Below are 142,758 nucleotides of genomic sequence, written 5' to 3' on the forward strand. Positions count from 1 at the left end.
TTTTAATTTTTCTTTTAATAAAAGCAGCTATGAATTTTGACTTCTTTCTGCTTCAGCCTTGCAATGTCAGCAGCAGCCCTCAGGCACAAATAAGCAAGCAAAGACGGAATGCTGATGTGTACTTAGCTCCAGAACTGAGAGATGATCCAAACAGCACAAGAAAGGGAGATTATTTGCCATCTTGCAGTCTGCTTATAGCCTTTATTCTTGGAGAACCATGACTAGGACAGCTAAGTATGCAAGTTTTTCCTGACACTCCATTCTGTAAATCCATGAGGAACCATGCCTTATCTGAGACACTGGCTTCCATCCAGATATCTAAAGGGAAAACATTGGAGGGGCATGGGCTTGGAGTCATGGTACGAGAAGGAGACAGGAGAATCTCAGAGTGTGCTCTTGACCCACAGGCACTGGGGGAAACAGTCACTAGTAGTCTCCGTATGAAAGTAGAACAATACCAGAGAACTCCCAAAAAATCTCTTTTGGTAGTCTCCATCTCAGTCCCCTTTAATACTTCTTCCCAGTTCTGCTAGAAAGACTGTTCCTAACCTCAAAAATCTCCTACTGAACCCCCTGTGGTTTTTATTGGTAAGTAGATTTAAGCTCAGTGTCAATAACTTTCCACAGATTTCATACTAATTTCAAACTTCTCAGGTGTCACATCCTGTCATTGCTTATCTACATCCCCTAATGTCCCCTCTCTCATCCTTCATTGGTGATGGAGAGACAGAGAAGCCTTTCTTTTCTCTCAGCAGTTGCTGTTCAATCATTACTCATTTTCCTTGAAGGCTCTGGAGTAAGTGGCTATTTACAAAATATAAGACCCCCAGTAATTCAGTAACTTTTAATGTAATAATCCAAGAGGATGGGAGAAGCAGCACTATATTCCATAGTATGGAATGAGCAAGGAAGCCCTTATACCTCCAACAGAGAGGGCATAGCAACTGAGTACATCAATACCCTGTGGAGCAGCACTCCTCAAGACAAGAAGTACTCCAGGCAGAAGTTGGCACAGCTCAGCCAAACCAAGCATGTTGCTCCTGTTGCTGAACAATATTCAAGCTGGATTTACACTATATAACAAAGAATTTCAGTTGAGGAGAAAAAAGGGTGCAATCAGTTTTAGCCCATCTCCTTCTTATCTCTTGGCCTTTTATTAAAATCTCACAGAAATAAAAAATTAAATGAGAGAATGGTCTTTAGGATGCAGTGAATAAAAGTAGGCGACTGTCAAATCTCAGACCAGGTCTGAGTTACCTGTTGTGTAGCCCCTTTAATGCAGAATTCCTGGAGGAAGACAAGGCTTTAGTGCAATCTGCAATAGGTGATACAAACCAGTGCTTTAAATCACTTCAAAAACACCAGAACATATATCCGAAATTCGTTTTAATCTAATAGTCCGAGTTTTCAAACAAGACTTCATTTAAAGGTACAAATCATTAGGCATTATAGTCAAGAGTAAATGTTCAGCTCTGGTAAGTGTTCTCCTCTGTATTTTTATCATTATTTCAATTCCCACAGCTCCATCAGAAGAAAATTAACTGCTGAAGATTCAGAGATTTAAAGCCATTTCTTCCACGTCACAGTTGCTGTGCAGAAATCACTGCCATGTGAATACTAAAAACAATAAAACTTTTATTTTACTTTTTTCTCTGTAGTGTATCATGATGAACCATGGGACTTATAGAGACTAATTTCCTGTCCATCTCCTGTGGATTACCTGGTGTTATAACATTCAGTTCAACTCATGATGCAGCCCCTCTATCATTATGGGCACTAATTTCATCCAGCGTGCTCTGTTCGGATTTGTAATTTCATATAACTAAAGCAACTCAGTAGAGACCCTCAGCCCCTCTTTTGATTTTCATGAAAAACTTTTAATATTGGGGATGGAGGGGTGCAGAGGAAGGAGAAGAGCAAGACAAAGTGTGCTCGACACAAGCTTCAATTTCTTAAGAAACCAGACAAAAATTGCCATAGGGAAAAAAGCAGTAATCAGAAATACTCCAGCCAATCACTAGATGGAGCTACTAAGAGGAAATATGGAACCGTAGAATTGGTTAGGTTGTAAAAAAGATCATTTAGTCCAATTGTTAACTCTGCCAAGTGCACCGCTGAACCATGTCCCCAAGTGCCACATCCACACATCTTAAATCCCTCCAGGCATGGTGACTCATATGTACCAGGAAGGAACTTTCAATCTTTGGAGCCACTAGTTTGCTATAAGCCACATGTAAAAGCCTCCCCATCCCCATTCGAACTGCATAGACCACTTCTCCCCCACAAACACACCAGTCTTCCAGAAGCTAGTGCAAGTACTTATATGTGAAAGGGACTCCCCTTTGCTATTGCTGATTTTCTTTTAATCCAAACTGGCACCTGAAGAGCAGAAGCCAGTGAGTACTCTGTGGTCCAGAAGATCAGAGAGGTCCAGGGAGCTCACACAGCACTGAACCTCACTGATAAGGCACTTCTGCCAGCATTTCTCTCGTAACCCCTGACTTGAGCTTTTGTTTCATGCAGCCTCATGAGAATTTCTCCTTGTCCACAAGTTCGGGAGCTTGCATTTCTTGACAGGCACAATCATAAGGACTATTCACCCAAACTGTAACACCTTCACAGTTCTTATAAATGAGGATAATACTTCCTTAACAGAGCAACTATTCCCTACTTCGAAGATAAATCCAAACTCTAATCAAGCAGGTACACCATCATAACATTTCTAAACACAGAACCAAATCTCACTTCACCATTACATACCATTGCTAATCTCATGCTTTTGTAACCAAAGTTCTGCTGCTGTGTGCCACAAGCTAGAACCTAGCTATCTCTGAACAAGATGACAACTTATTGTTTTGCCAATGGACAGGATCCTAATACCCAATCTCAACACAGCATTTTTCTGCAGTGGGTCAGAGCGCTCTGTGCTGTCGCAGTCTTCTTTAGCTGGCAGTAAATTGGAATTGGTAAAATTAAAACTCCACTGTCATACTAAAGATCCATCTCACTCCCTCCCCAAAAGTACTTCATTCTCAGGGGATAACATTAGCATTTATGGAGGTACATGCTTCAGGGTTTTGCTAATCTGCTAATGAGGTAGAGCCTTCCACCTTTAGATCACAAGCATGAATCATATGCAGCTCAAAGGTAAAAATTCTGTTTCTAGCAGGAATTTGATACCAAGTTGTAGTTCCAGCCCCTCCATCACAATTTCATTTTTATGCTTTCTATGCAGCTTTATTTTCCAAGTCACACAGGGCTTTGAGCTCAGCAGAGCCTTCTACCAAGGACCACCAATCACAGCAAGATTCAAAATAACTTTAATACAGATCTTCAAGATATACAGAACAGATTATCAAACTTTAAAAAAAAAGGAAAAAGAAAAACAATTTTTTAAGTAAGCTGTACAAACCTGAATTCAGAGAAATGTCCAAAATACTAAGGTTTTTCAGCAAAGAGCTACAGAAAGCAAAATCTATAAAAATATCAGCTGGTTTAGATCCTTTTAACACTAGAGAGTCCTCTGTGGCCACATTATATTATTTAAACTATCCATTTTTACTTACAGCAAGCAGTTATAACTCAGATACATTTTAGAAATGTCATACAAAATATTAAAAATTTACTTTGAGACAAAAATAACAGAGAACAGGGTTTTGCATTCCAGTGTTTGCAAACTCCCACAGTGCTTCTAACCCTTTTTCCTGCTAATTTAAAATCACGGTGTGATGCCCTTATGGTTGCTCCTTGTCGCAGCAGAGGTTCACCTCTTCCACAGGAGGGAGCTTTTCTCTTGCTAAGGTGACACTCTCTCGGAGTTCTCAATTTGGAAACGTGTAGGAGCTCTAAACATGCTGGAGTGCCCCATGCCTGACAGCTTGCCCACAGGGTCAGCAAAGAAGATTCAAAAAAATGAATAAAAAAAAAGATCAAGCATTTCTAAGCTAAACCATATGTGCCGGTTTGAGACAAATTTGGAGGAAAGTATCCTCTGATAGAAGGCAGGTTACAGCCACCCCTCCCCCACCAGGTTCAGGGAAAAAAATTTCCTCAGAGGAAAGTGAAGGAAAAAACCCTATTTATTTAACAAACACACGGGAACAGAATAATGCTAAATAATAAAACCTCTCGCTGTGGAGAGAACCTGAAAAAACTCAAAGTCCTTCTGTGTGGCCGTTCTCTCTCCGGAGCTGGGGTGTGGCCCCTTCAGGCTGTGGCGTGGGCCTCCCGGTGCTGGTGATCTGGACCGGACCAGAACAGTCCAAGGAAAAGTTCTTGCCTCAGCTAGCGAGCCGGCTAAACACCAAAGCATTTTAACTGTGTCTCTCTCCTGAGAAAAAGCCGAAAAACTCGGAAAAGAAAAAGGAAGGGTGCTTCCCCCGCTCTTGCCGCCGTAGAAGCACGCAGAGGAGTGTGTCTCTGTGTCCTTGAACACAAACTGCTGTGAAAAGTTTGCTCTCCGCCTCAGTTTAAAGGCACAGAAAGTCATGAGATTCACATCTGGGATAGGGAAGATGATAGGGAATACAGTATCATACAGTCACCCCAGGGCACCATATTTGCACCCTTGTTTATGCCACACTATTACTATCCCCTAATGCAATTACTTATGTAGTGGAAAAACCTGAGCACATCAAGTCCAACACCATTTATGTCCATGTAATAAATGAATCAGTTTCGGGGTGTTGATCGTTACTGTCTGGATGTAAATGCATTGGTTTTGGGGTGTTGGTTATTACTGTTTGGATAGGATATAAAAGAGGGGAGTTAAAAGTTGAATAAATGGGCATGTTAACTGAAGAGAGATTGCAAGACTGTACGGGTGTAATACAGGAATGTAACCACTGGATAGGGGTATAACAAGGACCCAATGGGTTTAATAGACAGAACCTTCCAGCACATTGCCTCATAGGGTACAAGGGATGAGGACGACGCCCTAGACTGTGATTGGAGAACGAGCCAACCAATGAAGTGGATTTATTTGGAAATGATTGGTTAGGAATGCAGGGAGGTATAGACCAACCAGCGAACAGGAAAGGGACCAATCAGCACGAGGATTAAGAAACGCATCAATCCAGTGGTACCAAAGACTTTAAAAGCCACTTGCAGAAGTTGGGGTCCAAGAGGAGCACCCAGTGGGTCTCAGTGTCTTTTTTGTGTGTGTGTTGTTTTCGTCTGGCTTGTCGCATGGAGCCTGGGCTTATCCTGGGTTCCTGCTCTCAGCTGTTAATAAATAAATGAGTTGGCTTTTCTTTTCAAAAGTCTCAGCCTCATTTACCCCATCCAGATATATCTGATGTATACAAATGTCACTTATGTGGCCAAAAGTGTCAGCTATCCAGATAGTAGTAGGTGAGGAACAATAAATCACAATAATACGAAGAACTTAACATCTGGCCTAACAACTGAAAATGATACCTGAACTTGAAAATACTTGAAAATATATCTTAACACAGAAAGATGTAAACCTCTCTTTGGTCAAGTATTTATTCAGCCAGTAAGTGACAGTCAGCTTTTACCAGGGTCAACCTTAATGGCTGCTTTGTCCAGAAAAACAGCTCACTTCCATCATTCAAGGTTCTGTACCACACTTGACCTACAGCTCTGAGCTGCAATTTCCATCAAGGTAACATTGTGCTATTATCACGTTTCCCAGCTGCTACTTCCACTACGGTTTCCTTCGCAAAAGTACCACAAAATGCAGAGGTGAGAGAAATGCTTAAACTGTCCTCTTCTCACAGTTTTAGAGAAGAGAGAATGTCGTACTCCCTGGCAAGTTTAGTCCCATGGGTATATCCTCCTCCTCATGTGTATAGCTAACTCATCACTTTCAGCGGGAATAACACATGCACACAAAGAGGACAGGGATTCCTTGAGGCCTGTTGTAGTAGTGACTTCAAAATATCAGGGTAAACATATTTTGCATGTGATAAGTAATAAACCTCGATATCATTTTCTGTGTTGAAGAGTGTATTATGGGTTTGCACACTCAGAGAACTAGAGATACCCCACTCATCCTGTTTCCAGGTTTGCAGGAACTTCAAGAAACTGTTCTGCCATGAGTAAGCAACTGCTATATATATACAGATATATACACACAGATCTAATCCCAGATCAAAGCCCTGTGGAGCAAAATGGGGTAGAAAAGATTAGACAAAATATGGCTTCTGCTCCAAAGGTTTTACATGCTGCTCAGAACCTTTCCTCCTATTAAAGTGATAAGTGAAAAAAATACTACAAATCTTCCTTGTCTTCAATACCTGCTACTATTTCATAGCCACCTATGGTATAATCATGCAGGCTGTGTTTTGGCTTACACGTAATCAACACCTAGTAAAGACAGATTCAGCTACAAGCCACGGTCAGTTCCACAGAAGGCTAAATGTCAAGTCAGAAAAGCCAGCTCTGATTGATAACTTTGTAGTGTTAAATTTTCATTAATCAAAGCCTTATCTAAAATATCTGCAATCTACAGACCACATCAGATCACACTCTATGCTCGGAGTAGTTTTTCAGAACAAAACTGTTGCTATTCACAAGTAAATAACCCTGCAAAATTACCATGCTATATGGTAAATGTAAAAAAAAAAAAAAAAAAGAAACTATACAGACCAGATAGCACAGTTTGAAAAAAGACTGCAGGGCAACCAGAATCTTGTTTAACATTAATAAGTCCCAGAGGGAGAAGGGACAGCTGTGTAAAGCCACCTTAGTTGTCCCTTTTCATCATAATTACATCTGTTGCTGATGTTTCATACAATGAAATGTCCAAAGTATTTTCAAAGTTCAGTGTGAATACTGATAAAGCTTGGAGACAGAAAGCAGATTAAAAAGCATCCTCAGTGATACATTTTGAAAGGTAGCCAAGATCATCTTTGAAAATCTCCTTAAGTCAAGTAAAAATCTTTACTGAGCAACACTGTGTATCAGCACTCACTTGACTTACTGGGAGTGCACGAACTTAAAGTGAATTTGACATCAAGTTTCCCAGTAGGACTTTTACCTTAAAATGACAGCATGTCAACAATTACATTCATTCCATGACTTCTGTTCTATTTCTTTAGGTAGGGGTTTTGGTTGGTTTTGTTTGTTTGTTTTCTGCATTTGAAAAGAAATTATGGAGCTTTTAAAGATTCTGAAAAATACCACTGTCTTACAACTTGAAACTGCAACTGTGAAACTAAAAGTGCTGGAGTCAATTTTGCTCTAAGATAAAAAGGCGAAGGACAGAGTATAAGGTAGGTAATTAGAACTTGTCTGGGAAACAAGAATTACTTGGTTTCACTACAGTTCCAATATTCAGTATTATAAACTGATCCACAATATTTTAACCAAAGGTAGATATCTAGATATATAGTTTGAATTTCAGAGTTGCTAGGCATCTACCTGCTTTACTTGACTTGAAAGAAAAAAGAACATTAGAAGCTGTAAGAAACAGAAAAAATTTGGAGCATTCTGAAAAAGGAAAATTGTCCCTTGTTATTTAAAGCATTACCTAATATTAAAGATCATTCAAAAATTAGTTTTCAAATAAAGATTGGAAAAACCCATGCCAACTAAAACTTTAACCAAAAAACATTTTCCTTTCCAAGCATATCTAGCAAAAATGAAATATATACACACACAAAGAGTTAACTGGACTTTTGGGATGCTTAAGTTGTTTGATCTAGAAGGCAGAAATTTTGTGACAAAATTTTTCCTGCAAAACTTGTTTTGATTTTAAGAGTTCGGTAAGTAATATTTCATAACTAAGACTGTATATAACTAAGTAATATTATAAACCACTCACCTCTCTATCATACCTGTAAAATTACTATGGCTCACAGACATAAGTGATAAACATCAAGTGTGATTTTTTTTTAATTCAAAGTATTACTTTCTAACAAGATGAAGGGTTAAAATAATCATTTGGCTCTCTAAGGTTTTATTGGCCTCAACTTTTTCTTATTCCAAATTATCAAAAAGAAACTGTAGGGTACAATCCTTCCTAAACTACATATCTACTTAAACCTGAACCAGATCTCTTATCCCAGTATGGTTCTTTTTTGTGCTGCTCTTGCATAGGAGGCATACCAGGATTTCTACTGAAGTGTTGAACCACAGTCTCCAGAGGGCATGAGTGCTTGGCAGAACAGATACAAGAAGCAAGCACAGAAAAACAACAGTTATGAGGACTCTTCTGCTTCAGTTAAGATTTCTGTTTGAAGGTGAAACTTGAACTTGGGCAACTACAGCACCTCCAGCTCAGAAACAAAGTCAACACATTGTTTTGGAAGCTCACTTCCATGGAGTATGAAATACTCATACGATCCCTGGATATTATTGCAACATTCATTCGGCTTTACCAAAGTCATTCAATCATTTAAAAAGTTTTACAATCCAAAATGGCTTTCTTTTAAGGTATTTCGCCTGTCTGGTAAAAGAGATTTCCAACAGTCTGTGTTGTGTGATGCACTGCCGTTTCTGAGTAATATATATCTGTGAAATAGCAATGGACACAAAAGTGTTCTTATTTTCAATACTTTGAGTACAACAAATAAGAGCAGGAGATGGCAAAAGTGCCTGCATCTTGGGAATTTGTGAGTAAAGTTAAGCCTGGAAAAAGGGAGTGTGTGTGGGAAGGTGTTTTAAGATTTTTGTTTCTCATCATTGTACTCTGATTTAATTCCTAATAAACTAAATTGGTTTCCCCAAGCTAAGGTTTTTTTACCATGGCAGTAACTGGTGAGTGATCTCTTTCTGCCCTTATCTCAACCCATGAGCCTTTGGTTATATTTTTCTCTCCCCTGTCCAGCTAAGGAGGGCTATAAGAGTTTTGGTGGGCACCTGGTGTTCAGTCAGGGTAAATCCACCACAATAAGAATGGGAATTATTTCAAATTACTTTTAATTATGTCCGCAAAGAGAAATAATACTAAAACAAAAATAGATCAGCAAAAATTAACAGTAGAAAAAAGAACTGACTCCAGGTGTGAGAAAAAGGTTTCAGACCCCACCCAGGTTCCCTGAGATTTGAGAGCACACAACCCATACTGAGTCACACCAAAACTCAATTACATCTCCATTTCTAATAGTGTTCTGTGAACTTTTGCACATGTATTTGCAACACCTCACAAAGCTAGTATGACCATACCCCCAAATACCAGTTTCAAAATCAACTTTTCAGAAAAGAGGAAAAAAATATTTACAGTACCAGAAATAAAGAAATTTGGTTTCTGTTACCACAGGCCTGGGCCCTAGGGCATATCACCGTGTCCCGCAGCCATAGGGAGGAGGAGGAGAGAAGATCCAGCAGGCAGGAATTGTGCAGCAAGATTGATTTATTTAATTATTTTACAAACTCTTTTATAGACTTTTTTCTTCATAGTCTAATTGGACAAAGGATCAGCCAGCCCTTGGGGTGATTGGCTAAAATCCTAAAACATCCATTGTCAAAATAGTTTTCTACTATACCATAAACAAGACTTTTCAAGGTTGCAAGTGGCTTGGTTGTTTACATACTCTGCTACCTCTTCTGTGAGAGAGAAAAGTCTCTCGCGGACTTAGAAAATAGCAAGAAAATCCTTGCTAGCAGCATTTTTGTATCTACAATTCCCCCTTTTTGTTTGGTAAGAGAACAACTCTACTGTTAATCCTAAATAGAAATTTACATCAGTTATTAATTCTAAATATGTCCTTAAGGCTTTAACTATCTGACTCCATAGCAAGAAGTTTAAAGTTCAGTCTCTGCTTGTGGAAGGACCATCCCGGTCTCTGCTTGTGGAAGGACCATCCCAGTCTCTGCTTGTAGAAGGACCATCTGCCTGATGGTTGACATCCTGGTCATCATCAGAAGAGTCATTAGGCTGATGATCTACATTCTGGTTGCCATTTGGATGGTTGGTGTTCTGGTCATCATTTGGAGGTTGCCTGTTCTGCCTCTGGTGCCGTAGGTCAGGGCGAACGCATTTTGAAGGTAGCCATCGTACCCCAGTATCTGTGGAAATGCAAGCATACCCACGACCCCAAACGATAAGCTCATGAGGGCCTTCCCACTGGTTAGTGAGTAAATTCCGTACCCAGACTTTTTCCCGGGGCAGTTGTGTCTCACCTGCAGACTGCAATGAGAGAAAATTATTCAGAATAACAGGATTATTTGAATTTTGTGGTACTGTAAGGTGATTAATTGTATCCAAAGCTTTTTCTAGTCGGCTTCAGTAACCAAATTCAAAGGTTCCTGTGAGAATCATTGAAAAGCCATGGTAACAGCCCTTAATTCAACTAACTAAGCAGAGTCTGACTTGGATTGGTGTGTTAATCAACCACTGCAAAGGCAGTGTAGGATACTGTGCACCCTTGCACACAGTGACCTGCTAAAAATTTGTCCAAATCCGTACTCCCCAAGCTGCCAACACGTTCCGCCCCCAAAGGTTAAGGGAAGTGGTAGTAACATAAGGCCTAATTGTAGCTGTGTGTCCCTCTGGGTCCCTCACCATCACAGACTGTTTGCTTAAATAGCTCTGTGTGATTCCTCCTAATCCTGCGATGGCCGATCCCACAGGGGCTAAAGGCCATGAGGGAGGCCATGCAGAGAAGGAGATAATAGTTACATCAGCACCCGTATCAATCAAACCTCGAAGCTGAGTCCAGGGCGGACAGGCGTTCGGCAGGACCAGGGTACATGTCATCTGCGGCCTTTGGTCAGAGATGTCTGCAGTCCAGAAGGCCTGCGGAAGTAACGTAGATGCCGTTATCTTTGTGAGTTTGTTGTTCTATCCTGGGGACACAAGACTTAAAAGGCGCTAATTTAGCAAGGCAGGTCTTTTCAGGAATAGTTACAGGGGGTTTTTGCGTGGAAACCATAGCACGAATCTGACCTTTAAAGTCAGCATCAATAACTCCTGAGTGCACTAAGATTCCTTGATGGGTAACGTCAGGTTTTCCCACCAGCATTGCACTGGATCCCTGGGCTAAGGGTCCATATGCATCCAAGGGAACTTTATAAATACTGCTAGAGTCTAAGATGACTGCGGCTGCGGTGTGGACGTCAAAACCGTCTAATCCGTGGGTGCTGTCTGATCCCTGGGTGCCGTCTCTAGGGTGGCTGGGTTGGCCTGTGCCTGTACCTGTGCCACTCTCTGGGAGAGCAACTGCATCAGAGAGCAATTCCCCCTCCTTGCACCCCGGAGGAAGTTTCCTGACAGAGGCTGACCATCGGCATGAGTCAGGGATCTACAATAGTCCGAACAATGCCCTGGCCTGCCACACCTCTTGCACTGGGGGATCGGTGTGTTCTCTTTTTGGCTTGGCTTAGGCCGCTTCCATTTTTTTGCCTGTTTTGGTTGCGTTGGTTCACTATCAGAAGATGTGTGAACAGGCTGCAGGAACGCAGCCGAAGCAGACCTTTTCTGGTTCCCGGATCCCACCTTAGAACAGGCCTCGACCATGTCTGTTACCTCAGGACCCCCTGGAAAAGCATCTATGACTTTTCTGCACTCCTCGTTTGTGTTCTCTCTCACTAACTGCCTTAACAACATCTGCCTTAACCCGTCATCCTCAATCTGTTTCTCGAGAGAAGCAGCGACTTTCTCTACAAAAGAGAGGAATGACTCTGATTTCCCTTGAACTATTTCAGTATATCGCTTTCCGGGCGCAGACAACTCTATGGTTTTCAACAGGGCAGCCATGCCGACCTGTTGAGCTTGCTGCAGGATGCAAGAGGACAAAGTACCCTGTAGGCTGGGATCAGAGAAGGGACCAGTCCCCATCAAAGCATCCACTCCTGCTGTGTGTCTAGGATCAGCAGCAGGGAGCTGCAAATTTGCTAATGCAGTCTTGCTGGCCAACTTTCTCCAGGTTTTCTCAAAAACTGTAAATTGTACAGGTTGAAATAGAATTTGACCTAAGTGTCTGATATCAAATGGAGCAAGTAAATCTGTATTTATCACCCTTATTATCTGCATAACCTCAGCAGAACCTAGTCCATATCGTGCCACCTTGGATTGCAGGTCCTGTGCAACCTTCCAAGCAATCACCTCATGCTTATCACGCTTGCCTGAATTTGGGAGAGCCTTATACACTGGGAAAGCTTGGATCTCCCCTTTAGGGGAGTCACTACCATCCTGAACTTCTGGCACAGCCTGTGGATGGAGTGTAACAGCTTCCTGATTACACCCAGAATCCTCAAATCTATTTGGCATTCCAGGTGTTTCCAATAACCTCCAGTCACCCTCCTCCAAAGCTCGCATCTTAACTGACTCTGAGATTGTAGTGGGTTGGACGCACCGTTACCGTGCAGTCCTGAGAGGTCCAGGGGTGAGACTGGAACAGCCTTTTCCTTCGCCGTGCAGCTACAGTTGCCTTACGACCTAGGGCCAGAACCTCATCTGCCTCACTTCCCAATGAGGAATCATCAGGCAAAGGCAACTCTGAGATGCTGGGAGCAAACAGAGGTGGACGGAGAGGGGGACTTTGGCTAAGTTCGCTAGAGCCAGAACAGACAGCACAGACTACACCTGGCTGCGCTGCAGCTTGAACAGCAGCTTCTTTACAGGAGGCCGTCTCAGCTGGTCCTGACTGAACTGGTATTGAAGCTGCTGCAGCCATCTCTGGGGCAACAGCCATGCCCAGCGCTGTGTTCATCTTTTGCTCCACAGCAGCGTTCAGCGCCATCGATGGCCCTTGCTCCGCGGCCGCATTTGGCGCCGCTGCTGAATCCGCTGCTGTTTCTCGCCCCCTGGCCGCCTTTGGCACCGCTGCCCCTGGCCGCCGCTCTGCAGCCGCGTCCACTTCTGTGTTTTCCCGTGGCAGCGCTACTTCCGGGTTTGCCGCCGGCCACACAGCTCCTTGGTTTGGAGCCGTGGCTCCCGCGGGCAGTGCTGGCAGTGTGGGCCCGGTGCGCGGCGGGGTGCCTCTGGCGTCCGCGGCAGCTGCTTTTGCAAGCTGAGCAGGTCCTCCAGCTTTCGGGATATGTTTGGTAACTCTGTCAGCAAAGGCAGATGCTGTATTAAAAGGTCGATGGCTTGGTTCTGCAGCGGTGTAGAACAGTCCAGCACCAAGGAGGGCAGCGGACCACACCCAGGTAGTCTCAGTGCAGTCACGCCTGGTGCTACAGCAGCTAAGAAGGGACATCTGGGCGGCTTTTGGTCTGCTGGTGCATATGCAAACAGGCTAGGAGCCGCCACGGGGCTCTAATTTGCTAAGCCGCTAATTTGTGGCCCTGGATAAACTGTGGCTGCTGCCGAGCTGAGCGGCAAGGTAGACTGTGCCAACTGCTCCAACATCCCCGCCTCTGCTGGCGCAGGGTCCCTGGGGGCCACAGAGTCCTGCAACTGTGCAGGGCAAGGCGGCGCAGGCTCTGTCTGTGGAGCCGAGGGTGTTTTTTTGGATTCACCATCACTTGCCCCCTCAGACATTCTTCTGTCACTCATCACCGAAATAGGCGAGCCAGCTCTGCTGCTACAGTCAAGGTCTGTCAGCAGAATAAATAACGAACGCCAGGTCTGGTATAATTGTAATGCTGCTGGGTCCCCAGACGGGAGTTCGTGCCGGACAGCACAGCCAAATTCCTGCCATAAGGCAAAGTCCAGGGCAGTATCTCTGTCCATGGAAATCCCTTTAAAGGTAGCCCAATCTAATAATTCCCGAACTGATTTTTCAGAAATGGAGGTGTGCATTATGCTAAACACACCTATCAGACCATTACCACAGTGCCGGTTTGTGAGCCAGTGTTCGCCATTTCTCAGTCACGTCGGACCTCCCGGGAGGAAGGGGAACAGTGTACCTCTAGAAAAATTTGGCTTGACTTGCACCAGCAGAACACATCAGAGAGTGCAGATCACGTCGGGGTCACCAAATATTACCGCAGGCCTGGTTCCTATGGTATATCACTGTGTCCTGCAGCCATAGGGAGGAGGAGGAGAGAAGATCCAGCAGGCAGGAATTGTGCAGCAAGATTGATTTATTTAATTATTTTACAAACTCTTTTATAGACTTTTTTCTTCATAGTCTAATTGGACAAAGGATCAGCCAGCCCTTGGGGTGATTGGCTAAAATCCTAAAACATCCATTGTCAAAATAGTTTTCTACTATACCATAAACAAGACTTTTCAAGGTTGCAAGTGGCTTGGTTGTTTACATACTCTGCTACCTCTTCTGTGAGAGAGAAAAGTCTCTCGCGGACTTAGAAAATAGCAAGAAAATCCTTGCTAGCAGCATTTTTGTATCTACAGGTTTCCTGCACACTAGTATTCTATATTTGATTGACTGACTCTTTTAAAAAGTTGAGAATTCCAGCTGAAGCTTTCATATAGGTGGGACAATAAGGTGTTGCTCCTCTATGGATTTTTGGTGTTTAACAAAAGATATAAACCTGCCTCTTTCCTCATGTAAGGATAATACAAAAATCCTTCTCCTCTGCTCTGTGGTCTGTTTTCACACAGGAAACTTAGTATTGTGGAGAATTTTGCTTGTCAAATGCAGCTGATCGTTACTGCATACACCTCATTACTTAAAGCTAGCGAAAAGATGTGTGTCAAAATGTCAGTGGCAGTAATAGTCCCTCCCCAGCCGTGGTTTTTGGGTTTTGCATTTTTTTAAGCTCAAAGAGTTACTGGCATTCACACCAGCAAAAATGCATCCATCTACGAGATTTTAAAACACAAAAGGGGAATATGGGTGTGGGTATCTAATCCAGAACAGTTAAGTCATAATGAAAGCTCCATTGCAGCTCATTTGTAGTATACTTTAACCCTCATCTGGGAGGACCACATTTAGCCTTTGTAGCCATTCCCTGTAAAAGTAACAGGACCTTAAGTGTTCCAACAGCATTCTTTTCATGAGCAGTGCCAGAAATTTAATGGTTTTAGGTTCTTTTTAGGGATTTTAGAAGGCTACTCACTCTGGCTAATAGATGAAAACCTTGTACCATTCCAACACCACATACGGAGAGCTACAGACTCCAGTTTTCTTACATCTATGTTCTTTTTAAACAGTACTCAGAACACGCACAAGTTGTTTTTATTAGAGCTGCAGTCAAGGACACATCAGCTATAATGAAACAGTAAAATTTAAATGCTGCCAAAAATATTCTGCTTTGGTCCACAGTCAATTTGAGCTTCTGCCCAACCTCCACTTGCTCTCCAATCCCATAGAGAGCTGCTCTTCAAATAGTCTTAAGTTTATTTTGCTTTTACTGCAACTCTTCACTATGCAGCTGCGCAGTAGTAAACATGACCTTAACACTGAGTGGAAGTTTGGCAACAACTTGATTGCAAATGTAATCTACAACAGCCATGGAAGGTAGCCAAGCCAAAAGCAGAGTTACAGCTCTTGAAAACTCAGGCTATAAATGGCTATACAAGATCACACTTCATACTGCAGTTTGCAAGTGTGATTAACTGCAGTGCTGTGCTACACCTGAAAATAATTTCTCAGTTTGCAAATACTGCAGAATTAATGCCGATGTCCCAGTATCTGACTGTCTTCAAATCAGGTAACAGTAAATGAAGAGTAATAAATCAGTAGTATTGTTTGAAACATGCGTTGTTAAACAAGTGTGCAAGTCTCTGTGGAATCAGGACCTTGGATGGTGAAGTGATGATCTAAAGCACACTGGAAAATAAAATGGCACTGTAATTTTAAAGGCTCAAAATGACGGCCTGGTTAAGGTAGCAGATAAAAAGTAAAAGCCTTCATCAAGTTTTTTAGGATAAATGTTTTAAAGTCTTTCAGAGTTTTAAAGTCTGAGTTTCTAAAGCTTTATAGTTATAAAACACATACTATTGCCATGTTTTATAAGGCAGAAGGAGCATCTGAAACATGAATACATCTGAGATTTACTTACAAACAGGCTGCAGAAATAGCTAGTACTACCCTTGCTGCTGTCAAAATGAAAGCTGAAGTAAAAAGATGAGGTTTCTCTGACAGCAATTGTCTAGGTACAGATAAAAAGAAGATGAAAATAAAGAGATGCGGTAACAATTGTAACAATCCCTGAAGTGAACATTTGGATAAAATTCTGTCGCCAGTTGTCAGAGGTCAGCATATGGGAAGAGACACCAAAAGTCAATCCTAATAGCATCTTCCATTCTCAGAACAGGACCAAGTAGATACTTGGCTCAGGGATATACTTCTAAAGTCACAATAAGCACTTCAAAATTAGTATTGGTTAGATAATTTCCTCACTTAAACTGGCTAAATTCCCAACCCAACAATTTTTCAACAATTTCAGCTACAGCATAGTCAGGCCCTAAACAAGTGGCTTCCAGAGCAGCTTTGTAATCAGATTAATTTGTAGCTGTCTCTCCCCACACTTATCACAATCACATGTTCCTGACTCTCCCCAGTGGCTCACTAGTGGTCATACAGTCACATGCTTGAGCAGATCAGAAGGTGCACACTAATTTTCAGGGAGGTTAATTTTCAGACACATTAACTCCCAGGTTTCTTCCATGCTTGCAGCCCCGGGAATACAAATAGTGACATGAGGCCAAAAAGGTGTAGCAGGGATTAGCTGTGCCTCAACGAAATGTGAAACTGTATTTTCATACAGAAGTTCAGGCCTTGGCTCACTACAGCATTTGCAACCCTGCTCAGCAAAGCACACTGACTTGAGGCCTCAGTTACTATGGTGATAAGCATGGAATAAATGTTTATATATAATTAGTTAAATTATCCCTTCAAGAAAGCAGTCATCCTTCTCACAGGCAGCTACTCATATTTTTTCATTAAATAGATGTAAAAACAAATTAAAATTTTAAAGCTTAAGAAGCACTATTATTCATCCACAAGTTAATGATAATTTAAATCTATAGCAAAAATTAAAAAAAAAAATTAGTCTATGAGAAACCCACCTGTTCTGAAAACCACACTGTAAATGCCTTACAAAATAAGCTAATGCTTGGTTTTAAACATATTAGGGTTTTGCTTAAGAAAAACAGGAATGATTAATAAAACTATCTTCTTGTTTAAGAAAACCTAAGATATATTACTGAATGAAAAACTAATGTATGAGTGATTTTCTTCCATGCAATCACTAAATTTAGTCAATCCTACTTGTAAAATATAAGCAGTATTTTCTAACTCTAAGCTTACTGCAAATGCAATATGCTGATATAAAGAAGTTAATTTAGTCAAAATGCTTAGTACATAAACTCATTAGTAGCTTACTTCCTTTTTCAAAAGACTATGAATCAGCAATTACTGTAGAACCATCTGCCACAAAGATGAATATTCTGCTCAGGGTTTTGGGGAACCCTTTGCCACAATATTCACATGTAACTTCGGCTTTTTTTTTTTTAATTAAGAAAACACAGTCTTAAATGTGAGCACTAATCATATTACTTAGGATATCAAATGGCCTTAAAATAAAGGAATACTAAGTTCAGAGTGGATGATTTCTTAGGATTTATAACTATAAAAACTAACAACAAAACTTAACCAAACACTGAATTCTTCCCTGAAGAAAAGAAATAATTGACAAAATGCAGCAGAAACACTGCCAGCTGATGAGCTGTCTCTTTCTTCCCACTATGATACCATCTGTTGCCAGCTCTTGCATATCTACATGCACTACAGTCCTCTGACTCTCAGCCTGACCCAGATCCAGCCCTGGTCTCAAGTGTGATAACAAAATCAAGCTTTATCCACCCAATGGACACCAATGACTGACTGGTGGTTAGAAATGGTGCGTTGGTGACACTGGGCAAGTAAAGAGGCTTCTAGTCCCAGTCACCTAATACAGCTCTTTTATTTGACTGAAATTTTTATTCATTCTCCAGTCTGCCAACATAACTACATGTGTATTCTCTCCCCAGCCCAACTGCTTGATAAATTAACATTACAAAAAGTTCAGCTACATGAAGTGTTTAAGCTATGAGGGATAATATTTTAAGAACTGAGTTAGGAAGCAGAGACATGCAGGTTCATACAAGCAGATCATATGTGGGAAACTTCCAGTAAGAAGGGCAAAACCAATGGTATAGTCCCTTTTCCTGCAGCATGGCAGGAGCCAATGCACGCACCTGCTATCTACCCACACGCTACAACCTACTGGTAAGGAATAGCGAGTTCCTAACCCTAATAAACTCATAGAATAATATTTAGTTATTCTTTACATATAGGCTGTAAGTTCCTCCAAGGCAAAGAGTTTCTTCAGTGCCCTGCACTTGTTGATACACAAGATATAAAGGGAAGATGTACAGCTGATCATCAAGAAGCAGAGCATAATTTTGACTTGCTCTAAGAATAGGCCAAATGCCTTCCTCCAGTTTGCATGCAAATTTATTACTGAAGACAATGCAGGTTTTCGAGGGAAGAAACTTGGCTTAGAATCTGATTATCTCTTCAGAAACCATCCAAATTTTAAAATACCTTCTCAAACACCAAGGTTTACAGCTTAAGCATCTTCTATCAAGGAATTTTAAGTGATAAACAGTTACATATTTATATAAGTTATCTTCGTTTCAATTGAGTGTTTAGCTGCAGGAAGCAGTGTGTTATTGCAAAAGGCAGTAACTAGATAATTAAGTCAAACTAAATGTCCTTTTATCATTAAAAGCCATGTGTTACTATTAATTCACAAAACATACATTTACAAGATAATCCATAGCAAGGGACCAGACATCCTCAAACACAGACACTAGAGCTACTGGTTGTGCTGAGAGCCTGGTAAATTGACTATTGTGCAGCAAAGCAATTTCAAAGTGTTTTGTTTGTTGTGGTGTTTTTGTTTTTTTTTTTTAATCAATACCTTTAATATTTTTGTTTCCAACCTTTATGATACAGTCTTAAAGATCCTGTTTTCAATGATACATAAAACAGTAGAGAGTTTAGTTGAATACCTTTTCCCGGAATCACAGTCAATTTAGGCTGTAGCACCAAAAAAACCAAAAAAAACCCCACCAGACCAAACCAAACAAAACCCCCACATACAAAAACAAGAAAAACAAACAAAAAACCAAAACAAACCCAAAACAAACAACAACAAAAAAAGAAAAAAGCAGCTTTTAAGATTTGTCTTGCTTTTAATATCTGAAATTTCATTAGTGAGCTTGTCTGTTTATCTCTTCTATGCAGACACAAAAGTTTATCTAACACTGATGACATTACATTTTGAAACTTTTATAAGTCAGTAAGAATCATTTTGTTCTTTCCATTTTTCCTCTACAAAAATGTATTTAGGCTGGACAGGTCAAGCAAGGTTGAATTTACCATATCTTAATACCATGTACTTTTCGGCAAGTTAAATATGGATTATGCTATGTAATAACAATGCACATATAAATACACTATGCATTTGTGTAAGAATTTCTGAATCCTCCACCTATTGCCCTTCAAAGAGGACATTTCAAAAGAGGGCCTAAAGTCTACAGGCCCACCTGAGATACCTCATGTGTACGATCACATAGAAAATGAATGACAAATCTGGTGTTAAAAACCCTCTATTTCAGCTCAGTGGTGTAAACTGAGTATTAGTGGAGGTGTTCCCAAAATGATATCCAGAAAAGCATGTGCACTAGAACACTTGTCTTAGGTATCAGGATTATCACTTATCAACCTTACTGATGCGTAATAGTTGTAGCAAAAAAATCACTGTGGTCCTGATCAAGATTTGGCATCCCAAGCTCCACAAGAAACTTAATACTCCAGTACTTAGTGATCCCATAAACCAGACGAGCAATATCAGGGTGCAAGCTAAACCTTGTGCAGATAAAATGTCTGGACCTGTTCTCTGGTCTACATCACAACAGCTGCAGGCCAGAGCACTTGACTACAGTTGAGGACACAATTGACCAAGGTGTGATTCCTGAACAGGACCACACACCACCTGGGGACAATTAAGGATGCTGCAGAGCCTATACATTAGCTCTAAGGGAGTGAGCAAGAGGGGCTGCTCACAGCAACAGCTTTTCACTGGTCTGCTCAGGGATGCAGCATGCTTCCAGCTCAGCTTCACTGCTCAGTGAAACGAGACAATCCCTGGGAAGCTGGTATATCTTAACTGGAAGTTACCTGCAGAGTTACTCCAGTCCAAACTCTCTCAAAATATAAGTATCCCAAAACTGTCATGAGATATGCAGGAGAAGCCTCAAAGCTGGCTTCTCATGAATGTAGATCTTGAGCAAATACTTAAACTGGCTACTATGATGCCAAGAACTGAGTACTTCAAGCTTTCATCATGTTCTACAACATACATCTACACATGTATGCATTCAGTCAGAGTGAACACCCACATGCTCAGAACAAGATAAACAACCATCATCACGAACAAATTAACCATTTGAGCAGTAAAATGTGTACTGTATATTACTAAAATACCAATAAACTAAAGGATTTACACTGTGAGGCTAGTTCTTCCTTAATGATTATACAAACTAGGTACATAATTGAACACTGTAACATCAAGATATACTGTTAAAAGGGGAGCCCTGACTGCTTCAATGATGGATGTTTTTTATCTTAATACCTCAAGCTTTACTGGCTTTATACATTTGCGGCTCTTTTTTAGCACCTTCGGGGACGTTGATCATGTAGCAGCATTTCCTCTTTAAAAAGTCCATTTGCAGGGTCACTCAGAAATTTGCAGAAATTTGCAACACAGCTCATATCTGGGGAAGTTTTTTGTTTTGTTTTTAATACACTGCTTACTCCACACAGCTATTTCAAAGGCTCTTACTTCCCAGTGTTTACAACAGCTTTAGGCTATATCGAAAGGCTTTTGAGTGTTGAAAACCAGGTTATACTGAAAATTATTTCTCTGGAGAATTAATCTAAAATATGCTCTATTTATTGCACTCAGAACAGCAGTGCTTAAAAAAAAAAGCTAACAGCCCACACAAGAAGGGCTGCAGGTTGTTGTAGATCTCCATTTACATGTGTGAGAAAAAGTAGAATCCTCCATACATGCCAGACAAATTCTCTCACTGTACCAGATGTGGGCATATCTGGTGTGCTACCCATATAGACTGACCTGGTCAGAAGAGGGAGATTGGGTATCACTACCAAGAAGATTACAGACTACTCCTTCACCCTAACAGCATCCCTTCTCTCTTCCCTGACCTTAAGCTAAATCCAGTGCTAACTGCTGCTGCATTTGATCAGCAGAAGACTGGGTATGTATTCCCTGGTATTCAGGCATCAATTAGTCCCTTCCATCCCTGAGTATGATTACAGGATGCAGAGAATGAAAGCTTTCAGCTGCTTGCTCCTGAGTTTAAGTACTGCTAGAGCTGGAGAGGTCATATGCAGCAGAACAAGAGAGTATTGATAACCTGTGTTTATTCTTTCCTACGGATGTCAGAATCAGGAAGTAGCATGTTGCCTCACTGTGCCATGAGGGTGGTGCTCAGAATGGTTTCTATTTGCAAGAGGGACATAACATAAACATTTCCCAGACACATCCTACACATTTAGCTCTGGGAAGGTAGCAAAATACTCCTGTGAGCATAAGTCAGCCAGAAAACTGCAAATTATGTTGACCAAAAAGCCACTATAGTGTTGTTTCTTCTAGTCCAAAATTGGTGTGAGCTGTAACAGGAAAAAGACACTGACTGCAACTCCACTGAGAAGGTTTGTCAGAACAGCAGTAGTGCCTCATCCACACGCTGCACTTACCCCAGTAATACTGGGTCCCAGCAGATTCAACAGAACTGGATACACTTCAGTAAATCTTTGTCAGTTTTAACCCATGCAGTCATAGCGTTAGTAACATGCTTACTGCAACATTGAACAAGTTTCTGTATTTTTTTAATACCGAGATTTACATGCAGCACAAAGCTCTCATGGCATTGTGCGGTGCAAGTGCATACCTTACTTCCCTGGGCATTAACTCTCCTCTGCAAATTTACCAGCTGTTCCTAAATCGGCAGAAGGGATCATATGACAACTTCAACTGAATGGAAAAAGACAAAGTTGAAGTTCTTTACAAGACAATAAAATTTTTTTCAACACAGTCTCATCTCATTAGTACTACCCTGATAACTAATAATCTGCACTATTTTTTTTCTGATACTGTTCTCTTAAGCCACTTTTTGGTTATTTATGCATAAACACATGATCCAAAGTCACAAAATGTTCGGTTGCATTCCCCACCAGCTGAAAAGCATTAGAATCATTACTGGTCTTATTGTTCCTGCCACAGACAAGGCCTACAGAAGTGGGTTTTTTGAAACTAGATTTCATATTGAGGACAGCCTGGAGTATATCTCTTGTTGTACAATACATGCTCCATAAACCAGGGACAATACATTTAAGGATGTTATCATCCAGTGGAAAATTGTTTGGGCTTCAGCAAAATTCCAGTGGTGGTGCTTTACAGTATGAAATCTGAAACTATTTTCAGTGTGCAAAGCAGGCTGCAAAAAAAAAAAAAAAAAAAAAAAAAAAGCACAATTTTCAGAGAGCAGTATTCTTCCCTATTGACAGAGGAACGAAAAATAGCACTGTATGACTAAGACACACAAAATTTCATGGTATTTACTTAGGAACCTCACTGTCATTATGCATACATTTTTTCTGCAAGGAGACAGAATCAGCAGGAATTTTGATAGGAAAATAAGAGAAAGTGTCTTTATTCTGATTTTTGAAATCTCCTCTGGAAATCTCCTCCTTTCAGAAAAGGAAGATTTCTACTTTTTTTCTTGAGGGAGAGTTCAGAAACAGCATGATGGATCAGAAGATGAAATTAAATCTACTGAAGTTATAAATCAGTTCCACACCAGAAACTTGATGGTACTTTGCCATATAAGTAGGAGGCAAAAGCACCATGACTTAACACTGTACCAGTGTAATAAGCTGCACACCATCCCTGGCAAGTGCCCCTTTTAATTAGACAGTCTTCTGCAAGATGAAGTCCAAAGACTTAAATCACTCAAAATCTTCGGATTAACAGAGATCAACAGCAAGTCCAGCCAATTTTTAATTCCTCTAATAGATTCTTTAACTTCAGTGCAAAGCAAGAGCTCCCAGTAGCTTTAGTGACCCACACTGCAAAAAAGTTGCAGTCTGTTATCTACCTCTAAGGAGGAAGAGGATGACAGGAAGCTAAACCTATTTATGACTCCTTGGGTAACCATACTATGCTACAAGTGCAAAGACCAAGCATAAAATCTAGGAAGTCTAAATGCTTGGGATTCTGGAACCTGTTTTATGTGAACAAAACACAGAATCCCCACCCAGCAGCTTGAGTGTAATTTCACTTTCTACTGAAACTTCCACCCACCACTAAAGAGCTGAAGTGATTTTCTAGTCCTGTGCTGCAGGTGCAAAATACCTGAATACTACCATGATAAGAAAAAGTCGGTATCCCGTGTTGATCCAAACACTGACACAGGCATGGCTGATAGACCAGGTGCATTGCACCTTGAGAAAATAATACCACCTTCTGAATTCTCTGGGAAAGAAAAAAATCCCATCCTGTGGCAAACATACCTAAATGGCGAATGGAGTTATACTCCCTCAATGACAAACCACACAGTCCTCAATCTGCACGCCCAAGAGTCTCTGCATGGAACAGCAGCCCTGAGGAGAGAATTCCACATACCAGTGATTCCCTCAGTGTGGTTTCATTGCTTCAGCTAAAGGGCTCTGAACATTTACATTAATATACGTGATCATGCTGCATCACGTTTTCCTTGAAAGCTCTAACATGCTACTTAATTTTTCATACTGCTGACTGCACTGCAAATGAAAACAGATTACATGAACACAGAGATCATAGCAGTAAAAGCTGTAGAAAAATGCACAACTAACCTAGATGCAATTTAACATATCACACCACAGACAGCATTTCTTAATGTAATTGTTCTTCTCCTCCATGACAAAAAAAAGAGGTTAATAGACACAGAACCTTGCACTAATTAACTCCCCACAACACATACTGATATGTTAAAAGATACTCCACAGGACAACATGTATTCTGATTAGTTTTGAAACAGTCAGGTTACTAACTGGTATTCAAAATTTGTCCCCAACTCAAACTGTTAGAGGATCAGCAACCAAGCAATTTCCTACTTTTTTCTCTGCTACAAGAAAGACAATGAACAAATAAAGACCTTTTGGCATAGTTTTAGTTTAGATTGTTGTTTTGCCATTAAATCATTAGTCGTTTGCTGCCTGAGTCATCACTTTCAACATTTGCACTGGCCCAAACCTGAACCAGTCAGCCAATACATGACCAGTGATAAAACAGTAATTGAAGAGATTGTTTCTACAATATTGGAGTTACATACATTAATAGCTCATTAACAACCTGTGCAGGCCAGTCTCTACAGCCTTATCAGCTACTGCAGGAAGATAAGAACTTTGCCAGTTGGAGTGATACATGTATATCTCTAGCAGAATTAAGCAAAATAAATAAGCCTTTGCAAAGGTGGTAAACAAGCACATAAGTGAAAAAAAAAAAAAATCAAACACTGTACTCCAGCACTTGCCTCCATTTGTTGCAAGGTCTTTGAGCAGCTCCCCAGAAGAAATATCTTCAGAAAAAAAGCAGCAAATCATACCAACCCCAGCTACAGCTGGATGCCATCAGGAATTCTTAAAAACTGCTAGGCAAACAAGATCTCTACATGAAAGTATTATGCTAACTGCAGAGTCTCAAGAAAAATACAACCTTTTAGTCTCAAGCTTTCTTGCAAATTGTTTCCATATTGTTCTGCAGAGAGCTATCTGGTAATGTGATTATTATAGGCACAATGACAAAGACAAAGAAAGCATTTTTATCCCCAGTTTATCCTAGTCAGAACTGGCAGTAAGTTTAAGAAATCAGAAGGCCTCTCTTCATAATGCAGTTAAGAAAAACCCAAAAGGTTTCTTGTAAGGATTTTCAGTTTGTGGCTTCAAGTCTTTGGGGGCTGTTAATGACCAACAAGAGCTGAAAAGAAATAATCCTACAATCAGGTCATTTAATTCACAGCACCTTGGGCACCAAGATCCACAGATCAGAAGCATTTACAAACACTGTTTCAGTAAATGCACATATGCAAGAGACAACTGTACATCTGTACCTCTTCTAGCAATTTGAAATCCAGCCTCCCAGAGTGACGCAAAATAAACCAATGGTTAACTAAAACTCACCTTATTATCTACAGCTTCACAAGGCTTCTGTGGCCCACAGCATTCTTCTGGTCTTTCATTAGATCAGTTTTTTCAGCTGTGCCTTAATGGATCTGAAAAGTATCATCTCCCTTTCCTCCCAAGTCTTGGCAGTTTATACATGGTCTCACAGATATGTGAGAAAATAAGGACAGATTCCCTTTGATTTCTTTCAACTGAAAAGACAGATGTAGGACTAAGAGAGATACAATAAGAGACACATTATCTTTCCAACCACTTGTCAGTTCTAGTCAGTATTGTATCTTTAGATTTGCTTATTATTTTTTTATTACAATTGAAACAATGAATCAATATGGTGCATTGGTTTTACAGATATTAAAAGTTCAGGACCTACCTGCACTAACAGGGCAAATCAAACATGCTGAGAAAGGACAGTTTCATTTCTATCTGAAAAGGCTTCCTCTTTTGCTGATAAAGTACAGCCTCCCTTGCCTGCTGTAACTGAAAGCACTTTCTCTCCAAGCTAGTTCATAAAAGGTTGCTTTCCTTTCTTCCTTCTACAGAATTACAGAAGAATAAGAGTTGATTGATTTTTATAAAACACTACTAGAGCACATATGAACACACAAACATGCTTAAAAATAGCGTATTTTCAAGCTTTATTGCACTGTCCCAAGAGTTTACCTGCCTTGCTGGGAAAAGCTGCTTACAGCCTGTTAAGGGTCAGGACAGAAGATTATTTAATTAGGTGGCAGCCCTAACCCTGGGTTAACAGAGAGGGGAATGCTTGTTACAAATTGCATCCAGCAAGGTTTGTGAGTCAGGAATGTTTATATGAAGACTAGTGCAAGGCAAGACAAAGAAGGATATGCTCAGGATATCAAAGACACATGCTGTATTAAAAAACCCTCAAAACTTTTAGACAGTTAATGCATCACAAATAGCACTTTCAAAGAAACATGCTGTGAAATGAGCTAGAGTCTAGACACATAAGCAGGAGCACAGAAACTGTTTTTCCAGGCATTAGGTCAAGCACTGTGCAAGCCACATCATAATGGTTAGTAACACTGAAGATCCCAAACAGGTACAGAGTTTACATATTTATTTACCTGTAGCTTAATCAGTTTCCATTTACATGGAGACACAGATGTTTTTTACAGTGAGGATGGTAAAATCCTGGAGTAGGTGGCCCAGAGGGTTGGTGGAGGGCCCATCCCTGGGAATATTGAAAGTCAGATTGGACCAAGCCCTGAACAACCTGGTCTAGTTGAAGATGTCCCTGCTTACAGTGGACATAGATGGCCCATGGCTGGACTAAGTGGCCCTTAAAGGTCCCTTCCAATCCAAATGATTCCATGATGCTACAATCCTAGTTTGAATGGCTGCAATTATGCTGCAATTATGAGCTTTACTAACAGCAGAAAATGACAAAGCATTGTCTGACACTTACTCTAAAAAAAAAATCACATCAATATTTGCAAAAAAGTTAGTCAGAAATATAGGTAACATAATGCAAAGTGTTGAATGCAATTCATGGTTTTCTACAGACTCACCTACACACTAATAAATATCATGTTTCATTTTTAACTTCTTTTAGAAGTTAGATATAAAAGAAAAGCAACTTGGACATATTCAAACAAAAGAAAAGGGAATTAAAACCACACTAGTTCTTCTTTGTACTGCATGTAGAGGTTCAAAACTATTATCAGTGTCATAACTGCATTACAAGATTAAAATTGTATTTTCCTAAGTTCTTGGCTCTCTCTACTTGGAACTTAAAAAGGTAACAAATAAGGTATTATGTTCCTTATTTCTGTTTATTTTAGTCTCATTACATTATGCAATAGAAATTCTAGCCTCCTTCAATTTAATTTAGCTGATTTTACTCCAGATTTGCATCTCCTAGATACAGCTGCAATGACAGAGATGCAAGGAGCAAGACTGTTTTACATAAGAATTCCTTTTTCTTTTGGCGATCTCAAGTTATTATTTTTTGGCTAGAGGCCAGTCAGTTTTAATGCTAACTTTGAGTGAAATCTGGGAATATTTTATTCCTAGACATCCTATCAATTAGGTTTTTTCCCCTCAAAAGAAGAGACATCCTAACCATCTGTATCTGTTAATAAAAACAGGCAGAAAATTCCTTCCCTGGACTAGATCATATTCTGATATATAACCTCCCACTGTGGCCAGGCTCAGGTTCTCACCAGCCTGTTTTGCTGATTTGTTATTAACTCAAAGCTTACACTTATGTTCAGTGCTTGTTTTGTTTTCTTCTGGTGCAAATTGCCACCATTCAGTTTCACTTTTCACCACCACCTTTATATAGTTACTTTTGCCAGACTTTTCTGTGCCATCTCTCTGATCCACTCTTGGTTCTTCCTGTTCAAGCTTCCCCCTTGCTGCATATCAGTTTGGCAACAGAACATTCATCAGTCATTAACAGTTTCTAAGAACTGCACGTTTATTGTTCTGCTTTGCTTCAGTCTTCTAGAACAGAACAACTTTTTTGATGTGTTCTTGAACTGCACAGTCACCCTTCATTTATTTAGGTCCCTAAGCAGGCTTCCCTATGGGAGATGCCCACTCCTCTTAGCATTTGTGCATTTAATTTCAAGATTCCAGGTTTCTCTATGAACTCTTAAGGTAACCTTTGCTAATCTTAGATCAGCTCAGGCTCCCACAAATAGTGAAGAGGCAGTACCTTTTCCAGAAGGAGCTGAAGGGAGAGGAAATTACCATTTTAGACTGGAAAGCTCAGGCTCTCAGCTATGGTCCTAAAAAATTAACCTGGTTTTAAAGCATTAATCCAGTCTTCCCTTCCCCCACGAATTAGCTCACTATTCACCTTGAACTTGGCAGAATTAATTTGCATTTCCCTGGCAAAGTGTCTAGCTATTGTGAGCCAAGTAACAAACACCTGAAAAACAACATCAACATGGCACCGAGTCTTCTCTTTGGCAGTATTAACACAACAATACATAATTATTATTTTCACAGCACCACCTAATTTGTTACAGTGTTATGTGCTGTGTCATGGTGCTCCAAAATAAACCCATTTATCAAAGAGAGGACAGAAAGGCAAAAACAGCAAAGGAAATTGAAATCACACCCTCTTTATTACCTATTTTATTTTACCCTTTACAGAGGTTTTTAAAGGTGTCATCTGGCCTACTTAAAACTTCACAATATATAGAGATCACTCCCCGAGGGTCAGCCTTACTTATGCAAGCAGTTGCATTGCCCTAAATCTTGTCTCAAAGGGGTTACTGAGACTACATCTTTCATCTGAGTTTGCATTCAGCTCAGTCATTTTATTTTGTAGACTATGCAGGGTACAAAGCTGGCATGAAACCACAAAGATACATGCATACACTTTTAAGGATTATCTCATCACTGCACAATTCCTTTAGTTTTGCATAATTAATGATTAACAGTACTGAAACACCATACTCTAAGAATCTGTTAAATATGGGGGTTGGACTAGACGATCTCCAGAGGTCCCTTCCAACAAACACTAAACACTCTGTGATTCTTTACCAAGCAGCTTCAAGCCTGGACAGACTCTTGCAATACAACATTAAAAACCTGAGGAAAATAACAGCCAGAACACAGGGAGAGCAGGCACCTCTCAAAGCTGCGCTTCCAAGGGCCTTGCACAGAGCTTTCTCCCTGCATGGATTTTTTTTTCCCCTTTTGCAGAAAGCAGAAGTCACATGAGGAAGCTTGAGCAGCAAGGGCTCCAGCAGCACAGCTTATAAAAATACATACATACACACATATAAATATATATAAAAGAATTATGTAATAATAGCATATATAGACGTTATAACTGAGGGAGACCAGCCTTAGCAGAGGGTGTTTGGGAGAACAAGGACGACCAGCAGCTCTGGCAGTTTCCCTTAGGGAACCTTTCCCTGGGCAGAGACCTGAAGGAGCAAAGATAACTTGTTAGCACCAGTAGCTGTAGTAGCAATAAACCTCGGGTTTATTAAGGTATTTTTGTACTTACATCTGCTGCACAGGTCAGGAAATCCACAACCTTGGAGCCCTTTTCAAGACTTTTCAGGCCATTCACTGCCACCACACAATCACATTTGGCCAGGCCCAGCACTGAAAACAATCACATGTTGATCTGTCAAATCATACATAAAGGGAGGAAGAAAGTGTATGTCATCATCCTGAATCAGTCCTGGTTTAGTAGCAAAAAGAAAAAAAAAAAGTTGTGTTTTGTAGTAACATTCAACACAAAAGGCCTACTAAAAGGGACCTGCTGGCAGCACAGCAGCCCCAAAAATCGTCTTTTCCCCACACTCCTATGAGGAGTGGCTGAGGGACCTGGGGTAAGTTTAGCCTGGAGGAAGCTCAGGGAGGACCTTATCTCTCTCTCCAGCTAGCTGGAGTCCGGCCTCTTCTACCCTGCCTGCAGTGAGAGGACCTCAGAAAATGACTTCAAGATGAGACAGGGGAGATTGGGATTAGATATTAGAACAAAAAGTTTTTTCACTGGTCTGGTGGTCAGACATTGGAGTGGGCTGCCGAGGGAGGTGGTGGAGTCACCATCCCCGGAGGTGTTCAAGAGGCGCCTGGATTTGGCGCTGGGTGATGTAGTTTAGTGGCTTAGGAGTTTAGAGCTTACACTGGCAATGCCGAGTTAACGACTGGGCTCAAAATCTCTTCCGCCCCTGACGACTCGACAATCGCCTCACGGCCATTTTGCTCTCCCACCTCCCCGATGACGTCACGGCCTCGCCTCGCCCCGCCCCACCCCCCCCGGCGCGGCGGAGGACCCGGATGTGAGAGCCCCCGCCCCCTCCGCCCCGCGCCAGTGCTGCTTGCGCCCCCTCCCTCCTTTGCTCGCTCCGTGCGCGGGTCAGCGGAGCCTCTGCCGCAGTGACGGGAGCAGGATCGGGAGCAGGATCGGAAGCGGACTGGGAGTGGCAACGGCGGCGGCGACGCCGGACAACGCAGAGCGAGGCCGGGGTCGGCGGATTCATCTGCGGGGGAGACGCCTGACGCCCACCCGCCGCCATGGTGAGGACCCTCCCTCGCTTCCCCTCCCTAACTCTTCCCACCTCCCCGCTCCCGCCCCGCCGGAATATTCCAGACCGGGCCGGGTCCCCCACCCCCGCGGCCCCACCACCGCTCCGCCTCGGCGCTGCCCTGCCCCTGACCCGGCTCCTCCTGCCCCCGGGCCGTCCACGTCCTCCCGCGGGCGAGCGCCTCTTTAGGCTTCCCTCCCGGCTCCCCCCGGCGGTATCCCCCCCTCTCTCCTCTGCCGCCTACGGAGCCCCGCTGGCTCTCCGCCGCCTCCCTCCGCCGCCTTGGCAGCGCTTGTCGGGCTCGGCCTTTCCCTTCCCCGGCACCCTCTCACCTCACCCCCACCCGGGCCTCCCTGCCGTCCGGGGATTCGCGTGCCCCGGGCTGCGCCTCGTCTGTTCCCCAGAGGCCCCATCGGCCCCCGGAGCCGTTTCGAAACGAAACTCCGGCAATTTCGGCAGAGCCGCCGTGCGGGGGTTGTTTCGCAGCTCCGCGGGGTTCTCCCCCCGCCCCCGGTGCAGCAGCAGTAGCGCTGTGTTGTTCGTGTGCGGACCGGAAAGCTGTAATGTACGTAGCCCAATGGGCTGGATAATGTGCGCTGTAACTGGGCTGGGGCGGAAGGCTGACACTTCACGTACGATGGGTGTTCGAGGTTTGAGGCTGCGGGAGTGCGATGTGTCCAGGTGTGCGTGTGTGTGCGAGAGTCACTCTGTTTTTTCAATCATGACGGGTTTAAATTTCCCTTTTTCTGCCGTAAAATTAACCCGGAGATACAGTATGGAGTCCTGTAGTATTTTACGTCGACACTAGGGGTGTCTCCTGCTTTTCACTGCTGCCAAGAAATCAACGCCCTTTTTTTAATAAACATTTATTTTAGCCTAAATTATCCAGTACCCTGGCTGCAGGAAGACCTAGCAATATTTTGGTTTTACAGCTGGAGAAATAGAAATAGTTTAAATTCCGTGTTAGACCTCACAGGGCCTGGAAGTCAAAATGGGTTTCCTTTTGTTTTTAAGCAAGGTATTGCAGTCTTTCCTTTAAAAAAATAGAGTTGAAGTAGAAACTAATGTGCCATGCTCAGGCTGGTTTTGTGTGTACGCTTTAATAGATGTGTGTTTGGAGAAATGTTTTGAAATGTATAAAGCTTTGGTTTTGGTTGGGAGCACATCAAGACTGTGAGGGGGAAAAACTCATATTTTGAGAACAAGGTATTAATGAATTTGAGACTTAAAAAAGTTATTGTCACTCATGCCATAGTTATAATACTGCTAATTATTTTGGATGTATAGATCATCGTGAACAGTGATCATCTTCCACACAACAGGTGTGCTTATCCTGCCAGTAGTTGGGTCTTCTGTGAAAATTGTGTTCTAAAAACCTGCCAGATGAGATAGACTAACATGCATAAAAGGAAATAAATGTTATTGAACTGTGATGCCCATGTGTCTGTCAGTGACCTTTAATGAACTTAACTTTCATGTATTATTTTTTCCTCCATTCATTTATAACTAAAGCTTTCCCATCATCTTTTGATGGTATAATCATGTTGATCGTTACTTTATTGCTTCCTGAATAGTATTTATGCATTGCAATGTGGAAATGCATATACTGAGGAAAAAAGGTGTGCTGGATGTTATCTCTACCAGTAAAGGTGCTTGTTTTCTCAAATAAGTGTAACACCACTGTAGTTATATCATTACACTGGTTCTGGTAATACCTGATCTTAGGTGCCTTTTAGTCTGAAAACCAATCTAAAACTATACATTAACAAAAAAATCCTGCCAGCATTTCATTTAAGTTGCTGTGCATTTTGTTGTCATTAATCAGGGGATGTTTTCCTTAAAAGAGTTCAGTTTTAATGAAGAAGTACATCTTGTTTCAACCCTTATGGTATTAGAGCAATTCTTTTTTCACAGTTTAGAACAACATTTCTTTAATGTTCTTACAGGATGAGAGAGCTGACAGTTATGGTGAAAAAAGAGGTGAATGTATTGTTGTGTTTGTAGTAGGTAGCTTAAGATAAAAACATCTAGTGAGTCAAAGAATGTTCTTCTGGATGTTTAGGTATAGCCAGTTCTAAAATAATCTGTCAGAGCATACGATGATGAGTCCATTACATAATGCTAGAAGTAATGTTGATAAGCTATTTTTGTCAGAGTTGACTTAGCAAGTTTTTCCTATGAGTAGTGTTTTCTAGGAAAAGGTATACAGCACAGATAAAGGTATTAAATGATCTTAGTTTTAGATAGATAAATTCTGTCTTCTTGGGATGATCTGTGTTCTGGTTCATATCCAGTTCTTGAACTTTATAGATGTAGTACAGAAACCCCTGTCTAAAGAATTCTACAGGAATCACCCAAAGCATGTTACATTGTGCATCCATCTTAACTTGTCTCTTATTCAATTGTTTTGACTCACTTCACATGAATACTAGTGCCTCTGGTGCATTTTCTCCAGCCAGAACTGATCTAACACTGGTTCTAAATTACTGGAGTAAAGAACCTCCTAAACAGGTTTTTTGCAATAAAACAAAAAAATAGCCCCAGAAGACCATCTTAAATAATTGTTTACTATTTAGCAGGGAGGATATTAAATACTTTGGTTATGAGCTGAACTAAAAGCTAGTTATTCCATTACCAAATCATGATTTCACTGTTATCATGACAAATATCTGGATAATCAGTTTGGTTTTTAACAGGTGGCAGAAACTGAGAGGCACTCACAGGGTCTGGGTTACAGCCTACTGATGGGCTTTTCCCACAAGAGGAATAACTGGTCTAGGATTTAAACTGTGAAGTTCATGTATAGGTCTTGAGAAATATTTGGTAGTCTTATTTAAGCCAGTTAGTTTAGTGAAAGATTTGATTTTGGAAATAACTCTCACATGTATGGTTTAGAGGCCAATTTGAATATGCAAGTCTCCTTGACTCTGTGATTAAATAGGAAGATAGATTCTGTTGGTGGAGAAGGAAAAAAAAACTTTAAAAAGTAATATTTTTTTCACCATTCCTGTGGTAGAAGTAGAATTCTGTTTTTATTTGGTTAAATGATTAATTTAACAATAGGGAGGAATGAAAATTGAGTAGTTGAAGAGGAAATTGTTTATGGTGGGCATATCTCAAGAGCTTCAGTATATTCATCACCTAAGCCATCTGGCTTAACAGTGAAAGGGAAACTTAAAGGGAGTGAGATTAATAACACTTAAATTGTGGGGTTTATTAATTTCTTAAAGTAGATGGGACTGACTTCTGTCAATCAGTGCCAGAAAAAGAGAGTAATTCTGGTATTTCTGAGGAAACAAGATGAGGCAGAAATACACATTTTAATGCCAAACCATTTCTCTTTGTCTGCTTCTGCCTCCTCACAGAATGGGTCAGGTTGGAAGGGACCACAGTGGGTCACCTGGTTCAACCTCCCTGCTCAAGCAGGGTCATCCTGGAGCACATTGCACAGGATTGTGTCCAGATGGTTCTGGAATATCTCCAGGGAGGAGGACTCCACACCCTCTTTGGGTGATCTGTTCCGTGTGTGGTCACTGTGCAGTAAAGAGGTTCTTCCTCATGCTAAGGTGGAACATCAGTTTCTGTGTGCATCAGTTTCTGCCCATTACCTCTTGTCCTATTGCTTGACACCACCAAGCAGAGCCCAGTTCATCCTCTTGGAACCCTCTCTTCAGATACTGATACACATTGATTAGGTCCTGGCTCCTTCAGCCTTTCCTTGTAAGAGAGGTGCGCCTCTCCCTTAATCTGGGTGCTGAATTGGTGTTTACCTGGCAGTGTTACAGAAGAAATAGCTTTTTTTCTAATTGTAGGTATGCTTTATATAATTGTAGGTATGCTGTTCTTCTACTGTAATTCATAATTTACACTTGCATAAGATTTTTCAACATCGGGTTGATTTTTTTTCTTCTAGTTTGAAGAATTGTTTTGATTTCCCTCCCCATTTTTACTGCCTGAGTTTAGCTGTGTTTCACGAAAGAAAATTTTATCCTCTCCTAAAATGTTTTAAATCTGAAAGATAGTAGAGCATAAAATTCTGTAGGTTGGACTCAGTGATCTTGGAGGTCTCTTCCAACCTGATTCCGTGATTCTAGAGACTTTGGTTTAACTATAGGAAGTGATGACCAAAAATTGTTTTAATAGAAAAACATTTTTTGTGATTTGAGCTAATATATGACTTCTTAAAAGCATTTTGCTCTTGATTTCTGTGCCCCTTCTCTTCCCTGCCAAGCCTGTTTTCCCTTCTCTGTGTAATATTTGTCAAGTTGTAATTGGAAGAAAAATTATACTGTACTGTTCTTTGTTCACTGGCAGCCAGTTCATTTAGTGAAACATTTCCTAGTTTTCCATCCTTGTTTTCTTCTGGACTGTATATTTTTTTGTTTTTCTAAGCTTATTTATTCTTCTGTGTTCCCTACAGAAGGACCATGGGGGTAAAGGGGACTGGTTGTTTCTATGTTTCCTACATGCTATTTCTTTGCCAGAATCAGCAGAAACAGAAGGTGCTACTGTGTGATGTCCTTGTCATGATCCAACTCATCAGCTGCTGGAGGAGTGAGCACTGTGAGGATGGGGGAGTAAAAATTGAAGTGTTGGGGAAGGAATGATGAGAGGCATGGATTGGCATAAAAAGAGGAGTGAAAAGTGCTTGTGCTTAAAGGTTACGCAGCTGGAACCACTGAGCAGGATACCATTAGAAAATAAGCATCTTGTTTGACTCGCAGGCCTATGTTAATTAAAATATAGAAAAGTTGGAACTCCTGAAACACTTAGAATTTTAATTGCCGACATGATTATATAAATTACGTAACTATGTTCTTTTTTTCCCAAAAATCAATAAGAATTTAACTTGCTGTGCTCTTGTGAAGCTGGTAAATATTGCCCTTGTTCTGCAAATGAAACAGGTTGAGGCCATGGCAGGGTAATAACTTATTCAAGGTCCTTGTTATTGTTTAGAAGTTAGAATTAGTATGTAATACTGGAAATGGATAGTGTGTTTGTAGCTTTGAAAAAAAATATGTCTAAATCAAATTTACTATTACAAATTTAGGGGTCTTGTGACTTGGAGTTAAAATGCAGCCACTAGAAAATGTGCTATGGATTGTCCATTTGGCTTAGGGCAAGTGATAGTGTTCAGTGGTCACAGGCTGCCTTCTTCCAACATCTTGGTGTTTTAGTTGCTTAAAGTGACTGCTTTTAGAGATCAGACCTGGAGATGGGCCTTTAATATCTCTTAAAAGCTACTCTGTTTCTTAGTTGGCAGTGGCCTAAAGTAATCTTGACACCAGCAGTGTCAGAAAAATCAGCTACAGAGATTACCTTTGTGTGCTGAATGGAAGTGGGAAAGTCTTGGATGTGCACCAACATCTTTTAATCTGTAACAGATAAATCTTTTGGTATACCAGTTCAGGTATTCTGAGAAAGTTCAGGACTAGAAGCAGTATATTCTACTTGGTGTATGATGTAGCTAGATTATTTTGGTTAGTGCATGAAATACTGTTTTTAGTAATAATGAGATTAGTTTAACCAGGGCCAAGCTTAAACTTTGGCTTGTCTTTCTATTCAGGTCTTATATATATAATTTGAGTCGCAAAGTCTGTGGAGAATTGTTTGTGGTTTTTTTTTAAGTTTCAGGTGTGTCTAAGAATAAAACCCCCATCTTTCAAGTAAAGTAATTTTTGGAGTGTCAGTTCTTAATTTTGATGTTTTGTGTAGTTTGGTAGTTATACTTTATTAGGCTTTTTCCATAAGGACCATGTTTTGTATACTACTAAGCACTTTAACTGCTTGGGCAAAACTGTGTTGGTGGTACAAAACAGGCTGGAGACTATATCTGACTCTCTTGTAATTGGACAGTCATTTGGCCCTGCTATTGATACTCCCTTCCACAATTAAGGAAGAGATCCTAGTGATATAATCCTTAACTGCATTAAAGAAGTTTTGGAAACCCGTTAAATGCTTTGGATTAAAGGACAGCATTTCTCATGAACTGCCAATAAAAACCTTGGCTTCTGAGCCATAAACAGGTTGTGTCAGTTAGTGAATATTTGCAAAGTCTGTGGTGATGAATGTTTTTAAGCAAACTTAAGGCAAAGAACTGAAGCTTGAGTCAGCTTGAAGTTCACAACAGTTTATAACATTGCCTAAGTTTGGTAAGGTAGGAATTTAAAAATGTAGTAAGACATTTATGGAAGAAATTCAGTCAGAATTTGGGAGGGGTAGGAGAGGAAGGAATGGGACAACAGATAGGAAGCCCAGAAATAAAGCCCAGGGTTGATATGTTTCTGGGAAGAAACCAAGCTACTGGAAAAGTGGATTCAGCTGTGATTCTCACAAGAATACAATCCTAGGGTCATCTTTAAATGCTGTGGAACTTTTTCTTGATCTGATATATTTGTGACAAATATAGAGTTTTTTTACCCCTTGTTTTCCTCAGCTGGAAACTACAGGACTTTTTTTCTACCTCTTCTCTGTTGTTACCCTGTGAGTATCTCCTCTATGTACATTTTTCAGATGTTTTGGGGTTTTTTTGTAAAGACAAAACCAACTGTTGTTTCACTGCTGACTGTGTAGGTTCTGAATAGCATCACTGAAGTTGAAAGAAGTCACTTGAATTCTCTCTGCTGAATGACACTATGGCTAGCAGAGAGGACTTTAAAAGGAGAGGTTTGGTTTGGTTTGTTTTTGGATTTCTTTTTCAATAAACTCCATGGCTGTACTTCAGGCCTGTGTTTGTCAAGGAGAACTCATGTACTTTGTAGGCATGATGACTGCTTTTCAGTCTTGTGTATGTAAGATGTTCCCTTGGGGAAGTTTAATTTAGTATTGAGCCACTGCTAACAGGCTTAGCACCGTGGTATCTGAGCAGTCAGGGGTCAGTTCTATTGATAATGCTAAAGTGGCACTTCACAGATTTTTTTAGATTAAAGCTTGATTGCATGTAGGTCTGCTAACAAGTCTAGAAAAAAACCTATGATAAATAGGAGAACTTCTAAGCAGCAATAATAAAAATGTCAGATGAATAAATAGACTTGATTTTTATATTTGACTTAAGTAGACTATCTTGGCACTCTAATAACTCTTCTTCTCAGAGATATCAAGTAAAATACCTGTTTGCTACTTAAATTTTCCAGTGATTCTTATAAAAGCAGTGTTAGTTTTCCTGAAATATTTTGTTCAAAACACTGTTTATTTTATTAATAAGACTAAAGCATTTGCAGTAGGTACCACTGGTGTTAGGGTTTTTTTTTTTGGTTTTCAGACAGTGCATTGAAAAATCATATAAATGTAATTTGTAAAATATGAAAGGTTAGTAAGTTTGAATCTTGCATACTCTTGAATGTTATAGTGCAACTCTAGTGTTGGTGCAGCTGTGTTTTGCTAAAAGTCAATTCTGAAAAATTCTCTTGGGAGGCCTTGAAAAAATGGAATGGTTAGTTAAAAGGTGGCCAAATGCCCTTTTGTGGTGAGAAAACAAAAAGTCATGTGAGTAAAAGGGACTAAAATGGAGCAGAATGAGAAGACGGTGGGTTTAGATTTAGGCATTTTTATGTAATGATGTAGTAATAGCGTACTGCTCTATAGCAGGGGCAGAAAAACTAAAGATTCCAGAAAAATTTGTTTTAGAGAAAGGAGGGGTTTTACTAGTAGTTTTATCTTGGCTGCTTTCTCAGAGGTATTGTGTAGCATCTGTGCAGTGCCATAAATGTTGTGTCAAGTCAATCCTTGTAATCCAGTGTTACACAAAGAGCTATTAAAACACTTTGTTTAAAATCACAAGTGTTTTTTGATTTGCAGTTCATATTACAGACTGGTGTGCAAATGTATATGCATTATATACTGCCTTTAATGCTTGCAAACTGTACATTTTTGAAAGTATGGCATATGGAGAGGTTAGATGGTGAATAGCAGAAAGATAGTGGCCTGTGGTTCTGTGGGCAGGTTGTGATTACATGCACATGACACAATTGTGTCAGTCTTTGTACAGTTCCTTGGACTGGATTCTTGATTGTGAGCAACTGGTAATTATTAGTGGAAGTCCCTGGGGCTCTGCTGGGGTGCATCTACTGGACTGTAGATGCTATAAATAGCAGTAATTTTTGTAATGCTGTATTGTGTACTCTTATGCTTGCTTTTATCTACACTTATAACTTTATGTACATTTACTACTTAAAAAATTTACAGTTCTTCAGGACAGCTATTTCTGGATGTATTGTCAATTACAGCAATTAATAAGCTTTGATTTCTGTCAAGATTAAGCAATCTTAGAAAGTGTAGGGGATCTTCTATTTAGAGATGTTAGAACTATTTTGGTAATGAGATTTTGAATAATTCTTTAAACATTTGACATGAATGCTATAAGTTACTGAAATTGGTTTGTACTTCTAATTTAATCCTTTGAGTACCCTTTTATTATCTTGTAGCAAAAGTGACAAAATGTCTTTATTTGATACTCAATGTTTGCATTCCTGTATGTAAGAAACAAGCCAATTCCTGCCCTGAAGAACTTAACCTAAAATATTCTTTTAAATAGCATCTGAGTATTACCTAATACAACCACTCCTGAATGGACATCACCTCAGTGTTATGATTAAAAAAAGTCAGTACATTCTCCATGACACATGTCATATAAAGAAAACTGTTTGGAGGGCTTGAAATATTCCATAGCAGTGAAAACCTTAATTGAAAACATTTGGGTTGGTTTGTTTTTTTTTTTTTTTTTTGTTTTATTATGTTTCATTTTGCTTTCCTTTCATTGGGAAATCTGTGATAATTGGAAGACTTTGGAAATTTGTAATGCATCTTCAGAAAATCAATTTCTAATCTGTGGAAAATTCTTGAGTGCTAGAAATTAAGTGTTCACTTAGAATGGAAGCTGGTAATGCCAAGAAGACCTGTTTAATGTTTTGTAAAATTCTTGATTCTTCTGTATTGGATCATAGTATTTGTAGGGCCTGTTTTCAAACCATATGATTAATTTTTATTCTTTGTGAATCCTTGAATAGCATAAACTAAACCAGGACTCGTTAAAATGTCTCCATTTATTAGCTGACAGCTGCAAGTTCTGATTAAGTTATTTTCCTTTAGTAAAAAAGAAAAAGACAAGAACTAAGAATAGTGTTATTAACTGGTTGAGAATACCAGAATATGAACCATCTCTGTATTTCAGATTCTGTATTTATGCAACAATTCCTCTTCTGCATAGCCTGCTTCTTCCTTTGATTTGCACATCTTGCCCAGTTCTGCATCTTTGCCTCTTTGATTGTTTTTTGTTATGTCAGTTTTTGAAATCAAATCCCATTTTTGAACTGTCTTTTCTGTTTTGAGCTTTGTTGTCATTTTCACAACTCTTCATGATGTTCTTCAGCCTCTTTTGTGATGGATCCTGAATGACATTTTGCCTACTTTGTGATCTTTTTTAAAATTGTACTGTTTCCCCTTTCTCTGTTCTTGTTGGGCAGCCATAAGATGTTTATCTCCTTTCAAACTCAGATTTCCCTTTTTGATTTCCTAAGTGGTATCAAACTATTTATGTTTCTTTCATGGGAAGAAGGGCTGGTGACAGCACTTGTTTATGCACCCTGTTTCTATGCAGGACTGTATGCTGTGCTGTGTGACTTTCCTGACTGTTCTAAGCCCTTGTGGTAGAACCTGTGCGAGTGACTGATACTTTCTGAATTGGTACTTACACTTCCCTGCTCAAGAACTTTGATTAAAACTGGTAGTAAACTGTTGTATGCAATAGAGCTGCGTCGCCTTTTTTTTTTTTGCTCCAGGCCTTTAGCTGTTCCTAAAGCCTTAGCCTTTGCAGTTAACACATGACTGAATACGCTGTTGAAATCTAAAAACTTAGGACAATCAATTGGTAGAGAAAGATGTTCAAGTCATGTTGTTCTTGACTGTTTCTAACCTACTTCTGTGAATAGGGAATTATATTGAACTGCAGTAGAGTCTTTTACACTAAGTAGCCTAATACTGTTATATGATACAGTATAATGTGTTAATATATGTTTGCTATTTTCTTTGCCCTCTACAAGAAATACCATTTGCAGTGAATTTGCTGTGTAAACCCCCGTAAAAAAAGAAGCCACCTAAATTTATTTTCTAACTGATAGTGATCTTCCATTCTTTGCTTGCTCAAGTTTGTTAACAGTTTGTGGCAAGGGATGCTTTCTAGCTACATGAGGAAGAAATACATTAATTATCTATGCCATTAATGAGTATAGATAATTAGTTATATAATTATATATTAACAAATACATTAATTTATACATTCATTGCTTGCTGTCACAGGATAGCATGCTACATTTCATTTCTAGCTAAATTCTTGTCTTTCATATTCATCTCAGCCTAATAAGGCACAAGGATCTGTAGCCATTTCTTGCAGAAATTAGGAAGGAGATTTGTTTTCTTTGCTTGGGGTTCTGTGACATCTGTAGCTCCTTTTCTGCTTTTTGGAAAAACCCTCTGCTAAGAGAAGTATTCTTACTCCTTTCTAATGCTCATGGCATTACTGAAGTGTACTAGTAGGAAACTGATTTAATGGTTATTGTTTTTTTTCCCTGCCTGTAGAGTTTGGGCTTTTGGAATTAAATGTCGTCTTGGTACAAGCCAATTCAGAAGTTCAGAAACTTTGGAAGACTGAGCCGTCCTTATATTCACTCATTTCTAGTATTTGAAGTATCACAATTCATATTTTTAGGAAGTAATTTTTGATTCTACAGATAGCCTTTGGGTTTTTGAAGATTACTCAAAAAGAAGTTTAAATTTGCGAGCATGGTAACAAGTACTATGCCTTAAGTGGCTGTGATTTCCACAATCTACTAAACGTGGGTGAAAATTCAGAGAAAAGAAAGCTTGTATTTCACAGTCCTTGTCCATCCAGTGGAGAGAGTGCTTGACTTGGAAGTATTGCAGAGAATATAATTATTTGATTAATACTGTTAATTTTGGAGGGATATTGAAATAGGAGTTAACTTGGCAGAGTTTTTCCAGGGATAATTCTATAGAGCTGTTTGCTGAAGCTCCCTAGTTTTTTTTTTTGGTTTTATAGTAGCTCGAAGTGGTGAAAATTAAATTGGCCTAATTAAAAGCAGCCTCGTGAGAATATAGATAGCAAATTACATTTCAATACGGCTTTAGGTCAAATTAATATCTTCTTGTAAAGTAATTGTTCTGTTCCTATTTATATGTAGGTCAGCCAGTGATGAAGTCGTTACCACTTTGTTTTGGAGTGGAAGGTTGGAGCATTGTCTGTTTTCTGGGAAAATTTTGTTTTATCTTCAAATTGTTGTGGAGAAAAGGAGAAGCTGAAAGATCTTTAATTACCTACTAAGTATTTGACATGCAAAAAATGAGTGTTTTGACTCTTGGGTAGTTTTGGCTTTCTTCATTTGACAGAGTATGATATGCTAAAGAACAGTTTGAGTATAATCTTCTTAATTTCTTGTGAAAACTGTGGAACTCTGTAGTTCTCCAGATTCCAGTGATGCTTGCACACTTTGGCCTGATGTTTTGAGTGAAGTTTTGTTCCTTTGTTCTCTGTGTTCCCTTTACTTTTCCAAATCTGAAGTTGTTGTTTTTTCACATGAACGTGACACAATTTAACTGTTTGCAGTTGCTTGTATTTTCTGTGTTCATATTCACCAACAAAGGGGAAGAAAAATCCTTCCTATTAATGAAGTGATTAAATTGGAGATCTTAAGTGTCTGATATCCAGTTTATATCAATCCCAAAAAACAAGATCAGTGTGATATGGTTTGGCTTTTTCTTTCTCTTTAATATCTTGTTAAATGTAAGGTAATGTAATTTCTTTGTTAAGATGTTGACTCTTAACTCTGAAAATCCCAGGGCACCTCAGTCACTTGATAAAGTCTTCAGTTGCATTTTATGCTTTCTCCCATACTCTTTAGATAAGCTTTTGCACTATATACTTCCAAAGCTTCCTTCTTTGAAATGCTCTCTGAAGCTCTTCAATTCTACTTTTGTTATGCATAAAGATCTGTGGTTTGTTTCAGGTTTGTGTTGTTTTGGTTTTTTTTTGTAACTTGTCATTGATGTGTCTATTCTCTTGCAGTTGTTTATATTTTCTACCTTGTTTTGTACTTGGATTACAAATTTTCTGGACATGGTCTTGGTTTAATTTTTACTAGTGTGAGGTTAGTCCATATAACAGTACAGTCATGGGGTGTATTGATTGAGAAACTTTACTACAATTATCTTTAAAGCTGAAAAGGACAGCTGTCATGGTCTCCTCTGTAGCTAAGGGAATAGAATAAACTTCAGTTTGTGTTGTAAACCTAGAAAGAGGTTTTGTAGGTGAAACCGGTATGTTAACCTAAGTGGAACAAATAAATATCTTGTAAATTTTTTGTGACTCTTCCAGAAGCAGTGGAGGAGCAACCTTTTACTCGCAAAGACTTCCCAGTGTGAACTCTTAATTGCATCAGAACTTTGTTTTAGCGGTGGCAGAATTTTATTATTCTCCTACTAAAGGTTGTGTTGCGTCAGAATCTTTCTGGGAAACCCCTTTCCTTGGCTTTTCGAGAGTTCATTATTCATTTATGCACTTAAAATTACAGGGTTCTGAGAATTTTTGAGTGATGCAAGCTTTAGAAATGTGAGCTTTGAAGTGATTGGATAAGCAGATTGGGTTGTTGCCTCTAAAGAGTAGCAGCTGGGAACTGCCAAAAATGAAATTGTGAATTGCGCCTTAGCTCATGAAGTGAACACTCTAGTTCCTGTCACTGCTTTTCTCTCAAGTTTTATTTACAGATTACAATGTTTTTGCAAGCTCTTACAACGAGATCTTTTATTGTTTTCTATGGTTTCACATACATTTGAGGTTTTGCTTTTCTCCTTCAATTAACAAGATTGTTAGTTTTCTAAATGTGGCACAATCTATTCTCTGCCTTACCTCGTTTTAAAAACTCGCTGTGTTTGTTTCTAGCACTGTTTATTATCTGTCTGTCTGACATACTGCAAGGTCTGTTAGGGAGATTATAAAATGGAAGAGAAAATTTGAATAGTCTCACATGTTACAGATGGAACAGTTGGGTAAAGCTTAAAGCAACCTAGTTATCCTTAAGGTTTTTATTATGTCTACAAACTTGTGTGAGATGATTTGGGGGAATACATACATACCTAGTAAGTTATATTACCAGTGTACGCTCTGACCTCATGGCTTCTTTTGTCCTCCAAATTCAGGAAAAGGACTTTGCAGTAAAACTGCTTTTATCTTTGGTCATTCTTTCTTCTTAAGCAGTTTAACAAACTGCTCTTTGTTGTTTGTGCTGGGTTTGTATGTCTCGTTCTGTCTTGGGTGACGTTTTTTTCTGGGAGACACTGCAGGTGAGTACTCAGTGTTTATGTCTGAATGTACAGATCTGTGATTAAACCAAGTGCTTTATCATACCTTCAGGATCATGCAAGTCTAGATTTTTGCTGGAAGCTCAGCAATTGTAACTGAGTTTAGATAGGAAATGCTATGGGATGGATGTATATGAATATATATCATATAATCCCTGCTGTAAATGGACAGACTTCAAGATTGCTTTTCAGTCCTGAACACTTGAAATTCAAAACATTGAAATTTAAAATGGGTATTTTTATCCTATTTGAATAAATCCACTTTTTGTTTTTACTGTTTCCCTTAATAAAGCCAAATGGTGTATTAAATGCCGAATCTTCTTATAAATTACACTCTTGATTCCTTTAGTTTCCTGTCTGGTAGAGGCTTTGGCAACAGTAGCCATCTCTAATTTTGGATTTGCTTTGTGCTTCATTGGTTTAGGGCTTCCCTGTGATATCCTAGAATAGTTACTTGACTGTGATGGCCTTAAGCCATTAATATCTCACATTGGAGGAGACCCATGGACAGTGAAGGGTTTAAATAAAGCATAGCAGAAGTGACTGGCCAACTGCCAGCTAGGGGACAAGTGGCTTCCCTTAAAATGACTGATGAAGGTTGAGCAGAGACATGACTGGATTAGATGGTGACTAAGGAGTAAACTGCAGGCTTTTCCTAAGACTTGGACAGTCTTTCTTGCCTCCTACATCCAGAAAAGCGGTATGGTAGAACTTGACATACATGCAACAGGGAAGAATCTTCTAAGGAATCATCACTTACTTTGTTAGGAGCAAATAGTAAATGTATTCAAAAGAAGTTTTTTGGTTTTTTTTTTTTTTTTAATAAGACTTTCCTTTTTTTTTAATGTGGCAAAGGGAATTATAACACTCAGCATACTTGAAAAGAGGCAATGCCAGAATGCTGTAACAGCTTTAACCTGACTTGATCTCTACTGTAATCCCAAATCCACCAATCCCCTTTGCCTTGGTTCATTATCTCTAATGTCTGCAATTTAAATATCTTGAAGAATTAGGTATTAATCTTTTTTTGAGTTCCTTCAGTACTGAAGGTCACAGAGTGTTTTCTTTAGAGGCAGGATTAAAAGTTTAGACTGCTTTGGGGGTAACACATTTAAAACTTGAAATCTTCTTTGACAGGTAAGTTAAAACCAGCTGTGTTTGGTTTTGTGGTTTTGTTTTTGTTTTGTTGTGTTTTTTTTTTCGCTGAAGTGCCCTCTTTTATCTATAACATACTTACAGCCTTCTTTGATGTTTGCTCTTGATTAGTATTCAGGTGAGGTGTTGAGTTTGAATATTAACAACAACTGTAAGACCTGCCTGTTGTACCTTTATGTGTTTCACCTTTAAGATCATACACATAAACTGAGCACTGATACAAGTTCAGTTGTTTATCAGATTTCTGGTAAACTTTACAAGAAATGTAACTGAAAGTGTCCACAAAAAGTTACTATAAAGTTTCAAGGGATGATGATTACACTCATTGGCAGATGCAGGGGAGAACATAGTTTATGCTGTAGTGTCTAAATGGAGGTTGTATCCAAACATGAAAGTGGAATGTAAGAGTATGTTGGCTGGCTTGTGTCACTGGTTTTAAACTGCTGGGTGGAATTGTAATGGAGATGCTAAGGAGTTGTGGATGTATTATGCTAGATAGTTGTAGCCTCTTGGAAGTTGTGCCTGCCAGAAAATGGAAAATAGTTTACCTATTTAAAGGAAACCTTAAATTGGTTGGGCAACAATGTGTTAACTACATATAATTGTAAGATTTCTTTTTAATCCCAGATGAAACTTCTATGTTTTCCGAGCTCTTCTAGATTATTTTTTTCAAAGATAAAAGATTTTTAGACTTCTAAAGCATTTGACACTCATTTATTACGTTATCTGCGCCATTAAAAATTTGCTTCTTGGTTTTTCAACTTCTGTAGAACCAACTTTGAAATAATACTCGTGTTTATCTCTGTATACCTAGGGAACTCTTAACAGCTCAAAGGAAGGTACAAAATAATCACAGAATTATTAAGGTTGGAAAAGAACTCCAAGATCATCAAATCCAACCTTTGAGTGAATACTGTCATGCCCAGTAAACCAGAACAGTGGCATGTCCACTTGATTTTTTGAACACTTCCTGGGTTGGTGACTCCATCACACCCCTGGGCAGCCTGTTCCAATATTCAACCACTCTTTCGCTGAAGAATTTTTCCTACATGAACCTCCCTGGTGCAACTTGAGGCAGTTTCCCCTTGTCTTTTTCCTAGTTGCCTGGGAGCAGAGCCTGAACCCCACCTGGCTACAGCCTCCTTTCAGGGAACTGTAGAGAGATAAAGTCAACCCTGAACTTCCTTTTTCTCCGGCTAAACATCCCCAGCTCTCTCAGCTGCTCCTCATGGGACTTATGTTCCAAACTCTTCTCTGGAGTTGGGGAAGAATGACTTTCCTGGTCCTGCTGACCACACTATTCCTGATACAGGCCAGGATGTCACTGGCCTTCTTGGCCACTTGGGCACATTATTGGCTTGTGTTCAGCTGCTGTCAGTCAACACCACTGTGTCCTTTTCTGCTGGGCCACTTTCCAGCTATTCTTCCCCCAGCCTGTGATACTGCCTGGGGTTGTGACCCAAGGGCAGGACCTGGCACTTCACCTTGTTGAACCTCATACCATTGGCCTCAGCCCATCAATCCAGCCTGTCCAGATCCCTCTGCAGAGCCTTCCTACCCTCCAGCAGAAGAAAACTCCCATAGTGTCATCTGCAAACTGACTCAGAGTACCCTTGTATCCTCTTGTCCAGATCATCGACAAAAATAGTAAACATGACCTGCCCCAAAACTGATCCCTGGGGAGCTGGTGACAGGCCTCCAGCTGAATGCAACTCAATTCACCACCACTCTTGGCTTGGCCATCCAGGCAGTTTTTTTACCCAGTGAGCCCATGGCCTATCTGAGCCATGCGCAAACAGTTCCTCCAAGAGAATGCTGTGAGACACAAGTGTCAAAGGATTTCCTAAAGTGCAGGTAAATCACATCCACAGTCTTTCCTTCATCCACTAAGTGGAACACCTTGTCATAGAAGGAGATGAAGTTGGTCAAGCAGAGCCTGCCTTGCTGAATCCAGGCTGACTGGGATTGATAGAGACACTGCCCTCGTTGTCCTGCATGCACTGTGTGATTGCACCCAAGATAATCTAAATCCTAACATTTAAGGTCAGTTCATAAATTTCATAGTTTGCTTTTGTAGCTATATCTTCAGGGGTCCAGGAGAAAATAACTATAATATATTGCTGCAATATGTGTCTTGTTGCTGGTTGACTAAAGAATTGAAGAAACAAGTGGTGGATACTCTTCCATAAAAGTACTGTTCATTCTTTTATATATAGACCATTGAAAGATTTATTTGGTAAAGAAATACCAAAACGGATTTCTTTCGTGACTCGTGCTATTCTGTGAATTCAATATATGTTCCTAGTTCTAGCTGTTAAGAGTTGTGCTCATAATAAAGAGTTACTGATTATAATGGCAAGTTTTACTCAAAGTGCAGAGAAGTACAACTCTTACATACCAGTGGAATGCCCAGATCCTTTACTGTCACACTTGTGATCTGTGCTACGTGCCTGGTACCATTATTGCTGCTTCTCTGTTTCCTTTCCTTATTTATTTACTTTACTTTAATCCTTGACTTTTCTGTATAACCTGTAAGAATTTGTTGCTCGTTTGTATGCTGTTTAATTCCTTCTGTTGCACGTGTGGATGATTGAATGCTCACACCAAAGGGTAGCAAGATGCCCAGATTTGACAGTCACAATGCCAGAAAATATATTGAACTTTTGGGTAGGCAAGGTAATGGCTATGAAATGTCATGGGCTTTGATTACAACAATGAATGGAACATAAGCAGAGCTGAGGTTGTGAAAATTGTGGTGTAGTCATGAAGGCTCAATAAATTGTCATTTGAGCTGGATTCAGCTTGGAAGTCTTGGATCTTAAACTGCTGTCATACTGTCCTAGCTTCAGGATAGACTGGATTTGTTGGTGACTTGAAAACATAATGCAAGATTGGCAAGTGTAGTCTAGCTTATTGCTAGGAGATACGTAATTTTTGAACTTACCGAATGTGAGGTGGGTGTCACATCCCATGAATTTTTATGTATTTCTTTAATTCCTTCTTTAGGACATGATCTTAGAAAACAGGCTGAGAATTTGGGGTGAAACTGTCACTACTCTTAAGTTGCTTGAACTTCCACAAGCCTTCTTATTCAATGTCTTCTAATTTCTTGGCTTCACCTAATTTTTGCTTTGCAAAATCTAACTCAACATTGGTACGAATGTAAGAACTTCAGAGGTAGATTTATTTTCTTTGAGTAGAAGTCTTGTGTTGGAGAACTGGTAATTCAAGGAGGAAGTATTTGGGGGAGTTGCACTCTCTCTGCCTGGAATACTTTTATGCAAAGCAGCTACTTAGTAGTTGCTTTGTATAAATACGGAAGTCACCAAGCTGTTTTAAATGTTGCTTTCTAAATTTTGGCAGTTAGTCTGCACTATTACCAGTTCTTAAGTGTTGTTTTCAGGTAACGATGTTTGGATATCCAAATTTTAGGGAGATTTGTTTACTGTCTGCAGTAAAAAGCCTAAGAGGTGACTTAATTACTCCAAGTCAAAACACAAATGCCAAATTCCCTAGTGATCTTATCTATAGCATTTCCTTCGCAAGTTTCCTTTTGCAGTGTATAAATTAGATATTCCTATTAAATAGAAGATAATCATTGACATGTTTTTTTTGATTCATAGACTCCTCTTGGGCTGACACAACTCTTTTGTGTTGAGTAGTTTGTTCAAGGGTTTTTGGGTTTTTTTTCTTCTTCTAATTAAATTTAACAGAAAAGGCCAAGTATAAGTAAATTCATACTCTTTCTGAACAGGGTAGATAAAAGTATTTTTCTTACTGCTTTTTTGCATTGAAATCTTGTTCCTGCTTTTCTTGTTTTAAGCTCTGTTTTTTGTGGTGTCTGCAGAAACTTTGGGTATGTCTCACCTGTGCTCTGGTAAACTTCTTTCAGTCTTTAATTCTTTGGTAAGTTCCATATAAAATGTATAAATTACAATAGATAAGGTCTTGCATATTTTTATGACCAACATTTAATTCAGAAATTCAAATAATAAAGTGGCTTAAAGCTTCCTGGGCCTTGTGTGAAATTCATTTTAAACCACTGTAGATGTGTCTATGTGGTATGTTCTATTCATACAGAAGTTTGTAGAGCCTTGAAAACATATACCATCGTTTTTAGTTTGCCTACTTGCCTGCTGTTTTTTGATGAGGAATACAGTGCCAACCTCTGATAGCCAGAGCTCTAGTAATCTGTTAAACAATGATCATTTAAAAAAAAAATCCTAACCAAAAAAAACCAAATCAAGCTCCTTTTCACCAAGCAGTTCTTCACTGTTAAAGCTTTATGAAAATGACAATACATGGAAAATGAGCTCGAAGGAGGAGGAAGAATTCTCTGCAACAGGTAATTGTCATCAATCATTTCTTCTGGTGGTATGGAGAAGAATGAGAAAAGACAGAGAAGCATTTTGTGTGTTTGTGGAACAGGGAGAAGGCTCTTATGTGTGGGCTCTTCTTAAATGCAAGCTGCCAGCTGCTTCCATCTTTCTTCTTAATATTCCCATTCTTTTGAGTTGTAGTAGGGGATAATGGAAAACAGCTTTTTGTATAACTTAAGAATTGAAGTTGACTTTCTTGATAATGCCTAGTTCTGGCCCTCAGCTGGCACGGCTTGGACTGTTTCACTTGCCCGCTGGAGTTTCTTGCTTGTGCTAACAGTGGTAGTTAGTAGTGTTGAAGGTATAGGAGGAGATACAAGAAGCACCACATACAGTGTGTTGCCAACATGCCAGGAGGTGCCTTTGCACCAAAAACACAAATGCAGGAACATCTAGTGCAGAGAACAGCCAGTGCTGCGACAAGGCAGTTCGTATATTTAAGGCAATTTACAAATATGAACTTCTTACACTGATTTTTGTATGCTTTTGCAGAAAGTAGTAAATCTTGGACAGCTACTCCTGTACCTGTACTAAACAGATCAGGAGACCACTCTTGCCCTTGTTGAATTAATTGCCTGGCTGTGGAAACAAATCAAAATCTTTGAAAGAACCTAATGTTTTAAACTGTCCAGGAAGTAATTTTCATTTGTAGTGGCTCTCACATCCCCTTTGGAGGACTAAACTTGAGATTAGTCCTAAAGTGAAATTGTGGCTTACTGACATTTATACACATTTTCTGCTTTTATAAAAACAGAAAACTAATTGAAGGCTGATGCTGTAATTTAGCTCTCTGAACTACTTACAAAAAGTTGCACATCATGCAGAAAAGTAATGTATAATCAGACCTAGAAACAGTGTTCTAGTAATATATGGTGAAGAACTGCTTTGCAGTGTGATGTCTTACTGTGTACAAGCTGTTTTGTATAAACAACTGCAGCTAAGAATTGAGATTCTGTTACTAATTTTGCTAATCGCTGATCTCCTTTTTCATTTTCTATCCACAGATCTTCATGTCTTTCACTAAGAGGAAACTTGTCAAGATAATTGCCTTAACTATTGTACCTTGGAGCAGCACGTACAAAACTGATCTTAAGAAGAGAGAGTGATTAGTATTTGAAATAACTGCCAGGGGAAAAAAAAATCAAGAAACACTTTTTTTAAAATAATCTATAGAAGATATAATGGCTAAAGTCCATTAAGAAGTTATTCTGACCTAGTAAAAAGGCACAGCTGCTGAAAGGAGAAAAGAATACTTAGTAGAAAATTGCAAAAACCACTTTTGTTCTTAAAGGAACACCTTATGTGTCATGTCAACTCCTTTAGTGATGTGTTTTGTCTTCTCTCTAGGAAACTGGTATTTCTGCAGTATTCAGAATTAGGTCAACCTTCTGTTAGTAGATTTTGGACTTTTCCTTTATCTGTAATTATTTCTGTCAACAAGTCATGGTTTTGCAGCTGCTTAACTGGGAATTAACTCGTAGGCTTCTAACAGCATTCAAGAAAATTTCAAGACTGTTCTAAAATTATAAGGCTATTCAAGGTACCTGTAGTATTTCAGCTGCTTTTTCTACTGGTGCAGCTTGAGAGAGAGTGGAGTTCCGGCAGTCTGGTAGCAATAACCCAGATACACCTGAGGAAGGTGTGTTTTACACTGGGCATAGGTGCCAAGTAAATCTCCTGCGGAGCGTTGACTCTGTAAAAACTGTATTTCTTCTACAAACCATGTGTCACTGTGCTGATATAGTGTATATGAGCAGATACTCTCACTTTTTGTGAGATATGTTGTGGATAACAGTATATTGAAAATGTATCTGGCAGGAAACACTAATATTGTAATGAGATTTTTAAATTGACAATTTTATGCTGTGTCAGAACCTTGTTACTCTACAGTATTTGTATAAATGAACTTCTCTGTCAGAGATGAAAGTACATCTTTGGAGTTTTACACTGACTTTTGTCTTTATAAATTAGTGTAATTTAAAACTTCAAAATAAAGTGTAAATGCATTGTTATTTTAATGAATGAGATGTATAATGATAGTCATCTTTTGCAGCAACTCAAATTTTCTTTTAGTGCACTCAATCACAGAGAATATTTTTCAGCATTTTTCAGAATGCTTCCTCATCCTGGTGTTAAAATTAGATAGTTCTTTGCATTAAAACTGTACAGATGAAAATGTACCCAGTTTCTTTCCCTTTTCTTAGAGGGTTTATTTGATACTTAATGATGTCTCATAGCTGTGCTTACCTCCCTGCTTTTTTTCTCAACACATGAATATGGATATAACTCTAGACCGTCCATTTTACTTACTGCCTGCCTATTAAACAATTCTTGCATCTTGAGCAAGAGGAGTATTCAGCCTGTACTTAGTGCGTGTGTTTCAGGGTTTATCTCCTGTCTCATAGAGTGTCTGCACATACTGGTTGTATCTGGGGACAAGTAAGCAACCTTCTTGTACTGCTGCTTGGAATATGATAAAAAATGCCTGCTCCTGAGACCAAATCATTCGTCTTAATCTCTGAAGAGCAAGGCTTTGGTGAAGAGCACCATCTTTGTGTTTGTCCAGGTCACAGCTGTGCAAACAGGAATTTTGGCATGAGTAGTTCAAATGTTTATTTGTACCAAACCCCCCCCCCCCAACCCAATCAACATCCTTTTAAATCTTACAAGAATTTTGAATTCTCCTGTGAAGATGAATATTCAACACATCAGTAGCAGGTAACGACTTTTTAAAATACTTTATTTAAATACTATGTGGAAAATGTTGAATAATCATGTAATTTGTACATTGTCATTTACTAGATTTTTCTACCTTTTTAGATATCCAAGATTGAGTCCTGGATAGGTAAGTATTCTGAACACTTTTTTTTAGCAGTAACTGTTTCAAATAAAAGCTAAGATGAAGTTTATTCACTTTTTTCTCTGATCTCAAAATATTTTTTAGGCTACTCCTTAGATAACTTGCTTATGACTTAGCATGTGTGTCTAAATGCACAGTAAGGCTCCTTATAAACATTACACTTATTCATGAACTGAAAAAAGTTACTCCCATTTTTTCATTTTGTCTTGCTCAGTTTTCAGAAGCATTTTATGTGTCTTTAGGCCGATTGATTTTGGTAGCCTGTACTAGAAATTTTCTCCCAAGACCTGAACAGGGATGTAAATGCCAGAACAGTAGTAGTTAATATTGTATATTTGTGTGCATGTGCATAAATGCACTGGTTTTAATTCAACTTTCTCCTTTAATTTGCAGCCTTCCAGTCTGGTGTTTTTCTTGCCTCTTCATGACCTCGTGTCTTGAGCAGCCTAGCTGGATCCCCTGGTTCCTGTTTCTTCTTGTTTCAAAATTCTGCTTTCTCCCGTTTTAGATTCCCTACCCTTTTATATTCATATGCATATACTAGCTTTTTGCTACCTGTTTTGGTCTTTGCTGTTTATCCTAAAACTTTGGTTGGGTTCCATCCAATATTTTCCATGTGGTGTTGGCTCTCCTGGATTCCGTGCTACAGTTTAGTACCTGCAATTAGTTTGTCGAACAGCCCTGATGTGCTTTTGAGGTTTTAGTGACCTGATGGTCCTCAACTACGTTTCTGTTCTGCTGCTTTGTCTTGCTCTAAGTAGACATTGGAGAAGACATTAAGGCTGCCCTATTTAGAACATTTTTTAAAGAAGCAAGAGAGCTTGTGGATTGTGGGGGATAAGCAAAGTGAAAGTGTTCTAGATAAAGTGCAAACAACTCCCCTCAACAACAACACCACCACATCTCCTCTTGAACATGTTTAGATTTGTGAGATGTTTGTTCTGCCCCTTTCTGCTCTAATTAGAAAATGCAGTTGTATTTTAGCTTCTAGGCTAAAGGGAGTTCTTCCTTTTTTTTCCCCCCTTCTGTCAAGTAATATCTCGATTTCTATTCAATTTTGTATAGTTTTGATGAGCCTTTCTTTGCAAGTGCTCAGCTGTGGAATCCCTTATGCTCCACACCATAAGAAAATTGCTGCTGAATAGAGGGTCTTAGACTCATCTGAAATATGTTTTGTTTTCTTGTGTAACACATTTCCTTAAAAATACTTGTTTTGAAAATGGTTATGAATGAAACTCTTCCATTATCTGGCTGGTCCTTTGCTAATGGATTCAGAAAAGTCATTAAGCATGTGTGTATTGTGATCTCTGGCACAAAGTGAGGCATTTGGGGGAAAATACCAAGTTTTAGTGTCTTTTGGTGTTCATGTTGCAGTAGTTCATGTTGATTTCTGTATATGCAAATTTAAAGTGTTCACACGCTCAAACTTTTAAGCTTTTTGTGCTATTACGGTGTTGTAGTATAGCAAGGATTTAAAATCTTAGTTTGACTTTCAATTCAGTTACAAAGCAGGAACATATTAACATAGTACAAAATTAACATTACAAAAATATTTAAATGTAAAGCTGTTATGTATGAGTTTCTGGTATATAAAACTCTTCTTTTGTATCATTCTTGGTGTGTGAATCCTTTTTGGGGGGAATGGGCAGGTGGTCCAGGGAAGAAAACTTGATAAATTTTTTTTGTGCAAATTGAGTAAGATTTGTCATCGGAGTTTATAAGGACGTCTTTTTCAGTGTATGAAATAAAATGGTAACACAGGCTTTGTGAAGTTTAGTAATTAAATACTTTTAACTTGAAAAGTAGCATTTGCTCAATATATAAGTAGTGAGTTTGTTTTTCTGAGTTTAGAATATGGGATTGAAGTTCTTGCTATAATCATGTGAACTGACATTGTCATGGGAATTCTCATTGGAGCAGACCTCTTAATGGTTTTATATTTCTTTGTATGTTTTGGTAACATAGATCTATCCAAATAAAGCACTCTTTCTGATTGTTGGGTCTGAAATACGTATTTTTAAATAACAATGTAACTTGATTGCCTGAGATTTTTGCAGTGATGAAATCTAAATAGTTCCTTAAAGCTATTTTGGGAGTAATTGAAACTTTGGTTTTTTTTCTTGTGTTTCAGGGAAATGAGGCAAGCTACCCTTTGGAAATGTGCTCACACTGTAAGTTTTTTTAATTGCTACGTTATATTGTTACAGAAGTGAATTTTACTTGGGGATTGATATGTACAGTTTCCATGTAGGTTATGCAGTTTATATACTAACCAAAAGAACAAAATTAAAAGGGTTAAAAATTACCTTTGGAAATAATACAGCTTTTGCTGTTAATTGTAAAATCAAAAATCAGTCCATCTTTAAAATAAAAATCACTTAAAGTTTTGAGGGTTTTCTTTGAGTCTTCCATTAGAATATAAAAAAACTTACGATAGTCTTGATGTTTGTAGGGTGAAGTGTAGTTCGACTGGTGGGGCTTTTCCCTCAGTCCTGGTGCCAGTTCCTCAGAGATGTGGAGCAGCTCATGGTGCAGTCTGTGCTGTGTTAGGAGTGAAGTATATTGCTTAAACTGGCTTTGTGCCCTCAGAGGAAGGAGAGGTTGAGACTAAATGAGCTTTTTTTTTCCCCTGTGTATGCTTGTAGCCAAGCAGTTAGGTGAGAACTCACTTGGTGTTACTTGCTTTTGGCTACGTGAGACTAAAATTCAGTGCTCCATCTCATGGGGTTAATCTACCCTGTAAAAATGAAGGATTTTTTGCTTAAAGCTGACCAAAGAAGGGGTTGTCTTTTGAAATGTCCTTGTGGTGTTGTGCTAAGTGTACCTATTCTTAGCTATTTTTTCCATGGAATGATTTTTTTCAGCCCTAAAGTGTGCATAGACGTGTGTGTCTTCTGAACCACTTGATAAAATTCCTTATCTTGGGTGAATCGGATCTTGTTTTTAAACAGAGTAGCTATTCAAGAGAGGGAATATTTTCTAGATTTCTTTCACAGTGCTTGTCTCTGGGTCTTGTAATTCAAACTGTAACAGAAAATAGATAATCATGGAGAAATCTTTGTCTAAATATGTTTTTTTTCAGAGAAATGAGGCTTTAGCTGCTAATTTGAAAGTCCTCTGTGCCTAATAGGAACATCTATGTGGATTCTAATTTGAGTCATAAGTTTGCAAACACTTGAGAATCTTATCCACCGTAGTGCATAGCTATGTAATGCTCTCAGTACATTTTGTTAAACGCAAATATATGGTTGGAGTTTTGTATTCAATGAAGACTTCAGTAGTGTTTTCCTGAATCATATATATATATCTCAATCTTACATTACTGCTCCATTGGTCAGTGTTTAGTTAGGGACGAACTGGTTTCTGAAGAGTTATTTTTGTAGCTAGTCGTGTTAATGTCAGAGTTGTAAGCAGTTTGTTGCTATCCTTAACTTCTGATTCTAGGACAAGCTGTATTCATTGGTAGCAACGGGAAGCCTAAAGGTTTATTACTGAGCTTTTTGCCCATTTTTATTGCAGAGAAAGTGAGGATTTCCACATTATATTCTATGGTTAAACTGTATGTTGGAGCTATTGTTGTTTAAATGTGAAGTTTTGCATGATTAGAGCTTTTTCTGCTCTGATGGCCTTTCTCACAGAAGAAGGTCAGCTCGCCCTGGGCAACATAACTATACACATGGGGAAAATGGAGTTTTCACTGTCCCTTTGCTTGGATGAGCCCAGTCACTGCAATGAAAGTGCTGTGATTAAAGATCCTGCGTGCCTCAATATTCTGAAAGCCAGGGATTTGGGGTGTGGATGTGCACTGCTGCATGTTTGGAAGCAAGTCCACCAAGTAGACGTTCACAATGTTCTTCAAATGTTAAATGTTCCAGCTGCTTCTCAGAAATTGTCACTGACAGGTTTAAAGCTTTCAAGGCAAGGCCAGGCAATGTCTTTGAAGATTATCAGATACGGATTTTGAATGGTTATACTTTTTGGAGACTGCCAGTTAGTAATAGTGTATTAATGCTATTTGCACGGGGGCATTGGGTCATAACCTCTCCTTGGTGCTGCAGTTGCTACTTTGGTGTCTCGTAAGAATATTTTTGTGTTAAAGTTGGCAGTTATGTGAAGCGAATTCAGGATACCTTGGAGAGGATGCACACCATTAAACAGTCAAGCATATGCTTTTAACCTTTCATTTTAGAACATTAGTTCTTCTCAGTGGGTGAATTAGTGTTGTTGGATTCCTTAAAGTGGTTTGGTTTTGTTTCTCAGCTGTGCTGTGCCAGAAGTTGCTGAAAACCTAGCACTGCTTTCCATGGTGAAAATTTGATGCCAGCCAAAATCTGTAAAATTATCCGTAAGAAAATTTTATCATAGCAAAAAGATGTGGAGAAAACTATTTTGTAATAAGTAAAGAATAGTTTATAGTGTAGTATTTTTAATATAAACACTCTTTTGTAGAGTGTTTGGATTTTAGGACAAGGAGACTAGTTTTTCTAACTTAGGAAATTGTAATTGACACATCTGAAGTCATGAAGAGGATTAGGCCAGCTGTGTGTAAGCATAGACAAGACAAGTGGTTGAAGTGTTCTCAAGGGCGTCATCTTTTTGAAATCTGATCTCCAAGACTGAAATGGCTGACTTGGTTGCTACTCTGAAACGTTATATTTGTGAATCAGATGAGACTGTAGGTAAAGGTGAGAATTTTGCTGAAGGTCTGTTTTATTTTGAGATCTCTGCAATCCCAATTCTTCTGGGGGAATTAGTCTGGAAACATTTAAAATTCATTTCAGAACATGTTTGATTTAGACAGTATTTTTCCTAATACCTTAGAAATACTCTTGTCTATAATGATTTCATGTTCAAAAAATAAGTGGAAATAGGGCTCTCTGTGACCACACTCTGGTCTGGTTTTTGTTAGTTAAACCTTTGAGCCAGTATTCTAAGAGTAGCTGAAAAGCCAACCTTTTAAGTACAGTTTTAAACATTTAGGTAAACATTTAGATTTCAGAAGTGCTTAGCACTTAATTGGTGAGAGATGTGCAGCTTTTCCAAGGTCTGTACCCTTTGCAGATGCCTGTGTGTATATCGTGTGCTTTGCAGCAATGGATGCCCAATGCTTCTTAATATGTAAACAATTATCCTGTTAAAGCATAAGTGAATGTAATGGATTTCAGAAATCTGTAGTTATAGGGCATTCTTTACTTTTGGCTCTCACATTAATAAAAAGCTAGTTATGTACCTTTATGTTAACTGGAAAAAATATCATTAATTTTTTTTCAGAAATTACTGTTTCTAACATAGAGCACACTGAAATAGGCTTTTAATAAAGCTTTTTGAGTTGCCACTTGAATAGTTTTTACAGTCTTATCTGAGCATCAGTTACATGCATAACAATTTGAAACAGAATTGGTTTAAAGTATGATGGGTCATCCCCTACTGCTGTGTTGGGGGGAAGGAGTGAGGAACTCAGTAGTGTGGATCAGCATATTAGAAAGTGAACAACTGGGAGATAAGACTCCTGCACTAAAATGAGAGTGAGGCAAAGTATTTGCATGTAGTTTCTTGGAAGCATTTTAATGTGATTCATCGTATTTTTAGATATATGCAAAGGAATTGAAGAGATGAAGCAGGTGTTGGCCCTAAGAATTTTAATACTTGGATGGAAGAGGAATCTTTTGAAAGTACTGATAGTTCTTTTAACAAAAAACTCCTTACTACCAGAACTACTTAGCACCCACCTTATGTTAATTACAAGGAGAACAAAACTCAAAATGGATTATGAAATAAACATAAATAATTCCATGTGTTTTAGAACAGTGCAGAACTTGATGTTTGTACAGGACTGCCAACAAAGCGTTTTAAAGAAGAGCACTTACCAGTTATTATTTCCAGCCAGTTGGTAAGTTTGTGAGCTCAGGCATCAGTGCCAAGCTGATGGAATACTGTCTGATTCTGCTGAAAAGCATAGGAAGCACAGAGCAGAGCCCCCTGTCATCTGGGGAGCCCAGCACTAAAAAGGCTAATTCGGATCTGAGGTAGAGGAATGCTCAGGGTTGCTCAGAGTGTGGTGATGAGTCACAGGCAAACTCTGCCTCAAACAGTGTAAACAAAGCTCAGTCCTCCTGATTTTCTCAGTGGTGGTATTGCCCTTTTTACACTACTGTGAACTTGGACTTTCCTAGGATTTCCTAATGTTTTTATTTGTCCTGGTCTCCTGAGCTGGTCTTCTAAAATTCTGTCTGCTACTGCCACCATCAGTCCTTTCAGCTCAGAAGCTTTCCCTTGATCTGAACTATCTTGTGCCTTGCATTTCCAGCAGTACTTAAGAGAGTTTGTGTGGGCACAAAGTCATATTTTGTTCAGACACTAAAAATTTAATTGAGCACTCTGTTCTTCAGTGAAAGCTATGTGGAATTTTAAGAAAGTCTTTTGATAAGGACAAGGAAAATAAAGGTCTTGTAAAAAATGGGAACATCCATTTTGGATGGGAACTGTTGTATGTGTGCGTTCTTGGAGATAATGTCAACAAAAAATGGATAAGATATTATTGAAATTGCTGTTACACATAAATGTATGATGTTTTCCTTTAAAAAAATCCAAAGGAGAACGAAGAAACAAACATTAAACCCTAGAAGACCTACACGTTTTTTAGGTTAATTCAGCTTAGGCAGGGAGAGTCACCAGAAATGAAGGCTGCAAACTGAAGAAAGAGTAGATAGAAGGTATGCAAATCTAAGCCATTTTATACTGTAATGTATTCATCCCTTATTTTATATTTATATTCTTACTTCTTCAGGCTGTTTTATGAAGACAGAGATGCTACTCAAATACAAATTTTTTTCAAGTGTATAAGCTTTTTAAAATTCAGCTTGTGGAAGGGCATTTCATGGCAATATATTTAAGGAAAAATAATGAGATTCTGATATGAGATCTCATACAGTCAGTTATGAACACAGTGGTCTCCAGATGTTTATCCAGTTATGTTCATTAGGAACAGAGGCTTTTATGCTCAGGAACTATTAAAGGAAATTTTCTTAGTCCTGCATTTATTTTGCTTTTTCATTATTTTCTCCTCCAGGTACTGTCATTCATGGATTATCAATTGCCAGAAACAAAACATTGGAAGAGTTTCCTATTTGGTCAGCTTTTGGCAGAGATACTGATTTTTTTCAGTACTGTTCTTTGACTTGTTTTTTTTTTTTTCTCCCCTCAAGGAAAGAACCTCTCTCAGATCTCCAGTGCAGGCAAACCCTCTGCTTAAATGTTTCACGGTTTGGAATGAGAAATTTGTAATCCTATTTCTAGTAGCAACTGCTGCTAGATACTTGAACCTGGACTGTGCATTGGAGTTGAGCTGGTATGAGCTATGAAATGGGATGTGTGTATATGTGGAGAAAGAGTAATTAACATTTTTAAAGTATCAGGACTCCTTAATTTCATAATTGAGGCAGCTGTTGCTTTGTTACAGCTCAGCAAAATGTTAACATTCTTGAGAAATATTCTTACATGCCTTTGCAACCTCCTCCCTTTCCTGTGATCTGATTCTTATCTTTATCATCCATAATCTTGACCTCCTTGTACAATCTTGAAAACAAAACAAATTTCTTCTCTTACACTTGCTAGTTTGTAAATTTCAGGATCTTGTTAACTAGAAATGCGAGGCTAGCTAACCCGGCAGTGGTTCTTGTGCCGAGCAGATGATGGCAGAGCAGCCTTGCTTGTTAATACTGTGTCCGGTGGATCAATTTCTGAGTGCCTCAAGAAAATGTTCTTTTTATAGTTCGTATTGGTAGTTCCTGCTAGAGATACATTAACTCAAAATAAAATACCTTTGTGACAGAGTTTGTTTTCTTAGCACATCTTGTGTGGGAGGTCTTGTCTCTCTGCAGTGGCAGAGTTGGTCTTGTCTCTTTTGTGCCAGCTTGTGCCAATTTAAGCTGTGTAGCAGTGTGTGTGTGACTCGTATATGTGGTAATTAACTCCACTTTGTAGCAGAACACTAACAGAACTCTGGGTGTCGCTTTTTAGTCTTTGCTCATATATTTGTGAGGAAAAAGTAGCGTGGACTTGAGCTCCCAAACCAGGAAATGGAACTGAAGTAATGAAATAAGACTTTCTTTAATGCGACCTCTGGGTTGTGAGAAAATGATGTTACCTAATGGCCAGAGGTCTGTAGTCCTGCTTCTGGCAGCTCTGTGTTTACATCTTAATTTGTGAAAATGTCATCACTGTGTTTTGGTACTTAGCAGTTTTTTACATGTCACTTAGAAATGTTATAGAACTTGCATTTCCTTAACTCATTCATTTTTGTGGCAAGGGAGACGAGATCCAGCTGTGTTAATGCTGCTATCATTTTCCTCCATTTTGATTTTGTGAAATTGCAGAACTAGGAAGTATTTCAGGTTGCTTAGGAGGCCTTAGAACTCACCAAAATGGAAAGATTAGTCTTTCTATTAATATTGGAAGTGAGATTCCACTGATCTGTAAGAAACTGGCAGTGCATTATATACACCATAGATACTACTTTCATTTTGCTATTTAGTTGTTTTAAAGTGAAGTAATATGGGTATAAGTTATGTCTATTCATACACTTAATTTTACAAGGGAAAATGTGCTTATGTAGGTAGTGTGATAAGCCACCCTTAATATTTTTATGCTTTTTCAAATGCTTGTGCTGTGAGAATTCTTTGAGGATATCAACTCTTTCTATGTGAGTTGCACGTAGAGCTTGCACTAAAAATGAAGTATCCACATTTGCAGCTTGCCAACGTGCTATCTTTACATTAAATTGGGGTGGGCCCAGTAATTGTCCACTGGCAGGACTGGGAGTGAGGAAGAATGGAAGCAAAAGAGTTTCTGTGTGCAGAAGCAAAAGTTGGCAAATACCTTCAGTGTGTTGGTGAGAAGCAGCATTTTGTGCTGATGGACTCATAAAATTGCCCGAGGAGCTCTGTTTTGCCATTCCTTTTTAATACTGTCTTCATTTAGTCACATGATGATGTTCTACATCTCCTGCTGTGTCATCTGGAGGGGTTCTTGGGTAGCTGTGCAGTGTGCTCCTGCCATTGCTGTGGTGTCATACTGTTCAGGGCACACCTCCAGTCTTGTTCAAGGCTTCTGCAGAAACTGGGGGTAAAAGGAATATTTCACTGCAATCGAGAGATTAATTACGTGAAATACCACACTGCTTACTAGAAACTGAGGAAAGCAGATTATGTTTAGTCTTACTTTTATGGTCCTAGAGGGAGAATCAGGTCCATCACTTTCTGGCACAGCAAAGAGAAGATTATTCTGGGACTGTAGACTGTTTTTTGCCCTTTCCCTCTGCGGTTGCAAGCCATAACTGACTAACTGAGACAGACTAACTGCAGAATGTCAGAATTTACCATTCAGAAAAAATAAGTCTTGACAGAAAATCATCTTGTGCCTTTGGAGTTCTGGCAGGCTCTGTCTTTCGTTCTGAAATAGTACAGTTCTGAGGAGACTGTGTCTCATTGGATTGTAGACAAGGATATCAAGGAATTGAAGTGGAAGTTCATTACTGTTGGTAGAGGATCAGGTCCTTGAGTTGGCTGCAATTTCAAAACATCAAAAGACTCAGAGCTGTGTGGTTTTATGCTGCACTTTTACAAAAACCTAAGAAGGTATTAATGTGATGTGAAGTGGATCAGGTGGATGCGTGTGCCTTGTAGAAGTTAAGATATAATTTTTGTTACTATTGGAGCAAATACACTACTAAATGGAGCTAAGAAACATTGAAGAAGCTGCTCATGTTAAGGAGGAGGTTGGTAGGGGGAGTTTGCCAGCCTCAGGTTCTGCAAGGTATGTTTGCTGTGGTTTGCTCTGTGCTGGGCTCCTTCAAGGCTTCCTAAGAACCTCAGTTCCTCCTTCACAGCCAAAAATGGTGAGCAACATGTGAACAAACTTGGGTCTCGTAAATGAAGTTGCTGACAGGGTATTTTCAGGTTGTTATGGGGAAATTTTTCCAAGTTTTTCAGCAAAGTACAAGATTGCTTGTAATTATTTTTATGGATTAACAGATTTAGTCTATTCCTCGCATAATCAGATGTTTAATTGAGATTCTCTATTAATTTGAAGAGATTAGATGAAGAGGTGCCGCTGCAGAACCTAAATCTACTTTAATTTCTGGGACAAAAAAAAAGCTGTATGCAGGTTGGGGCTACAGGTGTGCCTATTTCCTGTTTATGATGAAGAGGAAAAATGGTCTTAGGTCAATCAGAGGGATGTTTTGAGTAGGTGAGAGGTAACTGGTAAACAGTAGGACTCTTAACCTGCTTAACTTGACACATATCCCAGGAGATCTCATGTTTGCTGTGCTGAAGAGCACTAGTTTTGCTAATACCTTGGATATAATTGTCTTTCTAACATACTATGTTAGTCTAGTGTAAACATAATGCTAGCTCCTTCAAAGAACACTTGGTCTCTTCCTTAATTTCTTCATACCTGGTATTTGTAAGAGCCGTCTGACTAAGAACTAACTAGCTAAGCATCCTCAATCCTTCAAAATGTTGTGTCAGCATGTGATATTCAGTGAGTCACAAGGCTAACTCTATCATGGCAGGTGCAGGGAGGAAAAAAGGTAAGTCTTATTTAAAATAAAATTGTGTTTGTCGTCAGAATTTCATGTTATCTTTATAGGTATTTAATAGTTATAATAAAGTAGAAGATCTTGCAGGAAAGCAATTAAATGTGCCTTGTTTCCAAACGGCAAAGGGTTTACTGAAGCCTTTCTGAGAATAAGTATGGGGTTGTTTTTCATTTCAGTTGATGCTGATGAGATAAAACGACTAGGAAAGAGATTTAAGAAGCTTGATTTGGACAACTCTGGTTCTCTGAGCGTGGAAGAGTTCATGTCTTTACCTGAATTGCAACAGAACCCGTTAGTACAGCGAGTAATAGATATATTTGACACAGATGGCAATGGAGAAGTGGATTTCAAAGGTAAGGCACAGTGTTTTGTGACAGGTGGTGGTGCTTTAGAATTCGTATTTTTCTTCATCGGAAAGAGGAAAGTTGAAGAAGATTTGTTAATGAAAATAAGGTGCTAATTCCTAGTGAAACTAAATACCAGTAAAACTAGTTTCTCTGGTGCATTAAGGCACTTCTGAGTGAAATGTTTAAAAGAGCAAATTGTTTAGTAATTGCTTTTAAGGTCATGTGACTGAGGACTACTCACTGAGTATCTCTTAAAGTACACCAATTTAGACTCTTCATTTTGATGCTGGGGAGAGACTGAAGAAAGTGGGGTAGGCTAGGTGGTGTGTTTCTGCATAAGTTGTATTTATCCAAATATCCAAATGAAATCTGTCCTTTGTTGAAGTATTTAGAAAATAGAAAGGAGCCCAGGTTTTTCTGTTGGTACTTCTTTTATGGGATTCTTTTTAGGTAGATCTTAGATTAACACTTGAAGAAAAAAATCCAAACAACCTAGAAGATCTGATTTAGTACATTTCTGAAAATTTTAGACTTATTTTAAATATTCATGATTAAAAGGGCCAGCAGGTTATTATCTTCATTACTAGTTCATCTTTAAACAGTCTCTGACCCTTAGAAGTGATAATGTTTGTAACTTCTCTTCAAGTACTGTACTTGTACAAGTTCTGTTCAAATACAAAATACTTAGTATTTCTTGTTGCTTATGACTAGAGAAGGTGATGTGAATGGATCAGGTGGATGTGTGTGCCTTGTAGAAGTTAAGATACAATTTTTGTTACTATTGGAGCAAATACACTACTAAATGGAGCTAAGAAATACTGATTTTTCTTGCATTTTTTTTAAACTGGAGAAAGTACTTGAATTTTATGTATACTGACAGGCTGACATTTTAGATAAGATATTAATATACAAGAGCTGCTAACCTTTGCAAAACCCCTTAAATTTCTGTAGGGATAGCTACAGTATAACCAGAATGTTGAGTTTTGATCGAAAGCAGTAATTGTTGCATGGAACTATTCAAAATTCCCATGTAAAAAATAGGTAGTCATGAACAATGAGGATCATGTTGTCTGTGACATTGAGCTGTGATTAATACAGTTATTGAGAGCTGTTCCTCTTGGGAGGGAACAGGAAGTTGGCAAAATCAATTTTCTTTTATAGAAAAATACTATTTTGGTATTTCTTTAAAAGCAGTTTTCAGGTTTCAATGTAATTCTTAAAATTGAGAACATTTGTAACATTGAGAGGAGTTGTACAATTAGAGTCCCAACTGGAGTAGCTTTAGTAAAGGTCTTAGAGTTTTCTGTCAGGTTCTTGTGAAGGTCCAGCAACAAAATTACTTAAATCCTGGTGTGACCAAGTCTGTTTAGTGAGTGCTGCATTGGATTTGGGGTTCCTCCCACTGAAGAACGTTAAAATATCAAAGTACGCAGACATTTACGTGTCACAAGGTAGGTAATACTTTAAAAATTTGAGGGTAATTTAGATTCTTTTTACAATTTCTAAAATTTTCTGAATGTTGACTTCTTTGTTTATTAAAAAATACACTTTTTTGTACATGTTTTCCTTGCATTAATTAGAATTCATAGAAGGAGTGTCCCAGTTCAGTGTCAAAGGAGATAAAGAACAGAAGTTGAGGTGTAAGTATTTTGATTTTTCCTTAACAAAAATTTTCTGATCCTCAAAAATATACTTTTGTAAGTTAAGAAACTGACAAATCCAGATTGTTGTAAAATGGAATGTAAAGTGGAAAATAATGAAAGTAGATTGTAAGCTTTTTGCCCATTTTGTCATTTATTTGTGTGAAAATTTGTCAGTTCTCTTTTCTGCTGGGATGGTTGGGGGAGGTTGGTTGCTTTCTGAACAATTTCAGTTGCTTTCTGTTTTTTAAAAAAGTAAATTCATTTAAGAACAGCTTGCTGCATAGTTCTGTGCACTTACAGGGCCTAAGAACAATACTCAATTCTTTGCTATTACAGTAGAAAAGCATTAAATTCTAGTTTCAGAACTGCATCTCCAGACTCAGGCTTTTGGAGTAGAAAAGAAACAGGTTTGGTTAAGGATGTAGCTTCCAATAACTAAGATTCAAATGTTTAAAAATAAATTCAGTCTTGATGCCAAGTTGTTTGCAGCAAAGTAACCAGATTTTGAGTCATCTGTTTCCTGGAAGATGGTAATTTGTTTGCTGCCTGGGTGCTTTACTTGTGGTGGGGAAGACTTTCTTTTTTGCTGTTTATAGAATTCTCTTACTGCTGGTGCTAAGACATTTTCTAAAGTGAGTATATATTCTTTTCCAACCACAGTTGCTACTAATTGGTTGGTTTATTTATCTTTGATTTTTTTTTTTTTTTTTACTTCTGCAGTTGCTTTTCGCATTTATGATATGGACAAAGATGGCTATATCTCAAATGGAGAGCTCTTCCAGGTGCTGAAGATGATGGTTGGGAACAATCTCAAAGACACTCAGTTACAGCAAATTGTAGATAAAACCATAATTAATGCAGATAAGGATGGTGATGGAAGAATATCCTTTGAAGAATTCTGTGCTGTAAGTAACTTCTAAAGAAAACTTTTGTCATTTACAGAGAGAAAAAAATAGCCTCTCAAGTGCTGCTCTGGAAAAAGAGTAAACAGTTGAAAGGCACGTTTTAAGAACTTAGAACAGAATGCTTAAATGTAGCATTTAGTGCTTGAAGGGGTTGATTTCAACACATGTGGTATATTTATTTCATTAGTTGACAGCAAGTTTTAAATTCTTTTATCAAAAAAAGTAAATGACACATTGAATCTTGAAACTTTGAAAATTGAAATAATGAGTGTTTACGCATTGACTTTTAAACAGTATATTAAGGAAGATACACTTGATAGCATGGTTTGGGCATTGCTTTTTTTTTCCTAATCTTTGAATTTACAAGTTCAGTTCAAACATAACTTGTTCATACTCAAAAAAATATGTGAATTCTAAAAAAAAGAAGGCGGGGGGGAGGGTGGGTGGTGGAAATCTGCCATCCCGCCAACGACTAAAGTGAAAAGGTTCTATTGTTTGCATTTTGGGGATATATTTTTTTTTAAGTTTAATTATTTTTGTGACATCATGTAAAAAAACCTTCATCTGCAAAGGAGTCAGAGCTACAGCCTGCAAATGCCTGGATTTAGTGCATTACTTGTTTATTTCTTGCACTGGGCTGTCATCTTTGCCATCCATCAAATGTGATGTTGCCTCTTCTTTTGTCCTTGGGCTTCTGCCCAGGTTTCCTGTCATGTGCTACTGATGGATTTTCCTTTTCCTTTCATTTAATTTCTTAAGTTTTTGTTGACCTCCTGGCAGGACACTTTCCAGTTCTAAAACTTTTTACCCTTTTTCTTGCATTTTACCCTCTCTGAATCTTGTCCTGTGCATGTACAAAAATGCTTTTTCATTTGTTGTCTTTGGCAAATACCATTTGGCCATTGAATTTTGTTCCTGCGTTATCAAACGTTCCTCTGTACATGGCAGCTTTCCTTTGCCTTCTGTTCTGCATGGATCACACACCTGTCAACACTGGTAATTCTTTTCTGGGTATGTGCAGTTCTGTATGAAATCCTGCTGCTGTTCCTAAGGCCCTTTCCTTCTCCTGGGAAGGTTCACAGTTTTACAGGGTGGTTTAGACGTCACCATTTTATTTAACATGCACAAACATACTGCAAGGCCATAATAAGAGATGGAGAGGAATGCCAAAATTGTGTTATTTGCACTGGTTTTCAGGCCCTTGAGTGTGTAATTGTACTAATACTGAACTACCTTGGTTTGTACATAATTAATTTTATCTCTCACAGTACTTGTAAAATGTAAATCAGTTTGGAGGGAAGTACTGCCTTTATTTTATGATTGACCTCAATGCATCTATTGAATGTGTTCTTTGTACCTTGCTAATTTTCAGTTCTCATCTTTCTGAACCTTATTTTTCTCCCAGGTTGTAGGAGGCCTAGATATCCACAAAAAGATGGTCGTAGATGTGTGACTCTGTAGGGCACCACCCAACACTTTTGCTTTCTTCTCCATCTCTGAAGATCTGCTCCAGACGTCCAGCAATGCTCTCTGTGTATTTAAATGGAAGTATTTTTCTCTGTGAAGCCACATTTTCCAACATGAGCCTCATGAAGCCAACTAAGTGTTATTGAACTTTTATTCTCTCAATAACTCAGTGTAGCACTTTAAAGTCTGAAGGACAGCAAAGATGGAAAGAGCATATCAGTGTGGCGGAGAAAGGGAAGGGGTTGGCTTTTTAATTTATTTTTCTTCATCTTTTATAACAAGGAAATATCTATCTATATATATATATGTGTGTGTGTATTTATATATAGATATATATGTAGCTTTCTATATGTAGTAGCTAGGTGGGCTTTAATTTAATATACTTGATTCAGAAACAAAACTAGAGTACAAAGTGCCAAGCAGAATATTAACAGTTCAATATATGGATATACATCCTTACTTTTATTTCACACAGTTTTATATATATAGTAGAAGAATGTAAAATTTTAACTGGGTCTTAGGTCAACTCTTTTCCTTTCCTGTGACTGTTCAGATGTTTCTATATATTGAATGGCTGACAAAGCATTGCTTCTTATTAAATCACCTTAATTACTTTTTTTTTTGTAACACAGGAGACTAAATTTATTTATACCTGTTAATATATTACCAGGGACTGTGTCTCTTTGCTAAATAACTTAGTACAGTTCTACTTGATATGAGAATATAGTTTAATGCTACTGCCAAGAACTAGTCCTCCTGTGCATATAGTGACTGCGGAATGCTTTGATGGCTGTTAGATTCTGTCACCCAGGAACTGGGAGCATTTACAGCTGTCCTGAAGCCAAGACAACTCTGCTGTTCTGGGTTCAGTTTAGATACAGCTGCTTAAGGTGGTAGACGCATTCATGATTTTCTCTTGTGCTTAGCTTAATGAAATTAGGATCAACATAACTGTGCAGAATTCCCATCTACTTATTTTATACAGTACTTAAGGTTATAAAATGTTCTTGCCACTTAAATTCTGTTGTTTCAACCATGATAGTTTTCCCCCCTGCATTTAAAAAATACTACAGGTAGCTAAATAACTGGTAATATTTTATATATATATATGTATATATGATTCATACAGGGGGGAAATCTTGTTAACCTATGCCATAGAGGAGGAAAACTTCACACTATCTAAATTTATACCTCTTGCGGTTCTCCAGTCCTTTTCCTGGAGAATTTTTTTTTTCTTTTCTAGATTTGTCCATATCATAATTTGTAATGGAAGGTAACTTGATATATTTGTGTGATATAAAAGTAGCGAGCCATGTTTTACAACTTTATATCATCCCTTCCCTTTTCTGCAGTGGTACTATTGGCTGGAAGAAAAACATTTGCTAGATTTTTTAGGACAGTACATCTTTCCTGTATAGTAGTTTTTCTATTTAAAAAAAATTGTTTTATAATGAGCAGTGGAAAGTACAGGTTGTCTGAACCTCTTCAATTGAGCACCTGTCTGCCATAGCTGTTCCTTCAACTGAGTGCTGCACATCATGGGCTCTGTCTGTGAGAGAGAAATCCAGGTGCTTAGTGTCCTTGCATGACATGAAGTTTTGCATGTAGATCAATTTGAAATGTTCCTCTTGTTTACATAATTTGCATAATTAAAAAGATAATGTTGCCAAACTTTGGTAAATGTTAATGTTCAAAACAAAAATCTCCACTACATGTAACTTTTTTCTTCCTCTGGATCAGTACGTGGTTTATAATCCCAGCCAGTGGTTGCATCTGTTCCAGTGTCAACTGCCATGTGCTCTGCTTCAAGGGGGAATTAGTCTTTTGTGAATTTTTTGTACATAAGTATTTGTTACAAACATTTTAGCAAATGCTTTCAGTTTTTCTTGCTTGTGCATATCTTGGCTGGCATTATAGAAATTAGTGCTAATGTTATTTCCTTAGGGGGACTGGAAGGGGAGGGATGAGGTTTTTTTTTTTAGTTTGTGTGGGGAAAAATGATTTATGTTGAATGTTTAGTTTCTCCTCTGCATGCTACATCATATGTTGTGGGAACTATAAGAATCTTCATACTGTATGAATACAAAATAAAATATTTGAACCTTGACTGGGATACTCAGTACCTTTCCTGTTCACCTTAAAGTAGCTCTAAAGAAAACTTGTTCATATTTCTTTGTCCACTCCTCGATTATTAAGATTTACTGAAAAACTACAGGGTGCAGTCTGCTGAAAACTTTGGGATTTATTTCAGTGTTTCAAGATATGTTGAGGTTCTTCAAAGGCACATCTGGTTCTCTTTGCCAAATGTTCAAAGTGGATAACATACTTTGAAATCCCTGTGGAAAGTGGTTTAAAAAACAAAACAAACCAACACACCCTAACATTAATGTAGGTGGAGATTGAAAGGCAGTTCCTTTCTCAGGAAAAGGTCTGAGGCTGGTGCTGATGACCCCAACCCTCCTTGCTGCAGGTATGCCCTTCACAGCAGCTCTGTGCTGGTGCTCTTTGGGGGTGCAGGTGTTTGGACCTTCTGGGTGCTGCCCTCTCCCTTCTGCTTCTTTGGGTCAGTGTTGATATGCACCTGATTTAGGATAAACATTAATTTTGTGTGCTCTTGCCTCACTCTCCCATATCTTTCAAGCTAATTGAAATAAATGACATAAGCAGCCAATGAACAGAAAACGTAAGTGACCAGGTGTGTGCACCTGGAGCTGCTCGAAATGGGCATGCTGACCCCTGGATAGCTCACACTGCTAAACAATGTGTGTTTAGGTAACTCAGCAAGTCTTAAAATCTGTTGACAACTGAAGGCTTCAGTCAATTTGGCTGCAGTGATAATCCCATACTGTGAAGTACTGCTCTGGAAACTTGGACACTGACCTAAATGCTTACTCAATTTCCATGTGTGTTTGATAATCTCATTTCAATTTTTGTTTTCGTTCCCAAGCCTGAACTGAATTATTTTGAAAGACACTTCACAGAAGGGTGGCTGGTGGGTTTAGGGAGGGCCCATTTTTAAATCATACTGGGAACGGGTCTTTCCAATTTCTCCCCCTACTTTTGTTGCATTATGTTACTTATGTAGCATTTTAAGGACGACACACAGGTCCTTACAGTTGTTGGTACTCTGGTACACTGGAAAGTACTTAATCTGGTGGCTCTTGGCTTTGCTAGGCTGTCCTTACAGATCATTTTTAGGAATTAAGGAATCTATACAAGTGCAGATTCAGGATTCAGTGCAAATATGTTATTTACCTCTTCATCTTCCTTTTTTCATGTGATGCGTTGTTCCAGCAGCAGCAGAGACTCGGGACAACCTGCCATTGAACTCTGTATTCCAGTTGAATCCTCCTTTCTTCAGGAAGATACTAAACCATGATGTGTGGTTACAAATGCTTAGCTCTGCCAATTCCTTTAGACTCAAAACATGAAATGCCAAGGCTTTCTGAAGAAGCAGCCTCTTAAGTCTGATGTTCAGAAAATCCATAACGAAGCAGGTTTTTGCTTGAGACTGTTCAAGTAAAATCATGTACTTTTGATATAGACACAATTTAAAATACCTTTTAATGACTAGACAGAAACATTAGGTATGTTCAAATCAGACCACATGTCCAAAGGCAGTCAGACTGCACAAACAGTCCTGGTTTTCTTCTGGGCTTCCAGATGCACCAGAAAACTGATGGCTTCTGTAGCTCTAGGCTTCTCGTGTGTCCAGGAACCTTGACTTCCAGCCCTAGTCCTTGGTGGTGCAGCTCAGAACCTCTCAGCTGCTCTGCTGGCCACTGCCCTAATATTGCCATAAACTTTGGATGGAGGACTTCCTGCAGAAGAAGGCACAAATCCAGTCAGCAAATGAGATAATTTGTCACAAAAACGGATGTGTTGCACTCACATCTATGTTAAAAGTGGAGGACTGAGCCAAAGGATGAGAAGGATAGTCAAGGTCAGTTACCCTGTCTTACTGCAAGTGCAGAGTTGAACTTCTGCTTTCAGAGTGGATTGCCCCCTTGGCTTTCAAGACCCCTTAGGGAATGCTGTAACTAAATAAAAAAGCAGAACATCTTTCTGCAATGTGGCAAGTTTCGGAGCCAGAAAGCAAGTCCTGGATTCTGTGCTTCTCCTCTAAATTTTTATCTTAAGAGCAACAAGTCAACTGCCAGCAAGTTACTTGCTCCAAATGTAGGTGTGGGCAGGCCAGGGAAGATGGTGAGAGCCACAAAGCAGTTTCTCAAACTGCAAGATCTGTATGTAGTTAAGATTAGATAAAAGGACTTACCTAAAATTAGATTGCAAATTGCTGTTCGTGCCATTTTAATGTTCTGAAAAGATCCCAAAATATGAACTTTTCTGTAAAAAGTAAAGTAGCAGTAGTTAACGGAAAGCAATTTAGGAGATTACAGTTAATAGAGAGTTGGAGGCTAGAGATGTGGAATTTCATATCAGTGTACTAGTTTCTTTTCTACACTTGTAAACAAAAAAAACCCAACCAAAACCCACAAAACCTACAATGTAAGACCTGTGCTCTTCTAAATCCTTTTAAAATAGATGTTACCATTTGCAAATTTAACAGTGTAGCAGCTTCAGGAGGAAAATATTGATGGGTTGGTGAGTTCAACTTCGATTCTTCATAAGAATTCTTATGCTATGGGGAATGACTGAATGACTATGGGGAATGAATGTGCTGGTGACACTGTCATTCTCATAACAAAAGGTCAAATAACTTGTGTTCATTAAAATATTCGCCTAAATATTTTTTCTTACTACTACTCTACAACAGTTTCATAAAATTCAAGTTATCTTTGTTCCTGGCAGAGAGCATGGATTAGCTGAGGGGTTGTGCTTTGCCTAGGAGGAAGTCAGTCTGTACTTACGCGTCAGCAAGAACGATGCGTGTCCTGGTTACATTTTCTATGGTGAATTTGGTTTTTCCACCTTTCCCTGCTATTCTCCCTATTGCTCTTGACAGGTGATCTCCTTTCAAAGGTTTGACTGAAATGAGAATAGCATGCCCAGGGTAACAGCAGTGATGTGTATCCCCTGTTAGTGCTTCCCTTGGTCAAGTTGCTGGAAACAACTCATGCCAATTATTACGAAAGCAACTTCACTGGTCAACACAGACCCGTCTGGATTTCAGCTTTTTTTAACTAGTAGTGCACACTGCATCCAGTGCTGACATAGGGCTTCTGGCATGCGAAAGTCTCCTTCAGAACTGCAGAGGACGGCACTGCACTTCATGTTGAGGAAATGGAGTCAAAGTGCACAAAGTTAACACTGGTAGAAATAAAGTAGATCAGGTTTAGATCCTGCTCTACAGGGGACTACAAGGAGTGCCAGTACTACATAAAATTAGATGTTTCTGGCTTTCCTGATCCTTGAGGGCAAGTAATACAAGTGGAGCAGGGGGAAAGAAGAAAAACCCCATACTTGCAGGATGCACATGTGACTTCTTGAATGCTGCAGCAGAAAATACTCACCGTCTGTAACTTCAAATGACTCTAGAAAAAGATCATCTAATCTGATGAGAGCAAGAGCATCCTAAAAGAGCAGGAGATCTGTTATCAGCAAAGTTATTTTGTTCCAGTACCACACAGTTGAAAGCTGCTGTTCTCTTTATACATATAACCTATCAAATAATAGCTGAAGTTAACTCCATGTTTTTCAACAGCAGTATAAATATTTCCATCTAGAGAACCCTACACAGCTTGGATGCCCCTGCATTCAGCCCTTCCTCCCCAGTGCTAGTGAATCCAGTACAGGTCTAGAGCAAGGAGCAGCCCCTACAACACTGCAAAAAGTGGGTTTGTTTTCTCCAATAGGCCCAGTCCTATTTAGTATCTACTGATGATCTGGATGAGGGGATTGAGTCCACCTTTAGCAAATTTGTGGATGACACCAAGCTGGGTGCAAGTGTTGATTTGCTGGAGGATAGGAGGGCTCTGCAGAGGGACTGGGACAGGCTCGACAGATGGATCAAATCCAATGACAGGAGGTTTAGTAAGTCCAGTTGCTGGGTCCTACACTTTGGCTGCAACAACCCCCTGCGGCTCTACAGGCTGGGGACAGAATGGCTGGACAGAGGCCAAACAGAAAGGATCTGAGGGTGCTGGTCAACAGCTGACTGAACACGAACCAGCAGTGTGCCCATTTGGCCAAGAAAGCCAATGGCATTCTGGCCTGCATCAGGAACAGTGTGGCCAGCAGGACTGGGGAAGTCATTCTTCTGTATTTGGCTCTTGGTTAGCCACACCTTGAATACTGTGTCCAGTACTGTTTTGGGAACCCCAATTTAAGAAAGACTTTCAGATGCTCAAATGCATCCAGAGAAGGGCAACAAGGCTGATGAAGGGTCTGGAACAAAAGTCCTATGAGGAGTGGAGGGGCTCAGCCTGAAGAAAAGGAGGCTCAGGGGAGACCTTATCACTCACTACAACTGGCTGAAAGGAGGGTGTAGCCAGGTCGGTCTCTTCTCCCAGGCAACCAGTGACAGGATAAGAGGACACAGTCTTAAGCTGCGCCAGGCAAAGTTTAGGCTGGATATTAGGAAGAAGTTCTTCACAGAAAGAGTGACTGGGCACTGGAATGGGCTGCCCAGGGAGGTGGTGGAGTCACCATCCCTGAAGGTGTTTTTTTAAAAAAGGACTGGATGTGGCACTCAGTACCATGGTTTAGTTGATAAAGTCATAGGTTGGACTTGATCTCAAAGGTCTTTTCCAACCTAGTTAATTCTGTGATTCCATGAGTTTTGCACAGACTGGAGGTTATTGGCTTGAGCTTAAGCAAAATGAACAGTCTCCACCTGTGCAGAGTACCTCAGAGAGAGATTATTGCTTTATGCTTGTCTCACACAACCTATGTCCTCAGTTTCATAATTTTAATTATGTGCTTTTTTATCCAGCATTATCTTAAGAAATTGGATGTCTACTCCGGTCACAATTTCAAACATTAATTTCTAGAAAACCACCTCAGGATTTTTCTTTATTTATTTCTTACTGTAATTTGCAGAAAGGTCAGGAACAGGTCAACAAACTGGAGCAATCTCACCATCTGGTTGTTGGGAGACTCACCTCTACTTGAAACCCAAGTATAAAGGCTTTCACAAAATCAGCTGCTTTCGTCAGAGCACTGAGATCCTTTGTCTCTTGACAAGTCTACAAGACAAGAAGTTATGTTTGCAAATTAAGACCAGGCAAGTTAGGAGCAGGACTTAAAGATCAGCCTTTGCTTGGAGGGGAGAGAAGAGAGAATCTGCTGAAAATCCACACCACCACTGACTGAGGAAAACCCTTTTGGTGGAGAAAACCCAAAACCAATGCAAACTAAACTGCAACAGCAAAAAGCAGAAAAAAGAGGATGATGATGGCAGGAGAGTTATTCTAATGACAGTATTCTAAAGATACCTTAACAGGTGAATGAAACTCATTTCAAAGTTTTAGATTCATGATGGATATGGACAAAATGAAATCAGCTTGATGAAGAACAAAACTACCTTGCTTTTCACCAGACATCATTTCATATCAAAAAGTGGTTTTAAAATCCCAGGGTTTTCTCCTGCACAGTTATTGAGTGAAACTGCGGGGGTTTCTGCTCCCCCCTACCTTTCCCCTGAAGTTATTTTTAGGAAGTGTAAATAAGGGATAATTCTGTCACCTTTCCTCCAGTTCCTGCCATCAAACTTGTGATAACATTTCATGGTTAGGCAGCAGAATTCCTGTTGTTGTCTGTATTTTCACTATTACATTGGAAGATTTCATGTCAATGTTGCTCATACAGTAAGTTTTATGTCAAAACTTTGGATATGCTCTTAAAAACTCCTAGTGTGAACATTCCTCAGGAAGAATAAGGATAAAGAATGAGCATCTACAAGATTTACAGGTTTATATTGGTGTCTGTGCCCTAAGGTATTCCAGTGCAACCCACTGAAGAAAAATCACATGCTATTAAACTATGAGCCCTTATCATCTGCCACAAACAATGACATTAGAAGATTCAGTGCCCCCTTAAAAGATACTGTTCACTGTCAGGTAAGTATGTGGTAGCCTTAAATAGCTGGAAAATACTGAATTACAAAATCATATCTAAGACATGGATAAAAATTCTTCCTTAATGCTACAGTACGTAATTTTTTCCTACAAAAATTGAACACCGCCCCAGCTTCTGCTGGCTCCTTCTGGAACAGATTTGTATTTTCGGGTTTTACCTGCAGTAACTACTTGTCCTAAGCAATAATTGCTAGATTACACCACACAGTTTCCATTTTTCCAAGCATTATATAGGATTTATAACTTCTCTCGTTTTTAATCTGTGGACCAAGAACACCCATGAGGAGGCCCTGCTTTTCAGGAGGCAGAATCATAGAATGGTAAGGGGTTGGAGTGGACTGTAAGATCATCTAGTCCCAACCCCCCTGCCACGGGCAGGAACACCTCTCACTAAACCAGGCTGCTCAAGGCCTTATCCAGCTCGGCTTTGAACACTACCAGGGTTGGGGCATCCCTGGGCAACCAGTGTCTTACCACTCTCACAGTAAAAAATTCTTCCTAGCATCCAAACTAAACTTCTCTTTCACGTTGTACACATTACTCCTTATCCTGCCTCTACAGTTCCTTACTAAGAGCCCCTCTCCGGCTTCCTTGGAGGCCCCTTCAGATACTGGAAGGTGCTATAAGGTCTGCACACAACCTTCTCTTCCAGTTAACGGGGAAGGCAATAGGAGTTGCTCCCCCTACCTTGATCTCAACATTTCTCGTTTTCAAGTTGAACCTGATTTGAAGCTGCAGATGCTCCACGATGGGCGTGAATATCTTCATCCAGTTCTCCTTAAGCGGCGTGTACCTGTTGGCCGGCACAGGGATCTTCCTCAGCTCGCCTTTCCCAACCTGCCGGGGGCGAGAGACAGGCAGGCCGTGAGGCGGGGGACGGCGGAGAACCGGGGGAGCGGCATTTCCCCGGCGCCCCGCGTACCCCGAGCGCCTCGGCGGTCAGGGGCGGGAACGCCGGCCGCTTGCTGGGCCGCGGCTCCGTCGTGTCCATGGCAGCTCCTGCCGCCGGCTCCTCGCCGCCCGCCCGCCGCTTCCTCCGGCTCCGCCGGGACGCGACGCTGGTGAAGCCGCCGCCTGCTGCCGCCTCGGTCTCCATGTCCGCCGCGGAACACACGTGGTGCCGCTGCCGCCGGAAGGGGCTGGCGAGCGCTTCCTCCGCATCCGCCGGGGTCGGAGTGGGGCGGGATGTCGGCGGCGGCGGGTCCGGAGCGGCCGCAGGTGGTGTCGCACGTCCAGCAGGCGCTGAGCTACACCGTGTTCGATTGCAAGTGGGTGCCCCGGAGCGCCCGCCTGCTGTGCCTGGGCAGCGCCGCCCGCGGCACCGGCCTCGTCCAGCTGTACGAGCTGCACGGAGCCCGTCTGGAGCTGCTGCGGGAGGTGAGCGCGGTCTCCTTGGGGACAGCTGCCAGGGCACTTGTCCAGAACCCGGGGATAAAAAACAGGGGCTGATTTGCATGTTAAATGTGCCGATTCAGTGATACCCTGTCGGTTTTTGAGAACTGGTGACCTTATCGCTTTCCACAACTCCCTGAAAGGTTGTAGCCAGGTAGGAGTCTGTCTCTTCCCAGGCAAGACTTAAGCTGCACAGACTTAAGCTACACCAGGGGAGGTTTAGATTCGACGTTAGGAAGAATTTCCTCACAAAAGGGTTTATTAGACATTGGAATGGGCTGCTCAGGGAGGTGGTGGAGTCGCCGTCCCTGTAGATGTTTAAGGAAAGACTGGATGTGGCTCTCAGTGCCATGGTCTGGTTGATATCGTGGTGTCTGGTCATAGATTGGACTCAGTGATCTCAGAGGTCTTTTTCAACCTAATTGAGTCGGTGATTCTGTGATTGTTTACTGCCGTGTTTCCTGCGTTGTTCGTGGGTTGCGTTATGGGTTTCTGGTTTCTGCCTGTATTTAGCTTTTTTGGGTGTTTTTTCATTTGTTTGTTTGGGGTTTTTTTGTTGGTTGGTTTTTGATTGGGTTTTGGGGTTTTTTTTTTTGGTTGGTTGGTTATTTGCTTTTTCGTTTGGTTGGTTTTTTCTCTCAGACTGACCTTTGAGCGTTTGCTTGTTCTGAGGCGCAGCAGTTCCTCAGGTTCATAAGGCCCCACTAGGCTACAAACCTTTAAGACCAATAAACTGGACCCTCTGCTTTTCTGTGCACAAGGACTAAATGCGAAGCGTAGCTTGCTTTTGATAGCATTTTGATAGTATTTTGCACCAAATATCCCACGTGTGTTTTGGTGACACCTGCTCCTGTACACTCCCAAGAACTACGTGGTCTGTGGGTGTTTTTGCCTTTTCCATGTGCTGACACAGACATTTCCTTTATTTAAAAGATCGAAAAGCCCAAACCTATAAAATGTGGAACTTTTGGTGCTACATCTCTGCAGCAAAGATACTTAGCTACGGGAGATTTTGATGGAAACCTTAACATATGGTAAGCACAGATATTCTCTGGGAGCTTTTTCACCTAATGTTGTCCATGTCTGTCTGAACAGAGGCTTCTGTATGTGGCTTTTGCATGAGATGCTCTCCATGCTGCCTGTGGTTGAGACCCAGTGCAAGCTTTGCTGGCTACTGTGTTTGGACCATGCCTGTTTTGTAGAAACAACACAAAATTTCTGCACAGTGTTTAATTCAGTGCTGCTTCACTCTCATCTTCTGTGTGCAGCTACAAAAACCTGTTAAAAGCTCTGTGAGGTTGTCCTCTGAAAATAAGCTTTTGAATGGATGCATGAGTACAAACAAGAGGTTGTGTTCAACCTAAATTTAATGTCTAGATTAAATACATATTTTTAATCTTGAAGTTTCAAATGTTTCCTTTAGGTCCCTGAATTATTTGTGTAATTAATTTCTAGGTAAATTGATTATCAAATAAAGTAGTAGTGTCAAAAAAGGACTGTTTATTATCATTATTATTATATGTCAAGGAACCTGTGTCAAGGAACTACAGGTTCTTGTTGGAATAGCAAGGATGAGATGGAATAGTTGCTAGTTGAAGTGTAAAATAAAATTCTGAAGGATTCTTGAAGAATGGGAATTAGTGGGAAAGAACCATGAAACTCATGGCTGGATACAATATTCACCTTAAGTTAAAGAGCAGTAGTCAGAGCTAGGTGGGGATCAATGAATCAAGTTATTTTATAATAACTAATAGACTTACTGAAAGTAAAGCTAATTGGAGTATTTTGATCTGTGGTGTGATTAAGTTTTGAGCCCAGCATTGAAACTGGGTCTGAGATGTTGCTGTGGTGAATCCCACAACTGCCTTTACAAACAGGGAGGGCCAGAACAGAGCAAAACCTTTCAGAACAGTCCAAAGCAGTAGCCAAAGAAGGAATCCAACAAAGACTCATGGTTCTTAGTGGTGACATCCATATTTTTTCTCACCGTTAATCTGAGCTTTTATGATTTGTGCTCAAGTTTCCTTTCATTTTTATACAAATCCTGAGTGCCAAGGAAAAATGCCATGTTTTCTGTTCTTTTGTTTTCTTGCCTAGGAATTTAGAAGCTCCTGAAATACCAGTGTATTCTGTGAAAGGTCATAAGGAAATCATAAACAGTATAGATGGTGTAGGTGGCTTAGGAATTGGGGAAGGTGCACCAGAAATTGTGACTGGCAGTCGAGATGGTGAGTTAGTGAACTCTGCAAGTCTTTCCAGTTCCTCTGAGCCTGCAAGCTCTTGATGGCAGGGCACAGTCTGCCATCTGAACTAGTTACAAGCTGTTGCAACTAGTTCTTTGTACACTGTCTTTTGAACCTTGCTTGGGACCGATTTTCTGTAATTCTTCTAGAAGCTACAGATAAGCAAAAGGTACTGTTTGTCACTGGGCATGAGACAGAAGGAATACAAAGCAGAATAAATGCAAAATATCAGCTAGAGAAAATACATCATTGACAAATGCTTTCACTCTATTTCTGTTTGCTTTTGTGGTTCTTATATCCACAAAACAGAGTGAGGCTTTCTAGAATTGAAAGAGTTGCTCCTGTCTGTTGAATGGTTAGAATGAAAAGCAAAGGGTTTTCCTGGGAAGAGGAACAAAATATGACAGTGTATTCCTAACACAAAATCTATTGTCTTTCTTTCCCAGGAACTGTGAAGGTGTGGGACCCGAGGCAGAATGACACTCCTGTGGCTAATATGGAACCTGTACAGGGGGAGAGCAAAAGAGACTGCTGGACTGTGGCATTTGGTAATTGATCAGATTATGACCATTCCTCCATCTAATATGATTGTGCTTTGATGATGATCAATGTATTTCAGGATGTTATGGAATACTTTGTTTTTGTATGGATGCATAATTAGCAGGTTTTGTTTTTCTACACTGTTAAATTTAAGTGTGCTTTTTTTTTTCTTCAAAATAAGACAGGTTTTGGACTCAATCTTGATTTACCAAAATGTGAATATCGCCCTAATATCGATATCCAACTGAGACGGACAAAAACTCTCTAAGAGTTTAGAGTTAGAAAGTGAATGTTTTATTTGGCGCCAGGCTCTGTGTGGGATGGCTCCCTAAGACGCAGGGCCCCGATCCAAGCAAACATGACACCTTTTATTTCCAAGTATTATGAATATCCAAAATACAAATGCATATTCATAACATTAACACCTCCCATTCTCCGCTTCATATGGAAATGAGCTTAAATGTCATTAAGCATGCATAGTGTGTGTCCTGAATGGAGTCGGTGGTCTTGAACTGGGTCAGTGATCCCAAGAAAGATGAAGTAACTCATCTTCCTCATTTTGACCTTTTTGCCTTTTTGAACTGTAACAATGCTAATTACTTTAGTGACCTCTAAGTTTCCTCTTGCGTGACTTTTGAACGGGTTCCCACCAAGGGAGGAAATTGGTAATTGTCCTTGTTCCCTACACCAACTTATCAAAGTTTCTATTCCTCGTTCTAAGCACAGCTAAGCAAACTTAGAAATGACATACAAATGATTTGGTAATCAGTTACTAACATCTTAAAACCCATTTCAGGTCCAGCTCTCTTAACTATTTAGTTAACTCTAGCTGGGCCCAAATTCCTTCCTATTCTAACTAATTTCAACACAGCTAGCCTATAACTAAAATCTTTATGTTTCTTCTAAATTTATGTTTCAATCTCTGATCACTTTTGGTCACCATTCGTAGTTGGACTCGATCATCTTGAAGGTCTTTTCCAACCTAAGTGATTTGATGATTCTATGGTTTCACAGATAAGCTGTGTAAGCTTTATTTTTGTGCCTAGGAATGTAAAAACAGTATATCCAGCTGTGTGGTCCTGAAGGAGTGTAAATGTTGTCATGTACAGGGAACCCATCAGTGTTATAGTGTAGTTCCAATTACCAGGCATTAAGGTTTTAATTTAAGAGAAGACTCTTGAAGCTTAAGAGCTAATTAAAGAAAACAGCAATGCTTGATGTGAGATCTGCATTTTTCTTTGGAAAGAACAAGCTGCTTGTGTCCTACACAAGATTTTTCTAGACCCTTCAGGTTTGAAAACCATCTGTTTCACCAAATCTTAGTATCCCAACAGTAACTTTTTGTTGTTGTATAAATGTAAGTTGAAACTGCAGGCCTGAGACTTCTGAAATTTACAGACTTACAGAGGTTTTATTTTTTCTGATTAATTCCCTCTCTGTGTCCAGGCAATGCGTACAATCAAGAGGAACGTGTCGTATGTGCTGGATATGACAATGGGGACATTAAATTGTTTGACTTAAAGACCATGTCACTACGATGGGAGACCAACATTAAGAATGGGGTAAGAAAACCATAAAAGTATTTTTCATCCCAGCTCCTTTGTAGGATGGAAAAATTAAAGGACTCTGTCTGTGTGAAACTTACCCAGAAGACATTTCTGCTGAGATTGTACCAAGGAATAATTTTTTTTAAGTTCAGCAAGTTGTACCCCTCACACTCTTGACCAGGACAGGATGGGGTATTTTTCAGTGGATTTATGTTTTCAGATGAACTTGTTTATTTCCAAATTGGTGATGATGTCATTGTGGAAATAACCAATGATTAATACATATTTACAAATCACAAAACACCCATTTTTTTAACAGTTGCTAAATTACAAGATTGAATTTACCTTTTTCTATTTCCAGGTTTGCAGTGTGGAGTTTGACAGAAAAGATATAAATATGAATAAGCTGGTGGCCACATCGCTTGAAGGAAAATTCCATGTTTTTGATATGAGAACTCAGCATCCAACCAAAGGTTTTGCGTCTGTTTCAGAGAAGGTATGGGGGGGACTGAGAATTTCTTAACAAGAGACAAACCTTCTAAATTCATGCTGTCAAATTACTACAGGTGTAGTACAAATAGGTAAGAAATGCCCAGGTTACTTTATAAAACTTTTCTTTTGGTTTTGTTTTGGTTTTTTTGTTTAGTGAACAAAATCTGGTGATAATTCAAGAAAAGACACTTTTGTGGTGAAGTTCTTTAGGACTGCTGTTTTTTAGAAAAGGCTGACTTTCAAGTTAGTATTTCTTAGTATTTTCCATACTATCATTCAAAGCAGATAAGGTATTGGAGGTACTTTACTCTGAATCAAAGACTTTTTTTCCTGAATAAAATAATAAATTTTATTTATTTATAAATAATTTTGTAATAAAATGTGAAAATAGCATTTGTTGGTCATTTAGTGCATTTAAGCTTTTCCTTGTGGACATTTGCAAACAGATATGCATTAAGTCAGAGGACATGTGTTGGGGTTTTTCCCTAAGTGATTTCTGTTGCTGTATGATCTTGCTGTGCCCTGGATGAGGTTTGACTTGTTGACTGTTTGTTGTGTTTGCACTGTGTTTGTAGTATATTCCCTTCCAGTAATGATTTTAAGAGATACAATACAGTGAAATTAACCATCCATCATGAGAAGGCTGGGCTCTTTTCATACAAGTGATCTGTGTTTTAAGATTCTGTGTCCTTTCCTATGAAGTTCATCTCCAAATGACTTCTGTATAATGCTGATTTCTTTTTATTAGGCACAAAAATCTACCATTTGGCAGGTTCGGCACCTGCCACAGAACAGAGATATATTTATGACAAGTGGAGGATCTGGGAGCCTTCATCTGTGGAAATAGTAAGTGATCACTTCTCCAGCCAGGAGTAAGAAATCAACCATTTAATGTTTTAAGAAAGAATCTTTGTGAAAATGTTGAGTGGGGTCCTGCTTCCACCCTCAGACTATCTGGTTAAAATTATTGCTTACAAATGCAGTAGAAAGGTGATTTCAGTGTCAGTACTTGATCTGGAATCTTGAATTAATCCCTAAGAGAATGTGACAGCACAGGTGAATCTTGTCCTTGTTGTCTTAACATAAGGAAGATCTAATTATATCCCTGGTTAACAAGGTGATAAATGGAAAAAAAATGGTTTCTTAAAATTTTCATATGGTAGCAGTTCCATCTGAGAAGAAAATGGAAAGCCTTGGCTTTTAATGAGTCTTATGTCTACATCTTCTTACATTACATGGAAAAATACTTTAATTGTCCTAAATGCAATGAAGCTGGTACATTAAGCTTCAGAAGCATAGTTGTGATGAAATTTTTCTGCCTATGTGTCGCGGGTTGGGCTTGTAACTGGGCGGAAACACCAATTTATTGTAGTGGTTTGGCCCAAAATACTCATTACTGTTTATCTTCTGTGAGGTAAGAATTAGGAGAAATGCAAAGCAGGCACCAACTTTGAAAGAATATAAAGAAGTTTATTAACAGACCTAAAAGAAGGAAAAAAAAATTATACCACCTTCAGAACTCTCCTCCTCCCCCCACCTTCCTCCCTTCTCCCACTGACAATGTAAAGACAACCCTTAAGATGTTCAGTCTGTTTACCACTTCCATAATAACCTTGTTCAGTCCATTTAGAAAGAGAAGTCTCTTCTTGCTCGTGCTATGAAAACATTATCACAACGAGACAGCCACCCACTTCCAAATATTGTTCAGTCCATTTAGGAAGAGGAGTTTCTCTGCTCGCATGTGAGTCCCTTCCCCCGACTTGCAGCTTTTCCCGCAACTGCTTTCGAGGGTCCACTCTTGAAGTTTTTTGGGGTACAATTTTAAGGTTGAGCCATTCAGAAACAAATAACAGAGGCCCTTCTCCTTCCCTGGGAGCAAAGGGTCTTCCTCATCTTCATCGTTAGGACTATCTCTGGGAGCATCTCTAGGAATTGAGGTTTTCTCCTTTCCCATTTGGAGGAAAAGTCCTCATCTGGTCCATCTCTAGGAACTGAGGTTTTCTCCTTTCCCGTTTGGAGCAAAAGTCCTCATCTGGTCCATCTCTCCCTGTCCAAACTTCTCATGAAATTACAGCTGTGTCAGCATCTGCCTATCTCAGCACAGGTGCTTTTGCTTACAAGTTGAACACTCCACCCCCCATGTCTTCATGAAATTACAGCGGGATACTCTGATATATCCTAGCTTCACAACAGAATTTCAGCTTTAAGCATCTCCTCACTCTCTTCCCTCAGGTTTTCAGCTCTTCACAGCACTAAAAGGGTTAATCTCACCTCGGCCTTGCAGCTTTGCAGCTGGAATGTTGAATTTTTCTTATCGCAGTGGAGAGGGGGGGAAGCCAAGCCTCTCCGTCTGCCCACGGCAAGGCAGTGGCAGGGGGTTCCATGGCTGAAACAGGTCCATCAGCTCCAGGCTGGCCGTGGCCCGGCCCGGCCTGGCCCAAGCAGGGCCTGGCTGGGCCTGCTGGCCCCCACGCAGGGCCCGCAGCCACCTGTCCCAGCGCCGGAAACGAGAGAGAGCTTGGGGGGGGGAGTTTGTCTATTCTTAAGTGTGGATCACAGAGGCAGTCACAACTTTAAGCGGCTTAAAGAATTGTGCATATTCAAACTGGCCATCTGATAGGTTCTATCAGGTCCCAGAGGAAGCTGTAAGCACCCCTTAGCAAGGACATCCCTTCCGGGACTAGGCTTGCTAACTTACGACACTGTGGCAAAAGCCAACCAGTTAAAAAATGAAGAGGTATAGGGCAGAGGTGTCAGGATTTAAAATTTCGTACCTCCTTTTTTCTTCCATGAAATACCTACTAAAGGATGCAGTGTAGATACAGCTGGATATGGTTATTCATTACTTTCAAGACATTTATTTGCCTTATCTATAGAGCAGGACATAAAGAGGATGATGATGTGTTTTTATCAATAAATTTCTAAGTACTTGTTTTTGTTTTACTTTTCTCATTGGCAGTGAGTACCCAGCCCAGCGCTCGAAGAAGGATTCAGAAGGATCTGAGATGGGGGTGGCAGGGTCTGTTAGCCTCTTGCAGAATGTGACACTGTCAACACAGCCCATCTCTAGCTTGGACTGGAGCCCTGACAAAAAGGGACTGTGTGTCTGTGGGGCCTTTGACCAAACTGTGAGGGTGCTGATAGTTACGAAGCTTAACAAAATTTGACCAGAAAACTACAATTTCTGATGAGAAAGCAGTATAGTTTGCAGTCTGTAAATATGGGAGGGGGAGCCCTTCTGTTTCTAATTTAATTTCTTCCTTAATAAAACTGGATTAAAGAAATAGAAGCCAGATCTTTCTATTGAAAGTTCAGATACGTGCAGTTAGAGTTGTTTGGCTGATTGTGCTGTGATGACTTGAAGTTGCCTGGGCACAAAATTTAACCTTCTAGAAATGTGAATTCACACTTAAAATAAAATGTGCCTTTTTGTTAGCACAACTCTGTAATTTCAGAGTTCACTTGGGTTTGTGTTCAGTTTATTCATAGTGTAAATCTCTTCACACTTTTTAAATGGTTTGGCTTTCTTATATATAGCATTGTCCATGTGCATTCATGCAATGGGAACTACTGCAGCAACTTGTTGTGTTATGGGATGTATTAATTAGAATGGTTGTTAAAGTGACTTAGGATTCTTTAATGCAGTAGAGAAATGATAACAAAGGCTGAAATATTCAGGTTTATTGGAGTAAGGTTTTTATTGAAGATCATACTGAAATTAAACTATCGAGCAAAATGCACTGTTTTATTGTTTTAGTTGGGTTTCCTGTCAAGTTTATATGTTCAGTTGTTTTTATATCTCTTTTCAACTTGATATTCTACAAATAAAATTATATGTAGTGTTTTCTTAATATGAACAAAGTATATTATTCAAATATCCAGAGATTTAGAGAAGTAATGTATAGAAAAGCCTCACAGACTATTAAACCCTAAACTTTGTGGAATGAAGAAATCCTTCATGCTTGTGTAGCAGAGGGTGGGCAGGAGGAACATTACAGTAGACCATAAATGCAGCGTGTCTGTGGAAGTCCTTGGTTTCAGTAGGTCACCAATACTCTCCTCTAGCTTGTCTACAAACTTAGGTTCTTGTATCTCAGGTTTAGCAAGGGCCAGCAGGGATGAAAACACAGGCAATGTAGGCTAAATATTTTGTGGGTGACAAAGATTTATGAGATTCAGCTGTCTTCCCTAAGACTTGATGGTTTGCTTTCAAGTGTAATATTTAGTATATGATTTTTTTGACCCAAGTAATCCCATCTGCTTTTGTGCATGGTGTAATGTTGAGAGCATATCCTGGAATTATTTTAAATGTTGTCCCTCTTAGGATGCATTCCAGCAGGAGGGAATAGGGGGAACCATTACTCTGCACTCTTGGCTGCAGCTTGCGTTGGGGGTATGGTATTCAAAGAGTTCAAGTGCTTTGAATCTAAAATGCACTGTTCAAAGACAGCTTCCATTAGCTTTGTGCTGTAAATAAAATACACACATTGAAAGGTGTGAAAGGCAGTGGAAATTGGTGGAAATATGGTTTCTGAGTCAAGCACAGAGTAAGGGAAGAAAAAGCTCTCAGTGTAGGTAGCTGCAAGGGAAAACAAAAATCTCCTGAGCACAGGCCTTGGCTCTTGGTGCTATTTTTATGTACTTGTCCTGCAGCGAAAATATCCCTTCTTTATTCAAACAACTCCAGGGAGGTCTCCTAGTGGGATACAACTTAGAGCAAGAACTATTAAACAATTCTTAAAGCTCTATGGGCCTCAAAAATATGAAATGTGTGTTACCTCTGTGCACTTAATTTTGGGATTCATTTTATTTCTTGTTTTGAAAATGAAGGAATGTGTTCCCCTCCTGAGTAGCTGGTTTCATGAAAACATGACAGTTTGCATATCAGGAGCTTGCAAAAAACTGAGAGCCGGAGGAAAGCACAGACGGAAGGTGGTGTGTCCTTGTTCATTAAAGCTAAGTGGCTGTAGCTGTGTACCTAGAAAATGAAAGACAGTTACTGGCTGGAGAGAAGAGCTGTTGCTTGTGCCTGTACTGTGCATTATCTCCTCAGCAGATTGGATTTCTACTGCTTCGAGGCTAAACCAGAAACTTAAGCAGACCAAAAGCTCCCTGTGGCAGCCCAGCCTGCTCTATTTATAGTCCTTCCCCCTCTTGTGGAAGACTGGCACCTTGCCTCTGCAGCCTGCAGAGCTGAAGTGTGTTCTAAATAAAATCATAATGCATCTGAGATGTAATGCACAGAGCAAATGCTCTCTGATGCAGCGCCGAGGAGTGCTCTGGAAAACCCCTGCCTTGCCTAGGGTCAGGAAATGGAATGTGCTACCGAATTTGGAGTGACTACATTTAACAAATATATCTGCCTGGCAGCTACTGCTTGTTTCCTGTGCAAACCATCCCTGTGCACTCATGGAAGAAAAAAATCTGTTTACAGGCATGACTGCAGCCAGAATACAGGGACATGTTACACGTTTGTTGGGTTTGTGCTTTTTTTCTTAACCAGGTGCTGCCCAAATCCCCAGCTATCAGGTTTGGGTTTTCTGTTTCACACCAGTATAGTTATTTTGAATTTCGTCATTTGTACAGGTTCTTGGAGATTACAGCCCTCCAAGGTTTCTGTGCATGTAGTCAGTATTTGCATACAATATATAGTTTTCATCACAGAAAAAAAAAAAAAAAAGGTAATTTACAGTTTAGGCATGACTTGGACTGAATTTTAAGCAATATAAGGCAGTTGTAACTCTGTATGGGAAGCTACAATGCCATGCTCTCACCTCTTCACAACCACTGATTCTTTTAGGGACATAATGGAATTGGTACACGGAAGATGGGGAATTGCACAGAAAAAGAAAGACATCTGTTCTCCAGTGATTCCTTCAGAGACAGCAGACACAGCTTGTCAATACAGTTCAGCTCATCCTCCCCAAATTATTTCTCTCAAATAGATTTGATAGCTAAGAGGGATTGTTTGGCTAAACTGACTGATTTGTAAGTAGGAGGCTTGTGGCCTGCATATTCATCTCTGTAATGAAGTTGTCTAAAGTTGGTATTGAAAAGTGCCAGGAAGATACATTGATTTACTGTTGGGGTCCCTCCCCTGCCATGTAGCCCCGGGAGCCCTGAGGGGAGGCACGGGGTTTCCCTGCCCCTGGTCAGCCTCGTTCCCCATTGGTTGGTTTGTGTTTCCCTGCGCGGGCAAAGCAGCTCGGGTCCTGACTGTAGCAGTTCCTCGGCAGAGCCCGGCCATGCGGCTGGGGAAATAAACATCTCTGAAACATCTAGCAAGAATCCATCCGTATATATTTCCTTTCCACGGGACTCCTGGTTTGATATAGGCGTGTTGCAGTATCCCCACTGCAACAATTTACTACTTTTTTTCCCCCCATTATTAATCCTGCATTTTCTTGCTTGTGATGCTGTTACTGTTGAGTTTTCAGTAGCATGCACTCTAAACAGAACTGGCCACTCGTCAAAAAATGTTCAGACCACAGTCTATATGTCCAGCATGCATTTAAAGCCTTTATACATGCAGAATATTTTGCAGTAGCAAACCCAAGTCCCAGTACTTTGGGCAAGGGCAGCTGTTGACTCAGGCAGGAGCCAAGAGCTGTATCCCTTGGAGTGCAGTGCAAAGCACGGCTGTGGGACTGCCTCTGGCAGTGCAGGTTCAGCGCAGAGGAATGACCAGATGGGATTTCTGTGGATTTGGGCCAGAGCTATTTGGTGACTTGGTGATGTGACCAGTTCTAGCCTTGGCTGTGAAACATTTCTAACACTTGCTGACCTTTTTGGGAGGACCTGCTTCCCACAGCACAGCCTGCCTTTGGAGTTGCACAACATTGTCCCACAGAGGACACTGGAAGTGGATTAGTGATGGCTGCAAGAGTATCCAGGGTCTCAAGGGCAGTGAGTAGCTGCCCCACACTCTGGTCTGTCTCCTCCTTAAGGCAATTGTCATGAAGTTTGTGGAATCCTGCAACTGGTCTCTGAGCCAAAGAATGAGCATAAGAATGAGCCTATTGCTGTTTAGCTTAGTACAACTACAGCCTCTGGGACAGATTTATCTTCTTCAAAAAGTACTTTTCTCTCTTTCCAAGAGATCTCCCCCTCTCCTGCCTGTACTCCCCTGCCTCCGCAATCTTAGTTAAATCTTCTGTCACCATCTCCATGTCTGGGGATGTGCAGAGGGAGCTGAGGTGCAGAACCATGTAAAGGCACCTGTAAGTTCCCTCTTCTATTATGCCTGGCAGTAAAAATAGCCTGTGCAGAATGTATGGATTGGGGTTCCCTTCCCAGACCAATGGGTCTTTCCACTCTTGTCAATGTGCAAGAGGCCACCCCAGGCTGACAGTTTCTACTTAACACCCTGACCTCCTTCTGGGGTAGCCATGTGTGTTAAGGCGTGTTTTGATTTTCTAGAGCTTAATGATAGTGCCAAAAGGGTTGAGTACGGGTAAAAATCAGGGGGGCAGGCCAACAAGTCAGATATCCTGGTGGGAATCTGTTAGAGATCATCCATCCAGGGTGAAGAGGCAGATGAAAGACACTATGGGAATTTCACAATTGCTAGTCCTTGTTCTCGTGGGGGACTTCAACTTACCAGATGTCTGCTGGAAATACAGCAGAGAGGAAACAGTTGAGAAGGTTCTTGAAGTGTGCAGCTGAACAGAGAGTGTTGGCTGGAACTTGGGGAAAAAAAGAGAGTTTATGACCTCTGGAAGAAGGGGCAGGGAACTCAGGAGGACAAGAATGTCATGAAGTTATGGAGGGAGAAAATTAGAAGGGCCAAAGCCCAGCTAGAACTTAACTTGGCTACTGCCAGACAACAAAAAAATCCTTCTTAAATACATTAGCAACAGATGGAGGGCTAAGGAGAATCTCCAGCCTTTATTGGATGCCAGAGGAAACACAGTGACAAAGGATGAAGGTAAAGGCCGAGGTGCTTATTGCCTTCTTTGCCTCAGTCTTTAGTAGAAGACCACAAGTCTTACGAGGAGCAGCTGAGGGAGCCGGAGTTGTTTAGCCTGGAGAAAAGAAGGCCCGAGGGAGACCTTTTTGCTCTGAAAGGAGGTTGTAGCCAGTTGAGGGTTGGCCTCTTCTAGGTAACAAGCAACAGGACAAGAAGAAATGGCCTCAACTTGTGCCAGGGAAGGTTGAGATTGGATATTGGAAAAAATTTCTTCCCTGTAGTGAAGACATGGTGGTCAAGCTTTGGAACAGGCTGCCCAGGGAAGTGGTGAAGTCACCATCCCTGGCGGTATTTAAAAGGACATGTAGATGCGGCACTTAGAGACATGGTTTAGTGGTGGGCTTGGCAGTGCTGGGTTAACTTGATGATCTTTCCTATGGATTCCTTTCTAAACAGTGGTAAGATTATATGGTTCTTAAGCATGGCAGTGAAAATGAATTTTTTTTATTCACTATGAAAAGTCCATCAGCAGCATAAATAAAACAAGCACAGACAAGCTCTTGCTTGGGATTTTAAGATTATGAAATATTGAAAACATTCTCTGAAGCCAGAGGAAGTGTGGGTTGCAGAAGAGCAGTAAAGCCCACAGAACTGCACAGCAACTGAGACCTGATGGGACCTTTTTGTGTGACAGTGGATCAGAAATAGTAGCTCAGCCTGTTTACCAGATTACATTGTATAGTTGCCCACTATTAGACTGACTTACAGCTTTGCAGCTGAAATTACTCTTTCCTTTAGATAAATTCCTAGTTAAGTCCCAGCTACTTCAGGAGCGTCTACTTACAGTAAAACCCACCACTGGCAAAATTCAGGTAGATGCAGCTAATGAAATCAGTTCAGTTGCCTGCCATGCTAAACCTTTCATTTTTAGGTCATCAGTCTTCCTGCAGAGAGGACAGACACCCTCCTTGTTTCTTTCTGGCACAGCCCAACCAGGCAGGACTTTGTGGCCTGTTCAGCAGGTGTGAAGGACAGACTACAAGGACTACTGCCTTGCAGAAGTGTGTGAAGCACAGGCCTGTGGCATCTTCATATCTGGCAGTGTCTTCCCTTCCTGACATTTGTATTCCCTTTCTCCCACATCGTGCTGTTGCAGAGTGAATAAGAAACATTACAGCAGCCAAAGACTTCTATCCTGCTTCTTCAGGGGGCATGTGCAAATAAATAAATATTAAAAAGCACTTTTAAATGACAACTACAAATTGGGCGCTGAGTTTAATTAACTCCTAAAGTTGTCCTAGGCTTTTTGCTAAAACAGAGTATAAAATATATGATTCTATTGAATTTAGGCACAGAAGCTAACAAGTGAGACAGGTGGAATGCTAATGCATTTAAAAATAAACCTCAATTTCTAACACAATTTCTTCCACAATCTTAGTAAAACAGCTGTAAAAAAATTACAGCTTTACATACTAATCGGAAGAAATGCAATCTTAGAATAGTATCAGAACAAATGCTCTACACGATAGATTGCTTTCAATTTATTTCTACAGTTTCCATATATAAATGCATTTAACCTAATAAATATATATACATTCAGTAAATAAGGCTTTGTATGTAAAGTAACCCAGTACTTCACCACATCCTGTCATTTAATCTAACTGGCGTGAATACAAGCTCTTTTGATCTGTACCAACTATCCCTATCTCAGTGTTGATCTCATCCTCCCTATCTGTTATGTTAAAAAAGCTTTAATTAGAGGGTTTGAGCTAGTCTTATTGAATTATATTGTTTTTCCTCCCTAAAACAAAGATACATCAATCTCAGTTTCCCTCTTTCCATGTACTTTTGCATCTGTATTTTGATTAGAAATCTTACATTTTCAAAAGGAAAAAGAGTCTGTGTTTAATAGGTTTAAAGCCATTCTAATTTAATCTGAAACCAGAAAAAAAGGCATTTCCAGAGCATTTTAACTGAAAGGTGAGTCTAAATTCACTTGGGCTTAGGCTGCCACATACGCTGCCCCTAAGTTCTGCAAAGTGTAATAGAACATGGAAATTTTTGGAGGTTACATTTCTTTTCCACAGTGCTAATGTCACTACTATAGGATTTTTAGTTGCTGAAAATGTCGATTAGCCTCAAGACTCTCTTCCCCTTCTTACCCCATCTAGCAAGTAAGAAAAACAAACCTGGCAGCCAGATAGATACCTTGGTCTCTGTTTCTGGACTCACCATCTTCATCGTAATAAATCACTGTAAAATCTCTGTCCCTGCCCTCCCTCCCTGCATACATCTGGTCTCAGCAGAATTCAGGCAGAGGCATAAATTCCCATAAACAGGGCATCAAGCCAGGCAGCTGCCTGTCACTGTCCTTTTAGGAATGTCTGTCTTCTGATTTACCAGAGGAAACATCAGGTATTTGCCCTTCTTCCACCAAGGACTGAGTGCACATCGGGTGATAACTGGCAAACAGATGTTTGTGCTTCAGTTTATTCCTGCTACACCCTCTTCTGGTAACTTGCTGGTCTGCCCACACATGGGATTGCAGATTCATCAGATTACACTGCAAAGAAATTAGATTGCAAATTCATTAGATTACACTGCCAAGAAGTGGGCCTCAAAAAAACAAAACGCCTAGTCCAAAAGGCCCAAGGTGCCCTTCAGACACACGTGTACTACACACACGAAGATCTCCCAAACTGGTCTGCTTGCCAGATTTTTAGTCTGATTTTAGAGTCTGTATTTTTATCCTGCCAATGATCTATTAACCCTTTTGTCACAAGTAGCTTCTAGTAAACTTTGTTATATTCACACCAGATTCACAGCAGAAGAATCTAAGCTATATTTTTTCATTTACCTGTCTTCTGCATGACATCTCCCAAAGCTTTTTCAGTGGCAAAGTTTCAGGGAGATGGAGTTGCCACAGCTGGTTTGTACGTCAGGCTGTAGTGCTTTGCATGACCCAGGCTGTGTAATGACTCCAGTGAGGCCAAGACTACAAGATTTGGCCTCCACATTTGCTCCACAAAGAACATTGACTTTGTGGGAATCATTATGTAGTATGTACAGTGGATGAGGTGCATCATAATAATACAGTAATAACGTTAAAGATGCCTGTCACTTTGACTACTTTGGCAAAAATACTGAGGATTGTTTCCTCTTGTTTCAGGAATGAAAGAGAAAAATCAATAATCATTCATAGGCCTCTCAAATGAAATGGTTTCCATTAAGTTCCAAATGCCAGTATAGCTTTTTGTGGATTTTTCTATAGATATCCATATATAAACAATATATTTTCAGAGTAGTACCAGCATAAACCATTTGAATTATATGAGCTGTATCTTAATCAGATTTTGGCTGGGATAAATGTGAATTCTTAACTCCTCACTCACTGCTCTTGAAAACCAAACAGGCAGTGCAGCCATTTTAAGTAGAAAATGAATGCTTTTATACCTAATAATTTCCTGAGTGAATTGGCTCAAGAAATTCCAAGGTTTGTGGCGCTCAGTGTAGGAACTACAGTTAACTGAACAAAAGTATAAATCTGTAGGAGCAAATCTGTAACAAATGTAAACCAGTAGAAGGAGACAGAGCCACACTGTATGACCAGGGAATACAGAGCACAATCTGTACTGCATTAATGCTCTACACGGTTACAATCTTCTACAAACAGAGTTGGCTGAATCTGAACATTGATCAGCACGTGTTGCATTTTCCTTTGATCTTGTAATTGAAACAAAATATTGGGTTTAGGAAATAAGACTGGCAACAATTTCTACCTAACATTGGTAAGTCAATTAGTCTATCAATCAAATCCCCTCTTTGTATTTCCCAGTCTGTGACATGTGAATACTGAGGTAAAAATGAACAAACCATACGTTAAGTGTTCTGACCTCCTTGTAGACATTTAGCATACTAGAACTGCAAAGTGTTCTATTTAGGAGTGCAGGTCTTGCTAATTCTCTGCTACCCTTCAGACTGTTGCATTTCTGAATATTTTGAAAACTCTCCTAAATTCCGTTTTATTTACATTTATTTATTTATAATTCTGTAGTTTTACAATTAAAAATGAACATGAGAAAATAATTAATACTGTGTTTTTTGAAAATAAGAAATGGCTATGAAAATGCAGTGAAAATTTGTATTATTACACTAAAATATTAGCACACAGTAGGGATACCATTCCCTACCCCAGTGATTCTACCACCTGTATGTGTCCCACATATAGCTGAAAGCCTCTTAAATAATCCCTGTGTTTGCTGCTTTTATAATACTCTTATAAAATCCAAATTTTTATTCTTCTTCAGACATTTTTGGTTGAAATTGAAAAGTTAAACCTCCAAACTTCCTGTAGGAAAAGGAGGCAAGATGTAAACAAGTGACAATGACGTGAAGATCTTTAGATATGCTTCCAACTGGAACTAGGGAGAAAAACTTCCATTTGTAATACATACAGATTTAATTAGAATTGACATAGTATAGCACTTAGATGTAAACCAGCTTATTAAAAGGAAGCTCACTTTTGTGGTATTTTAAATGGCATTGAAGGTGCAGGGAGGTGCACTGAAGCTAGGTAAGATCCCAAACTTCTACTCCTGTTTCCCCTAGAAATATAACTCCACTTTCCCCAGCCTTGAACTTGTCTTTCTCCAGACAGGACCTGTTTTTCTTTTCCCCCAGAAACTCTGTTTCTGAGCAAGCCAACTCAGCACATTCCCTTCAGGCAACCAGGCACAAATTAGTCAGCCACATACAGGCTCCTGGTAACCTACAGCTGAGAGCAGGCCCTCTTCAACTATGATGGACTCCAGCGACCTTATCTTGATCTGCCTTGGAGGGGGTAGGCTGCAGAACCTGAGATACAATAAGCTTCAGATGAGATTGTGAAGAGGCGGCAAAAAAAGGGTCTTTGGCAAGTAATGCCAATACTTTTGATGCAGATACTGACTTCTGCTTTACTATTATCAGAATGTAAATCCATACAATGTGGATCTTATCTTTGGGAGCCACAGATGTGTTGGTACAATCTTCTGATCAGTGAGCACTTGCAGTGGAGAAATACTAATCCACTGCATTTTGAACCCTGATTTATTTGCTGAAATCTTATAGAATCCTGGAATTACTTGGGTTGGAAGGGACCTTAAAGATCCTGTAGTTCTAACCCCCTGCCATGGGCAGGGACATCTTCCACTAGACCAGGTTGCTCAGAGCCCCATCCAGCCTGGCCTTGAACACTTCTGGGGATGGGGCATTCACTTCTCTGGACAACCCGATCCAGTGCCTCACCACTCTCACAGTCAAGAATTTTTTCCTAATACCTAATCTGAAACTACTCTCAGCTTGGATCCATTCCTCCTTGTCATCACATAGTCCCTATCTTTCTCTATCACTTCTTTTCCAGGCTGAACGATCCCAATTCCCTCGTAGAAGAGGTGCGCTGTCTCATTGTGGTAGCCTCTTCTGGACTTGTGAAGAAGCACAGTGGAAAACACAGCCAATAACACAATTAGAAAACAACTCTCACTTGAGGGTGAGGCAAAGATGTGCAGCATCAGGCAGGAACCAGTGTCGACCTCCTCGGATGACTCCATGCAATCTCTGGCTTTAGGAGACCATCTCTACACACAGTTTGTGCCTCTCTTTTTCCAGGAAGCAACTGCAAGAGCTTGGGAACAGCTGGAGATATGTCATGCCAGCTGTTTACCTTCACTCAGAGGAGCCAGTGGCTGGAAAGTGTGTTCCTGCCTCAAAAGAGCATCTCCCTCCCCACTGCAGAATCCCAGAAGGTAAGGGTCCAATGTGCGTCTCAAACACTGATAACTGGATGGCTGTGGACCCAACTAATCAGATAAGAATCCCATCAGACAAGAATTCTTAGTAATAACAAAGGACTGTTGGTATTAACATGCTGTGAGAAAGATCAAGTTGCGACTGGAGCAAGGGGCCATGAAGAGGCAGGGTACAGCTTTTCTCAGACAAACATCCTTGGTAAGTTCTTGGAGACAGGCACAATGCACCACAGTGTAAGTGCAGGAATGAGGCCAAGAAGTGGGCATGGGCTGTAGGGGGGATCAAGACCACTCAAGACTCTTGAAAGAACATAGCATGAGAACTAATTTGCACAGGAAGAGAGAAAACGAGTCTTCAGGGCAGGGAAACCTCTCCATAAAAAGGTATCCCTGCCCTGGACATCACATTAGCTAATTTTTTTTTTTTCCTCTCTCTTTCTTTCTTCCTTTCTTTCCTCTTTTTTTTTTTTTTTCTCTCTTTCTTTTTCTCTCTATTTTTTTCTCTCTTTCTCTCTCTTCCCCCCTTTAATTCATCTCTTCCTTTCTCTTCTCCCTTTCCCCCTCCCCCTTTAAGCAAAACCCACTGCCGTGTGCTTATAGTGCATGTCAGGGACTAACTTACACTAGCTTCTATGCCAAGTGTATGATTTCCTAATCAAATCTTCTGTTTGTTTGCGGGCCCTATTGACTGGCTCCTTTCCCACCAAGCGCGTTTACGAGATCGGAAGAATCGCTTCCCCTCAAGGCTGGTTCGCCAGGCCCCGCTTCCGCATCCCGCTCCGGCCCGCCCGTGACGTCACCGCCGGTCGCGGGCGCAGGTCCCGCCCCGTTGTCGCTGTGCCCGGGATCCGCACGCGGGGCTCGGCCACCTGCCCGCAGGTAAGAGCGGCCACCCCCCGTGTGTCCCCCCGGGAGCTTCCTGTGGCTTTAGGGCTTTCCCGAGGCCTTGGGAAACGGGGAAGTGCGTTCTCGGGAGGCAGGGCCGCTGTGCACGAGTTGTGCGCGCTGCTGGTGTTGTTAGTGAGCATAATAAACGCGGTTTATGGAATTACAGCGTGGTTTGGGTTGGAAGGGATTTTAGAGATCATGTCGTTCCAACCTCCCCGCTATGGACTGGGACGTCTTCCACTAGGCTTAGGTTGCTTAGAGCTTCCTTAGAGGTTGCTTAGAGCTCCATCCAGCCTGGCCTTGGATGTTTAATGTATGACGTTTACAGCTTGCCTGCGTATCTGTGAAAAAGAGACCATGGGCTTTAGGCTTTTCTTGGCATTTTTTTTTTTGAGGATGGATGTTCGGTAGGCAGTAAACGATTACATCCCTGCTTAAAATTAGCAAAATAGTGTTGCAGCTTGAGGAGCCTTGAGAACCTGGCAAAGTTTTTCAAAGAGAGGGTACAGTGTGCATATACAGGCCATGGATAAAACAGTTCCACAGAACCTAATAGAAAGACAGGTGGTACTTAAAGTTATGAGTACCTTGTAATGAAACTTGTGTATCTCTCATGTTGCTGCAAAGGTAAAAATGCCCCCTTCCTTATGCTTTGTCACAGCTTTCTGACCGCAAGCTTAGTTGCTGCCAGCAAAGTGGAATGGACTTTGACTTGCAAATTAGACTTTAAATGATGCCAGTTAAAAGGCCTCATTTTTGAGACAAACAAAAATGGAAGAACTGGATTTTAAAACCAATATTGAAAGGTGCCTGGTGTATTTCTTGGTTGTAAAAGTATAAAAGAACACTTCAAATCTAAAATACCTGGATATTGCTAATCCTGTGGCAGTATGACCCTTGCTAAAGAAATGAGAAAACACTCAACTCAAGGTTCTTCTCCAGAGTGTGAGAAACTTGAAAGCAATTGGTAGAATTGTCAGGCTTCATATCAGAAAAGCAGTGCACAAGTCAGACAAACTTTTCAGATAAGTGTCCTTCTCTTTGAAGTGGCTTAAGACCTTTAGCATTGTTTTTTCATCTGGGGTCTGCTTTTCCTCTAAATAAACAGTACACTGGAATGGATTGGCCACCATAGCTCCAGGTAGATGTTTTTTCCCACATCAGTGAAATTGATGCTAAGAACATAAACATCCCACAGTTACTGCATTATATTCAACCAAAAAATGGGTAAACATTCTTCTAATAGTGTACAGCCAAATAAAAATAACAGCTAGCACAGCCAAATAAAAAACCAGCCAAAAATACATTTGAGTTGTTCAAAATGGTACAGAGAGGCACTGCATTAATTGCAAATACAGAAAATTGCATTCTGGTAAAAGGAAGTGCTTTTTCATGTATTGTGGAACTAGTGACTAAAGGAAACGAGGTCAGCAGTTTAAAAGGATTGAAAAAACCTCTTGGCTTTAATTCTGGATATTCATGGTGCTGATACCATGGAGAGTGGCAGCAGGTTTTAGTAGTAAGCTACATAGTTTACAGTATACAGGAGGTGCAGACTGCAGGCAGGTAATTTCCTGTTTGCTGCAAATTTGGTGGGACAGAAGTATTCAGTACTGATTTTTGTCCCCACTATGTGTAAACTGGTTTGTCCAAGGAGACAGTCTTTTGCTGTACAAGAAGTTCCTGGTAAGTTCAGTGCAAACAAAAGAATATGTTTTAAAGACCAGTTTAAAGACACACATTTAGTATCACTTTAGAGTGAACTTGAACTGAAGTGTGGCAGCATATCTGAGTGTGGGAGCTTTTATGAAAGCCTCTCACGAAGAAGTGTTCTGCACATACCTGAAGAAAGCTGGTTTTATTATTGTACTTATGCTGGGTGTACTGATGGGTTGGAGCTTAACAAGAGCCTGCTTATATTGGATTTGTTCAGAAGAGGAAACCACTGCATCATCAAAGATGTGGAATTTGGGACAGTTGATTACAGAGAGTAAAAGTGTTTTATGAATTGTGCAGATGGAGTTGAAGGTTTACATCAGTGGATATAGATGAGGCTGTGGTGAATGAGGGTTGTTTAATCCAAGCTGAGATACCTGTTTTCTCATGTGATATCCACCACTGGCTGAAGTGTAAATGAACCTATGATATTTTCTCTCCCTTTAAATTTTAATCTCCTTTTAAGACAGATGAGAATAAACTTTGCAAGTCCTTTGAAGCTCAGGTGACTCAGTGGCATCAGCAAGAGACTGATGGCTGTGAGCTGTTTTGTAGGATGGCTCTGTGCAGGCTTTTGTGGTGGCTGGAGTCTGGCTTTGAAGGCAGGGATTTCTTGGCTATTTCCCATTTGTAATATATTATGCCATGCAAATTATGCTATGCTTAACTACCGTGGCTTGAGTTGGGGTATTTTTAAGGGGATCAAGATAAGCCTGCTGGTGTATACTTGATATTTCATTGTAGGCTTTTTTACTTTTGCAGTGGAAATCTTTCTTGCAAACAAGATTGTGAGTTAGCATTGCAAGAGTGCTCTAATTGTACTAGATTTGCTCTCCAGCTGCCCTAAGCAGGTTTGAAAGGCAAAAGCAGGCCTATGGACACAGTGATGACTAGTGGGCAAATAATTATTTATTATCAGCAGTAATGCATGTCTGTCACAGATTAGAGCCTTTTTTACTCAGAACTTTGCAAACATGGATTTCTCTGCCCTAAAGAGGTTTGTGGCCAAAGAACTTAATCGTGGTCGCGGGTAGCTTTAAACTTAGGATGCTGGTTGTTCTATTGCCCTACAGCCTCAGCAGTGAACTACAGTGTTAGAGCAGAAGGGACACCTTGCTGCAGTTGTGTATCAACTACATTCACTGGTTCTGAGTCACAACTCAGAAGAGGGAGGACAGTGCCAGTTTTCAGGAGCTGACAGAGATGGTTTGTCATATTGATGTTGTTCATGTGTTTATTTTGAATTTGAGAGCAGTTTTATGTGTCCTGACCAGAACGTTTTGGGTTTGTTTTGGTTTCCTCTAGTTTGTTTATTCCTCTATGCAGTCTGTAAATATCCATGAAAAGAAGAAATAATCTAACTACCTAATCTGATTTTTGTTAGGTGAATAATCTGAAAAAATAAAAGATCTGACCTAAGTATGAAGAAAAGGCCTTTTAGTGCTTAAGGAATACATAAGAATTAACATGAAACGTGAATTGCAGTATTTAGCAGAATGCTAAATTACTTTTTGTTTTTTGTTTGCACATTACAAAATATTTAAAATACACCGTTTTTATCCTGAACTTCCAGTTTTAATTCCAGTTGAAAACCATGTGCATGATGCTAACGCTGAACATTTTTCATTTCTGTCTTTAGTGGTTTCCTATTGCCATGCTGACAGATGCATGTAGCTTCCACTACTTTCACAATGTATCTTCAGCAGAATCTCTCATAGAGGTACTTATGGCCGAATTAGAGTTTGTGTCTTTCAGTATGGCAGGGTTTTGCTGGGGGTGGGGAGGGGGTTGAGCAGGAAAGGAAGTTTGGTTTTGCTTTTTAAGCCAGCTGGCAGTTGCTTTCTAGCAACTCTGGATATATTAAAAGATTATCCATAAAAGCCACCTGCAAACTGACTGTAGTTTCTCTTTTTCCTGGGTGTGCTTTTCTTAAAAGGGGTCTGTAGTTCTTCTCTTCGTTCTCCTGGAAGATAAATATAGATAATTTTGCCAGTAGTATTGTGTACAACCATCTGTATTTTGTTATTATTTTAAATACCTTAATATGGCATTTAACTTGTTTGTATCTTAGATCAATAGCTGTACTAGTTTGAAAACAAACCAGTGGGAGGCACCAAGTCAGAATAACAATTTAATAGGGAAAATCAAAGAAAAGGGAAAAAAGAAAGACTAAAAGAAAACACTGGTTCAAACTGACAGAGTCAAGATACAACCTGAGTTCCGGTTAGGCAGGGGGGTGGTTGCAGTCCTCTGAAGCGGTGATCCTGTAGAAAAAAAGGGTCTGCTCTTCCTCAGAAGGTCCGGTGGTGGCTCTGTAGCTCCTGTCTTCTGGAGATCCAGTGGAGGAGGGTTGTCTCTGGTGCTCAGTCTCAGATTATATCCACGATGGGATGCTTGGTTCCTCCCTCTGGGTGGAGCATCTCACAATGGGGTAATGAGTCATGAGGCCAAGTGTTGATTAGGCTCCTTAACAAAAGATAGTCCAGAGGGAGTTGTCTCTGAGTCATGCAGCAGGACAATGATGGGCCATTAACAGAAAGATAGTCTGGGGGGAGGAGGCAAGGAAACACTGCCCCACCTGATTTCAACAGCTCATGAGGATGGTAATAGAATACACTGCAACCCAGGACAATAGCCCTGTTAACACTACAGCAAACTGTTTTGATTGTCACCTGTGTAGTTGTTTTTATAGAATCTGCAGAAGATGACATATTTTCTCTTTCTCCTTTTCATATTTGTGTCTTTTCTGTGGTTCATTAATAATGTCTGATAGTTCCCTCCCTTTTTGCACTTTGTATTACATACTCTGCTTTATAGTATATTGATATGTTGACTGCAAAGAAAACAAGGCGTTTCTTGTTTCCTAAGCAGAAGTTTACATAAATATAGCCATCTTTCTGAATAAATGACAATTTATTCAGCATTTTTTCAGAAATTTCAGAATATTCAGAGATTTTCCACCTGTGGAAATTCATAAACATTTTTTAAATAGACCTAAATGCAATGCATAAATTTTCTCATGAAAATGGTTTACTTTTGCAATCTGAAGTCCTTTTCTTCCTCAAATACATATTCTTATGTTTTTTTCCAAAAACTACATGGCAGCTCACGGTTAAAAGGGACATTGTTTCTGGTAAGTTGGTGTTATGAAGTCATGCAACATTTTTCATCACAGTTTTTTTGCCTCAGTGTCCTTTTATCAAAGTCGTCCATTTCTTTTGTATTTTATGTTTATGGGTTATGAACTTTTCTTTGCATTTTCAAAATTAAAGATCTTTTAAAGTGTTACCATCGCAACACAACCACAGGTTATGTGTTGTGCATCATAGGTGTTATTTCTTGATAATGAAACTTCTGTCTAATTTCCTTTAGAATTTCTCATTGTTCACATACTTACCTAGCAAGAATTTTTCATTACTTCTCTTATCTTAATATTTCTACTATCATTAATTTTTAAAGTGAGAACTCAGTGCCGAATAAAATCTGGTTGAAAGTCAGTAAATTCAAATCAGAAAACCTATCTAATAAACAATGTCTTCAGGGACTGACTTAAGTTTTTGCTTGTTCAAAATACAAAAAGAAACACTTGAAGAACTTTGAGGAAAATTTTGTTTGTTGTTTAATAACTGAAACATAACTGTTGAGGGCAGTGTAGTTTTTGGGTATGTTTATAGTGTCATGGAATTCCTCCTATCTTTGGCTTTGTCATTCTGCAGGTGTGAGTACACAACCCATGTGTTGATTTTCGCAGAAACAATTCTGTGGAGTTTCTGTAGTACACGGTTTCTAATGTAGTTTGCCCTTGTTGTTAATGTTACCAAAATTATTTTAGGCTGTTGACTGCTGCCTCATTGTTGGCATGTGCCAACACTGTGACATATCCTGCTTGGAGATTAATTATGCTGAAACAGCAGTGTAATGAAAAGAGAGAGGTCCCTACACAGCAGGAGTAGGAACTTGCTACTTCCTGTTGAAGTGAACAGAAAACACAAGTTTAATAACTTCCTGCTCCCCAGGCAGAAGCAGCAGACTTATCAGTGAAGGTTCTGTACACAGGTTAAAGGGCAGCCTTGTTCCATTGAAGTCCGAGTGTTGGAGGTTAAGATATTTTGTTTTATTTTTTTTCTTCCTCTCATGGAATTTTGTCCCATTTGTTGCTAAGAGACAATAACAGCTGCTACTTACGAGAGACAAAAGAAATGGCCAAGGTGGGGGAAGAGTGCAGATGGCTACTCTCTTACCTGAGAGGCTTTCTCTTGGGAAGGGCAGAGATACCTCGCGATTTTGGCTGGGGGGTGAGGCTTAGCCCGTAGCTCTGTCTTACTGTCAGGATCGGAGGAGGGACAGCTGGTCTGCGGTCGCTGCCCGGAGGATTCACTGCCTCTACAGAGCTGTTCTCCCACTGCTTCTCCTACCGTGGATGAGCCTTTGCTTTTAAGAGCACCCATTGAACTGCGACCTTATCAACACCTGATCGTACTGGAAAGGACCCTCACCATCTACTCGGGTGCCTCAGGGGAAAACGTGGGACCCTGACCCCCTAGCCCTTCCGGAGGGGCCATCTCCCCGGCTGCTGCAGCAGCTGCTAGGGAGAAGCCTGGCTGCCGCTATCGAGCTCTGCTGCTTTCTGCTGCTGTGTCGGGCTTTTTCGCTACACTGTAACCCAACATCCCATGTCCCCTGACCCCTGCAGCTCTTGCTAAGGCTGCAGAATTTTCTGTTACATTTTGTTGGACACCCCAGGGGCTGCTTGCCTCTGCCATCCCAGCCACTGCTCCGAGGTTCCTGCCACAGCCCATTTCGCCATTCACTCCGTCCACCATTGCCCATTTCACCATTCACCCCGTCCAACATTACCCCGTGAGGGAGATGCGGCTAAGCTTGCGCCACAGCGCCCCCTGCAGCCATGGGGGAATCATCGCACCCGCCCTGCCTGGCCGGGAGCCACCAGTGCCCCTGCTGGCTGTGAGTGGAACTGCACCGGAGGGGAAAGGGCCTGTGGCTGAGAGAGGCTGGGGCTGGGTTTCTGTTCTGTTTGTTGCTGCTGTTGTTGTTTGGTTGCCTTGTTATACATATGCATACTAGTAGAGAACTATTATTCCTTTTCCCATATCTTTGCCTGAAAGCCCCGTAATTTCAAAGTTATAATAATTGAGAGGGAAGGGGATAATATTTTTCCATTCCAGGGAAGGTTCCCACCTTCCTTGGCAGACACCTGTCTTTCAAACCAAGACACCGATGCACATTTTTCCCTTTCCATGCTAATAGTGTCAAGTAAATACTCTGTGATATGAGGTCAGACATAATTTTTTCTGGTTTATGAGACAACGATCATAGCAAAATTATTTCAAACTGTATTTGTTATCTTTTCCTTCTTTATCCTATTCTTCTTCTGTTTTATTCCTTAAGTCTAGCTTGGTATACTGAAAAGAATATCAAATATGTGACTGTTTATCCTTGTAACAGTTGTAAAACAGCTCCAGTTAATTTTGGTAACACATTCTTGCTACAGGCTTTTGTTAGTTCTTTTTTTTTAATTCTTGCTGGTGCTGAATACACTGATTAAGGGAGAGAGAAAAGTTGGAATTTATCAGTATGTTCGTGCCTGTCCGTCAAATCAAGACCATAGTAATTTAAGTACTGCAGTGATGGTAAGATCTGTAGGTGGTTGTTGGATTGGATTACCTCTCTCCCTGTATGTGTGTCATGGGTTGGCATAGCTCCGGAAGTGATTTTCTTGCAAAGAGGTGCTTACAGGTCCTTTATGACCTGACAGAACCTATCAACTGGCTAGTTCGAATATGGACAATTTTTTAAGCCACTTAAAAATTTTGACTGCCTCTGTGGTCCACATTTAAGAATGGACAAACCCTGGGAAAACTCTCTTGCCTCTCTTGCTTCCGGCCTTGGGACAGGTAACTGGGCTGGGCCCATTCAGCCCAGGGCCAGGCCAGGCCCTGCTCGGCTGGGCCAGGCCGGGCCACAGCCATCATGGAGCCATGCGGCCCTGTTCCATCCATGTCCCCCCCCCCCCCCCAGCCCTGTTACATGCAGACGGCCTGGCCCAGCTCCACACCCCAGTCTCCAGTGCTGCGGAAGATTCAGCTGAAGCTGCCCAGCAAAGATCATGTGGCCAATAGCAATAAGCGAATTCCAGCTGTGGGGCTGGGTGAGATTAACCCTTTTAGTGCTGTAAGTTTCCTCCAGAACAGATGAAGCTTGCAGACATTAAGTAAAGAAAGAAGAGCCGAAACCCTGAGGGAGGAGAAAGAGGAGATGCTTAGAAGCTGAAACTCTGTTGTAAAGCTATGGTGGTGATGGACTGTGATATACCAGAGTACCTGTTGTAATTTCATGAAAGCATGGGGGTGAAGCGTTCAAACTGCAATTACGAGCAAAGGCACCTTTGCTGGAATAAGCAAATGCTGAAGCAGCTGTAATTTGATGAGAAGTTTGAACAGGGAGAGATGGAATTGATGAGGACTCTTCCTCCAAATTGGAAGGAGACAGACCTCTGTTCCTAGAGATGCTCCTAGAGATAGTCCTAGAAATGAGGATGATGAGGACCCTTTTTCTCTCAGGGAAGGGGGAGGGCCTCTATTTCTAGAGATGGAGATGCTCCCAGAGATGGGTGAAGAGAACTTTTGTTTTTGAACAGCTCAACCTTAAAATGGTACCCCAGTAGCTCAAGATTGGACCCTCGAAAGCAGTTGTGGTAACAGCTGTAAGTTGGGGAAGAGGCTCTCACATACAAGCAGAAAACCAACCTGGGTGGCTGTCTTGTGATACTGAAGCCGTGAGAGAATTTCTTGTGGAGATGTCTCCATAGCATGAGCAAGAGAGACTCCTCTCCCTAAGTGAACTGAAAAAGAAGATTATTATAGAGGTGATAAACTGACTGAAAATCTCAAGGTAAAAAACATTGTCAGTGGGAGAAGGGAGAAAGGTGGGGGGAGGAGAAGTGTTCTGAAGGTGTGGTCTGATTTTTTTTTCCCTTTCTTTTAGGTCTGTTAATAAACTTCTTTATATTCTTTTAAGTTTTGGGCCTGTTTTGCTTTCTCCTAATTCTTCTCTCACAGAAGGTAAATAAGTAAGTAATGAGTATTTTGGACCAAAACCACTGCAATGTGTAAGTGTAGGGAACAAGTATTGACAGACACTTTCTAACCAAACTTAACTGTATTAATGATTGGGAAAATCTTTTGTAGCTTTGAAGGGTTTTTAATGCTGTATTATATGACTAAAAGTTAACAACAAACATTGTTTCTGAACCCTTTTAGTCAACCTAACATGGCAGATTATAAAGCAGGTGGCTAGGAGGATAGAACGAAACACAAACAGTGTTATTGTGAGTGGCAGAAATAATTGAATCAGTATTTTGCCTTTCTGTGGGCAGCATCTTGTGGATCCAGCTCAGCTTTCTTGCTTGGGTCTGCTGCAGATGATGGAAGTAATACTTACGTGTGTGGTGTGTGGGTTACATGCTGGGGTAGGGAGGGGACCTTTAGCATGGTTGGCATTGTGATTCTGTACTCAGTGTGAAAACCAGCTCTGACAAGGATGAGCAGTCATGCAGCTGAGTAGGATTATAATTCTTAACTATGCAAACAATAGCAGTGAAACTGGGCTTGTTAACTGGGTGATCATATTTCTGGAATCACACTGGTGCAGTTAAAACTGGAGTTGCAGACAAGCTTGAGTAGCTCCACACAGTTTTTCCTCCCAATCTTCTTCCTTTTTGACCTCCAAGAGACAATATAAATAAAAAGAAACCTCTCTCACACACGCCATGCTCTTGCCAGGGTAAGGGAAAGATCAAATCATTATCTAAAACAAACTCCAGTGATGTGACAGCTGTTTGCTGTTTGCACTGACTGTGTGGCTTAATGTTCATAGATAAAGTGCAGTCTCTCCAGTTTCTGTTCCCTCCCTCTGTACTCAGCATCTGGAGAGTGGGATTATCATACTGATTCTAAGAAGAAAAGTTTGCAGTGATCCAGGTGCTCCCTGGTTCTTGATGCAGCTCAACAAACAGGCAGGAAAATTACATATTTCTTCTCTTCTTACCTTAAAACATTTGAAAAGTTGTTGCTAAATAGAAGTTGTAGAAAATAACATAGCTCAAAGTAACATTAACTCTCCAAGATAATACATGATTTATGATTTGAGAGGAATTAAAGATATCGATTATAAACCAGCAGCCAGATGGCTTGGCAGTAGCCATACCATGGTACTATAAATTCTGGGAAGAAAAAAGGGGTGCTTGGGGATTTTTCACATCTTATTTCCCAGTTGCTGTGCACTGATGTGTTGACAAGATTGCCAGAATATTCTGAAATCCCCAAATCAACTCAGCTTTGTTACAGGTAGAGTTATATCGGGGATTATAATACCCCACAGGGACTTCAGAAACTGGATACAGGGTTCACAAGAAGAATTTTTTGAACCTACTCCTAAATGAGCTGACCCTGACGTAGCTGGTGTTGAAGTAATGACTTCCTAGGACAGACTGAAGCCATATCCCCATTGGTTTGGTTTGTGGTTTGGTTTTTTTGGTTAGTTAGTTTTGTTTTTCCTGATGTCCTTCCTGCTGCTTGGTGTAGCTCTTTATATAGTGTGATTTATAGAGCACTTCTTTTAAACATGCAAATAATTTCTTTCTATCACAGATCATGAAAGCTGAATTCTGCTTTGGGACTGTTGCAAGAATAGGCACTACAGTCATGTAAATTGTAATGCTCCTTCATGCCATTTTGCACAGGAGTTAGGAGATATCCCTGGAATTACAGGACCTTTAACTGTGTTGCTGCTGACATTACCTGCTAGAACTCTTCACACGTAGGCATTTCTTGCAGTGTTTAATGAATGAATGCTAATGCTTTGTGTTGTAAATTACAGTCTTTTGACTCTGTAGGTACTTAATGAAAAGGATTATTAGTTTTGTTTCCACTTTCCAGATGGAAATGTCAGAAGATGATAATAACATGGAAGACTACCCCACTGAAATTCATGATTATCTCGCAGCATTTGAAAAGTCTCTTGGTTCTGTAGATGAGATGCTGAAGACAATGATGTCGGTTTCTAGGAGCGAGCTTTTGCAAAAGGTAAGTTATCTTCCTTTTAAAAACCTTTTCGTTATTAAAATACTTGAGAGCCTGAACTGAAACAAAAGGGTCTGTTAGGCCAACCACTGCACTGAGAAATAACAAATACGACACTTCCTACGCTTGACACCTACTGTTAAATTCTTACATTTCTAAGATACCCAGATGGTCTTACAAGCTAAACAATGAAACACATGCTCTTCCAAGCTGGTAAGTGATAATCTTACCAGTGAGTCATTTAGGTCGAGGATATTCTGTCTTATTCCTGACCTTCTTTAGCATGCTTTTCCATAATAGAGAGGTCATTCATGTTTTTGACTGAGACTGCTTCACAACAAACTGAATGGAACGGTGTACCCAGCAGGATGTGAAGGTGAACTGGCAGAAGTGAGAATTGATGTGGTTCCAGAAGTCTAGACTTGCAGAACCTGAGCTGTCTCCTCTAGCTGTGTTATAAGCATAAGTCTGCAAAATGTAGCTTTTTAGCAGAGCAAGGTAGTACCTGAGAATTTAATGTAAGCATTTCTGTCTTGTAACATTTAAAGCATAATGTGTAATTTCTTTCTGTAGGGCAAGAAAAAGCCAGCACATGAGGGAGCTTCTTTATCCTGTGAGGATTTCTTACACAAATAAATTATGAAGAAAACAGTCTTGACAACACAGATCTTTTGACAGTATCCATGTTAGAATTAGTGAGCTGTACAATGATGTTATCAGAGTTTCTGGAAGTCGTGTAGGACTAAAATAATAAATTGACTTTGACAGTCAAGGGAAAAAAAAACAACCCTTCATTACCTTTATTCTTCCTTTGCTTTACATCCCTAAGTATTCCAGTATGCATTGAACACATAGTCTGTCGTGTGCAGTGTTAACATTCATTGATTGTATATTGACGTTTGAGTTTCAGCAACTTTAAACTTTTTTTTTTTCCTTCCATTGATAGCAACAACTATTTTGAATTAAGTTTCTGTGGAAAAACAGGGGCTTATTTCTGATTATGGGAACAGTAGTCCAAGTGCTGCAGGCTAAGGGATTGTGCTTTTTTGATTGTATGGGACTGGGGCATTTAACTTCAAACTGGGAGAATTACATGAGTACTCAGAGAGGAGAGAATGAATGTTTCTGTGATGGCATGCAAATAAGGCATAAACATAGTCTCAGTGAATTTGTGATGCAAAAATGTGCTCCTTCAGTATGTATTTTTTTATTAATACATTCACAATTATAAAATATGCACATTACTACAATCTATGCATATTTTGCTTAAAAATCTTCAAATGTGGTGGTTTTTTTTTCATTCTAGTTAGATCCTCTTGAGCAAGCAAAGCTGGATTTGGTTTCAGTGTACACATTAAATTCAATGTTCTGGGGTAAGTATGTGGTAGAAGGAAAATGTAGTATTTATGATTACCATTTGAACACCTAGACAGGTGCAAACATTAAATAATCATATTTCAAAGCCAAATAATTAAAAACTTGTAATCACCCTGAGGACTCACTTTATTGCCATCCATAGGGTAAATGACGTTGAAACTCCAAATCAAAAATCTGTATTTAGAAAAGCTCATTTTGTACATGCACGAAGATGTTTCTGGTTTCTTTGTGGCAACCTTTTCTGTCCTTTAAAGGACAGAAAGTTTTACCATTTTAGTTGTTTGGGGGTGTTTTAGCTGCAATATTTGATAATAGTAGTTTGTCAGATACTTAATGACACAGTTAACAATTCTTATTAATGATTTTTTGTGGAAACTGTGGTTTTCCTATGTGACTGTTTGATAGGGTCCTCAGTCACAGACAGCCTTCAGTTTCAAAGAAATGTTTTTTTCTTGTAGTATACTTGGCTACCCAGGGAGTCAATCCAAAGGAACATCCAGTGAAACAAGAACTGGTGAGTTGCTTATGCTGCATGCATCCTACTTGTTCAGGATGGTTAGCCCAAAGACAAGTTAAAAAATGCTTATATCTACATTTAAAATTGATACATTGCCATAATAGCATGCATATGCTACATGCTGTTACATAACTGTATGCCCTGCTGGGCTCTCTAAATTAAGAAAGTAATTTTTTTTACTTTTAAACAGTACCGTTTTAAGTAAAGTTGTAGAGTCTGCTGAAATTAGAAGAGGATGATGAATGATATCCTCTTATCTTTTCTTTTTTTCCACCTTTGGTTGAGAATTGGATTCTGTACAGAGCAGCTTTTCACTTGTATCTGTTAAATGGAAAAATGTTACATGCCTGATAATAATTTATAACTTCCAGTATGGCATTTTTTTCTTATAAATACTTGGAATCATGTTAATCTCTGAGGCCGCCTTTTCTTACTTTTGTATGACTCTAAAAGTATAGTGTGGTTGATTTACTAGCGAAGACGGGAAAGAACCCCCCTCCCCCTTCCAAGCCCTCCATTAATTCATTTTCTCAGCAGTAAAGAATCCAGTTCAGCAACAAAGCTAAAAGCTTTTTTGGCACCAGTTGTATGTGTATTGTCCAGTAATTCTGCATTAGTGACATATTTACGACCTATAATAAATCTTTAGTTTTGTCTTTATATTCCATTTAGATGCCTGACTACAGTATAGGAGGCCAGTTATCTTGAAAATTCTTCTGACTTAAAAAACCAAATCATTTAGCCTGAAGAGAAAACAGAAATCAAAACTTCTCACTACCCATTTTAATTCCTGAATAAATTAAAATATTAACTTGGCAATTGTAAAATAGGTAGCTTAATTGTAATCCTTATATAACCAGTGGAATGGAGGATAGGACTAAAAAATGTGGAAAGCTAGCCTGAATGACAAGAATACTTCTATTTTTAATTTTGTGAGGTTTTCAGTAGTCTAGACTGCATCATATTAAAAAATGCATCTGTTAATATTTCATGAGCTTTCTGTCAGTTTTTTGTTCCTCCTAATGTTATATATTGTCTGAGTATTGTGTTAATTTAGTGATACTAAAAAATTTTATCTCTATGCTGTGGATACTTTGTGTTGGTATTTTACTTCACAATTGCCGTTTTAACTCTGAAGAAAGAGTGAATATTTTCATAGCCTAGATTGTTACTCAGATCTCTTTTCCTTTTGCAAGTATCAAGGTTGAATGAATGCACATTCCTTCCTTCCAAAGGCACTGTGATTTTCTCATTCATGTGGAAAGGGACTTAAAATAAGACTGCTCTGTCATGATTGTTTTGTTTTTAGAATTGTTCTCCTTGTGTACATACAGGTATTCAAGCTGTATTAATAAAACACACTCAAGCTATCAGAATTCATTTCTTTTGTCACCTTGACATTTTCCAGCTCCTTTTTCCCGTGTTAATACATGTAGGTTTGCCATCTGTTCTCATTAGCCATCTCGGTCACAAAAGAAATATTATGGCCGAACATGAGTTCAGACCCTGTAAAGCCCTCCTTGTTAAAGCTGTGTTTTTGATACAGAAAGAGTGGCCAAGTTTTTGACAGTTGCTTATAATGATCACTGAGGAATTGAAAATCAGTTCTGTAGTGTAGGTCTTGTAACTTTTGTTCCATATTCAAAGAGGTGGCAATGGCTGTGTGAGAAATGTGTGGGTTGCAGATCAAAATTTATTTTAGTAGTATCCACATGTGTTCTGTTAATCCACATTTATAATTCAAGTATCAGGTAGAGCGCTACATATATGTGTATATACATACCACTGTTGTTTGTATTACAGTAACACCCAAAGGCCCTACAGTTAAAGGCCATATTAGGCTAAATATGTAGACATGAAATCTGTAAACTAAATTGTTAAATATTTTGCAGAGTTACTGTAAGTGTACTCTCTAGTCAGTGAAGAGAAGCAGGCACTTACCAGAGGGGGATTCCCATCGTAAAGCTGCTTAGTACCCTCTCAAAGTAATTTTCTTTTTTTGTTGCAGGAGCAGGTGAGGATGAGTAGGTGTATAAATGAGATTGTTAAGCTGCGAGGGTATACTTCTGTGGGGCTGAATCCAAGTCATGGTTTGGTCAAGAAAACCCCCATAAACACCAAATAACTTTGATAGGCTAAGATATGCCAAGAAAACATCCCCTTTTCCCTGGAAACAGGCCTGTATTGTTATTTATGGCCATACAAGGAACTTCTGATATGGCTGCAAATTCATCAGGCTAGCCTAAATAAATTCTTTGATAAGCCCCCTTGACCATTTCAGGAACTTAACCCCTAGACTTCTGGGTAGTTTCATGTGTAATGCTTGTACCATCTTTGATTTTGTGTAAGATGCTTTTTTAGCTTTGCTTGTACTTAGTGAATTTTTTTTTTTTTGTGGACAGTAGTCAGGTTGTATAATTCATCCATAGATGTGTTAAATACCTAAATACTATTTTTCCATCTTTATGTAGGTCAAACTCCAAACAGAGTTCAGTACTTTATTTTCTAACTGTGCTTGCAAGAACAGTTCCCATCTCTCTGTAAATTAGATGCAGAGTCTGCATCTCTGTAGGACTTCGTGTTCCTGTTATAGTGGGTGTCATGCAGATGGTATGGTAGGTACCTGTGATGGAAAATATGCTAAAGGGAAGTCTCAAGTTTGCAAAGGGCCTGGTGTATTTATTTAAGTAATGCTATTCCAGGTATTACAGTTCTAGAAGTGTACAGTGTGGAGAACTTCTACTCATTGATTCATTTTAGCAGTAATCTTGGGAGAATGGTTTGAAATACTTTTCCTTTTTTTTTTTTTTTCTCCCTAGGAGAGAATAAGAACATACATGAACAAGGTCAAAGAAATAACAGACAAGAAAAAGGCATCCAAACTTGATAAAGGAGCTGCTTCTAGATTTGTAAAAAATGCACTCTGGGAACCAAACGCAGAAAACGAACATGCTTCCAAAACTCCTACTAAAGGGAAAAAGAGGCAGAGGGACTAAATCTTTGTTTCGCCTCATATAAATTGCAGACACCTAGAACTTATTTGGAAATGTTTTGTATACTGCATGCATCTCACAGAAGTGCTGTATAACAGATTAATTTATACTTACAAATTTTACAGGATTGTATTTTGTTCAGAATGCTTGTCACTGAGGTGATCACCTTTAATGTGTATCTAAAAGTGCCATTTGATGCACATTTGACATTTCATTACTCAAATGATAATGACGTGACATATACTTGCTGGTAATAAATTCTAGTAATCTTTTGTTTATAATGCCTATGAATTCAAATTTTTAAAATATTTTTTATATGTCCTCAATCTCCTTAATATTAAAAAGTTTCAAACAGTGCTATCCAGTCTGTGGTGTTTATGAAAGAGCATTGTGTGAAATGCCATATTTGTAGAGTTTTGTAAGGTTTATTCACTGTGTTAAACTCTTCTCAGCCTTTCAACTTGAATATGTGCAATATTCCCGTACTTCTGTTGCCTCTGAGAAACCAGACCTTCAGGGGCCACAAGCAAACACCCTGGATTCCACTCTAAGCTCCTCTGTCTAGTCAATGGAAAGGTTAGATATCCCCTAGGGGCAGTTCGTAGGGTCCAAAAAAAAGGAGCAGGCTGGGGATGGCTATTAAGAAACAGCATGTGCAGGAACTTGATGGAATTTTTGCTGCAGTGCTCATCCCTTCGTGCTGATGCTTGGAGAAATGTGCTCTGACGTGGTAAGAGTGTGGCCATCTATTGATGTTCCTCAACTCTTCATTTGAGAAAGCATCCTCTGATGCAATAAAAACTACTGCTCCATTTTGCAAATACTGTATTTTTCCTCAAAATGTGAAGCTTAGTCATTTAGGAAAGGATGTGTGTTAGGTGGGTTCAGTTTTCAATATGCTGCAATGCAAAGCTCAATTATCTGCCCAAAAGCTATTTAACAATTAGCAAGGAATTAACAATTATGAAGGGAAAACAGATTATTTAGCTTACAAAAATGCAGTTTGGGTAGCAGTCCATACAGGTGTTTGGGAAATCTTAGAGGAAAGACTAAATGGTAAGAACAAAGGAATTCAGTATAGCTCTAGTACTTCACGCTGAATGATGTTCAGTGGATGGTTACTGTCCTTGGCATTGTACTGCAGCAGGCCATGCAGAGTGTGACTAAATTGAATTATGTACTAAAATGAAGGTTTTTCTCTCATTATTTTTTAAAAATACGTATATTTGAAAGTGAAAATTCAATGCATTGACAAATTTATTAAACTCATTACAAGTTTAGAAACATTTTTAGTGACTGGTGTGAATTTATATGTTTTTGTTTACAGTAAAATCTTCAAGTAAATAGCAATGCCCTCAATGCAACTAATGAGAACTTATTTAGATGTGGATACCTAACCTTGCTGCCTCAAATCCACAGGACTGCTTATGTGAGTGTACATGGCCAAGGCCCATAAAAAGCTAAAATGACAATGCTTTATTTCTTCAGGTTAATGTCATGGTTGTATCAAATGAAGGAGCTGTTGGACTTGGGAGGGGTTTTTTTGTTTAATTAAGGTAAAAAATTCAGAAGACCCAAAGTGTGTTCTTGACCAGAAGTAACACATTTGTGTAAAGCGGTTCTTCTAAATAGGTTTGGATGGTGTTTGTTCAGAAGTCTGTGTGCCCTGTCTTGTACCCCTTTCAGCCTGATACTGCAGATGGCAGTATTAGACTGTTACAGACTTCTGGACTTGCTGTGAATGTTGAGGTCTGCATGCACAAAACATGAGGTTCAAAATGTTAATCTCAAACCTAGTGATCTAAAGAAAGGAAAAAAGGTCAGGTGTTCTTTAGACTAGTGGGGAAGACAAGTTGGATAGAAGTGGTCTAGAAGCAGCACAAACCAGAGCACTTTAATATAGAAATTTTCTGGGAGATAACATCTTCTGCTTTGAGAGGCATTGTCTTGAGGAAATGAGTAGCTCAGCTTGTACTTATGCACAGTGCTGTTAATTAAAAGGGGATTGGAGGACATTTCCATTACATGATTTTCCTCTTAAGCTTCAATTATAGGTTTTGTTTTAAAAGGATAATTTCTGAAAAGGATCATAATTTATTGTCCAGTAAAGTACGCAGGTTTCATTGGTAAATGTTTAAGCAAGAGTAATGCAAGGCTATTAGCTAAGACTTACTGAGGTAGAAGTTCTTCTGGCATAATTAATTATATGCAGGTATTTGACATTTGTAATAGAGCAGTTTAAATAGATATAGCATATGCAATTTTGTGAACTTTTTTTAAGGCTTGCATCATTCAGTATGACTGTTAATAATGTGGATTGTGGCTTTGCTTTTCTGACACAACACAACCCAGACAAATACCCCACAAACTAAGAATCCTTACCATGTGCTTGCTATTCACTAACAGCCCTATTAGAAAGAAGTTTGAAATAATGATTATGAATGCCAAGTGGTTTTTACATCATTGAAGTGATTATTTTGTTAAAGATTTTGTTTTGATTCAGGCAGTTAATGAGTTCTTGGAACTTCTCTTGCTTTCCACTCTTTGCACCAAGGAAGCGGTGAGATTGGTGAGAGCATGTGAAATTAGCAGCTGGGACTAGAATTTGGTATGAGGTTGCATGGGGAATTTTCCAAGTTCAAAAAAATGTATTTCAGAAGAGAAATAAAAACTCAGCTCAGGATGTTAAATGCCACTTGAGTTAGTGGCAAATAACTACATAAAAATAACAATTTGGCATTAACTGTCCTAGCCATATAAGGAGATTTTTACTGTAACAAAATTACTATCTTTGATGTAAGAAACTAGGTATTCTTTGAACTGTGTGAAGCTTCCACAGATCTACTCCCAGAAAACATTTCTCTGACAGAGAGTTTACTGTGACTGTAAACAAAGGGGGAATTTTACTAGGGCTTAAATTCCCAGCCTTAAAAATGCTAGCCATATGACTTGGGAAGTCAGCACATCAATGATGCATTTCTACTCCTTCAGTATTTTTATTACTGGAGAACTGCATTCCTAAGAGTTTTTATTTTTTTTTTAATTAAGTCATCCTATTTTTCCTGGCCTTGAAAATCAGTGTTAGCATAGAGCTTTGTCAAAAACTGTCGGTGTTGCAGTTTTATTGAAAATCTACTCAAGCATATTTATTTGGAATAATAAAAGCTAAACAAACAAAATTCTCTTAGGATTAAGAGATTTTAAGGATTTTATTTGGTTTAAGAGGGTAGACTGATAGTTTTTAACTGTGGGTCTGGGACCATTACAAATGTAAAGGGAAATCCTAGTTTTCATAGTAAATGACATACATTACCCAGGAAGTGATGGTGACCTGTTTCTGCAGCTCTGGAAGGAGAGACCTTGGTTACCTAGATGAAGACTTGTATCAGCTCTCAGCCGCAGAAGGCTTTCGGGAGCCATGAACAGCAAACTCCAATCTCTAACTGGAAACACGGGTGGAGTTACATTGGTGGAAGTGGCATCTGTGGCGTAGGGTTTCCAACTTAAAAGTGCCAAAATAATTGAAAGTGGTCGCATCCCAGATGTGTACAGGTTGTTAGTTTCTCATAAACTGAGATGTAATGATGTCAAAACAGGGCATTATTAGTTTATGTCATTATTTATGTTTCTTAGACATTCACTTGCCAGTGATAAAAAAAAGTGTTAGGTTACATCAGTTACAGAAAGTAAATACAATTTGTCATTTTAGAATCACACACGATACACATAAGTTAAAAAATGCATTTAAGTTCTGCAGTGGGACAGTGGAATTTTCTCTTTCCTAATCTACTTTGAGTAGTATTTCTTGCACAAAGTTTCAGAAAGTCCACATGAATGCTTTTGTTTTGCAGAGCACTATTAGAATCTTAGCATTAGTGGTAGTTTGGTTGTTTTTTTTTTTTCTTCAATTTCTGCTTTTCAGTTGGATACACTTGTGATATTTTATTGATAAAACCAAAAGTTTGTATTTTTGCTGATTTTTAACCTTCCCTGTAGGAGAAGATTACAGATCTATGGAATATTTAGTGCTGGTGATCTAAGAAGCAGACCTTGAACTGCTCAGTTTTCATCAGCTGTACCAAAGGGGAAAGAGCAAAAGCTTGTTTTTACTACTAAGCTCAGTGAATATGGCATAGAAATCTTGTAATGGCAAGGTATCAATTTGTAAAGTGATATATTTCGGAGGGGATACTAAATTTGACTGTGAATAAAAAGCTTTATAAATGGAACATTTAAGAGGCTATCTTTGCAGTGTAGGGTTGCCTTGACATGCATCATTTCAATTTGGCAGCCCCAGCAAATTGATGGAAGCAATTCAGTATGATAATTCGGTATTGCCAAGAGGCTTCTTCTGAATCTAGTGTGGACATGCTCCATGGACAAATTTAAAGTCTAAGTGATAGAAAATGGATTTAATTCAGCTCTATATTGTTCCAGCTTTACATCAAGACAGTCTTGGTATCAAAGGTACCTAGAGAGCATATCCAAAGAGTACATGAACAACAAACTAATTTTCAAGTGAAGGATCACCTTCAATTTATGGTGGTATATCTTGCATGCCAACGATTCAGAATAGACAGAAAAGAAGTAAAACTCAAATGTGGTTGCAAATGTATTTTTTTTAAGTACTAATTTTAGGGGTAAATTCTTAGCTACTGTTTACTAGCAGAGTCTGTTAAAGCAAATGAGCAGCTGCTGAGTTCTACAAGTGAAAAAGTAGTCTTCGTTAGTCTCTCATTTGATATGGATATTAATTTCCATGAATATAGCAGGATTTGTTTTCTAGAATGCTTTTTTTTCATTGTCACCTGAGTGTATTTTGCCCCCATGGGAAGAAATGAGTCATTGTTTAAAGTAACGAAGTTCCTGTCCCCATTATTGAAAGGTGAGAAGGAGAAATGCCTAGTAACAAACACTGACAAGTTGGATAGCATAAACAATCTTTTTAATTTGTTGCCCTGGGCTGACAGACCTGCTCCCCAACACACACAAGACAAAACACGTTTTCTCCTGTGAAGTTTCCATGGAGAGAGCGATTCCTCAAGGCAGTTAATCACATGGGGTGTTGTCTGTGGATGTACACATTACACATCCACCTGCATGTTATAGATCTCCTGGTTATCAGGAAGTTCTCTCCGTGTGTAACAGAATACAAAGTGCATATTACTGAAATGCTATTGTTGGAGACTGTGTAACACCACAAGCTTAATTCTCTTTGCTTTAAGTCAGTTTAACTCTTGATTTCATTAAGGTCACAGTAGCAAAAATCCAGTGCAAAAGAACTGAGAATTTGGCTTTATGTAGGTACGAATGTCTTCATGTAATAAAACCAGCACTAAAATATTTACTTCCAGCGAAATTGTCTGTTAAGGGCTACTTCCTCCCTGCTTTGACAGTATTTGTTAAGCTTTGTTTACCTTTTATTATATACAGGGTTTACTCTTCATTACTTCCACACAGTGCCTCAACTTCTTATAGTAATGTGTTCCCAGATGTTCGTAATTTTGCCAGCTTTTAACTACTTGTATTGGACTTTTTCATGTTTGGTCTCTACCATGAATGAATTCCCCAAAAACCGGAAAGACTGAGTAGTTCTTACAGTTGTTGAAGAACATGGTGTGTAAAGTATAGGCCACATTGGAATGTCAGCTTAAAACTTCCAACCATGTTTTTCTAAAGGTTGTAACTCTCCTTCACTGAGGTAAAAATTTGAAATGCATTGTTAAGAGATTAAACAGAAAAGTTATCCCAGTGAAAATTTATCCAGATAAGGGCTCTGGGGAAACCTCATAAACTGCTTGGTAGGTACTGGCCCTTACTCTGCTCATGTTCTGGTTTTCCCATGCATGGGAAGCTCCCAGCACAGTTCTGAGGCCACAAATTGCTTAGGGAGGAATGTGGGCTTGAAAATTAAGGTCCAATTTATCTCGGATGATGACAGGACTCTGTGACATACTATATTTGCAGAATTGCAGGTCTGGTACAACTTTGCCATTTTTAAGAGTGTTGTTTTAATGTAGCTTTATATTCATTTCAGATTTTTAAATACTTAATGTAGACAAAGGGTGCTCTTATATGTATCTGATTCATTTACATTATGATCACAATGGGATTTAGTTTTGTACCAGTTTAACTAAAATGGAATTAACTCACATGTGACATCTCCCTAAATGGTAACTCCAGTGTAAGGGTACCTCTTTTCATTGTTTAACTATGTTGAATGTATTAAAAATCTGAAATTTTGATTTTGTCTCAACTCAAAACATAAAGAAGGGTTACAGTTGTCATACTGAGTTTGTTTGTTTGTTTTGTAAAAGGAGGTGCATTTATTTTTTTAAGCTGTGGAGCTTCTTGCTCGAGCTGGTAAAATGAAGTCTGGTCCATTTCACATGCTCTTTTTAATAGGTGTTCTTGTGATATGTAGAATAAAGTATCCTATTTTTTTGGAAGATACTCAGATCATTAAAGACTAAGAATTCGACTTCATTCCTTATATATATAATTACACAGAAGATTTTTGGTGGGTAAATGAGTAATTTCTGGGCATAGGTTAGTATTTCTAGATTACCTGGACTTTTTGCCAAAACCAGGGCAAACTTCCCAGACTGAGACTTTAACAGGAACAAAATAAGCTTGAAAAAAACTTCTTGTTTTGTTTTGTTTGTCTTTTGCCACCTGAGTGAGGTTGTACTATCAGAAAAATTAAGAGCCAGATTTTGCCCATGGATTTTCTTGCACAAGTTTTCAGAATGCAAAAAGGCCAGATTCTGATGTTAGCTACAGTGACTTCTGACTTGCAGAATTATCTGATGCCATGGTGCTTAGATTCCCATGGCAAAAAGGCAAGATATAATTGAGCCAAGCCTTCAGTTAATGCATAATGGTAAGTTCATCTGGTCCAAAGAGAATTTGAGGTTCTAAGTCATTTAAGACAAAGTCTGCGCTGGGTAGCTGGCTGGCCTCAGGAACCTCAGTAGTCAGTACCTCAGCTGGCAAAGATTAATAATGATTTACTCTACTCAAACATCCCACCAACAACAGGGAAAAAAAAAAAACAAAAAAATCTGAAAGCTGATTCTCAGCTGGTGTTAACTGCAGTGACTTTGCTGGCAGTGCGTGTGTGTTAACATATTTGTGGCCCCCATGTTGCTAAAATATCTGAATATTTCTTTGATGTAACTGCAGATGACAAAGCTTAGGTTTGGAAAAGCATCTGTAAAAGGAACCAGTCATCCATGAGCTTAGAAGTTTATAATTTTTCTCTATTTAGTGTGTCTTGTACATCTTTATTTTAGTAGTTTAGCTTACTTGTGTAAGTCTTAAGCTTTTTTTTTTCAGTTTGTTTACAGCACAACAGAGAAGGTGGGTAAATTCTCATGTTTAATTATGTTAGTGCTTAAAGGCCATTTCATCTCTTTTTCAGTCTTTCAGCTGTCTTTCCTATGTTCACCTTCAACATAGTTCAACTGTGTGGCTCTACATCTGCCTCTGAAATTCAGTTGAATGAAAGAAATACTGCCAGAAATTCTTCAGGGCTCCTCACAACTCTGGGCTCCTTGAGCACATCTGTGTGACATTACCTAAAAGACAGTAATTGCTACAAAAACAAGATGTATTAAAATGGGGAGAACTTTTTACAATATGTTAAATTTGTTTAAATTAAAAGCGAAAGTGAACAGCATGTACATCCCTGGAAACCAGTATGAACTGTTGGGCTCCTTGGGAGTAACTTTACTCATGTGTCTCCCTCAGTATTCTCCACAGCATCCTATGCTGTGGGCAGCATTCCTGCCTGAAAACCATCCATTCACAATACAATGAAACAGATGTTTGTTCCTTCAACTGCTTCATACACCTCATCAGCAAAAGTGGTTAGTGGTGCTGCCTTAAGGGGCACCTCACCTCACCTGAGCAGGCCTGTCAGATGCTGTGTTTGCTTCCCAGCATATGTTGACCTGTACTTCGCTTCCTCTACAAGAAAATCTTCAAGTAAAAGATCTACTTTTCCTTGCATTTATATCTATATTAAGCACACATGTGTCACTTAGTGGAGGAGCAGGAGCGTGGCAGGGAGGAAAAGTGGGGACATGTTACTGAGGAGAGGCATTTAATGCCTGAGGAGCCCCTTCCTTAGAGTGTCTGTCAGATGTGCTGTGTAGTGGTGTTGTGTATTTATTATCTCGACAGTCTCTTTTTATATTTCCCCAGTTTCTCCTATGAATGGAGTGCTGTGGAGGCTGCTCTGGCTGGCATTGCTGTGGGTGACCCCGTGGTTAACACGGTCACCTCCCCATCCCTGCAGGCAACCCCGGAGGAGGCAGTGGCTGAGGGGATAACTGGGAAAGCGGGAAAGCAGATTGAGACGAGGCCTTTGGCGTCAGCTCCAGGCACTTTCGGCACATTTTTGCTTCCCTGTCTCTTCTCCACATGGTGGCAGCAGAGGAGCATCAAAGAGGCAGCGGCGAGAAGAGCTTTAGTCTCAGAAATCTGCTCCCGAGGTTCTGTGGGGGAAAAGAAAATCCATACAGGAAAAAAAAAAAAAAAAAAAAAAAAAAAAGGAAAGGACCCAAGCTCTCAGAGTCTTTAAAAATGCAAAACTACTACATTTTTGAGACAAGTGAAACTTCTGCTCCACCCATCAGGTAGTCTAGTTAAAAATGCTGCTTTTTTACCTTCTTTTTAACAAGCCTGTGTAGCAGACTGCACCATGTCTTTTGACTTTGGCAGATTTTAGCAGCTTTTTATGAGCAACCAGTTAAATTTCCATATGTTCTGCTTAGTTTCTGTCTGATTTCCTGGAGAGGTTTTAAAAATGGTGTGTGTATATGTGTGTGTTTATGTATACACGTAATGTAATCTCTGCAAAATTAGAAAGTAATACACTGACTTCTAAATTCAGCTGAGTTTATAGACCTGTTTCTACTCTCACTTACACCTGTTTTATACTCATAGAAGGCTGCTAATGTGGATAGCTTTGCTCCTGATTTACAGTGGTGTAAGCAAGAAGTAGATTAGGTCCTTTATTCTTCCCCTCAGGATCCCGATAGGTGGCAAATATTGAGTGGAAAAGGGCAGCATTTCTCCACTGCAGACTGGAGAACAGGACCCCAGCTGGTGCTCTGTGGGCTCCAAAGGCTTTACATTTCTTTGGGAATGAATGATTTTACCAGAAGGGCTAAGCACGTGTTGCCTTGTGTTCCATGGTTACTGCTGGCCTGACGTGTCACACTGGGCATGTTGTCTGAGGTGAGCACATCTGTGCAGTGCCCTATCCAGAGTTGTGTCCTTCTCACTGTGTGGGAAAAGATGATCAAGGGCTGCATCCTTGGCCAGCAAAAATAGATGTTCTTCTGTTAATGGAATGATGTTGAGTTTCACGAGCACAGGATAGTAGCCCCCATTTTTTTTTTTTTTTTATGACTTTGTCTGGGAAAGTTTTTTTCGGCAAGGTCTAACTTTTGCTCTGCTTAGCATTTGGTCACTAATTATTTTCATGTCTGTGCCTAAACTAGCAAATAAGCACATCACAGGTCCAAGAAACTTGTATGTTAAGTCTTGAATCTTGCTTTAACTTATACCACTGTAAATCCTGGGTAGCCTAACTGATTCCTATGGATTTCCACCATAAAAAATATCAATATATTAGTAAAGACTTTTTTTAAGGGTTTCTTTGGACCTAAAATCTGATTCTGTTTTTCAATAAATCAGGTTTGACTCTAATGAAATCACTGGTGTTATGTGGCTGTGAAATCCTGATGGGGGCAATAAAGCTTGAGTTCTTACATTCCATGAGCAAACCTTCTGGTGATTCATCTCTCCTGCCTCAGTTTGCCCAGTGAATTTAGGAGGAATGCAAAATCAAGTCCTTTGGCTTCAGTCACAGCCCACTGACACATGTAGCTACTTGCATATTGGTTGTTCTTTTTTTCTGTCCAGAATTTCAGCAGTTGGAGTCTCTCTGAAGATTTTGGTCCTGAATCAACCCATTGGTATAAGACTACTCTGGCTGAATCCCAAGATGAATTCCCTGTTTGTATCTTGGAGTGTGAATGCAAAATACTCAGCTTCCAGAAGAAAGCCCGTAAAGAATGAATCTGGTTGCCAAACCCTTTAGCCCTTTTTTTTGTCTTTCTAATTTCTTTTTAGGGGGAAAACACTTTTATGCATATCCATTGAGAAAGAAAGAACTTTTACCCTTTCTCCTCTTCCCTTTTCTTCTTAAACAATGTATCTAGACCTGTTCTGCTTCTTATAACACTCCAGAGTAACACCATAAAGGGCATCAGTGTAATAAGAAGGATTTTAGGACAGGGACATGAAGTCCTCCATTAGGCAACCGTGGTTTCTGCAGTTCATTAGAGTTGCCTAGTTCTGTTAAAAAATCCTGTCAACATCCCTAACTAATTAGGTTTATTGGCCTCCAAAAAGTTGTTCCATAACTGTATTCCTGTATTTTAGCTGTTGGTTTAGTGATAGCTTTCTTATTTCAAACCAAAATGTGTCCACGTGCAACTTACAAACTATTTGTTCCTGTGTCTAAGTACTGCTTTAGTTTAAATAGAAAACCCAGTTTTGCTCCAACTGAAGTGATTTTTTCCTGGTTTGGATCCATTACGATCTTTGTTATTCCTAGGTTTGCTTTGTGCTGGAGGGAGTAGGACTATAACTGGTAGAAACCTGTCTTTAGGTGCTGAAAATACCATACTAACACTCTGATCTCAAGTCCCAAGCAAAATTCCCAGTGACTTTGGCTTAGGCTTTGCCATCATAACTCTCAAAGCCCTTCTATGTTCTGGATCTGGAGGTGAATTTCTCCCCTGAATGCAGAACTTAGTTTACCTTTCTGCTAGTGAGTGCTTCTAATAGTGGGTGCTATTTTCTAGTGAAAGAAGTAATTGGTCTTTTCAAGCTCAGCAGAGAGGCCCAAACTTCAGTCAACATTGGGTTGTGCACATCATCATGAGTGATTGTAAGAAAGGGGGATATTAAAGAGTAAATTTTTCTTTCTTTTTTTTGTAATGAGGCTAATTGCCAAAAGAGAACAGCAGTTTGCCATCTCATGACTTTACAATGTTATCTACAGGTACAGAGACCTAACCCTCTTTAACCCCTCAAAACTCTCCTCAAACAGCAGCAAATAAACCTCCCAGGCTTGTATTCCAGCCAGTGGCAGAGAAAATAGAACTGGGAAAAGAACATGTGAACTCTTTTCACTGCATTTCCCTGAAAGGGCAGGTAAGCTCAGTTCTGCCTTGTGAGGATAAGTCCCTCCATGGTTCCCCAGTAGCAGCTGGTACACAGAGCATTTTGCCATGGGGGAAGAGGTTGGGTTTTTTTCCCACAGTCCCCATGAGTCCACTGTTACTATTGTTGTCTACTATAGACAGGCATGGAAAATTTTAAAAATTTTATTAAATTAAATCCATTAAGGAAAGATTGGCAGAATCATTTGAATTGATATAATTTTGATTATAAGTTTATTATGCCTTGATGATGGATGAGTCAAGGAAACAGATATTTTTCATGACAGAATCAGGTTAACTTGCTGGTTGTAGTGAAATATAATTTTCTAGTTGTCTTTAGTGTTTATGGCAGTGGGGCCTTTAAGTTGGAAGCTGTAAGTGCTCTTCACATCACTATTGGTTGAAGGAGCATTATTTTGAATTATGCCATCTGCAGATGTGGACCTTTATGTGTGGGGCCATGCTGCAGATGGAACAATATTGAATGGCAAGGTTATGGTTTTCAGCGGCATTTTAGCCAAATTTCAGTTGAAAAGATAAAGCACTTTTAAGGGCTTCTTCCCTTCCCTGTGTAGAATTGTGAAGCATTTTCTTTTTGACAGAGTGAGAGCTGTTTGGCACTGCTTCAGCTTTGTTCAAGGACTGTCAAAACGTGTCAGAAAAGAGGTGAGAGAAGGTAATGCTTGCATGCTACTAGACCACCTAGAATTGCCTTCTGGGTGCTCTTGCCTCTCCTGCTCTGTGCCTCATGCCAGACCTGGCCTTTTGTATTGCTTGTGGTATCGTTTCATTGTCTGAGGATATATCTTCTCCCTGCTGTTACCAGACCATCATCTCTGTAAAACTGAAAGCTATAAAGAAGTTCTTTGTGGCCCTCCTGGCCCTGACATTTTGTTTCTCCTCTTCAAAGGCATCTTACTCTGTTGTGCTCTCGGTTGTGATTTAAAAACCAACAGTAATCCATTTCCTTTTCTGTTGGCTTTGGTCAGTGAGTATGGGAAATCATTTTGCTTCTACGAGTGTCATTTTCAGGCTCTTGAGGGCAGGGATACATTGTCACCAGAGTACGGTCTTGAAACAGAATATGTTGTCCCCGATTTCAAGAGGGTAAGGCTTAATTTGTATACAAATAAGAGAGTAGTTATCTTAACTTTTAATTTAACTGGCTGCTCAAAGTGAGTGACAGAGCTTCTTACTGTCTTTCACAGAAGGGGCAGGATTGCTGGGTCAGGTCATTCCAATCCGCATGTCATTTTGTCTGTATGTCATAAGAGAAAATTTTGCACTTGTCGTTTGACTGGAAGATTTATCACTTTTAATACATATTGTTCCCCTCTTTCCTTTTGTTTCCCTTTATTCTTATTAACAAACACAACATCCTAACAAGAAAATCTGGCTGATGTTTTGGGGGGATGAAAGGCAACAATCCTGTTCTTAAGTAGTCACTAGAGATGAGATGAATAGGTTCATCTAGAGCTCCTCAGTGACTCCCTTGTAAAGGCAGGATCCCACTGCAGAGCAAGTAGTCACAGTTTTACTAACTCTAGGATTTCAGACAGTCATTGGGCTTCTCCAGATGTTTGTCCAGATTCTTCTCCAGATTCAACCAGTTGCTCCCTGTTTAAAACTGACCTTTAAAACTGTTTAAAAGGGCTCCCTTTTGCAGATTATTGCTTGAAGATCACAAAAGATACTAGTAAGAACATTAAAAATACGAAAGTAAAAAATTAGGCAAGAAATATGGAGAAATGGAATACATAACCCTCTTTTTCCTCAGTATTTACCTTGGAGTGTTCCCTCAGAGATCATCCTATAATGTCAGCTCTGTTTACTGCTTGAGTAAATGTCTGGTGTCACTTTAATAAATCAGATGAACTCTGCTCAGAGAGATATGAAGCCTGTCATTTGATCATTAAGATTATTTACTGTAGAGTATGTAGCTGAAATACAATAGTAATGCAGACACACACAAACCTAAACTCCTAAACAGAACAAAATTAATGGATGAAGTCTGACATAGTATGTTTTAAGGTAAAAGGACATAAATCAATCAATACCTAGTTTAGATCATTGTGATGGTGTTTGATGCAGAACCTTCTGAGCCAATCCAAAATAGTACAGCCTGTTTTAAGTAAATTAGCACAATACATAAGACTAATTTTTATATGCCATCTGTACATAACAGGCTGCTTTCAGATATTTTTTCCAAATGCTATGAGATGTAACTTGCAGCTCACAGAGCAATGTAGGCAGTATGAGTCTTACGTGTAGGTGTATTTACAATTTCAAAGCTGTGCTTTTGCCCATGGAGTTTGCTTTCCTTAGGGAAGAGCAACATGATGTTGACACATTATCACCTGCATTTTTTAGTTTCTATACCCTAGAAATGGGTTGTTTACATTTTGTCAAATTCACTTGTGTCTTCAAAATTAGAGTGCTTGTAAGAAAAATATGTCCCCAGTTGACCCCAGAGGTTGGGGAATATTAAAATTTTGTTTGCTTCTTGCTTTCAAGATGCAAATAGCTTTTCATTACACTTATAAATGTTGCCAGCATGGTTCCTTGAGAAGCCAACAGACACCAACAGAGACCTGGCAGCTCTCTGACTTTGCAGCTCATGCAGCTTAATGCTGATTGAATTCCTCTGTGGCTGAGCAAGGCCAGAGCAAGGGGAAGGGTCTTATATCTAAATGTATAATGAGATGGCATAGAAGGCAAGCCTGCATTGAGGGACAATCTACAGGTGCTTTCTGACAGTGTTCTGTATAAGCTGGGATCTGGTTGTGCATCCAGATATCATTCAGAAGGGACAGTTAAACTGTGAAGGGTTGTGGTGCTCCTGATAACTTCTTCAGGATAAGCTTGAGTGGAGACTGATGGACTAGCGCGTCCACATTAAGAGCCAGACTCTTTTCTCTTGCTCCAGGCAGGTTCTGCTTCTGGCTAAACAAAAGGGGGACCTGCCTGTTTACTACAAGTGTTTTCCCACACCAGGAGTGCCCTAAGACTTTCACTCTGTGATCCTCAGGTGCTGGAGAAGTACTTGTAGGATTGGCATGAACGTTGTCTTCGTCCCTAGGTTTCTGTGAGGCCAGTGGGGTGCAGTTAATGCCGTCAGGAGCTGAATTTCACCATGGATCTGCTGCCTGCAGAACCTTGCACACTTGTGGGATCCAATTGCAGGCCTTGGTCTAAGGTGTATTAAGTTTCACAAGGAAGTCTGGGTCAAAGTCTTGAGCCTTGGTGTAGCAGAGCTATTAAAGATGTGCTTAGCTTTATATGTTTGAGTAATCCCCACCTCTGCTTCCACAAGAGCAGTGAGAAGAGCAATTACTCAGGACAACAGAAGTCATCGTGAACAAAACATGGACATGTTCTACAGAGAGCTGTTATATAATCCCTTCTCTACTGGAAGCATAGACTGCTGTCCTCATACCCCTGTAATATGTATGATTCAAATGGGATTTGGTTGTTGTAACTAAGGTGAGGTAGATTGGGGAGAAAAAAATTCTTATTTGGAAAGAAACCAGCTGAGGTGTTATATCCTATGTTCTTCTGTTGACATTTTTATGTTTGTAAAACCTCACAGTTTGATTTGTTGATCCCACAAAATCACCAAGGGTCTTAAATACCTTGAAAGACTCTTTGCCATGAAAGCAGATAGTGCGAAATGTACGGGACTACTCTGCTAGTCACTTGAAACAGTAAAAAATTAAATAAATATGAGAGAGAAAGAGTGGTGGGGAAATGACAAAACAAGCATTGGGAAATACCATTCTAAATTTGTGTGGCCTAGGATCTCTGATGATAGGCTTTTATCCCATTACATCTAATTGACATAGAACTTTATCATTAACAAGTTGAGAAGTATTTACTCCCTAAAATATTTGGAACATTTTAGTGACTTTCTTTTCATGATAGACTGTTGAAAGGACTATTATGGCCTGGCTGACATGTAACTGGGAAAATGATCCAGCAGTCTTCAAAGTTAATGAAATGTCATTTGTCACAGGCTTTGCAGGTGTGACTCTGTTTCTATGTTATAATATGTGATGGAGTAATAGCTGGATTGCAGGCCTGTTGCCAAGCATAATGTACATTCTGCGAGTGTCACTGGTGCAAAATTGCATAAATCTTACTAATAGTGAGAAGTCTTGAAATGCATGATCTTACTCTTCTAAGGTCAAGCAAGACTACTCCACAACTTAATTTTAGCCTTGCTGTCTCTGCAGTCAGAATGGTAACATTCAACACTGGTTTTCCAGTGTCTTCCTCTGAAGGGTTAATTTTGTAGGGCTTAATTATTTTATTTTATTTTATTTTATTTTATTTTATTTTATTTTATTTTATTTTATTTTATTTTATTTTATTTTTTCATTCTTGTTTCCCTCCCCTCCGTCTCCCCCCCACCCCCAGCCAAGAATGGCATGAGTGAACTGGCTCTGGAAGAGTGTTTTGTAAGGAATTTTTTGGTTCACTCCCAGGCCTTTGCACCATGTCAGAACAGAAGAGATGGCATTTATTCTAACTACATGACTGAGGATGGGAAAAATTCTCAGCTGGCTAACAGTAGCTTTACCAGGACTATCTCAACAAAGGTTGAGATACAAAAGCTGCTGAAGTAACTTGCATAAGGGAATGTGCTGTTTGCTAGAGGTCTAATTACAACAAATAGTGCTATTTTCCTTTTCAGTGCCAGATGTTTAGTTGGGATAAATCACTGACTGTAAATATTGGAGAAATTCAAAAGGGGGAAAAAATACCCAACCCCCTTCAGTTTATCTTGTTAAAGATTTAGTCTGTTATTTCTTGAAAATTATATTTTCACATGGTCACTGTTTGGATATTTTATCTGTACTTGCTCTCTCAGCGCAAGAAAGAACAATGGAGAAGGGTAGGCTTGATTCTTTGCTGATATGCAGGGCTGATACCCCTGTGCACCATTTTCTGAATTGTTTAGTCAATTATACACAAGCCTTAAAATCTTCCAAGCTTGAAGTGCCTAACACACTTGCTTAAACATCCAATCCGAGGTACCTGGAACAAGCCATAGAGAAACTTGGAAATGCTCTTTATGCTTTTGCGTTTCTGCTACTGCACATTTCTGTCCCTCTCTATGATGCTGACCCTCACAAGTAAGTATTGCTTTAATAACCCCTTTTGAAAGGGGCAGGCAAAGTACAGGTCTTCTACTTCACCCCCATTTTTTTTTGGTATTATTTATTGCAGTATTACACACAAGGTGAAGCCCATCCTTACTTCTGTAGGCTCTCATATGCAGAGAAGTTTAATTTTGCTGAAGGCCTAGAGACTAAGCTTTACCTGTGTGAGCACAGCACCACCATGTTGCACACACTTTACCTTCTAAGTAATCTTTCTAAGATGAAACAACTTGCATAGCACCCTTAGTTCTAAATGCTAAAGGACAAGGAGAGGTTTTGTAGGTATGTTTAGCAGAATCAAGTGTTGTGTTGAAATTTAGCTCTTAAATTATATTGTTGTTTTGGTCATATTAAAAATAATACTTTTTTAATGATAGTTCTTTGTATATGTTTATAAATTCTTTTCTGGTTCAAGAAGGCCATGGATTCTGTTGTTCTGAATTTTATTTACCTTTAGAGGACTTGAAAGAATCTTGTAGGTCTATGTGAATAAAATGACTTGAATGAGTCATTATGTAGCCTTATCCCAGCTTGTAAGTTCCATGAACCTAATTTATATTTTTTAGAAGTTTGAAGCTGTTACAGTCAGCTCCTAAGTAATATGGTGTGTACCTTACAGGAAGCCTAGTGAACACAAAATACTCTTTTATTTTTTAATTTTTTTTTTACAAAATATAGCCCCTGTGGCCCCTCACCTTCCTCCATCATTTGTTCTGAGATCAAATTTCAAAAGAATTCTAGAAGCATATTGAATTTCAGGTTTTATTTTCCCATAGCAGTGATTCTGGCCAAAAAGCTTTTTAATCAAAAGGACCAACTGTAACCTTGTTAATAACTATGAAAACAATGGCTAAAGGGAAAAGACCTGCCAAAAGCTACAAGTCATTTCTGTTGGCAGAATAATTGGTAGATCATTATTTTGGTTGAAAACAATGTGATTTGTATTTCTAATTTTGTAAAATTACTTAATTAATAACACATGGTCAGCAATCTTGATTGCAGAGTGACTCTTGACAGAGTACACTTTTAAAGAAATGTTATGGGCGCAAAGGTAGGATTACGCAATAGCTGAGCAAATAAGGCCATGACTGCTGTTCAACAGATGATTCTACCCTTCTTGGGAAGGCATAAATTATTACGGTATCCTTGACATTGAAACACAAGACATTGTAAAGAGGACAGAAGGATATATTTGTGACCATGGGATCAACACTAGATGCAAACTAGCTTAATTCCACTTGGGTTGACAAGTAGAATCATCTTCTTGTTAGAGGAGAATGCTACTGCATGGCTGTGCATGGGAACTTTTGGGTATTAAGAAAGTACCTGGAGGGGAACTGTATACCCACAAAAATAAGCCTAGGGCATGATGCCGGTTCTGCAGGAGTAGTGGTGGTGTTAGTGTTGTGCAAGTTTTTGGGCTGGCTTAGGCTTTAGTGTTTATGTGTGTCCATGTTTGTGAGCAGAGAGTGTGGGAGCATATGGGGAAAAGGAAAGTGTGGATTTACAGCCCTGGCCTGTAAGGAGCCCATGGTTCACAAGACAAAAAATCCAAATCCTTTGTTACAATCCAAAAATGGAAATTCTTAAAACTGTCCTTGTTTCTCCGTGCATGCCTTTCTTGCATTGGTTACTGGCTGCTATGAGACTGAATGTACAGCACAACTGTCTGCTTACTTGTTTCTTTTGTGCAATCTGACTGTGTTCCTTCCCCTGAGCAAACCAGCTCAAACCAAACTCAGTGAGTCTGGAGAGGAAAGGGTGGGAGAGAGGAATCAGAATACAAGAGTTTTACTTCTGCTGAAACCATACAACCACCAAGACACTGGCTGCAATTATCCAGAACATTGTGGCTCTTGGGTTGCCTGCAAGTACTTGTCTGCTATGTTATGTAAAGTACTTGATTAGCTATTGTTTCACACTGATGAAGGAGGTTGTTCTCTCCATGATTGAGATCTTCACAACCTCTTTTCTGTAAACCTCGTCTTTTTTCATTATATGATGATAATTATTTCCTTTCTGTAGAGTGCGTAGCCTAAAACCTATGTATATTGAGTGCCAGGGTTTGAAACCATAATAAGGCAAATGCTCACCTTTGAAGCCATTATTCCAGTCATTACAACACAGTTTATTCCTCTAGAGGACATTAACATTTGAAAATGTGTCAACTAGAGTACGAAATTTATCATGATCATGAACCATCTGCCAACTCATTAGCATATAAGATTCTGATTTCCTGTACTCCAGTATTAATCTAATGCTTTACAGCCATATATATTTTTAAGTAATTTTAGTTTCTAGCAAATTGTTTTTAAAGGCCAAAGCAGTGTGTCCTGATGTGGGAGAGATCAGGTAAAGAGCCAAATGTGTGGTCAAAGTGCTGCTTACAAAGGCTCAATCAGCAATACAAGCAATGTAATGGGGGAAAAAAGGAGAGGAATAGTCATTAAAAATTTCTTTATATAGTTAAGGAGCAGTTTTAAAATGTCCAGTGTCTAACAAAAGAATATATTGGAACTATTCTGCAATAATGGAAGGGAGTTAAAGCTGAAAAGAGTTTCAGAGTATCACCTTGCTACAAGTCTGAAAATTCCTGGTAACTTTTCCTGTAAGTGAGGGCTCATGCTTCAGCTCAAGGTGTAATATAGCAGTTGGTGGTTCTGCCTATTTTTTCAGCAAAACATTTCTTGTAATAATAATAATTCTGGTATTGGAATGAAAGCTTTTTCAGGATTTGAATAAATGCTGTTTGTGAAAATGGCTAAAGCATGTGGTGACTTTTGCTGGCAAAATCAGACTGCCTGAAGATATCTTGTTTTTGTTAGTACCTGAAGATCCACTCAACAGATGATGTTGCAAAATCATGCCTTCAGATTATTAAAATATGCTATGTGATGTTACAAGGCTGAGAGAAAGTGTTCCTCGGTTTGAAGTTGGAATTTATGTCTCAGCTGAGTCCTCTTCCCCTACCTTGCAATGACCAAACTATTTTGCTATTTGATTTACCTCACTTGTCAGTGTGCCAAAGGGCTTTATATGAGAGAAACATTTGCAGAGAGGTGTATTAAATCCCGAGTGGTTAATTATTTGTTGTAATTGTGATCTTAGCTGTATGCTTCATTTTTTCATCACAGTAACTTCTAGTTTAAAAAAAAAGATTAATAAAAATGCATAGCACTGGGATGAAAATGGGTATTTGGTCTTGTGATCAGTAGGTCTGCTCCAAGGAGTTAAAATAAGTCTTAGGCAGACAGCTTCAAACTGATGCTTAGAGAGCTGAATGATCCCAGAACTGGTGTTTTTCTGTTGACTTCAGTTCAAATCTGGTTTTCTCCAGAACACTTTTTTGATTCTTCAGGAAGAGAGAAAGATTGAGAGAATAGTTAATGCAAACATACAGACACAGCTGTGCAGAAGAGTTAATGGAAAAGGGGAAGAGGGGAAAATAATTCCTTTCTTCACTGTGTGGAAATGCAGAACTTTAAAACCTCTGCCTAGAAAAAAAGGATCATGATTCGGAATAGCTTCATAAACAGAGCTTTGTAATAAAAGCTTAATTTACAAAGTCTGACTAGATGCTGTTTGTGTGTTACAGATGTGAGTACATACATGGTTACAAGCCCCTGGTCGAAGAGATAGCCTTGCACTGCCTTGGCACCATTGGAGATGTGAGCTGCAAGTGTTCCATGTGGTCCAACCGGTGGCATGAAGGCCAGCTCCAAGCTTCTGCTCTGATCCCTCTGGCCCACCAGCTTCTTCCCTGGAGGAGATGGGGAACAGCTGTTTTGAGCTACAACTGTACATTCCAGCAGCTAAACTTGTCCTCCAATATAGAGCCAAAATGCTGCTGCTGTTGACAGGAGGTGTGTGGTTTTGGGGCAGAATTAGTTGCTGCTGAGGGGTAGATGTCCAATGGATTCTACCCAGCATCCATCATGTCTGTGGCAGTACCTCGTTGCTGGTGTTGTATGGAAGGTCTTGAGGCACCGTTGTAGCGGGTTGGGGAGAGGGCTGGCTACTGCTGGGGAGGGAGAAACAGGATGCAACCCATGGTGAGGAAGGCAGGAGGGGAAATTGTAAATAAAATCCACCCCCTGTAGCTGTTGAGGCTGGACCACCCTGTACTATCTACAATAGCAGGGTTCAGTCAGGAGTGTGTGTGTACCTACCAGGCATCCAGTAGAGATGCTGTGTCCTTGCATTCTCTGAGAAAGAGCAAGTCTGGCTGACAGGAGCAGGATGTTGCCCTTGTCCTCAGAATAGCTGTCCTGGCTGCCTCTTACAAGAGACAAGCATGTGCTACTCCCACTGGTTCAGAAGCCCTGGTCCCTCCTTATGAGAGCTAGTGCCCCACTGAATTCCAGAAAAAAGGCATTTGGAGAATCTCAGGTGGGAAACATGGAGAAATGGGTGCCCTAGCAGGGTGGCAAGACAAGGAGGGGAAACTTCTGCCCAGTCTTCCTGCCAATATATGTAAATCAACAATAATCTGGCTTTATGAAGGGCATGTGAGGAAGTACAATGATGTGTTGCCATGAGAATAAACAGCAGCCAAAACTCAGGACAGGCTTGGAAGTAAAAAGTCAAAGGTGTAATTTTTTTATTCCTTGCTTTGTATGTCTGTATTTGGACATACAGGGAACAGAACAGAAGAGAAAACCTTTTTCCCTGAGTCCCATAAAGGAATATGCACCTGACAGTGCAGGAAATCTGTGCTTTGTCCAGGGATTTTACTGGCCATTTTTTTCTTCTTCCCCCAGGGATGTCACAATGCCGATGGAGTGATGGAGTCATGAGTATAAACAAAATGTGACTCAGGTCTGATTCAGTCTGTATTATTACCAATTTATTTTTTGTTATTTATTACATTTGAGCTCATTCTCTGCTCATCACCAGACATACCAGTTTTGCAGCCTTTCACCTATCAGTTTTACAGCAGATAACACATGACTGGATCCAGCTTCCTCAGAAGCACAGTGAAGGTGCCTGCAGCAGTGGTATCCCAGCAGCAGTGAAAGGATGAGATGGCAATGCATGATTTTGCCCTCAACTGTCCTGCTGTGAAGTAGAGCTAATCCCCTAGTGAAGTTATACCTGCAGTATAAGCTGTGCATGGGCTGTGAGGATCCGATCTGTTGTGTTGTCCCTGATTTGGAAGGGGAGAAGGAATCCTGTGGTTAATGACTGCTGTCTGAGCCCTACTAAATTAGAGCTACTTATCTAAGTACAGTAGGAAGGCTTCATTCTTGGCTGGTGCAATAACTGGAAATGAATTGCCTATGCTTATTTGCAAGATCACTTACCTTCATATAAAAAGCATTCTGCTGGATCCAAACCCTTTTTCTTCCCAGTATTACTGTAGAACAGATTCTGATTTTCTCATTACCTGCTGCCGTATGCAGGCCACTAGCAAGGGGAGTGAAGCTCTGTACTTAGGTGTACTTCTCACAAGTGCACAACAATTCAGTAGAAGGGCTGAAGTCCTGGCCAAAAAGACTTGCTCTATTTTTGAAGCTTTTTATTCTATGGCTTGCCCAATTCTGTGACAGCTTAGGGTATGTAAAATTATAGTGGGTGGTGCCTGAAGGTCACAACGTCAGGTAGTATCAGTGCTGGTATTTCTTGTCTGAGTTTATACAGAATACATTGGTCTATAGCCACCAGATGGTATTCTCAGGAACTAATGTAAAGCACTTCATGTACCACATACAACTTGTCTTAGGTTACAATGGAAGATGTAACCAAAAGTATGTATTCTATTGCCTGTTAAAATCTGGTGGGGCAGAGTTCTTAATCTCTTCCATGATACATCCCTGGTAACTCCCTCTGGATAGATATCTTCTGTCAATGGGCCATCCAGCCTCGCTGCATGATTCATACATCACCCCATTGTGAGATGCTCTGGCCAGGGGGAGGAACCAAGCATTCCTACCTGGATATAATCTCAAGTTTGGAACACCACAGTCAGTCCTTACCTACTGGATTCCCAGAGGACAAGAGCTACCACCGGACCTTCAGGTGAAGACCAGACCCTTCTACAGGATCACCGCTTCAACAGGATCACTTCATCTGGACTGCTACCACCACCTTGACTAACAGGGTTGTATCCTGACCCTGTCAGTGTTCTTGTACTATTGCATTTATTTTCATTTTCCTATTAAATTATAATTCTGACTTGCGATCTCCCACTAGTTTGTTTTTAAACTAGTACACAACTGCACAAACAGGTTTACAAAGTAGCCCTGTAAACATCCAATTGGCAGAGATCTGTCTTCGGATCACTCACTATTTGCAGCACCACCACTGAGTTCTCCTGGCTCCATCCCAGTTGAGGGAACTCAGTCAAACAGCAGAATCCCACCAAAACATCTGGAAGGGACTTTTGACATTATTTTTTCACTGCTGCTAAGGCTGTTTGGGATGTGTGGAAAATGTCTTCAGCTCCGAAGAATGGCATAGTGTAATGTGGTAACAAACACTGAAGGTTATCAGTGATATAATCAAATCGATCTGTGGGACAAAGACACTCACTGTACAGCTAATTAAAACTTGTTTCTTCTCTGCCTGTTCTCATTCAGTGGCCATTATTTAGAACTGAGCAGCAAGGCACTGGAGCGGAAAGTTAACTCAATATTTTAAGACTAGCTCTTTCCAAAACCTTGTATTGAAAGAAACCTCTTTTTCTTGTGGGCTGCAAAAATGGCAGATCATGAAGCTGTTTGCAGGAAATTTTCCTCTGCTCATAAGGTCAGTTATAAGACAGGCATCTGGAAAAATCCCAAAACAATTGAACAAAAATAATCCCAAAGAAACAAACAACCCCAAACCAAACCACCTAAAAAGCACCGCCAGACTCCCAAACTTGTTCTTTTAAAATTTCTTTGAGCTGGTCACATTATTGCAATGGCAATATATAACCTCCGTCTTGTCCCATAATAGAATGTGCACCTGGATCTCAAATTGATCTCCAGCATTGATTTCTTCCGTATTAAGGTATTATGTTTTTTCTTCCTTCCCTTAGTGTCCATACAGCTACTTCAAAAGAGGGCCACGTATAGGACAGGAGACTGGTGAGTTTTGAGGCCAATCTCTGTCAAGGCAGTGCTTGTGATTTCAGTGACATTATGGAACAGTGAATGGGGTGCAATGTTGTTCCATGTTTGGTGCAAAGAAGAGTTCAACACCTGTCCCTAGCATATGAGCAATCCTTCCTGGTATGGCACTGCTATGACTTTTGTTTCCAAAAGCAGAACTTGTGCAGCCCAGTGCAGTGACAGCCAGCCAGACGATGACTGCTGGAGTAGGACTGGTCTGTGAATGGTACTAGTAATAGCATTTGTACTGTGGAAGTGCCAAGGGCCTCTTGCCCTGCTATGCTAGGCATGGCACATATGTGAAGCAAGAGTCATGCAAGGCTCCCCAAGGCGTGCAAAGGCTTATGGAGAGTCCTGGGGAAGTGAAGGACTGTTCAAGGTCACACAACAGGTTGGTAGTTTAGCTGGCAGTAGAATTTGGAGGGGAAACTCTGCTGCTATGGCAGCTCCCCTGTTGAATTTCTTTAATTTGTTGAAGCCAGGATTTTTCCTCTAGACCCAGAGATTGTTTTGCTTATTAAACTGCCTGAGCAAGATGGCTTTGTTTTGGGACCTGTTGAGTGCTTTCCCATTCCTTCCATAAGGCAGGCACATGTGGGTTGCATCTGCTAATTCCTCATTTGTACCTCAGTGATGGATTCCCAGACCTGTGCTGGGCTGCTTCTCAAAGGTGATGGTATTGCTGACCGTCTCCTTCTTCACTGTGTAAATTCAGGGAATGACATAGGGAAATCCTTTCTCCCCAGCTGATGGGAAGGGAGTGTGGGGTACATGCGGGGTTTTTTTGTCAGCTGCTCTCCATATTAGAAACGTCAAGTTCTACTGGCATGGTATTTTTGACAAATAGACCCCTGCATTCTCTGCTGTTCCCTGCTTTCTCTTCCACTGTGTGGTTTCAGAGCAGCAGCTGTTTATGGTACCTTTCTCTTGTCTAGCTTGTGATGTGTTCTCAGTCATTATGTGATCTCTGAGATAAAGTAGCTGAGATAAAAGGTTGGCATTAGGGAGTTTGCTCTTGACTCAGTCAAAATCGGAAGAGTTTGACATTGAGTATGACCAGACTGTGAAATATGAGTCATGATTCTTGCAAGTGGCCTGTGACTTTTGGTATACAGAATCTCTGCCTTTTTAGGCAGACATTTCGGTCTATTTCAGTGCCTTCAGGAGCTGGAGAAGTCACTGTGTCTCTATGTACCAGTGTCGGAATTCTAATGGCCTACTTTCCCTTTTTAGAAATGGTCACCCTTCATGTCTCTGAACATGCCTGGCTTTGGCTCCTGGCCATGAGATCTTGTCATGCCTTTTCCACTACATTAATGAGACCTTTAGTACCAGAAATATTCCCCTTGTAAGCATTGATCATATCTTCTGATACATTTAATAGAATCCAGTTCCATTTTCTTACCATAGTTCAGACTCCTTGGCTTAAGTCACTGTGACTTCCAACAGTCTGCATCTCCATTCCTGCTTTTCAAGGTGTAGATAATGATACTGAGAGTTTTGTCTTCCTGTTTTCCATCATGTGTTTTTTTGCAAGCTGTTTTATGCCAGGAACATTTTCCTTATGATAGCTTCACAGAGTTTCTGGCCTGTGAGTTCTTGACCTGGGCTGGGAATTTGAGGTGGTTACTGAGATATAAATAACAAAACCAAAATAAATACGTTCTAACTCAGAGCTTGCTATGTTTCCCTCCAAGTTTTAATACTCATTCAATTAAGAAAATAGCACATTCCCACACTGCTACTCAACTTGAATTAAAACATCATAATGTAAAAAATATTTTTATTAATTGTTTAATTCCTAGGAAACACATTAGGGAAAAGCCTTTCAGGTAAGGTTCCAAATTTGCAATACTGATGATCTGAGAGGAAGTGATTGTTTGCCATGAAGTAAATTATGCATTAGAGGAGCCTTTTAATATTCTTATTTAACATCCAATGTTGGTATATTTATCGATCTACAGGAGCTGCAGTTCTGTAATATGCAAATCAATTAAAACTATAATTAATATTATATTATAGATATAAGATTGTATCTATATATATAGATATAAGCATTTTGTCATGGACTTGTGACAAAATGTATGTGTATTTATATATATATATATACATATATATATGTACATATATATAGTCTTCAGTTTCCTTGTCTCCACTCTGCAGTGACTGATGCTATTTTAAGAACAAAAGAAACTTCTCTGGGCATAGAAGTTGCAGTAAACAGAGTAATTTGGCTGTTAGCGAGCTGCGATGATGCATTGCTTCTATTTGATCTTTTTTAATAACTCTGTTTATGGTTTGGCCAAGCACACAGAGAAAAGTTTGGAAGAAAGGGCATCCTTCACACCATTCGCATTCTCTAGCAAAATGAGAACTGCTTGGTCAGGATTGAAAAAGTAGGTGGTGGTGCCATACAGGATCCAGGCAGCTGGATTTTCATCTGTGTTCAAGAGGCAGCCGTTTCCAAGGAATCGTTGCCTCTATATGTTTGCTGTGTGTCATTTGAAGCAGTGTTTTCCAAGCAGGCAAAGGCCAAGGATTCCCTTGCTCAAAAAGCCAGTACCAGCTAGAATGCCTGGATGCTGGAAGTTGTGGAGGTTTTTCCCCTTTTCTGAGGTACCTAAATAGGAGCCATCCTCCAGAAAATACTGCCCTTCCTTTCCTGTTGAAGGTGTAGCTGGATCCTTATACCTGCTCTGTACAAATGGCAGGTCAAAGAAAGTTAAATCCTTCCCAGTGGCTTGGAACAAAGTGGCAAAGTGACTCTCACTGCTTCAGCTTCCCCAGAATCACAGAAGTAATGTCTAACACAGATGCCCTGCATGATGCTGTAGCACAGAAGGTCTCTGTGCTGGCTGTCATCCTGCAAACACCCAGAAGGGAAAAGCAGGAAACTGATGCCTGTGCTACAGGCCCTTGGATAGAGAACCCTGATGCACCCACTTTCCCTGTGGGTCTGGCAGAAAGCAGACTTTCCACAGAGTACATCATATACCAGTGGATATAGCAAAACTATACCCAGCCTTCCTTCCCATTCCTCACCCCAGAGTTTAGGAGAACATCTGTAGTTGTCCATCTCCAGCATCATTTAACTCTTGATGAGCTCTCAACTATGTGGGCTGCTTCTCCAGATTTTTTCTCTTTTCCATTGGCCTGTTGTAAATGGAGGAAAAACAGACAAGTGCAGGCAATCCCAAGTTTGTGGTCAGGAGTAATTTGGTATGGGTTTTAATATGGTGTGGAGGAGAGGATAGGAAGACAATCTTTTGCTGGCTTCTTGTGTTTTGAGCTGGGAAATCAGAGCACTAATCCTAGGACTCTCTGAACCTGGTTTTTCTCACAGCAGCCCCAGCATATCCCAGGGATATGTGGCAGATTCTGCCTGCATTCTGCTCTGTAATGATTCATGGCAAGACTTCAAGAGATCTCTGCTTTTGGTTCTTGGTTCAAGTGTAGTATTTATGGCTGGGTTTGCTTGTAAAAAGAGCTATGCCTTTAAAGGTTATTTTGGGGACTTTTTTCCCTGAAGTAGAGATATTACAAGAGTATCTTGGACAGTTTCTTTTTCAGACTTGGTTGATTGTAAAGCAAATGATGAGTTTGAATCCAAATGATACTTTTCAGTTTGTATCTGAATTGAGACCAGGTCATATTCATATAACTGAGCTACCTCAGTCAAATTAAATACAGATCCCTTTCTTGAGCTAACTTCTGTTCTAAAGGAATAAGATAAAAAACCCCAAGTAAAATCAGAAAGAAAACAACGGCTTTGTCACAATGTTTGCCCAGAGTTCAGGTCCACTTGGGACATTACTTAATCTCTAAGGTAGAATATTTGTTCACAAGTAGACAGTTTAGGTGGAATTTCCTTTCATTTGTAATTTTGTGTTAGTCATTCAGGCTGTTTAGAGAGTCATTCATGCACAGAATATAGTATCATCCCTAGGGCCCTGTTCTATGAGTTCACTAAAATTAAGCTTGGAGGATTTTCCAGCCAAAACCCAGAGTTGAAACCAGGGTCCCTTGAAGGAACAAAATAAAACAAATAGGGAAGGATAAAATAAAATATATAGGGAAGGATAACCTTTAATCTTCATCTTACATTTCTAATCCAGGTAATTTTTTTTTTTTTTAAATTTTCTTCCCTCAAACTTCTCTCCTCCTTCCCCCCCATATACCTACGTGAGCCCTGGTTTGAAGACATCCATATGAACTACAGACCACAGTTGCCCTTCCAGATGCACCATGCCTGTGGTTCAGATTTTGTGGTGGTGGAAGAAAGAGGAAAACAAACCAAAACCCACCAGCAGTTTTCCTGCTTACTTCTTTGTGATTGCCTAACACACCCTCAATAAACAAGACAAGGGAAAGCTGTCCTTTGCATACAAGGTATGTTGGGAGCTCCATGCTAAGTGCTGAAGGCAAAATAATGAAATAGTAAGTGTTCTTGGAAACATAAATTAATTAATCTTGAATTATTGAACTACCTGCCCCAGTGCATGGAAGAGAGGATGTGAAAGTTGCACTGTTAGCTAGGTGACCAGCAGGCCTATTTCTGGCAGAAGTATTTAAGCCAGAGACACCTAGAACTGAGACCATGAAGGGCTGTTGCTTAAGGTAAATTCTTGTCAGTGGTGCTAATGACAACCCTTATCTCCTCCAGTTTGGAACTCTTTAGCTAGCAGATAGAGAGCAGACTTCGTGAATATCCTGGGCATGGGATCGATGTATAGTTCATTGTAGCTGCTTGCACAGTTCTGAGGCAATTTCTGTTTACCTCTTGTTTTTAATGATTTAGTGAATCAGAGACAGATGTTTGATGTAGTGACAGATATGTGAAGTAGGAAGAATGGTTGAGGTTGTTAGGTTTTTGGTGAAAGTCTGATAGGTCACTAGGCAGGTTTGCTGTATGAGGCACAATAGGAAATTTAGTGACATAAGAACACCTTTTAAATCTTTAGCAACCCCTGTGTTGGGAAATTTTAGTTTTCAAGATGAAATTTTGAAGGTCATTTGTAGACTGAGCATCCTAGAGGATTGGGGCTGAGTTCAACAGTGGAGTGGCTACAGGATGTGAAACCACTGTTACTTGTTAGCTTGCTGGTTTTGTTCTCTGATTCAGTGGGATTTAATCCTGGTGGGTTGTACTTGTTTGCTTTTGCCTGTATGCTTGTCTTTTTTCAACAAAATGAAAACCCTTTTGTGCAGAGAATATTATTATATAAAAAACTTTTTGTATGGGAAACTTTCTGCTATATTTAAGTGGGAGGATTGATTAATAAATTTAAAAAATGGAGTTTTTATATGAGATGAATCATCATATGGGAGAGATATTAAAAAGTGCCATGGGATTTTGAAGCACAATTTCCAATGAAAGTTGCTCTACTTCTATCTTATTATAAGAAGTTTTAACTCGTAATTTCAGTCTTCTGGTCCCAGAGCACTCCAGGCTGTGATGAGATCTGTTTCCAGAAGCAGAAGATGGTGGTAGAAGCAGTGAGTACTTTCACCAGTCCTTGAGTGATCCATGGGAGCTGTTAGCTGAGTAGTTTTTGCCTTGGAGATGATAATGTGCCCTCCTGGAATTTCTGGTTGGTGGCCACTGTTCTCTGAACAGGGGATGGTAGTGGAAGCTCAGGGGGAAAATGAGGGTCTAGAGACAGACTCCTGTAGAACAGCTGGATAAGAAACTTGTTTGTCTGTGGCTGAAAAGCACAGTGGGGCAATGTGGGCAGGTGTAGCTGAAATCTCTTCTGCCCTACAGCACTGGAGACCTGATAGGGAAGGACCAATTAATTTAAAAAGAGTGGGGAAGCCCACAAGTACCGGACAGAAAACTCTTCAGTGTAGAATTAGTTCATAAAATAGGATAGATTTTCTTTTGCAGTCTTTCTTTTCAGATTGTCTTTCTAGAATAAAATGAAAATTTCCTGAGTTTTGAGTATTTTCTGTCTGTAAAACATGATTTTTTGATTGTTCTTTGTTTTACTTCTTGGATGTTTCTTTCCAGGAAGTTTCTTTGCTATCTTGTGATATCTTCCCAGTAGACGATAAGCTTTGTAGTGTGGGAATGACAACTGAAATGCACTTTATCCTTGAATTTAATATTTCTGAGGCACAATGTTTTCATGTGAAGAAAGGGAGGCTGATAAACATGGATCAAGAAGTGGACATTAAAGGCATATTCTACTCTTGTCAAAATCTGAAGGAAAAACAAACATTCTCTCACAGAAGTCTTACATACTTATGGTACATGGGTGTTTTGTCTGGGCTTTTAGATGTTGTTTTGAGTTTTTTTTGGAGGGGCGCACATCTTTCTTTCCTCATCTAGCCTTTTTTTAACACTATTCTTTATCATGAATGTCATATGACTCTGCCTATCCTGGTTAATTTTCCCAATGACTTTGCAAGGCTGAGCAAGTATAATTATAGGGTTTTAAAAACTCCTTTTCAGGTTAGACTTTGTAACAGTGTCAGCTCTCATGCTCACACTGTGAGAAGGAGGTCTGGGTCAGAAATAGTCCCAAGAACACCCATGCCTCAGGCTGATGAGAGTCAGACCTGTTATTCTGGTGCCAGTATTGGTCACCTGGAGCACTCTCTGCACTACCTTAAAATAATAAATTACTTTCTTAGTGCTATGCTGGAGTGACTGTCTTAAAAAATATGAGAGAACTTAGTGGAACACAAAGTGATAATCCAGTCTATTAGAACAAAATCCCCTAAAAAAAAAAATCATGACATTTGGGGGATGGATTGGAATTCTTCTCATTAAATGACTCATGACCACAGGTAAAACACCTAGATTAGTATCCCATTAAGTTCTGTTCATTGCAAAATTTTCAGATTCTTAAATTTTAGGACTAGTATTGTATGGTATAATTAAATTTCACTGCTATCCAGGATTCTGGGTCAGTGTGGACTCTCTTTCTTTGCTAGAGAAAAGTTATTTGTTTCTGGACTCCTCTGCTTCTGAATAGCTTAGAACTCACTTTCTCTGCTTTCCTAAGGAATTTGTCTTTGTTCATGAGAATAAAGTAAAGGTTATACATTCCAAGCAAGACTTTATATTATTCCTACCTATGAAAAGAACTTGTTGGATTATGGAAGGAAGAAGGATGTAAAAGTTTAATTCTTGGTCTGGCTTCGAGGTCTTTGTTTATAATTTCACAAGCTATTGTGATTTTTATTGTTCACAATGTGGATGCTATTTCATGTTAATAAGTGTTTATCTTGATTTATAGCGTATGCTGGATTGTCGATTAGAATAAGATACGCTGAAATTAAAAAAAAAATTATATAGGAGGAAAGTACCTTGATCCTCATATAGCAGTATCCATGTTAGAGCTGTTAATATCAAACTATGATTAACAAATCAAATAAAGTCCACGCTGGCAAGAGAAGAGAGTATGCTCATCTTGGTAAGTAGGACCGCACCTATTAATTTTGTGATGCCAAACTTCAGGATTTATCCTATATCTACTTCCAAAGATTATTAATGTATGTACATGCATCAGCACTATCTAAATTTTACTAGCTGTGAAGCTGGTCTGTTTATCTACAGAAGCAATGGAAAATTCTGGTTGTTTTTGTAGCAAAAATGCTTTTTCAAGAATAAAATGAAGAATTTCTGTAACTTTTGCAGATTAGACCTTCTGTTGTACTCTTCAAGGAATATTTTACTATTATTGCTACAGGAAAAAGTATATTATTAGACTACAGATGTCTGAATTGCTTCAAAAGCACAAATCCATTTGTTGCCTTGTATGTTTAAGTCTGTTACAACTGTTTGGGTTTTGTTTTTTCTTGGAAAAAAATTTCAGATGAAGGCGGGTAAATAATAGGAAGAATGCTAATGGGATATGAAGTGCTCTGCCTGGAGAGCTTTGAATTTACTTTGTTGCTTCATAACAAAG

General features: G+C 39.7%; 5 protein-coding genes and 2 long non-coding RNA genes across 19 annotated transcripts; 4 read left to right on the forward strand and 3 right to left on the reverse strand.

The window, feature by feature from the left end:
- Positions 1-9,284: 9,284 nt before the first annotated feature.
- LOC138107617 (mRNA decay activator protein ZFP36L3-like) lies at positions 9,285-30,497 on the reverse strand. 7 transcript variants are annotated; one of them, XM_069009048.1, is made up of 8 exons: positions 29,674-29,758; positions 29,047-29,147; positions 26,144-28,963; positions 25,429-25,591; positions 25,056-25,249; positions 12,264-13,874; positions 10,612-10,705; positions 9,285-9,975 (listed from the first exon to the last, which is right to left on the reverse strand). In XM_069009048.1, the coding sequence occupies exons 6-8, from the start codon at positions 13,107-13,109 to the stop codon at positions 9,719-9,721; spliced, it is 1,197 nt and encodes a 398-aa protein (XP_068865149.1). In that variant the 5' UTR covers positions 13,110-13,874; positions 25,056-25,249; positions 25,429-25,591; positions 26,144-28,963; positions 29,047-29,147; positions 29,674-29,758; the 3' UTR covers positions 9,285-9,718. The 7 variants fall into 7 exon arrangements, 5 of the variants coding, with proteins under 5 accessions (XP_068865149.1, XP_068865150.1, XP_068865148.1 ...); XR_011149644.1 differs by lacking the exon at positions 12,264-13,874 and adding an exon at positions 23,409-23,498 and having other exon boundaries at positions 9,909-10,096; XM_069009049.1 differs by having other exon boundaries at positions 9,909-10,096.
- On the forward strand, positions 29,980-68,907 carry PPP3R1 (protein phosphatase 3 regulatory subunit B, alpha). 2 transcript variants are annotated; one of them, XM_069009052.1, is made up of 6 exons: positions 29,980-30,068; positions 53,970-54,009; positions 62,615-62,791; positions 64,366-64,425; positions 65,149-65,333; positions 66,739-68,907. In XM_069009052.1, exons 1-6 carry the CDS (start codon positions 30,066-30,068, stop codon positions 66,784-66,786), a joined length of 513 nt encoding a protein of 170 aa, XP_068865153.1. In that variant the 5' UTR covers positions 29,980-30,065; the 3' UTR covers positions 66,787-68,907. The 2 variants fall into 2 exon arrangements, with proteins under 2 accessions (XP_068865153.1, XP_068865154.1); XM_069009053.1 differs by lacking the exon at positions 29,980-30,068 and adding an exon at positions 51,668-51,823.
- On the forward strand, positions 43,619-50,996 carry LOC138107620 (uncharacterized). The gene is made up of 2 exons (XR_011149646.1): positions 43,619-48,944; positions 49,983-50,996. It is a non-coding gene; the product is annotated as an uncharacterized lncRNA (long non-coding RNA).
- A 1,438-nt stretch (positions 68,908-70,345) lies between the features above and the next one.
- On the reverse strand, positions 70,346-75,950 carry PNO1 (partner of NOB1 homolog). The gene is made up of 7 exons (XM_069009051.1): positions 75,762-75,950; positions 75,527-75,676; positions 73,865-73,948; positions 72,275-72,335; positions 71,672-71,789; positions 71,077-71,147; positions 70,346-70,621 (listed from the first exon to the last, which is right to left on the reverse strand). The coding sequence occupies exons 1-7, from the start codon at positions 75,933-75,935 to the stop codon at positions 70,554-70,556; spliced, it is 726 nt and encodes a 241-aa protein (XP_068865152.1). The 5' UTR covers positions 75,936-75,950; the 3' UTR covers positions 70,346-70,553.
- Positions 75,951-76,008: 58 nt separating this feature from the next.
- DNAAF10 (dynein axonemal assembly factor 10) lies at positions 76,009-84,952 on the forward strand. Its single transcript, XM_069009054.1, has 8 exons — positions 76,009-76,216; positions 77,165-77,265; positions 78,329-78,459; positions 78,921-79,022; positions 80,461-80,576; positions 80,923-81,057; positions 81,802-81,899; positions 84,013-84,952. The coding sequence occupies exons 1-8, from the start codon at positions 76,025-76,027 to the stop codon at positions 84,218-84,220; spliced, it is 1,083 nt and encodes a 360-aa protein (XP_068865155.1). The 5' UTR covers positions 76,009-76,024; the 3' UTR covers positions 84,221-84,952.
- Positions 84,953-90,866: 5,914 nt separating this feature from the next.
- LOC138107623 (uncharacterized) lies at positions 90,867-95,449 on the reverse strand. Its single transcript, XR_011149647.1, has 2 exons — positions 95,374-95,449; positions 90,867-91,525 (listed from the first exon to the last, which is right to left on the reverse strand). It is a non-coding gene; the product is annotated as an uncharacterized lncRNA (long non-coding RNA).
- Positions 95,450-95,542: 93 nt separating this feature from the next.
- Positions 95,543-111,703, forward strand: C1D (C1D nuclear receptor corepressor). Of its 6 annotated transcripts, XM_069009056.1 has the most exons (7): positions 95,559-95,630; positions 104,014-104,267; positions 104,361-104,437; positions 106,313-106,459; positions 107,763-107,829; positions 108,292-108,347; positions 111,170-111,703. In XM_069009056.1, exons 4-7 carry the CDS (start codon positions 106,313-106,315, stop codon positions 111,344-111,346), a joined length of 447 nt encoding a protein of 148 aa, XP_068865157.1. In that variant the 5' UTR covers positions 95,559-95,630; positions 104,014-104,267; positions 104,361-104,437; the 3' UTR covers positions 111,347-111,703. The 6 variants fall into 6 exon arrangements, with proteins under 6 accessions (XP_068865156.1, XP_068865159.1, XP_068865161.1 ...); XM_069009058.1 differs by lacking the exon at positions 104,014-104,267 and having other exon boundaries at positions 95,546-95,630; positions 104,361-104,445; XM_069009060.1 differs by lacking the exon at positions 104,014-104,267 and having other exon boundaries at positions 95,546-95,630; positions 106,294-106,459.
- Positions 111,704-142,758: the final 31,055 nt, after the last annotated feature.

Source organism: Aphelocoma coerulescens, chromosome 3 (assembly GCF_041296385.1).
Source record: "Aphelocoma coerulescens isolate FSJ_1873_10779 chromosome 3, UR_Acoe_1.0, whole genome shotgun sequence".
NCBI classification, from domain to species: Eukaryota; Metazoa; Chordata; class Aves; order Passeriformes; family Corvidae; genus Aphelocoma; species Aphelocoma coerulescens.

Bases quoted from the DNA above. Each gene is read 5' to 3' on its own strand.
- LOC138107617 (XM_069009047.1), bottom strand. From the start codon at position 13,109: ATGTCCCTTCTTAGCTGCTGTAGCACCAGGCGTGACTGCACTGAGACT. The intron at 10,706-12,263 runs GTGCGTCCAACC...TTACTTCCGCAG, and splicing joins CTCAGGACTGCACGGTAACG to GCCTTCTGGACTGCAGACAT.
- PPP3R1 (XM_069009052.1), top strand. The intron at 62,792-64,365 runs GTAAGGCACAGT...TGCATTAATTAG, and splicing joins TGGAGAAGTGGATTTCAAAG to AATTCATAGAAGGAGTGTCC. The intron at 64,426-65,148 runs GTAAGTATTTTG...TTACTTCTGCAG, and splicing joins TAAAGAACAGAAGTTGAGGT to TTGCTTTTCGCATTTATGAT.
- PNO1 (XM_069009051.1), bottom strand. From the start codon at position 75,935: ATGGAGACCGAGGCGGCAGCAGGCGGCGGCTTCACCAGCGTCGCGTCC. The intron at 73,949-75,526 runs GTAGGGGGAGCA...CTTGTCTTGTAG, and splicing joins CGAGAAATGTTGAGATCAAG to ACTTGTCAAGAGACAAAGGA. The intron at 72,336-73,864 runs GTGAGTCTCCCA...CTGCTCTTTTAG, and splicing joins TACTTGGGTTTCAAGTAGAG to GATGCTCTTGCTCTCATCAG.
- DNAAF10 (XM_069009054.1), top strand. From the start codon at position 76,025: ATGTCGGCGGCGGCGGGTCCGGAGCGGCCGCAGGTGGTGTCGCACGTC. The intron at 79,023-80,460 runs GTAATTGATCAG...CTCTGTGTCCAG, and splicing joins CTGCTGGACTGTGGCATTTG to GCAATGCGTACAATCAAGAG. The intron at 80,577-80,922 runs GTAAGAAAACCA...TTCTATTTCCAG, and splicing joins AGACCAACATTAAGAATGGG to GTTTGCAGTGTGGAGTTTGA.
- C1D (XM_069009055.1), top strand. From the start codon at position 106,313: ATGGAAATGTCAGAAGATGATAATAACATGGAAGACTACCCCACTGAA. The intron at 107,830-108,291 runs GTAAGTATGTGG...TTTTTCTTGTAG, and splicing joins ATTAAATTCAATGTTCTGGG to TATACTTGGCTACCCAGGGA. The intron at 108,348-111,169 runs GTGAGTTGCTTA...TTTTCTCCCTAG, and splicing joins ATCCAGTGAAACAAGAACTG to GAGAGAATAAGAACATACAT.